A 144179-nucleotide genomic window follows, 5' to 3' on the forward strand; every position below is an offset into this window, starting at 1 on the left:
TGCCTCCCTATTTGAAATAACCAGGAGAACACAGTCAAGTGTGGAACAGATTGACGGACAGCCCACAAGCATAATGCTGCAGGTATTGCTGTTGGTGGCACAGAGACATACAAAGACAGTACATCAATTTCTAAATAGTTACACAATTGGAATGATACATTATACTGTTTATATAATGGAGATATCAAGCCTTGAACTATGACAGACGTCAATTTACCACAAGGTGTCCAGTCTGCCAGATTCTGGGCAGAAAAAGAAAGTGAGGGCACAGCTGGGAGTGTTTGTCAGACAAGAAAGGCAGTAAAGCACACATGTAGTCAATCATTCTTATGAAGAGCTGGCTCCACAACATCATATTCAATTAAGTCTCATAATTTAATTATTAAATTGTCCTGCCACACATTTTTAGGTCACAGGTTAAACTCTGGTTGTCTATGTTAGCAACAAACACTCTCACAGCTCGTCCTTGTCCAACGACAGGTTACTGTGCTAGAATGGGCTTTACTGTAGGTGATAGTTTGTAGGGAAATGTAGTCTAATGCTCCTCCACTTCCCATATTTTCCTGAGGGACCTTCCCAAAGGGATTAATAAAGTATATTCCACTTCAGATATATTTACACTGTCCCTTAACTTGCACAGCTTGACTTTGGATCACTGTGAAATCAACATTAAGCCACAGAAAAGGTGCAGATTTTTCAATCAATACTGGTCCACAGACCACAGGCTAATCTGGGAACACATCAGTGTTCGTCTGCTGACTTGGCCTCTGGGGCCAACGGACAATGTTGTGGGGCTTTCACTGTAGCCTCTGGATATCCGGATAACAGATAATGGATATCCAAGCCCACACTGCCTGTTCTGTGCTCTGGTCATTATTCTGGGCAACAAAAATGAACCTGTAGTCTTTTATGAGACAGTGTCTCCATATTATTACATTTAGCTGATGATGCCTCAAGAAAGGCTGTAGTAAACTGACATTTTGATGTGTGTTTTTCAGGGAGCCATCAGTTTAATATCTGGGTATTTTGCTTCAGCTGTTATCTAGCCATGTTTCAGTTAAAAGGCTTAAAATCCAGATTGTATGGTGTAATAAGGCCATTAACTGAGAATTACTCGTTGAGTAGAGCTTTGTAGTTTTAGTAAGGAAGTCCCCAGAGCAGCCTGACAACGATGTGAAACAGATAACAGCCTATCAGGTATATTCTGGCTTGACTGCCCATCAGTAGAGGAGGTTTTTACAGGCTCATAGATACAACATGTCTAAAACGTGTGATGGTCATGGCAGGAGGAACTCTCCCTTATGTATAGGTGCTGTCACATGTATGGTGTAACCTTTAATGAGTGTGCTGTTGGAGTAGAGAAGTGAAGAACATTTGTAAGGCTGCCCAGAACAAGGAGGTCAAGGGCACACGGGTGGACTGCGTTGCCCATGCGGTGAAGGCATGTGTCACAGCTGGCCAAAGGATCAGTGCCAATGCTGAGGGTGGATGCCAAGAGGGAGTTTGGGAGACAAAATGGACCTGGGGTAGTGAGAAAGGCGGGGCAAGGAGCCAAAAAGAATTGTGGTACCAGTGCTGAGAACTTCCAGTGGCATATTGAGTACTGTAGGAGCCTCAGGCGAACTCAGGCATGTGGCATAATTTCACATTGAGAGCTGTATGTTGTACAGTGTATTGTGTTGTAAGGGGAGTGTAGCAGTACGGCCATGACTGAAACAAGTAACACAAATGTCATGAGTGTTTTGTGGCTCTTCCAGAGAGAAATTGCTATCTATCTACACTTAGAAAAAACATTTAAAAAAGAAAACAAATGAAGTGGCATCTGTGAAGTGATTGACATACACTTGTCTACAGGTCACACAATTCCAGTGTTTCCTGCAGCGCTTTATAATTAGGATGGCCGCCTTGACAACACATGCCCCCCACCTTGACTGCGTCCCACCAGAAAAAAAAAAATAGTGCGCATCCACACGTGCATAGACAGTATCATCAGGGCTACAGCTTTATTGCTTTACTTCGTACCATACATTTAATTCCTGCCGCTAACAAACAACTCGCCAACAATTTCCCCTCGGGGATCAATAAAGTATCTATCTGTTTATCTCTCTCTCTCTCTCTCTCTCTCGGTCTCTTGCACATACTCTTGCACACTCACCCTGAATTCACAGTGCATTTCAGGACAAAACCAAGCAAATTACAGCTCTTGTGGCCCTTTTATGAAGCATGGCGGTCATAGTATGATGCTGCGGGGACAAGGAGTCTGAATTAAGGATGAAGCACGAATGCTGACAAATACTGAGCGGGCCTTCAGGGAAAACATTCTTCATCGACAGCATTACAGCCTGCTAAATATCTCTTATAACAGCTTCCCACATGCATCGGAGACATAACTGAGTGGCCTGTGTTGTTTTTTTTTTCTTAATACAAGTGAATGCAATGTGAGATGAGATATGTCTGACTGTCACACAAGGAAGTGCAGGTATTGTGATTCTTAGAAACTTTCCACTTTCAAAATTGCCTCTTTTTAAAACTTCAAATGAATTCAATAGAAGCCATACAGTATCTCTACTCGGTAAATTCCATCAGTCAGTGATGATGACTTTTGTATGTTTTCTCTTCCACATGTTAACATATAACATATGTGTCTACTTAGGCTTTCTTTCAGGCTTTCCATTATACTGGCAGCATCGACAAAGCACTCAGCTAAAATGACATGTCGACCACTCTCAAAGAAAGGTTGCATGTGGATGGATCACTCTTAACACTGCAGCTGACTGACATAGCAGATGACAGCTGCCTCTGATGTATGGACACAGCACTACCCCATGTAACCGAAGCTGACACACCTTCCTCAAAGCTTTTTCCTCTGTAAAGGGCGAGATTGATTGCAGGCATTCAGATTTTCTCTCTCCCTCGCTTGTCTATGTACAGTATGTGTGTGTATTTGCTATTTCAGCCTGTATGCACATTTTGGGACATATGGATGAGGATGATTGTCCATCTGTCCATCCATATTTTGACAGCTGCGAAACAGTCTTCTTTGCTAGCTTGGAAGCAAACTGGTAGGCTAATTATACAGCCCAAATAAGCACTTTTATAAAACAATGCTTTCATTCTCTCATTCATTCACTCACATGCAGCTGGGAGATTGATCACACCAGCAAGCCCTGGGCATCCATGGACCCTCGCCCAGCTGGACAAATCTGGTTGGCATCCAAAGGGAAGTACCCCCTGGGGTCATAGGTGGCAAATCACCTCGACTGGCTCCACTCAATGTGAAGGATATAAAATAGGCTGCACAATCTATACAAATAACCCATGTAACCACATATCTCTGCAGGGAGGCAGAGCCCCTGATCCAAATTTAAGCCACATCACTCTTGGCCACAAAATGGCCAAGATGTATGTGTTATGGTTGCAAATGATGTTCAAAGTACATGGCCACTGTTAGTTTCTGTGAGGCGTTCCTAGACTCAAGGCAGAAGACAACTGCACAGTAGTTTAGTAAAGCAAATTTCAGAGATATAATATAAGGGCATGCAAGTGTGGAGCCACAGAAGTATGTTAGTATGAAGGACTTTTTAAGTGCTATATGCTTGGAACCATACTGTATTTTTATGTTCTGCTACCTGCAGCCAGAATCATTAGAAACATATTTAAAAGTAAAACATATATTGTGCATACGCTAAGGGCAACATTACGATGAACATGTGATGAGGAATGACAAACTCCAGACTGAAGAAGACTGAAACAATAGAACAAGCTTGACATATTTAAAGTGACCTCAGAATCAATATAATAAAGACTGTCCATTCATTATTTATTATCGGTTAGGGTTGACTGTTTTATTGCCTTTTTTTTGCAATACACCATTTTTCCCTGATCAATCCAGCTCTGCCCAAGGTTACTCCTCCACATTCACAAATGAAGGATCAGATTTTTTTTTTTTCTTTTTTCCATGTATTTCATGCCTGCACTGCTGTGTGTGTGTGTGTGTGTGTGTGTGTGTGTGTGTGTGTGTGTGTGTGTGTGTGTGTGTGTGTGTGTGTGTGTGTGTGTGTGTGCACGCGCATAGTAGGAGTGATGCATATTCATTCGTGCATTGCAGATTCTGGCAGGCTAGAGGAGAAAAGGAAGATGGAGAGACAGAATTGGGCCAACGAGTGGCAGAGCTCCCCACAGCCTCAGTCAGGGGGGCTGGATGTCTAAGGAGGGACTGGAGGCCCCTGGGCAAAATACTGACATCACCAGCTCGAATTCCTCACGTCTGGCAAGGCATGTGAATATTACATCCATGCCCACACACACACATATTTCCCCTGCACTCACATGCTGTGAGTCTGAGTGAAGCTCTTAACTGCTGTGACGTTGTGGTAGACTGAGCTATCACCTTCAGTTACTCATCATTAAAGGAAAAAGAGCATCAGTGTGGAATAGAAAGGAAAGATTTCATGCTGGCTGAAATTGTTTGGCTACTCCAGACAGTCAGGTTAAGAAAGTCTCAGTGCCAGACAGACAGAACAGATGCTGATGAGTCGCAGATTTAAAACGATACATACATTACTGTGAATACACCCGACTGACACGATTTTACCCAACATAGTTTTGTCACATTAGCCCTCAGCTGAGTTCCACATTCACTCCCAAAGGACATGATGTAACAGCCATAATGTGCAATATGTATAATGGCTCAATATGTTTGTTTGCGGTGGAGGAAGGTGCACACAGGTAGTACATTGCAAAAAGAAGCCCAGTTTGAAAGCGACTGAGACCGTGGAGAGAGATAAGAGGAATAAATGATAGGCTTGTAGAAATGCATTATACAGCTCAATTGTTTCATTTGTGAAGACAGTTTAAAGTCAATATCTGCAATTATGAAGTCATCACTGTCCCCAAAAATCAAATGTCACCAAGCTGTAAGATGTACCTAGCCTGAATGTGACCACCATGTCCTCTGGAACTCAATGGAACCAAGCAAAACGGCGATTACTTGTAATTTAACCAAAACTGAAATACCACAAAATGTACTGACTTTTGACTACCCAAGAGAACTGACTTCTTAATCACCCTCTGAGGCAGCAGAGGAAGCGGTTTTTAGAATGACTGTGGAGAATGAGAAGGGGAAAAGGGCGAAGAAAGAGCCAGGGATCAGCTGAGTTGAAGAAAGAAGACAGAATATTGTAAGACAGTCACAGAGTGGTAAGCTCTCAGATGGCTGGGCAAGTACAGCAGATGTGGTGAGGCAGACAGCTGGGTAGGTTCTGGATAGAGGAGAAAAGACAAGTATAGGGACATGCAGCATAAGGTGAGGGACGAGGAAAAGGCATGCAGCTTCCTTGGTGGTTGGATGCTAAGGAGAACAACACTTCACAAGAAAAGGGAAACAAGCTGGGAAGGAGGTCGGGGTGATGAAGGACAAAGATGGCAACACACTGAGAAGCAAGGAGCTAAATGATTGGTCCAGATCACATATCCAGTGTAGAGGAGAAATGGCAGTGTACTTACATATCTATATAGCAATTTCCAGGAACTAGGTGATTACAAAATTGTAAATGTGATGATTAGAGAGCAACAATATACTGTAGGAAGTATATGTGGAGTCTTTTCCTTGAGAGTGCAATCATAGGAAGTCAGAAAGTGGATGCATTACATCTATATAGAAGGTGCAGTATAGCATTAGCCAGATGAAAGGAGGTTATGTAACAGTATGTAGGATTGGTGTAGGAAATGTATGAGCACAGTGAGGCAGGAGTGACAGATGGATTCAAGGTGGTAGTGGGATTACACCAAGGGTCAGCACTGAGCCCTTTCTTGTGTGCAGTGGTGACGGATGGGCTGACAGATGAGATCAGTCAGAAGCCTCTGTGGACTATGATGTATGCAGATGACACTGGGATCTGTAGTAAGAGAGGGGAGCAAGTTAAACACGGCCTGGAGAGAAGAATGAAAATCCATCAGAGCAAGATGGACTGCATGCTCATCAATGTAAGAAGGAACAGCGGTGAAGGTACTAAGCTATGATTAGAGGGAGATGTGACATATTACAGACAGTGCCAAGATATGATGAGGGGGAAGGAGGGGGAAGAGGAGTTGAAGGAGTTGATAATATTTGGGAATAACAAGGAAGGTTCAGGGAACAAGAAGTTTGGGCATGTCTGCTGAAGAGATGCTGGTTATACTGTAAAAAGGATGCAGGAGACAGAGCTGCCAAGTAAGCAGGGAGGGCAGAGTGGATTTGCAAATCTTGTAAGAGATGACATGCTGGTGGTTATCACATCGTCAATCCTCCCTTAAACTACTGATCACCATTTCTGGTGGTCCAACGTGCCAATGCTATGTTGTAGTATTCCCAAAACCTCATCCTACTACCCTCATCTAGGAAGCCCTTCAGCTGCCAGCCGACTGGGCTTTCTGCCAGTTTCCAACCATCAGGAGTCACCCTACCTCACCATTCATTCATTTGCATAGTGTCATCAAAAGGGACACTTCCGTTGCACCTGGTTTTCCACAAGGTTTGGACAATAAGCGAACATTTTCAAATCAGCAACCATTATTCTATTAATCATCAGTCACACAGTAACTGCACTGAATGCAGTAGATAGTTTATAGTATGTGAAAAAGGCCTCTGATCTAAAGGTGGAATAAACAGTGAAGGTGGGAAACATCACTGTTGCACAGCTTCATATGAGACAAGGCAAATGTGACCTCTAAAGGTAATGACCGATGGCCAATGGTAGCACTGATAGTTCTTACTAGCATTACAACTCAGGGCTGCATTCCCTGTTAGTGAAGACAGATCTTATTCCAGCCAAGGAACAAACACCTGTATGTGCCCCAATACAGACCAGTCATTTATTCCAAGTAGTTGTAAATCGCTGCAGCAGCATGAGCAGTTAAACCAGCGCAAACCAGGAAAAATAACTTTTAAGGGTGTTACTTAACATACCTTCTCTGCTTTCATACTTAAGTGTTTTTATTGTTGGTTCATGCACATTTGCTCAGGCAGCTCTGTTCAGCAGTCTGCATGCTTGAATTCCTCTGTCATGCATGCTTCAATAGAAGTGAATGGAAGCTTAAGGAAAATGGGACCAAACGTTAAGGCCACGTCCAGAAAAATGGTTGAATGCTTACTCTTTGGAGAGGTAGCTGCCTAGCAGTTAGGGATTAGACTCTAAGGCAGCGCCCCTGGTTTGCTTCCTCATTTCTGTCCTCTCTTTGCTGCCCTGCTGTTGACCTCTGACCAAAAGGCAAAAATGGCCCACAGAAAAAGAGTGAATCAGATTCTCTACGTCGGCTGCTGGCTCATAGGGCTTTAAGCAGAATAAAAGCCTAACCTTTCAATCCTTTTTCATAGTGGTATAAATCACTGTGAAGTGTTTAAGCATCAGATAAGACTTCAAGGTCATGGATCTTTGACTCTCACTGGACATCTTGGATCATGCCTTGTATGTTTCAGAAATGTGAGACCGGTTCAGTATTTCATACAGTGCATGGAGGAGAATCCTCATTGATTTCCTCTGAAGTACTTTCAGACCGCCCCTCCTTTTTTTGTACCACATGTGAACATCAGCAGCTGACCACAGCACAAGATTGATTTAATCCGTCATACATTTCGGTCAGGTGGGTCATGTGTTGTGTTTACAGCTTGCCTCAGGCTAGCCTGAATATAGTACTTCCCCAGAAGACTGTGTCTCCCTCACATCTTAAGCACAAACATTACACAAACAACACCAAATCAATACATAGATCACGTAGATCGAAAATGTTTATGTCCGCAGTCGTAACTCATCATTTCCCTCAATCGACTCCCTTTACGAAGGCAGCACTTTGCCTTTTTAAGGCTGTCTTTTTGATGGTGCCAAATCTTAAAAACAGCCAGAGGAACAAGCAGAGAGCAGGGTGATAGATGATGATATGGCATGTAACGCAGGTGTCTGATAAAGTTTTTACAGTTCAGGCTACCTCAGATGACACTGGCTCGACTCTATGTCTTGTTGCTTTTCTCCTTCACTCTCAGTGTATTTTTACTCCACTTCTGTCTGCAATTAATTCTTTTTATTTCTGTTTTGATGTTATTAGCTGTGCATTCTGCTGAATGTTTATTAATTTTAAATGTTTGTTGTTTCTTAAATACTCATTCCTTAAACCAATGCCCGAAGGAAGGTAGTGATTGGGGCCTTTATGTGATTCCTTATTTTTATTTTCTAACAATTAAACTGCACTTATGTGCACATTAAGTTAAGAAATTATTAGCTTAGTTTAGCATAAAGACAGATGGACATCGTTATAGCCTGATTTATGGCATGGCCTTGGCCTCAGTAACTCTAAATATACAGAATGAATTATTTCCCCGATAATTTGTCTGTCATTGATGATATCTACACATAGGTCAAATGCTGATTCTTGACCAAAAGACCTTAAACCTGAACTTGCAGCCAAGAATACAACAAAACGGTAAAAAAATTGATCCAGTGTTGACACTACCTCCTTATGGCTACAACAGGTAGGTGTGTGCTTGCAAAGCTCCACAAAGGACATCTTGGAATAATCAGGATAATTTAGAATGAGACTATTTGTGAGTCACCTTCGACGAATCAAAATCAGACAGAAATGCAGGAGACACAGTGACAAACATTGAAAGCTAACAAGCAGCACTTAACATGTTGGTAGACGGGCTGTGTAAGTGTTTTTGTTATTTTCCCTGTATAGTGCTGTATATATTGTTTAGACCTTACTGATAAATGCAGATGATATGAAAATAATTGAATGTCTGTATGCAAGACTGATTTTATTTTGGTGATCTTAGCTGTGTCCTATTTAAGAGGCTGTATATGAGCTGTTCTTCAGAGGCCACAGGCGTAGTCCTCACAGTTTATACTAACTGTAAAGACATTGGACGGCCTACGACTTCCTGTTTACTGAGCTCAACCAGCCGTCACTGGCATCCACTGAATCCTGAGATATGCTACAGCATGAAGGATCTGCTTGATGCATCTTTCATTGCCAGGAAAAAGAAGGAGACGTTCATCAGCCATATTTGAAGAAGCCTTCAAAACAGGACTGCCTTTTGTGATGCAATCGGTCTACAAATGCATCCTTCAAAGGATGCAGCCTCTAAATTGTTCATCTGAACAGTAAACCAACAACAACTGACATTTTTGATTATATGGGTGCAGGTGAGTGTAGCATTGTCTCTGTTATTTACTGCTTTGCTCTACAATGCTATGCTATGGAGCATATCAGTTCGACTATATATGTATATACATGCTTTAAAAAAAGCTTTAGGATCGCAGCTCCACAGTGATGGTAGTGCAAACAGGATTATACTGGACACATATACTGAGGTGTGGAGGTGTTTTGGAACAGATTTCAGCAGTACGACTTTCACTCTTATGTCAGCTTTCACACTGATCCTGGACCGACAATGAAATCAAACTGCACTTAGGTATTTTTACCTTACACATACATCTTTCCCTTCTGCAGCAGCACTTAACAAAATGTATATGGCTTGTAGCCTGCTGCATACTGCGCCATCGCTCTTTCTGTCTCTGTGGCTGGCTTGTTCAGTCACACATGGCCACATATCTAATTTCACATTACAAGTAACAGCACAGAAAATTCAATTTGTTTTTGTTTCCCTGCCATTTAGTGCAATTTCCATAAAATGAGAGTGGCTGACATCCAAAATCAATGGCTGTTTCCAAACCTCCAAGACTAATGGGGTAGATAGCTAAAACCGCAAGTTAATTGTTCAGGAATGTCCTTGAAAATTGTGTGTCAGCCTCTCCCTTCCTCTCCTCTCTCTCTCTCTGTCCTTAACCCTCTCTCTCCTATTTACACTGCACTCTTGACTGCTTCTTGAGGAATAATTTCATGCAGGCTTTGTAATGACATGGATTTGGAATTTTAGCAGTCATGCTTAACTGAGCTCAAACTGGGACCCGGGTTTTCCAATATTTATAATTCACAGATACTGCATTGCAATTTGTATCACCCAAGGAAGAGACGTTTCTAACAGTCAGCCTATGGACTCACTGTGTGTGTACGCCACAAACTCGAACAAGTCATCACTGGATAGCTCGTTTTTTTTTCTCTATTCATGCTGTGACTAAAGGACACCAGAGTGTGACAAAAGTGTTGTGAAAGAAAAAAACAGGCACAATCTTCAGATTGTGTGACAATTAAGCCTGCAGAGTTCTTCTTCAACACAGAACAGCTTCATTCTTCTCAGTTTTGTCAGTTACTGAACTGAGGAAGAACTTTTCCTTATACGCAAATTTGTCTGTCAGCTTGACTAACAGGGGTGTGAGTGAACATTTCCCCAAAGGGGTGTCTGTGTGTGTGTGTAGCCTCCGAGATCAACAGAAGTATATATGAGATAAAGGTTTTTATTACCAATTTGTCAATCATACACTAACCACCAACCAGTTTTAGCCTTTGTCCTTAGATATGCTCAAAGTAAAATGCACCAGTTACAAGAATTATTAATGCAGCACTTGTGGGAATCTCTGTTCACTATATGACCAAAAGAAAATGGACACCATTGACAACAGCTGGTCTGTTTGTAGTTGTAAATGTGAACAATCTTACTACAAACGTCTACTAGATCTGTAGCTGATGAGTGGCTGTGCTAGTCCACGAATAATCAATTAAAGTATTCTGATTTATTTATGGACAAACCAGTGGAAAATGTCTTAAAATCTTCCAGACTAACAGCTCCAAACTACCTTTCATTGATTATTTAGGTGATAAACCTGTATTTTTAGTTTCAACATGGCAAAAAAAGCTCAAAGAAATGATCTTCCCAGTTTGGTGTGGAAGATCTTTCTTGTTCAGACTGACACCTGACCTCATCATTCTTATCAGAGAACCAAAAAATATAACGAAGATGGCAAGCAACATGACATGCATCTTTGGAGAAGCTCAAAACCTTTAGGAAACCATACAACAACATCTGCATAAAGGCTAACGTCATGAAACGCAGAAAAGGTAGTAGACCCACATTTGCCAGGATTCTCTGAACTTTGGGTATGAGAGAGGTCATTTTATACATACACAGTGGATTAGAAGGATTTATCATGGCTGTTTTAGTTATAGCTATTATCATAATTCAGCTTTCCTCCAACACAGTGCTAATGCAAGCTTTCTGAGACATGTTACATGGTCACGTGTTTGAATAATGGCTTAATATGAGCCATTATACGACTTAAATATAATCAGTACTCACGAGTAACTAGAAGATCCTCCAGTGCAATCCAGTGTTGCTTAAAAGCATACTCTGGGTTGCACTGGAGTTCCAGGAATTATGTAACAATTATTATTGAGAGCCCAGAGCAGTGGTCTGAACTACAGATATTCAGATTAGAATCCTTTGTACTAATGATGTATTTGATTTTTTTCCCTTACTTTTGTGTACCTTCTTGTAAATGGCTAATTTGAACGTCACAACTCCACATTTCTGTCAACATCTCTTTTCGGCCGCCAGTCACGATCATCTGTCCGTCTTCCCTGAGAAAACATTCTGCCACACAGCCTCAGTTCATACTGGATCACAGCCACTCAAGATGTCCCAGTTCCTCTGAAGTCTTTGGAGACACCTCAGGGATTTATTGCAGCATTCTCAGCTACAAACACACACACACACACACTGACAACTTATCCTGGACTATAACCAAGGTCCCATTTGCATCCCATATTAACATCTGATCCGGATACTGACGTCAGCTAAAGGATTGGTTCTACTTGCTACTAAACAGTGACATTCTCTTGGTATCAGCTGTGACATCAATCTATGACCCCGTCAAATCCCTCGGGATTTCCGCCAGCACATTTCTAATCCACTCTTCTATACCTTCACATTGCTCCTCAGAGAAATGCTCATAAAAATCCCTGTGTTGACTTTTGACACATTTTTCTCACATGAGAAAATTACCTAATAATGGGAGAGCCATCAAAGTGATCAATATCCAGATGATTGAGCCACAGTTAGAGCTGCCTAATGCATGCTTTAGTGGTAGGAGGAAAAATGCATTTCTAGCTTCAACTGCAATTATTGTCCAGTGAAAATTGACCAAAGTGATCACACTGCAAAAAGGGTGTTCTAATTATAAGATATAAACTAAACAGAGATAAGATTTCTTAAAAGCAGTGAAATTATCTGTCAACAAGTTAATTTAACTTGATAAGAAATCCTAAAAATGACATTTTTAAATTTAGAAATAAGCATATTTAGCTTTGATTTAAGATATTTCAGCTAGAATTCAGTTTTTGCAGTAGGTGGTGGTGGGTATTACGCACATATTCGATTCACACATGCTTATGCTGTAATGAGAGTTTTGTCATTAGAATTACGTTTCCAAAGGTAAGATGTTCAGCCTGATTTGAAAATTAATTGCAGGTCACCAGGTTGAGGTAGAAGTCTGAACAGTGTTTTGCCGCCTGTCTTTACATATCCCATCTGGCCTTATGAAATCCCAGAGGAGGAGCTGGAGAGCAGGGAGAAGGACATCTGGCCTACCTTTGCTCAGCCTGCTGCCACACTGATGAACAGCTGGACATGGCTGGGTGGATGTTTAAATGGTTGGAAATGGTGACTGTATCCTGAGCAAAAAAGGATCTGACTGCATATTTTTTACTGAAGTTTCCCATAAGCTGAAAAGCATTCAGGGTTGTCAATGCAATTGAATAAGAAGTGCTAAGTGAAAATAAATTACTACAACACAATGGTAAGAGGTGTCCTTGAAAGCTGTATGGATTATATATAACTGTGAAGCTTCCGTGTGCTCGACAGAAAGAAATCATAGAAATACACAACCAACTTTTGCTGCATTCACACAGGTATGAATGCATTTTGTCAACCATGAAATCTGGCTTTCTGACTGACAGTGTGTACTGCTGGAGGGCCTTCCAGGTCTTCAAGCTGCTTTTTAAAAACTGAAACTGCTCTTTTTAATGATCTCTTGTTAATCCTCGATTCTGGTAATTGTGCCATTTTAATTATTCTGACCGCGGCGTTTGACACAGTGGACCATAAAATTCTTCCGTCACGCCTAGAGCACGGTGTCGGCTTAACAGGCACTGCCCTAAAGTGGTTTGAAGCATTTCTCACGGACAGATCCTTCTCTGTTCAAATGGGGCAGTATTCCTCTTCGGTGGCCCCTCTGACCTGTCGGGTCCCCCAGGGGTCGGTTCCGGGTCCTCTGCTGGGCTCTCTTTATATGCTACCACAGGGGTCGATATTTAGGAACCATGGTGTTCTCTTCCATTGCTTTGCTGATGATGTGCAGGTGTATTCGCTGCTACAGGTTCCTGCCAAAGATTCCCTTCAGGTGGTGCTAAACTGCACGAGTTAGAATAAAATATGGATAAACCTAAACGTCTTAAAATCAAATGAGAATTAAACAGAGGCTTTCCTGTTCAGTCACCCTGATCTAGGTCAAGATCCCTTGGCCTGCCACCTCACATAGGACACCATGCTAGGAATCATGGTGTCATTATTGAGGGTGTTTTTAATCTAGAACAAAAACAAACAGGTCGACTCGGTGGTCAAGTCTAGCTTCTTACAGCTAAGGCTTATTACCAAGGTCAATGCCAGAATGACCTCGAAAAAGTCATCCATGCTTTTATGACTTCTCGCTTAGACTATTGTAATTCCTGTATGTCTGAGCTTTAATGGCTGCAGCTTGTTCAAAATGCAGCAGCTCGTCACCTAACTGGGACAAAGAAGCGTGAGCATACAACTCCTGTGTCTTCTTAGCTCCGCTGGCGTCCTGTGAAGTACAGGATTGATTTTAAGATTCTTTTATTTGTTTTTAAGTGTCTGAATGGGCTGGCCCCGGAATACTTATCCAAACTTATTGCACTGCATCGGCCCTCCAGAGCCCTTCGGTCAGCTAATCAGATGGTCCTGGAGGTTCCTCGATCTCATTTAAAAACTAAAGTAGATCAAGTCTTTTCAATTGCGGCTCCCGCTCTGTGGAACACTGTGCCTCTAGCTGTACGGTCTGCAAACTGCCTCTCCACCTTTAAATCTTTACTCAAGACATACATGTTCACCTTGGCCTTTGGCACCTCTATTGCAGGTATTTATGTTTTTTATGTTGTATTTTTGTTTTTATTGGGTTGTTTTTATGAGGCTCGCTCAAGGTTTACAAGTTCAAAACCGAGACTGTAGGCCATAGCAGTGACAGGTGAGCTCACCAAACGCATTTTGATTGTTGGTAGAGGGGACCCAAAAATCATTGCCATAGGCCTTCCTGAAGGCTAGAGGTAATAACCATAGCCATACCTGAGCAGTCTACTTATCGCCTCCATGGCAGCTTCTGCTGAAGACAACATCGTGGCTAGCTTAATTGCGTTGGCTTTTTCAATGAAAAAGTTTCAGTCAAGAAAGGAAGGTGATTCTACCATTTCCCATTTTTTCTTCTTATTTTTTAAGTTTCTTTCATCATTGTGTGGTGTTTGCTGCCCTCTACTGGACATAACGTGGTAACTACATGGACTGTGGATGAGAGGGGGTTTATGCTTACAGGTCAAAAGACTTCTACAAGTTTATTCTAATCATTTTACCATCAGTGGTTTTCATTTAGCTTTCTTTTTTTGGCTTACAGGAGAAACCCTGCAAGATTAACAATTGAGGTTAAGATGGTGCCTTTTTGTTGGTGTTTGTGGCTAAATTTTGGTGAGGCTGAATCCCCAGCTCTGATAGCCATGGTTCGGCTCTGGTGAGAGCAGCAGTTTTTTGGGCACAGACACCGTGAACAGATTGCCCTACACATGCTATTGATTGAACTCCGCAGGGCCCTGATAGCTCATCGCCTGCAGTGTCAGACGGAGTTTTCCTGCCTCCATTGTCATCAGCCTGGCCTGCTCGTCTCCTCGATATGGGGTGGGGGGGATGCTGAGCATGCAGGAAAATTAACAAGGCTGTGCCACTGGAGAAATCTAAACAGATTACGACTTTGATGACAGACGCACAAGACTGGACAAAGAGGGGGGAGGACTCATAGGAGACCAGGATCATGACTATTGGCTTAGTCATCTCTGCAGATTATTTGATGATTTCTTTCAGCAGTAAGACGCCTCACGTTCTTGACATAAACTCTGCTAAAAAGCAAGGATGGCCTTGCATCTTCGACACACCGGAGAACTGAGGCTTTATTTCCTAGCATAAGAAAATGTGGCATGCTTGAGTCAGCTCCTGATTTCATGTGATGTTAGTCCTCTGCAGTCTGCATTTGGGGCTTAACTGCTTTTGTGCAATTATGTTATTTGTAGGTCTTTAAAGCTGTTAGAAATCTCAAGATGGCATGTAATGTGCATGTAATGGCGATGGTCAGAGCCTCCGGCTGAGAAACAAAACAGCTCCTTGGAACATCACAGAAACCTGGTCCATATTTATGTACTGTCTATGAAAAGCTGTTTTGATCTCTGTTTTTTTTAATGCAGCTGTTAACTGTAAAATCCACAAACCATCAGCGTCACCAAATTGCCACAAAGATAGTGTCTTTGGTTATACCTTGTTTTTGTCCATGTTGTTTTTAACAGTTTCAGGCACATTATCAGCATCCTCTGGTGTTAGCAACTACAGAGTGTATAAAGTGTGGACACACAGACTGTGACATCATCAATAATTTTCTGAAAAGGCCTGTGGGAGGCTTTGACGGTTAATAAACAGGTTTATTTTTTACTTTAAAGTTGGATATTCTAACATTGAAGACTCAAGGTTGAATCACTTTTGTCACCAGCCCACAGAGGCCATATCTGCAGTTTGCTGCTTGATAGCAATACATTACTTACTACCACATGGTGTTGAAGGGAGAATATGTTGTATTTAAACAATAGTTGCAACTTTAATTTTAAATTTTTTAGATAAAATATAGGAAAACAAAGGGCACTGTGTCACTAGCTGGTCAAATTATAAAAATCAATAAAAATGTTTCTATAAAATGAAACGGCTCCAGGGTTCATCCACCCAGCAAACAATCCCAAACCCCTGTCATGACCTCTGCCTCTGATGTGGTGTGTGGTATCATTTCATCCCACTTCAACAATTTTCTTTATGTTTAGGAGCACTAAAGCAGCATCTTCATAGCTGACCTGTCTTATGATCCCTCTCACATCCCGAGCTGCACTGTCCATGCATTATATTATGCTAATGGAGCTCCTTTTTTATTATTGTGGTGGCGTTGCTGAAGCTCTGCATTACATTGTGTGATTAGTACAGTATATGCTTGAATGCCCCCCATGCTTTCTTGGAGAAAATTAAACCATGAAAAATCCTGCATATTTTATACAGAATTAAAAGAAGACAAATATTTTTAAAATAAAAGACTCACATGAACTCTGAGTTTTCAGTGAAACTATTGTAGCTACTAACTGCACCAGCGCGGTGCTGCTCCGCTGCGCTGCCTCTTGGCTCAGTTTGCCAGATATTTAACTGCACAGTCAATACCGACTGCTTTCCAAAGCATTTGTAATGTCCTTTATCTGCAAACACACACTGACAAATGTGCTACAATGCAAAAGCAGCTCCAGAAAACGGCCCTCAAAACTTACTCCTACCTGTGTCTGACGGGTTGTTTGCATAGCTGCACCTCCTGGTGATCAATACAGCATAGCTATCATTATGACACTGCTACTGTAGGCCTTCCTCTCAGAGTGTGCGTTTTATTTAATGCTTTCCATTTAGAAACTCTGTATGAAGAGTTTGAAATGATTCAACTATTTACACTGAAATCATCCAATGCAACATCTGCTATCTACAACAGCACTATTTACAGCCACCTAAACAAAGAATTCTTTGTTACTAGCGTTTTATGCTGTATGTTTAGCTAATGCTAGCTGCCACATTTGTTACCATCTGGGAGGCTGCCCTCACAATATAATGATCAATCCATCACTAACCAGCTATCAGAACGGTGCTCTATATTCATAACTGCCACAATGTCCTCGTACTTTTTCTAAAGATGCTGATTGGTCCGGACTGCTGGTAATTTAATTACACAACTTGGCGAGATGGCTTGGTATGAGAGTTGGTGAGTTCATCATCGTTAAAGTGTCCAACTTTACAGCTAAAATACACTTCTTTGCAGCCTGGTGCACAAAGTTTTTGGTTAATTTCCTTTGGACAAATAAGGTTGACTCACCTAAAGCTTGTATGGCTTTCAGGTATCCTGAGTGATTGTGCGAGACTGGCGTTTAAAAACAAACTCTTGTTTATGCGCACTGCAGGTGTCTCATTGTTTGCCAGAACTTTTGATTCATTGCACTCATCCTCTGCTATAAAAGGACCTCTTCTATTTTTTTTTATGACACAAGGGGGCCGATGTTTTTGACAGAGCTCAAAGGGGTCTGATTTTATTCCCAGCGTCAACTTCACAATGTCCTTGGGCGTACTTTACCCTTCACCGTGTTTGGCCTACATACCTTATGTTTTCCCCAGGACTGTGTTGATAAAAGGCATTTCTCATTCAACACAAAATAAAAGTGTCTATTCCCCCCCTTTGCTATTTTTAGTTGTAGTTAATTAAACTATCGTGCTTGCATAGGTCTTGATGGAGAGAGAGCTGAGCCTTTTACATCAAAAGGTGTTTGTTGTTGCACAGTTCTAAGGAGCACCGCAGAATAATTGTGTGGTTTTGTAGAGAAAAAAAAGAATTGAATCTACCACACAGAAAATTACAGAGGTTGAATTATTTTCACTTCCTGAATGTCCTGATTCAGTCAGAGCCTTTAAGCTTCCACAGAACAGGAAGAAGTTCTGCTGCGCCGGTGGTCTGAAAGTTGAGGACGAACGACCGAGGACGTGCACTCACAGAGCATGCTCATTGCAGGACAGTGAAAAAAAATATTTTTTTGACAATTTCCCAGTGAAGATGGTGTAATTCTGTCTTTTTAGTCAAGCAACCTGCTGTCATCTCATAGAAAACCACCTAACAAATCCAAACTAATCAGCAGAGTAATCACAGACATATGATTGAGGTTATTATAGTGTGATTATTGCAGACTCCCAGGAATGCTCCAACAGAGAAATGCTTTTTTCCCCTTGGAAAGTACACAATTTCCAATAATGGAAATAATCACAGTTACAAGTTATTTCTGGCAAAAGTTATTACAGTTACAACACAAACATGTATAGTTACTTGCAAAAGTAAGGAGGCACAATGCTGTATAAAGTATTCTTATTTTTAAATATCTCTTAAATATCGCCTCAATATCTTAACAATGAGAACATAGCTAATTATTTTAGTGTTGCTGATCCTATGACACACTAGCACAGGTGTCAATTTTGTCTGTCTATTGCACTTGCAGCAATGTCATTAGGGTAATGCCGCCCCCTGACACTTTTACAGCCAACAACAACAACAACAATCTTATGCCCGGTTTACACTGCGATTGTTATCAATCTTATAAGACCATTGCATGGCACACTAGCAAGACGCTGACAACAAGCCATCGTGGAAGCTGTCTTACAGTGCAGCGTTAGACCACCGATTTAGAGCCACGACCAAAAATATCTCCACGATTGTCCTACGATGCTCGTCTTTCGTCTGCGGCAGTCACACAGTGTAAACGGCCATTATACTTGCAAGTTGGAGTCCATGTATATACCAGGGTAGCTTTAGGGAGGCAGAACACACCTTTCCACCTTTCCATGTGAAAATATGGAAAGCCTAAGGCAGGAAAAGCACACCTATCAATCTTTACATTACTATACATGACTTAGGGGGGGCAGGGAATCTATTTGCTGTTCCATGTGCATACAGGGACAGACAGGGACAGCACCATATCATCACATGAACTTTTCTCAGATTGCCTGCCTCTATAACAATTATAAATGTGATGGTCCGCCAGCTAAAATTGCATTTACTCCTACACATTTTCAGCAGCTGAACCACGATGGCCCTGCTGTCTTTAAAGCAAATAAAAGACAACAAATCAGTAAATCTATTTTACCGTTTTCACCAGGCAGGTCACACAAAAGCATGTACAACAGCAGCCACCTCAGCTCCTTTTTGTGTGTCAGGTCTTTTGTGTTTTCATGATGTTCAATTACACACAAGACATGAAAAAAACATACTACAAACCCAAAGTCCTACCAATTCCTTTCTATTAGATAAAAGTCAAAGGAAAAAAACAGGAGGAACACATCTTTCTATGCCTGTAATGAAAACCCACTCAGCCCTTACTGGTTTCACCAGTTTCTGTTGTCATCACCAACTGTCATAAAAATGAGATTACACCGAGTATATGATCCACTCAATTTCTCTCTTTCTGCTTCACCTTTCCCGCTTTCACAACAAAACTGCTTTCTCTAAATTTAATTGTGTCTGGCCTGAATTTTTCTACACCTCACCCCCTCCAGAAAAACAATAAACGCCTAAAGCCTTTCTTCAAACACAAGCGGCAGTAAACATGTCTCGCTCCTGACCTGTAATTGCAGCTCCCCTCAGGGTGAATCAGTGTAATTTTGAATTTGGCTCACTGTTGCAACTCAGAGCTTGTCTCGGTGTATTTCAGTCTGCAGCTGCTGATGACACAAAACATGTTTGAATGCCTTGAAAACAGATTATACACTGCTGCATGTCCGGATGCACTGAAATGAAAACTGACCACTTAATTTGCAGGAGGCTTTTAAATCACCTGAAGATGCTGATACAAGCTGACGTGATTAAACGGAAATCAAATCTGCTCTCTGATGATGCTGAGACTCAAGCTTCTGGTGCTGCAGGGCGGTCTCGCCTTAATGTCTAGAGGGATCAACGGAGTCTGCCTGGAAGCTTCATTAAACATCAGCAGTAGTGACGTTTCATATTTAAGTGCCTCCGCTGAAGCTCCTGCAGGTTATTCCTAAGGGACTCGCATGAGGAATCAAAGAGGATAGAGAAGCTAAATCCTCACACATGGTACATTTCTCCTCCTCCGAACCACTTGCAGTATCTTCACAGCCTACACAGCTGAGAGTGTGACTGAGCCCACAGATCCGTCTGCACCGCCCCGAGCGGTCGCTGACCGTTTCTGCTCTGACGTCCAGCGGTGTGGGCCTCCAGGGATGGGCAGGTAGGTCAGAGACCACCTGGGTCTTGTGAAGTTATAGCAGCAGTGGTATTAGATCAATGATAGAGCTATCACAGCAGTCACTTCGCAGTGTGCTGAAGGGTCAGTTCACCTGAAGCACAAAAAGACATCTTTTCACCTCTGTTTAGTTTGCTTAGCTTTCTCAGCCTCCACCTACACTGAATAAAAGTGGATAGAATTTCCCTGGTGGTGCACAAAACACAGACTGCACACAAAAGGTGGATGACACATCATTACTTCTTTTCACATTACAAAATACTGAGAAATGGGCAGAGCCATTCTGTGCTGGGTCAACACAAGCACCCAGAGACTTCTGATAGACCTGTTCTTCAAATAGTCCAGAATGACTCAAGTCCTGATTGTAACGGTATAAAACAATGTGGGCAATATGAGAATTATGACGAGTTATATACATTAAAATATATATATACAGTATATTTAATTTGATATATATGTAACTCTCTTCTTCTTCAGGTCCACTGCCAGCCGACACCGCCCCTAATCCCGCTACTCTGCGTTGTGTTTACTCGTGATGTAGCGTACAGTTATGGGAGGAAAAGTGACAGCGGACTCGAGTTCTGGTATTGCGGCTAAGACCTTTCGCTGCACTTTAATAGACCCTCCAAACTCAGTTCTTTCAGAAGAAAGAAACCACTGTCAGATACAGAACTAGAACAGATAGATGTACGGTACATTTGTTTGCTCCAAGTGGAGCTCCCAAGGAGCCATACACAATCACCAAGCTCACACCAGCCTGTACATAACAAAAACTTTACTATTCAGGCAATATAGGTGGTTCTGGTTTTTAGAACAGTGCTATAACCCGGTCTTACATATACATGTTGATTTCTGTTGACATTTTATAGGGATTGACTCAATTTTAGAACTAAGCCACTAGAGGCATTGTGACGAACTGCAGTGTTGACCTTCATTTCTCAGCCTCTTGAATGAGATCACCCTGACTGCTCACATCATTTGTCACCTTAGTTTGTGCAGTAGGCACGAACAGATGGTAATTTCTGACCACTGGATGTCAGGGCCAGTGGAAGGTGGTGCAGCAATGACTGACTGACTTCTGTTCTTCCAGTTTAAAGTCTTTTGCATGTAAAATGGCAGCAATCTGTAACAGTGTATCACCTGTTTTTGAATCATTCACATCAACATCTTTCATTTTCATTGTTTCCTCATTGACTAAACCTATGGTGCATGTTATTGTTCACTTACAGCAGTCTATATCTGTATACTGTAATGTGTCTAGGGACACATCTCTGGTAGACAAGCTGCAGGAGGCTCAGCATTAATAAACCTCCATGCTGAGAAAGACTGCTAAATGCCTGTGATACACTGCACCTGCTCTACATTGCTGTCAGCTTTTAGCCACTAGCCAGCAAGCAACAAACATGCATCTGTGAAGGCAGAGCCTCCTTCGTACAAATGTCTGATGTGTACTGCACAGCAGGGCTGGTCCATTTTTTTTTCCATGTCTGACCTCTGTTGTCACCTTTTTAAAGCCGTGCCACATTTTAGCAGGAATTATGTAAATGAGAGGGTACCCTGTAGAGAGGACAAACATAGCTCACAGAGATCTTTGTGTTGCACGACTGAGTAAGGCAACACATCAAGGCAAATCAGGTCTCCCACCGTGTGTGCGACTTGCAGCGGGGTTGTTTTTTTTGGAGGGGAAATGCAGCTTTAGATGTGACGGGCGATATAAGGAAGCAGCGGTGTGACGTGGCTGGTTGTTGTTGTTGTTGGGATTCTGAGCCGTGGGTACGTGCCTCAGTGGGATGAAGCCCAAGTGAGTCCACACTGCAGATGCTGACAGATGTTTATCATGTTTATAGCTCATCTCTCCTGACTCAACTCTTACACAGTTGGCAGACGTCGTTAGCTGAGGCTACAATGAAAGAAGCTGCTGTTTATATGAGTTTCTATGCTACTGTCTGACTTAATTACTTCATATATCTCTGTCAGACTTTATGTGGGGGCATGACAAAAACAAACCAAATAAAACCTTCAAATAATAGGTCATTAAACATGACTATTCTGTATTTATTGACTGTTAACACGTAGTTAGTTTATTTTATTGTTTTAACTTTAACAGTTTTTGGTGCATTACATTTGTTTTTTATTATTTACTTGTTTCTTTGCCTCCTCCAAAGGTTACCTGCTATTTAAGAAGTAAAAACTCAAATACATAACCAAACCAAAACACAAGCAACTACAGAGAGGCTGTAATTAGTGCACATGCACATGAAATGTCACCAAAAACAGAATTTACTATTTTGAAATAGCAGTCTAAGAACAACTGTGTTAATAGAAACAACCTGTCCACTGCGAAGTTATGAATCTGCTATATCCATCTGTTATAATCCATAGATGTATAATAATGTATGAATAGTAAAAACTGATGTAAATTGAAGTGATGAACACTAATAATTACTTAAAAGTGAAATATATAGTTTGGTTTATCAAAACATTCAAATTCCAAGACCTTTAAAAATGTCTACATAGGTTGGACTAAAACCTCTTGGGTGCTTCAACTGCATCATTTTTAAGGAGATATTCATTGTAAAAGTGTAAATTTTCAACAGATAGGAAAACAATTCCTATCTGAACTAATACAAACACATCTGAGCAAATCTCCCAGGTGCTCCCTTTATCATGACACCAAAAGTATTCAAATACTCCTTGTGGTTGCTGAGATATACTCTAATAATTTTGGGCATGCCATTTTCAAGCTGAGGCCTTAAAAAATAGGCTTGGGGTGGACGGGGTTAACTTATTGTTGTTTGTATAATGCCCAATGAAAACATGATCATAATCTTAAAGTAATGTCGTTATTTGGTCTCAGTTGAGTTGAGACATTTCATCCCTAATACAATAATAACCTGCATATACAATGTAGGTACAGAGCACTAGCAAGGGAGGCGCTTTGACCCAAGCTGGTGAAAGAGAGGATTTCAGCTGATAACAAGTCATGGGGGAGACACTGGCTACCACAAACTGATGGTAATTCATATGCCTGCAATTCCAAAGTGGTGTTCAGTAAAAAGGGAGAAAAAAAACAGAGATCACCAAAATATGACTCATCTGCTGGGGACTGTAAATGTCTGTGCAAAATGTCAGGGCAATCCATCTTACAGTTGAGTTTGGATGTGGTACAGAACACAGGACTGACTGAGCATCCCTGGAGCCACTCAAAGCAAAGCTACAAACTGTTAAAAAAAGGATGGCCAACCTTTGACTGTTTCTTCTCTGTTCCACATCACAGGAGAAGCAGAAATGTTAAAACAAACATTCATTCAAACTCAGATGGAGCATGATCCAATCAGGTAATGACGTACCTAACTGTGGAAAAAGACGCTTCGGCTCACAGAGCTGATGTTCCTCATGGAGACATGACATTTTTAGCAACAGTCAACATGTTTCCACCTGTCATTGTGGCATTTCTGCCCAGTGAGATAATGCTTCCACCTGCAGTAATGATATGACTGCCTTCACCAACTGCATTTAATCAAGTCCAATGCCTGATCCTGGCAACTGGAGTGATGTTACCGACGTTAAACCTGCAGCTAGGGGAACATTTCAGGGCCCGAAAGTTAGTGTTTTATATACATAAATATAAGTAGAATTGTCTGTGTTCTTTAACCACAAGATTTACATTTTGACTTTATAATACAGAGTTTTTGGAAATGTATGGCTGTTGTGTGAATGGGTCAATTGTGGTGACATTACACAGCAGTTCTACAAAGTGGCAAGACTTTTCTGAGCAACACACCTAGGATTTTTGGACACCTACAACTTCTACAACTCCAGCTGCTTCCACTGGGGCCAGGTGGAGGCTTTAGATAGCAGGTTCAAAACACGGTGTCGAACCTTGAACTCTTTTGAACTCCGGTTGTGACTGTTGCCTACTTTTTAGAGTGCTCCAGCATACAAAAAAAAATCAAAATTCATTGGCACATTATAGTTTTGCTTATGAAGCACTGTTCTGTGAAGCCATTTGTCACCACAGGTGTTGGATCAATGTAGTGTAATGCTGAAGCACCACTACTTCAGGTCATGGATAATATGCATAGGCCTACTTGAACAAATGTACATTCATTATAGGGCCTCTTCAGTGCATTTCCACCTGGCTGACTCGGGTAGATCCAGCCCTCTGCCAGAACTAACTGTCTGCATTTGCACTTTGTATTAACATGCAAGATAAGCTGTCCAGATACCAGCGAATTCCAACAGCAGGTGTAAATGGGGTTATGTTGACAGCAGCAATATTGTCGGGGAAATATTGGAGCTGTTTAGCATACGCATTGTCGCTCTTGATATCTGTTAGCATGTCAAGTCTTTAGACTTCCTTTAGACTGCAGAGCACATTTGCATGAACTCAAGAGGAATCAACAAGCATTCTTTAGCAGTTCTGTCAGAAAAAAGTCCTGTTTAGTTTACTGAAAATAATACTTTTTCCCCTGATAAAGTTTATGCAGTATTGGAACCTACAATTTACAGTACTTCTTGTTGTATGAAATGGAAACTAATACAGAAAGAGCTCCTAAAACAGACTGAAAAGGAACAAAAACAAGACAACAAGGAACATGAGAGTAACCCTTAAAAGGAAGTCTGGACTAAGATAGACTTTGCGTGAGTCATCACAAAGGTCAACAATGAAAATATAGTAAGTAGCTAAATAAAACCTCCTCTTTGGCCTGTTAACATTTAGCTAACTGGCTAAGGCCAAGTTAGAATAATGGGAATTTAACAAGAGTATTGGCACTTGCTTTTGTGCCATCATCCAACCAGGTGTGTTGCCCTTAGCTGATGATGCTAACTGCAGGTGGAATGTTCATTTCCTGTTGTTTAACATATTCATAAGTAGCTTCACAGCAGACAACAATCCACAACAATCAAAGCTCGGTGCACCATTGATGCTGAACTCTAATTTTACACAGTATATTCAGAATGTTCATTCAAGAGGTTGAAGAATTGAAACAGTTCCTGTAATGAAGATGAAGGTCTCTACATGTCCAGTCATCGTGCTTCAAGCTCCTGAATGAAAGATGACCTGGATGTTTGAGAATCTGCTCGTGACATTCACACTGTTGTGACCTGCAAACGATGAACTTCTAAAAAAATACCTGTCAGTAAATGGATAAACTTCCTGTCACTCAAACTAACTAACTAACTAACTAAACTAACTTAAGCCAAAGAGATCAACTAATAAGCTACTGAGGGTCGGAGGATTGGTCGGGAAGCCTGTAGTAAATATGTGGTCTCATAAGTCATTTATGTTCTTTTCCAAGGTAAGGCAAGCCAACGAAAGGATCAGGTTGCTGTAAGGCTTTAAGCATTGAGTGTGTCTTGCAGTGTGTACGAGTACTGTTTGTCTATAGACACAGAAAAAAACAAGCTCCTTCTAGTACAAGCTCCATTCATGCCAGATAGTAATACTGAGGCACACATGCCAGACACACACCCACACACAATACCATCAAGGTCCAGCAATGGAAGAGAGGGAAACTCATTTTTCTCTGGTAAATATGAAATCTTGAATGTGTCACTCCATCTTGTCGCCCATCCAGTGCCTAGCATCTGCTGACGTTGTTTACATTACTCATTTCTGTCCTCCGTGACACCAGACTGAGGGGGGGGGGGGCAGCATTTCCATAATGTGTCATCTCATCTCAGACCATTCTGGAAATCCACGTCTTATGAGATCCACTTTCTCCAACAGGCTGAAAAGGTTCCCTGACTCTGAAGGACACACACACACACCATGCGACAACACAATACCATGCTGGAGCACCAGCCAGCTTTACATTGTGAATATAAGCAATTAGCCGAGCGACAAAAAACAGCATCAAGTCATTGACTTTAATTTCCCTTTACTACTGAAGTACATCAAGCAATATTATAATGTACTAATAATCACGGCCGAGTTGCCCTTATGTATCTCTACAAGCAGAACATGATCTTCCACTTAAATATAATGCAGTTAGTCATTCTGGATCTTTTTTACAGCAAATGGAAGAAACAGGACATTTGCTCATTTTTAAAATGGGGTGTAAATGCGGAGTGGAAAATGGCAAGACACTTCCTGATTCACCACTGTCAACACGCATCACAACTCAGAGAAGCAGTTCTAATGTTTGGCTTTTGCTCAGAGAGCTCATTAAATCACAAATGAAGAAAACAGGAAATGATATCTGTAAATGTAATTGTGCAAAGATTTGAGATAAAAAAACAAACAAAAAAACAAAAAACAGGAATGGACCTGAGTGGGTCGGACTTACCACAAAGTCAAGTGAGTAAAACAGCAGGGAACAAGTGCAGCGACAGCGGGAAGCTAATTGAGCGCACCAGGATTTCAGGTAAGCCCTGAATCCTTCACTTGTTGAGCGCCATTCAGTTGCTGCTGTGGCTTGTTAGCAGCTGTGGAGACAGAAAACCAAACGCAGACGGCAAAAATGTTATCTTCTATGAAAAAATGCTACAAAAACATACATTAACTGAAAAAAAGAACAATATATTATATATTATGTTATAATTATGTTTGCAACAAACGTGTTTTTTTTTAATATGTGCTAAAATGTTCACAGTACAGCAAAAATGTTTACACATCCACGATAAGACATTCATGACAACAACAAGTACAAATTGTACAAATCATAATTCTATTGAGGCTCTGGAGTGGGGAGTGGTGGCTCTGGCTGAAAGGTGGGTGCTTGTACTCCACCAGTTTGCCCCCATTTGGATTGGCTGCTTAAAAGTCACTCCACAAATGGTTCTTCTGTCTTTATTTACAAATTATGATTATAGCTTTTAGTCAGTTCATGCTATAAGCTTCACCAGCTAAAAGGGCCAAGACCTTACTAGATCATACCTTAGCTTAGCAAATCTGCTTATGCTACATACATCACCATCTAACAAGAACAGGCAGCATATGAGCAGATACATTGCTAAATCTCAGTATGTTTTGAGACCTAGCAGAGTAAATCTAATGCTAATGCTAGATCCCTAGCCAGCGAATGAGCTTGGCCCACCCATGATCTTTTATTACACGGAAACAAAGTCAAGTGGCTAAGGTATATTTAAAAACACAAGCAGGGTTCCTTGAAAAGAACTAGATAGCTGCTACTATTAACACTGAGCTAAAAACATAAAGATATATGTTTCTGTGTAATTAGTTTATTTACAGCAGCAGCTAATTAGATAATTAAACTTTAGTGTGACATTGCTCTTGCTCTAGCTAATGTGCCAGTTGGGGTTAAATGTGAAAGCAGAGGTTTTTTAATTGCTTTCTCATCTAATATGTTACATATTTATGTTGTAATTATGTAGAATTAATAATTATTTAAAGGTAGGGTAGGAGATTTTGAAAACTCAGTGAGAGTCAGCCAGATTTCCAAAGTAAACACACGCCCCTTTCTCTCGGAGCTCACCCTGAAGCCACGCCTCCAATCACGTGGACACGCATCACCTGAAGACGAGCTGCGGTCTGTGACTTCGGTCATCATGCACGTACCTCTCTGGTGCACAGAGCAGGAAGAGAGTGACAACCAGCCAATACTCCTACAGGGTCCACCCGGAGGATTGATGATGTTTTTATGTTTTATAGCTTCAGATGATTCATATTCTTCGTTTTAAAGAGAAACTGACGAACTAATCGGTTGCTATCGGACTGTAAAGAGAAGTTACACTAATTTAACAAAAAGTGCATCAGAATGAAATCTCCTACCCGACCTTTAATACTGAGCTCTTTAGGTCTCCATACTTTTCTCACACTGGGAGGAGGTATAAAGCGACTCATCTGTTGTGGAGCCTCTGTTGTGTCTCCCTGAGGAGATATTCCAGGTTTGACCCTCTGACACCAGGGTTGACCCCAGAAAGTGCACGTGGGATTACATCTCCTGTCTGCCCTGCTGAGGAGGGCAGAGTATTTTCTCCTGGCACTGCTGCTGTGTTGTCTGTACTTAGCATTCTTTGTGTCAGGACAAATATTTGCTTCTGAGTACACATATGTTGATTGGTTCAACTGTAAATGCACTGCTTATGCAGATGAATATGCTTGGTTTACTCTTAGCCCCACACTGCTCATTAAAAAAAAAAACAGATGATGTGAGTGCCAGATAAAAATGCATGACTCCGTTTGTGGGTGTCGTTAAAGTTAACAGCAGTCGGTGGGAAGTGTGTGCATCTCTCCAGGCACTGCTGTGTTTTTCCTCTGTCTGACACTGACATTGTGCACTGCAGTTTAAGGAGATACCTTGGAACGCCCAGGGCAGCGCCCCAAAACACAAGACACATCGCTTTGAGGCGTCAAACAGCCGACGCTAAGCGATCATTCAGAACAACTGAATGACTGAAGATGTGGGATGGACGTATTAACACGTTATTGCAGCCTGCAGAACAGCTGATTAACGTGATAATGCCATATAATGAAACCATGAACACAGCGCCACATAAGATAAGATAAGATAAGATAAGATAAGATAAGATAAAACTTTATTAATCCCGAAGGAAATTCTTGAAACATTGTGTCGTTATTCCTCGATACAATTATAACGATGCTCTGCTGTGACATTGCACATGCTATTATTGAATGTTTCACACCGAGTGTGATTCCTAACAGCTTCAGCATGCATCCTTCACAACTTATTATGATAGCTGATGTGCCGTTCTTCTGTGTACTCATCTTTATACTTTTCTTTTTTCTTGACAATACTGCCATGAGGGATCATTGTAGATAGCTTAACTGATGTGATCCAGCATTTATTATGCAGAGTGTGCAGGACATGCTCTTTGACTCTAGGCAAGCCCCCAGCACGTTAATCTATATTTTATTCTACTCGGTTTGTGTATGCAGGTCCCATTCTGTGTACAGTACACCAGTAGTTTGCATGAATAAAAACATACCTACAAGAGCAATGATAAATGTGATTCGACTTCCATTTGTACTGTGACAGCAAGAAAGGTTAATAAGTCAAGAGGAATAGAGTATACTGAAAGGCCAGCAACACCCTGACCCTTGTGACCCTCGCTCAGACTTTCTGGTTCCTGGTTCCTGACTCCTCCTATAGTCTCTCTCTTAGGCCAGAGTGGCAGACAGCATGGTTGTTGGGATTTATTCACATACTTTGCTTTTGATGGACTTTCATGTCTATTATTTTGCTTTAAAAAGTTTTGCTGCCTTTACGATCACAGTAATCAAGCTCATAGATCATAGTGTGTGTTCTTGTACTTTTTAAAATGCTTTTATCATCGTCATTCCCTCTGTCTTGTAGGAATCATCATCATCTCCCCTGCACTACTGCCCATGTCCTTGTTTCCAGTACATCCCTCCCTTGTTTCGGAGGTGTGCTTCCCCCAATACACAATGAGTTACCATCTGCTTCGTTTCACCTGCCAGCAAGGAGCATCAAGGAAGTTATAATGCATATGCAAAGGTGTCTGTCCAACCAGGGGGGAGTCGCTTCATCGGCGACAACATCATGATCCCTCACTGGCTTTCCACACTGTCTGCTTAACATACTCGGTGTAATAAAAATAAAACTGGAGGTGGTTTGTGTACTTCTAAACAGCAGAAACTAAACTTATAGTGATTTCTAAACTTTTTGTATTAATCTTCACAACATCATGCAGAACATGTCATATCTCCATATACAACAACAATGGTCCCAGAACTGAGTCCTGAGTCCTCTATGGGTAAAATAATGTTTTAACCATCTGTATGTTACATTATGAAGCACATTAATACAGTTTTTTTTCCAACATTGAAAATATTTTCACAATAGATTATAAGTAGGGCTGGGCGATAAATCGATTTTATCGATTTATTTGAATTTGCTCTTTAGGACAATTTAGGATGCACCCTGCTGTGCTCCCATAGTTCAAAGTGGGCTCAGACCTTCCCCACCTGTACCCAACAGAGACGCACTTAAACAACATGGCAGCCGGCAGAGAAGCGCTGTCACTGTTATTACTTTTCCATGTTTTTGGGCCATGTCGACAAACCTGCTAACTTGAGTCCATCCATCAGTGACGGGCTGCTTAACATTAAACTAAAGTAGAAAAACTATGCATGCTGTCAGATAGTTTTATCAGTTATAATACACAGTAAAAATAGGGAATTCCTGTTTTTTAATTGCGTTTTATTATCATCCATTTACCAGCCTGTTTTCACTTGATGCCCACACACGCTAAAACACAGCCTACATTTGGAAACTCATTTTCAAATTGTGTTGTTTTTTGATTTGTATATGTATTTTATTTTATGTTTAAGCCTTATTGCCCAGACCTAACTACAAAGGTAAGAGCCATGCATCATTTGCACATCCTTGGGCGACCAGCCAATGCACTTTTGTGTACAAATGAGTTTAATTTGTTCGACTAAATTTTTGCATGCATGATTACCAGTTAGTTGTTGTTCAATTCACTGTCTTTGCCATGTGATAACAAGCAGTTGAACAGCCTTCTTTCTATGTATGAAACCACAACACACAATACATCCTATCAGTCCACAGCGCAAAGTAGCATTAACAGAACTTAAGTAATAAATATAAAAATAGAAAAAATAAAAATGACCAACTGAAAGTGTAAAGAATGCTTAAGCCTGAGAGGTAGTTGTACTACCCCTGCTAAATTCTACAAATGAAGAAATGAATGAACAGTTTTAAGTGAATCTCAAGATCAGTCATTTCCAGAGAGATCTGTGGGCCACAGTAACAACAGTGGTCCTTTTTAAACATGGTCAATAAGTGATTTTGCCAGTAACTAATCCTCACTCATCCCTCCAGATGAGTCCATTCATGACTCCATCTATGCAGTTTCCACACTACTAGTTCTGCAAAAACAAATAAAGTGCATCCCCAGTGCCTCAAACAAAGTGATGATTACATTGTGGCTTTGACATTTGAGACAGCCCCTTGCCAAGTCGGCCTAAAACTCATTGCTCACCCTGTTCATTACCTCCCATAATGACCCTATTCAGAGACAGCGGGGCCCAGCCTCGGCCCATGGACCCGGCAATAATCCCCTGCATTAATTAGATGACCCCCCGAGACGGCTGCTGCTGCATTGCTGGGAACAATGACAGGCTCTCTGCTTATTGTTTATGGCTGGCTGTAAAGTGTCCAGCAGTGGGAGTGATGGGAGAGATCAAGGAGAGCGAGCAGTGTAAAGAGGGGATGTGGGTGGGGTGGTCGGCTGGGGGCCAATCAGGCTGCTCTCTCTACCACGGTGTTTGCATTCCAAGTTATGTACACAACACTTTCTCCATATTTTGGAGGGAAGTCAAATGTGACTCTGCACAATGAGGACACCACGGCCTCACTAATGCAGGTTCTTACTACAGGATCTGATTATTGACTCAGTCTTTGCTGATTCAACACATGCTTGATCTGCATTAAGTAACCTTGCAGCCTTGTGACCCAGAGTGAATCGCTACCTGGGTCTGCAGGTTATAGCTTTTTGTTTTGATTAACACTCACCTCTCTCATCTTTAAGCAGGAGGTCGGCCATCTTCAGTGAAAACTGGGCTGTAAGAGAAGAGAGACAAGATGTTTGTGCATAAGTAACACTGCTGACACCTTCGCCACTTCAACTTAATTAGATGACGTTGTGTCAGTGTTGTTTTTACATCTTGCCACACCGTTCCCAAATGGCTGATAAAATGAACAAATGCTGGAATCGTCGTGTGCGGATGGATATACTGGTGATTAGGCAGTGATTAGGCCAGACGGCAAGTATCCCCGCATGAGATCCCTAATGCAGTTACTTAAATGGCTGTTCTAGACAGCTAATTTCTGCGTTTACTTTGAGTCACACTTAAAATCAGTGGAAGGCTGTAGAGAGATTGCACCAGGTGTATGTAACTAAACTAATTAACTAGAGGAAATGCATTCTGTAAGATTTTCATGCATGGGTCAACTTGTAGAACAATGGTGGTCTGGTTTTGCTACTGAAACTGTCAATACTCCAGCAGCCAGATTCTTGTAAGAATAGCAGAGTATAACGGCCAAGTGATCTGGAAACCTGGACTTCAAAATGTTATTTTGTAGGGTTTCACTCTTTAATTTAAGCAGGTAGTCATCTATTATACTCCTGTTTTCACAGTTGCTGCTTGTTTTGCCACTCAGTCCAAGGGAGACAGGAGTGTTTTGGGATGGAAGTGAATCTGTGCACACCCTCTATGTAATACCAACAATACGCTACAATGCGAGGGCTATGAACAGCATGATACAACAGTCAATATGCTGCAATACAAACAATTTGATTGAGCTGCTGACACAAAAGAAACAAGCAAAAGGAGAAATAAACACTCATCCAACAACCCTCATATACACCAATCAGCCAGCATTCACTTTTTAGCACTCTCAGGGATGTTGAGGTTTTTTACTTCTCAAATCTACTTGTTGAATCTAAATTTTTATTGGCCCTGCCTATGCGGTTGATGGTGGCATGCTTGATCGGTCCTGTATCTCTTGACCCCACATCAATGCCATTTGTCACCTTGAGATTTAGAAGAGATGCGTACTGCACAAATGGCTGCTTCGTTTTAGTGACATAACAATCAGTGGTAAAGACCATAACCAGGTTGTGGCTCTCCAACGGTCCATTGGTCCCAGAACAGTCCGGCACTCAACACAAGCCAAGTGTGGAATGGATTAAGCATGGCTCTCCAAGTTCTGCCTTCTGTAGCTGTCGTTTACCTGGAAAAACAAAGATCCATTTCTATTGGCTTTGGATGGGAACTCTCTGTAGACACTGCAAACATTCCTGGTACTTTTTCATCATAGTCCACCCACAAATAAATATCCTTCCACCATTTTTCACTGTGCCTCTCGAGCTCTCCGACATGGTCGGTAAACGTACGCAGCTGAACCATCTGACCTGGGCACGTCAGCCAATTGGAGGCAGTAGCGCACGAGTTGAGGAAAAAAAAAAGCAACACACCCCACCTGGCCCCTCCGAATGACAAAAATATCAGAGGAGATACATGATAGGTAAGAATCCAGGTTGGTGCTTACCCGGCTGGGCATGTCGACTATTTTTACTTGCCCCGGGCAATACGGCAACGGTTAATGTCAGACCCCGACTCTGAGCTACAGCATCTGTTAGATCAGCCCTCACTTCCCCTGTGCATCACTATGCCCTGGCCACCCGTGACCCTGTCACCGGTTCGCTGCTTTTCCATCTTTTGACCAGTTTTGATAGGTACCGACCACAGCAGAATAGAAAGCCCACAGGAGCAGCAGTTTTGAAAGCTGCTCTGTCCCGGTTATCTTACCATCATAGTTCGGTTTCTGTCAAGTCAATCAAATCCTCCTGCTGCTGCCCATTTTGCCTGCTTCTAACACTTTGAGAACAAAATGTTCACCTTCTGCCTGGTATATGCCTCTTACTGACAGGTGCCATGGTAACCAGATCACTGTGATTCACTTCACCTGTCAGTGGTCAGAATGTTATGACTGATCGGTGTATGTAAAAGTTGAATTTACCTTAATACTCGGTACTTTCTGTGTTTGGGAATTGAGTGATTCTCCTGAGCAGACACAGCATACACGAGCAGTCAGTGTCTACATTTTAAATTGTAACACCACATATCTGACAAAATTCAAGCTTAGTGTCTGGAATGAGGGGATGCTACACACTGCACTTTATAAAATATACAATCCGTCATTTAAAAACATGAAAACCACCAGTGTGGTCTTTAAAAGGAAAAAAGAAGAAGAACGTCTGGATTACAGCTGGGAGGCTGGTCTGATGTGGAATAAACACGTTGTACAAATAAGATTATTTTTGTCCTGCAGCCATCAGATGTGTATCTGAGTCCATTATAATACCAAACAGAAGAAAGGCCCATAAGAGCATGCAAAATTGTAATTGGCCTCTTTGACCTGCTTTACTTAAAAGTGCGCCTGAAGAGAAAAAGGATTTTTTTGCAAATCCAAGCAAACAAAGCTGACAGGTTTGTAGTTAAAGTACACAAATTCCCACATCCTGGCACACCTGTGCATGCAGACATACGGGAACAGCAAGCTTAGATATGATCAGACATTTGTGTATTTTAATCACAGCTTATGGAATGTGGGTCACATTAAACAGTATGTATCTATGCTTACAACACATTCAGCGTTTATATCTGTAGTGCTGAAGCTGCTGACCTGCAAAGCATAAAACCCACTTTAATTTTAACATCTGTTGGACGTAATAAGTTCATTTTTACCCATAAAAAAATGAGGTATAGTTAAAGATTGTACAAAGATAGCAACCAGGTAAAGCAGTGTCCATCCAGATACTTCTCACCCACCATTTATTGACACTAGGACACTAGGACATAAAACACTGATCATTGAACCTGGCCAGATCGAGTCAGAACCCGCTGATTTTCAAAATAAAATATGCCGTCATTAACTCACATGTGTCATTAGTATAACAATATTAATCATGCAGCTTGGAAGTCTATGTCTAACAACATAAAGAGAGCGACCAGACAACACACTGAGGACGAAACCAAAAAAACAACACCTGATGGGACTCCTGCTGCTGCAGCAGTGTCATACAATGACACACAGGCTAGGGTGGAGTGTCTTGCCCAAGTGACTAGGGAGGAGTTGGGATTGAACCGCCAACCTTCCAGTTACTAGACAACCCTGCTATACCACTGCGCCACTGTTGTCCCCAATTATATATTTGCCACTAAGTATCACTGACTTGACACAGGCTAAATGTCATCATTTGGAGTACTTTCAAAAATCAATAACAAGTCCACAAGGATGTTTATTAACTACAGCTAAGCAACAAGTCTACATTGCTGGTAAACAGCTGGTTACACAGGGAACCAAACATCTCTTCCTCGTGTGTGCACAACTCGTGTAATTATGTTTGTTTGTGTTCATGTTTAAATCATACCTGCACTTACACACACTTACACTCCTTCATGCAACATTACAAGTGCTTCATTTGCTGCTCATTAAAGTTCATCAGAGTAAAACACACACACACCTGCTCCCCTGACGTCCTCATAATTCTCTGCTTGTGTCACCTGTCACCGCGTTGTCGGGATACGCAATACAAGCATTAATATATAGTGATGTTTTTTTTTTTTTGTGAGGCGCTCAATGACATTTGGTGGTGCGTCCCAACATAATTGGATGTACTCAGAAATCCCTCTTCACAGGCTAATAAAGCACAGAACAGATTTTTGACACATTTTATGATTACATTAAGAGGAAAAGAATGCTTTATGGTTGCACCTCAGCACGGGCTAAAGCCATTAATTGTTCAAGGCTTCACCTTGCAGTAATGAAGAAGTGCAGGGTTTAATGGGCCCAGATCTGCAAATGTTACAGCAGCATAAAATTGAAACGTAATTATTTTGAGCCAATTAAAAAAATGACAGAATTATTCTGTTGAAATTAGGCGGTGATATTTGAGAGTCCGGCGAGGTGTAAAGCTCTAATCAAGAACCAGTTTTTTTTTTCAGGGCTGGGGATTACAATATAACACCAAGTTGTGTAAATGAGACGGTCAGTGGAACCCGAGGCTTTATCTCTAGTCCTACACTTTTACATATAATGAAGGAGAAATGTAAAACTACAAACTTTCACCACACCACCTTTCACTCAAGACAACACAACCACATCATTTTTCAGGCAGGCTGAGGCTGAGCCGAGCACACACAGTGTGAGGGATACTCACTGTCTAAACGATCCATTTGAAACAAAAAAAAAACACACTAGTTCAGCTGATGATTAGGTTCATAAAAGGAAGGTATGTGCTGCATTTTCCACTCTTATTCTTGCACATATCTGCCACACGGCAGATATGACTTTTCCCTTCGTTTGTGCCTTTCATTTACACATAAACGGAGTTTTCACCTCTGAAAACGATTCTTTCTAAAAACTCCAGCAAAAGTGGAGATTTTGGAAAACCCTGATCGTGAACTGACAAAAACGGAGAAAAACGGAGTTTGCGGCAATCTGCGCGTCAGTTCGTGAAACATTTTTTTGTGTAGTACAGCTGCCAGAGTAGGCTGTAGTCTAGTGATGGAAGCATTCCGGGTAGTGTTTGCATTTCTGTTGGTGTAAGCGTGTTTGCATTTGCATATACAGCTCCTCTTACTATGTAGAGGAGCAGAGACATGTTGTCTCCAGGTTCAGCAATTTTGGAACAACTTCTGACTCAAAGAGCCAGACTGTGTCGATGAGGCTTGCACGGCTTTCTCCTTCCTACACTGCCTCCCACATGCTTGGCGTATGATGGCTCTTGGGAGCATATTTATGCAGGTTAATGTAAACTGGAACTTTTTTGAAAACTATGATGTGTGCACGATGTTATTTTGGAAAACGGAGGGAAGGAAATATTTGTTTTGCAAAATACCCGGCTATGTGTATATGGGGTCTAAGAGTTCTGATTTACAGGGTGACCCAAAGTCAGGTGTCATTAGGGCCCGAGCACCGAATGGTGCAAGAGCCCTATTGAAACCCTTAGGATTATTATTTATTTATTTTTTTTTTTCCCCTGAGATCGCATTTTTGGGGACCTTAACATGCCCAAAAACTCACCAAACTTGGTAGAAAAATTCATTCGCCTGAAAAATTTTGAAATTTGCTGACGTTTGAAACGCACATGGGAAAATGACTCTATAGCCTATATAACCCCTCTGGTCAGTTTATGAAAATTGGCACACATATGTATCACCTCAAGACGCACAAAAAAGTCTCTTGGACCCCCCCTCCAAACCCAACAGGAAGTCCGCCATTTGAGAGTTTGTGGCCATTTTTGGCGATGTGTGACCCTGCTGCCAAACTTTTCACGCCTCGCATACTTCATCGGATTGAGCTGAAATTCGCCGTGTCCACTCAGGACACCATAGGGAACAGACGCATTCCAAAACTCTTACAAAAGTCTGACGGTGTGGCGGGGGCGTGGCCTCAAAGTTTGACCATTTCTGAGGACACAGAAAGTCTCTATAACTTCTTCGTTTTCTGTCCGATCTGTACGAAATATCACATGTATGATCAGAGTCTGACCCTAAACACATCTATACAACAATATTGAGGCTTTGACAGAGCGCCACCTACTGGCTACACAAAATGTTGTGTTTTCATAGGTTTTTCTGCCTGCCCCTGTGGCCTGTTTTGAGTAGGGTCATGAAAATTGGCACACATCTGTATCACCCCAAGATGCACAAAAAAGTCTCTTGGACCCCCCCTCCAAACCCAACAGGAAGTCCGCCATTTTGAAATTTCTGTTAATTTTTGGCGATTTGTGACCCTGCTACAAAACTTTTCATGCCTCGCATGCTTCATCCAATCAAGCTGAAAATCACTGTGTCCACTCAGGACACCATAGGGAATAGACGCATTCCAAAACTCTTACAAAAGTCTTACGGTGTGGTGGGGGCGTGGCCTCAAAGTTGACCATTCGCCATTATGAAGGAACTTGCTCTATTTTATGCAGTACTACCCATATACTTCATGCAATGACAAAATCTTACACTATTGCTATGGACCTGACTCTGAACAGATATATATGCTAATAGGATGATATGGTCATAGCGCCACCTACTGGTAGCAGGAAAGTTTGGTTGTAAACGTGTTCGTTGTATATCTGTGGAAATGAGAGGAGGATAGCATAGGACAGGAGAGTATAGGAGACGAGAGCATAGGAGAGAAGACTGCGATGACCCCGCGGATCGCAAGGTGCGCGAGGGCCCGCAATGCTACTTGCAGCTTTAATTTCTAAATTGCTTTTCTTAAACCTAGGTTGCTTTTGGAGTCACCCTCAAGTGGCCCTTCAAGGAATTGCTGTGTTTTGTGGAAGATGAAAGATTAGCAGATCAGGAATTATTTGAGGAAAAATTGTCAAATCAAAGAACATTTTCACAAAACAATGTGAGCGCACAATGCCACACACAGTACAAGCACAAGCAACAAAATGGCACCTCACTTCTCCCCAAATCTAAAAAGGACTTCCATTCCATAGATCCAGCTTTTAAGTGGCGATGGCACATGGCCATCAGGATAACAATGATCAATTCTGCAGCCTAACCCAATGCTGCTGGAGATGGCTTATTGATGTCCTCACATAGCGGGTAGCAGAGATGGTGCTGATGGTGATTTAATGACAGATTGACTCGCAGGTTGAGGCTGGATCCTTCCAGAATGCTAAGTGCTGTAGTTAACCTTTTCACAGCTGAGGTTTTTTATTCTCTTTTGCATGCACCACATTCCTAGAATAAATCTTAAAAGTTCCAGAGGAACAAAAAAAAAGATTAAGTGTTAATGAAACAAAGCAATTTCCTGGTGGTGTACTGTACGGCAAAAGGACAGAGGGGCTGCAGATGATTCAAACGGGAAGTCACTTACAGTAATTGCAGCATGATGAAATTAACAGACCAGAATATCTCATGTGATTTACAGCTGGATAAATTGTTATTGTTATAACTGCAATATTCTGTCATTGTCCTCCATCGCTTTAAGGTGAGTCACCGACTATTGTAATGAATCATCCCTGCATGCCCACACAGAGAACACACACACACACACACACACATACAGTATGCAGTCATTAGCAGTGCATGTTGAAGTTCCAGGGCCAGTTGTTTTAAAGTCAGCCCTGTGCTCTGTGTGCTTATTATAGTGCCATCTTGCCAGGTTGTCCGCCCTCTAGTTTTGCCAGCATTCAATCAGAAAGTAAGGTCCCAATCTGCAATCTTGCAGGGCATAATTACCATGGCCACTGTAACAATCAGCTCCAGATACAGTGGCTGAGAATATGCTGGGCTGTGTCGGTGTGTGTATATCAGGCTCAAGGAGAGAATGTTCCTTCTGTGTTACACTTACAAGAAAATGATGTGTTTATTTGGTTTGTGAATAAAAAAAGTGCACACAGCAGCAGATGATTATCAGCTGTAGTCCAAGGTTATTACAATCTGAGGAAACATTGCTTTATGTTCAAATAATAGTGTTCTCAAGTGGTCATGGGAATTATGATTCATAAAATACATAACTTTAAAGGAGCAATATGTAAAAACATAAAAAACTTTAAATGTCCTCCAAAGGGGGTTTCTGTAGATACCTGGTTTACAGAATAATCATAACTATTGAAGAGAATAAACAGTATTATTAAAGGATAAACTTTATTTACTCAGGCTAAAGAAAAAAACAAACATAGTACCATGGTTGGCCTACAAATTGGACAGCCCTGCTCTGGAGAGTCCTATAATTACTTTAAAAGAGACATGTCCATGTCCACTGTCAAGCTCTCCTGGGGCTCAGAGGGAAGCTGCCAAATACTGAGACGTATTCTCGAGTGGCCGCTTAAGGCAAGTCAGTCCCCACAGACCTCCACGTTAACATGTCCAACAGCAGAAATAAACATGTTTCCATCCATCTTTATCTCTAGTTCATGGCTGTAAATCAGAGCCTTCAGGACGTGTAGATGCTTGTATATTCTATTTAATCACCAAAATAAAGGCAGCGGAGTCGTGGTAAAGGCAGGGAGCTGAAACTTTAGTCTTACCACTGCTTGACCCATGGTTGCATCATGCAGGATTTTTATTTATTTATTTTTGTTAGGATAGAATAGAAGTTTGGACCTTTATGTGTGTATAACGAGTCACAATTTTTTAAAAAACAAACGTAGCGTTCCTTTAAGTAACCAGGACTTCCCTCAGTAACACAGACAAACAATATGAATAATATATTTGGGGGTTATAGTGTGAATTTATCCAGATCAGTGTTGTTTGCAGTGAATGATTGAGGCTGATTTTTCTTTAAAGGGAATCTTGCCTGGAGTGCATCTTTAACTTTTTGCCTGATCTGCTGAATCCCCGGCTTTAATGGACAGCAGGGGAGGCAGCGTGCTTAGCCTGCGCGGCCGACAGTCTTCCATCTGTTTATCTGAGGCTGTGATAGATAGGCTGTGGAAATTTCCTCCCCCTTGTGTAGCTCCAATCAGTCTCCCCATCACTACTGATAACACAGCTTGCCAAAAACACAAGCTCACAATGGCAGCAGGTCCTCACAACAAACTGGGTTAATGATGCAGGAAGACTGCCTGTCACCCTCTGGACTCACAGAGGTCCAGCCTCGTGTTTGTCTGTCTATCACAAGTATTTGGGTCTCTACCTTTACAGATGAAGAAAAAGGAACTTTGTTAACACCTCACTGAGGCATGGACACATCTGCTTTATGGCTTGCGTGTCTCATAATTGTTATTTATGTGAACAAAAATATGAGCCACAAAAGTCAAGGCAACTGTCAGGATGAATTAAAGCATCTGCAACACAATAAACCTGAAGCTCAGGTACGCCAGCACAACGTTAAAGCACAGATTCATGCTTTAGCTATTTGTATTGGATTTGTTCATACTTGGGGGAAGGAACATAAAACTGTATTTGACTGCACTAGAGCCTGTGCATAAAGACAAAATAAAGGCGCACACACAGCAATCAACAGAAAATACAACAAAAGTCACATAAACAAAGTAAACTTTCGCCTATGCTGAATAACATATGTCGCCTAGTTTGTATGGTGGTCAGTAGAGATCAATGCACTGCAGCTTATTGTTGTGTTCCTTATCTCTTATGTTAATGTCTGTCATATAATTTGAACTAGCAGGTTAATCATAAGCTAAATGCTAAAGAATAAGGAGTTAAAGCAGGACTTGCATCTCAGATCATGTCTCTCTCTCAGGCTGCATCCCTCTAAGAACCCTAGTAGTAAAGGATATAAAAGGTGTATCCCAACTAATCCCAAGATGCATTCGGGTACGTGACAACTCCACAAATAAGGGCTGGAAACAGTTGACTGACAACAATTGGGGTGACCACTGATGCACGGAGACGTTTTCTTAATTTGCTCTTATTTTGTTTTTTTAAATACATTTTTTAAGCTCTGTCTGAAGGAAAATAAGTTGTGGAAATTTTCAAACAAGATGTATTTAACAATAGACTTTGGCCTGGTTACGAGCTTCACCCTCTGAACGTTTGTGTTTATTTTTACTTACCTTTCAAAACTTCCTGACTGAGACGATTTTATTTTTTAAAATAACTTCTTTGGATCCCGCCATCCTGATTACCTCTCCATCTGTGGCTTCAAAACACATTTGATTCAACTAAATCTGCTTGTTTTCTGCTACATGTTGCTTCATATTATTTCATTAAACCCACACAGAGCCAGGGGCATTGGGTTTATAGCAAGGAAATGACAAAAATATAGTGGGCTCGCTGAAATCCACCACAGCGAGGCAGGTAATTAGTATTAACTGCGAAACTGTGTCATGATTTTCATGCTGCTATTAATTACCTCATCGCTTACATTGGCTGGTGGAAACATAATGCTTGGATGTGTCCCTCTAACTTTGCTGAAGAGATTATTTATCATCATGGGTTGTAATTATACCTGGGGCTCGGCGCATTCAAATGGATTTGCTGCGGAGCTGATAGCATAAATGTTTGATGAGATGTTTTCATTGATGTGTGACTGGCTTTTGCATTAAAGCTAGAGCGAGGCTTACAGGTTCCCCTCATCACTGATAGTGTTTGCCTCAATCATGGCTGATAAGATCACCAACTGAGAGAGGAGGGGGTGATGAAGAGGACTTTTCACAATATACTGATTCCACACAAATACCTCATTTGTCAAAGGTCACCTGTGTGAAACAAGTTGTGTGCGATTACTGTCTGCAGCCTGGCATTCAATCAAAAAGGCCTCCTGGGTCATTAATGTGCAGCCCTAAGAAGAAAATGGTGTGTCCTTACGTGTCCTGAGATGTGTCTTCCACAAAGTCAGATTTATTTATAGAGGGCAAATTAAAAGAAACGGCCATCTGTGCAGCAGAACAACAGCTTTTATGCTCAGACATTTGATTTAGATAGAGAAAAGAAACTCCATCAAATTTGAGGAAAAGCAGCAACCACTAATCCGTCTTCCAGGGTGGAGAGACATGCTGTACGTGTCAGAACACTAAAGCTTGGAGCCACAGAATGATGATGGGCTTCATGAACCTGTCGAAATTTACCCCAGCAAGTCCACCATTATATATGTATTAGAGTATCTTTCCTTTCTATTATTATATCACACTTCAAATCAACAATCAATCAATAAAAATCCCAGTTGTTGGAAAAACACAGGGCTTCCTTTTGCACAAAGAATATTTTAGACTATATTTATATAAATTCCAATTTAATGTTAATATAAAATGAATTTAATTTAATTATTGTTCAAGTATTGTAATTTGTTCAAATAATTGTATTTGTGCGTGGATGTGAGTACCCGAAATGCCACAAACTTTTTTTCCTCTAAAATCTAATGTGGTTGCTAGAGTATTTTTATCTTGTCCAGAGCTGAATGAGAAGGCCCCGTGCAGCATTTTCTGCAACTCTGCTAATAATCAAACACCCTTGAACGTCTTACAATACAAACATCACTCAACACTCATAAAAGGACACACATTCTAGAAATTCAGACCTGAAACATACACTAAGCTGAACATTTAAAACACTGACATCGATGTCCAGGAAGATATTTGCAAGATCAGGGAACTGGACAACAAATGAGAAATCACTGTGGAGAGAGTGCTTGTATTTCTATGGTATTTGCATAATGCTGAAGCATGCAACCAATATACAGCGAGTACAGTCTGCCTGTCCTTACCTAAAAGACAACGTGGTTTAAGTGTGTAGCACAAATTGTGCATGTTTTCACAGCAGCAGAAGCTGGAGTGAGATCCTCTGGGTTAACATGATATAGTCGAACAAGACATGATGCACGAACAATAAGCAGTTGATTTTCTTCTCTTCAATTCATTATTATCCATTATTGCTCTCCTCAAAGCGTTTGCAGAGACCTATGAAAACCTCTACAGTGACGCCTGACTGGGTAAGATAAGGATGTAAACATGGATCAACAATTTGCCAGATTATTACCTAAAATCTTACTAATTACCCTTAATTGATCAGGGAGGCTGTGTGTGTGTGTGGTATGTGTGTCAAGGTTGTTCACCTTCATTTTATGTAACCCAAGGGATAACATGTCTGACCTTCTTCACCTCTTTTTAGCCATGCCCAATAATGTCAGAAAAACAAACAGTTATTACCACAAATTGAAATAATCCTGAATTGTAAAAGTTGGCAGCTACAGAAAAAGTCTTTTTTTTTGGTGGAATAGTTCAGGCCTGCAGAACCCGTCGAGGGAAGCCCATGGATTTTTCATGCTGTGTTGTAGGGGTCCTTTTATATCAAAACACATTGCCCAGAGTGCACATCTTGTTCCCATGATAATGATGATGACCCACACCAGCACTTATCAGCCTCGGATCTACGGAAGCCTTCTAAATAGACTGTACCCCTCAATGCTAAGGCCATCCAATCATACTGATTACTTAAGTGAGATGTTACATAACTCTGCGGAGAGGACAGATCTCTTATTTAGGGTTTTTTTTGGTAACAGACAAACATGTTCTTGGCACTGCAGCATTCATCGGGATGCAAAAAAAACGCCAAAGAACTTTTAATCCGTCTCAGTATGAACACTGCTGTGAGTCAGTGGTCTCACTGGATGGACTGACAGGTGCAGAGCTGCTCGGTTAAATAAGGTTAGCTAATCCAGCACCCTGTCTGTGAATGAAGCGAAGGTGGTAGAATTTAAATTAAAGCGGCATGTCAGAGAAACGGTCTTTGTGGATAAAATTACAGCGACAAAAGCGTCAATGTTTCTTATTAATAACGAGCCAAATTCATGCATGTAAACATTGTTAGGAGAAAAACCTGAAACTGGATGGACCAGAACAGTTTCATTATCTATTAGCCTGTTGATGCTATTGTTGCTGAATCACAGTTCTATTTTGGTGACAATAAAACAATGCTAATTTATGTTGATTTTTTTAGTTAATAGTAGAATGATTTGCAACAGCCGAGTCTCCCTCCATGCTACCTGGAGTACTTGCACCAGTACAAGTCTTGTGCATTGTTTTTGTTTGCAGCAGGTCGGAGTGCATTTCCAGGTTGTTATCAATATAATAGGCGGTGATTGTCATAGAGGGCCTATGAAGTTTGCAGTCTTCTTTTTCAACCATGCTCAAAAGGCAAATAAATGCAGCAACTGACCTAGTAACACTGGCAGCTCTCAGGGATGAGAAAGGAAACTTAGCTTTAAATGTTGCATCAATGGCAGTTATAACAAAGGCAATAACAAAAAAAGGTAAAACCACTACATTCTGTGTACCTCTGATATATGGACCAACAGGAGTACACAGTAAAACACTCAAAACCTCAATAATATCCAGTATAATATACTTTAGTAACACACAGCTGAACCCTTCCAGTACAAGTACAAAGCCTTGCTACACTGAGCAGAGCATAATTACCTTTGGTCATATACTGTCAACAAATCCCAGTGATAACAGGGAATATATTTTACTTCTCTGTTGCTGCTCAAAGACCATTAAATGCTTATCAATAAATAACAGAGTTGCATCAGCTGACATGTTTCTTCAATATCAGGGAACACACACAACCCCCACAATCTTGCTGCCACAGATACTTGCTTATGTCTAAAATGTGGATTACTCCACCTCCTAAAATAGTCCTCAACAAATGTTCTATAAACAACATTATATACATGAGTTTTTTCTACTACCTGAGGATAAAAGCCAACCACAAGTCAGCAGCTTAAGCTTTCACAGCTGACCCCTCACCTCTGCCTTGCCCCCACAGGGCCATGTAAGGTACAAAGTTCCATCATATGTTCATTGGCTTTTATCTTGTATGACAGAGCACAAGAGAGAGAGCGATTCAGCTCAAGTACGTACAGTAGTTCTTGTATGAGTGACATTCTACCTGCATCAAAGGTAAAGTGATCCAACAAGCTTGTTTCACAGACCTCCCTCACATTGCTCAAACACCAAAGACGCATCATCACCCTCACATCAAGCTGTTTCAGGGAGAATGTCACACTTTGCTGCAAGGTTGATGATGATAAGAAGAAGTGAGAACAATCCACCTTGAAAAACATTAGTGTACTGAAGCACAAAACGGGCAGTAAAGGTAAATTCAGATGAGCCACTTAAGCATTCTGCTTTCCTCATGTGCATAAGAGTAACGCTGGATAGTGGAATCTTATTGGTATGCTTCCACACATCCAGATATTATAACCATGAAACCTTGGGAAGCAAGATAACAAGAGATGAGCCAGTTTGGTAGGAAGCATTATTATTGTGGCAGTCACATTAATGAACATTACTGAATGCAAAGGCAATTAATTACTGCTTGCATCATCACCCTAGAAAAAGTGTTTAATTATTTTTTGATGCACTCTGTTGCACTCTGCGAGCCTCGTGGAGTGTGCTCAGGCTGACAAAATGGATGCTGGCAGGCAACCAGCTAAACTGTGGTTTCACTGCCTAATGGCTATTGTACTGGCAGGGCAGATGGTATTTCTTGACAGTGGAGAAGCACTGAGGTCTGCTGCAGCAGAGGTGTCACCGCTTCATTTTATCCCTAATGATCAATGTGTGCAGCGGTTGAATATCAACACAACACAGCATACTATTCAGAATTTATGTTTCCTATAAACAAAGTCTGAAAGAAGACCCACTGCAAGCAGACTTTAGGAATAACAATGAGGTCAGTCATCTGAGTCCACTCTACTTTCCAGAGGACGCTAAAATTAAAGCCTGTATAGTTTTATTCATTGCATTAATTGGTCAGTTACATTGTCAGTACATTTTATTTTGCAAAATTAAAGTCAATGAAGTTGATACACCCAGAAGACATTCACTAAGAACCACTCACACACATGGCATTTAGGCAATAAAACTACTTGGTTAGGTTCCTTGCTTGGGCAAACACAGACTATTTCTGACCGACATTATGACAAATTCCACCATGACCAATATAGCTGTGTTCTGATTGAAGGGCTCCATCCATTGGCTAACACATTTGTAGACCAGTTAAGTCCTATAGTGGGATGACGAGGCTGATTTCTCTTTTAACTGTGGCCACCTTTTGTTCCCTTGTAATAGATGATTCATATGGATCTTTTACAGCCTGACATACCCCAGGAGTCATTACAAACAACACAAACGAAGATGTTAAAAACTTTTGAACGTTAATACATGTTGCTAGGCAACCGTACAAACAGGAAGTCTTTTACAAACCAGACTGTCCCTTCACAAACACAACCTTTTGGATTTTTTGGGCTAAGCACAGAAGCTGCAGTGGGTGTGACTTTGCAGAACAATAGCCAGTTGAAATATGTGGAAAGGTTAGAGGAAAATAACAACATATCACACTGAAACAGAGCAGAACGTGAACTTGGCACTCAAATGTCAAAGTTGTATGTATGTATGTATGTAGGTGTATTCCATGGTCCCTTCTCACCTCCTCTCAAATAGGTGTCATAAAAGGGGAAACGAACAACAACAAAAAAAAGAAACATCAGGCAAACCAGACGGAGTCTAGCCAACATGACCAGCTTAACCAAACATGCCGTATCAAAGCAGAGGGTTAAAAATATAATGCTGATTTTTATGTGATGGTCTTGAAGAGGCGCTTTCTTTTCTTTTTCACAGCAGAACCCAAAGATTTTTATCGAGAAAGAATTTCTCTGATCTTTCTTCTAAGATGTTTTTTATACTACATGCTTATAAATGATTTTCCTGGAGGGGTTTTCTTGCACAGTTAATGAACGGAAAATGCAGAGAGTGGCTTTTTTTAGATTTAATTAACTCTCTGAAACAAGTCAAACAAATAAGACAACATTAACTTTAAAAAAATAAATCAGCAATTGTCAAGACATTTTTTTAAATAAACCACTGTGACATTCTGTTCAAACATTCTGACACTTTCTGAACTTTTTCCTCAGCAGAGCCAGCTGTAAGAAAGTGAAATCTACTCTCTATTCTCTGTGTGTTACACTGTACTTATCATCTGTTCAAGCTGCTGGAAATCAGATACGAAACACATGCTCTATCTGCCCAGATGACTTTGACATTACCAGCTTCCTTCAGTGGTATCTAGTTGTTGCTTCATACTGAGCAGAGTGGTGAAGTCCAGCCGTCCACAACACCAACTTCACTCAGCTTGCTCAACTTTACAAAGAAGCTCTTGTTGAAATAATTTGAAGTGGAGGCAGTGATGCATGAATGTATTCTGTTGCCGGGCATGAAATATTTATGCCAGGCACATTAGAGGTGACGGGGAAACGACTGCACCGAAACTACACCCGCAAGATTTCTCACAAAAAAGTGATGTTGTTAAAGCAGCAATTAGAGGGGGCGCTGTTGGTTCTGCCACCATGTATGGCATTATTTTTAATATAACTGGTATTGCTGCAGCTCAGAAACCATCTGACAACCAGACGGTGTGATGATGCTTCTGGGGAAACTACATGATCTACATGAACCATGCAATGTTTAGTATTGCTATTAGGCTTGACGCAAGAGGTCCATGCTTCTATTTCAACATGACTGACATTAAGGTTGGAATTATTGACAGCATTAAAGAAAAATGAGCAGTAGGTCCTCTCTACCAGAACTCACTCTAAATTGACTCATTAGCCCACATATTTAATACAAAGTGCATTGAAATAAGGCTGCTGCTAGTGTTTAACAAACACTAAGAAATGACTGACATGACTATTTTTGTTGAGAATTAGCAAAACATGCCACAGCCTAACCAGCCATTCTAATTCTTTTTCCATTGTATAATATTGTCTCTGTGCATTCAAGTTGGAATTTCAGGGAGCAGAACCAACAGACTCAGAATAAACTCTCTCTTCATGCTTCGGCTGGACATACAACTAATCAGAGAAACAAACCACGTGACACCGGCAGAGTGACAACCAGACTAGTATCAACAAAAAAACATCCAAAACATACCATACCTTATTGGTACAATAAGGTATGGAACTGGCCATGAAAGGGAGGGATTTTCCGACCCATTTCACAGAGAGTGTCTTTGCCGAGGTGTCAAAAACTGCAGTTCCCTAAGTGGCCACTAGAGTCTGACACTCCATAGACAATGTCTAACTTTTAAGTAGAAACAAACATGTTTACAGCCAGGTACAAACACAGTGTGGATGTGTATTGAGAATTTCAACCCTGTCATTACATCTCAGCCCCAGATTTGGAATAACCAGAATTTAGGGGTTGGCCCCAGCCCTCCACCCAGAAATGTGTGGCTGATGTCAGAGAAGGTGACATGTTTATGTACATTCAATGGTCCACAAGGATTTAATAAAGACTAAATTGACATAAAAGACTTTGTTCAATGTGTTAAATTACCTGAAAATATGAATTAATAGAAGCTTTAATGAGAGGCACAGCCTGAGAACGATTTAAGGAGTGTATTATGTTACTTTAACATTTTAGCGTATATTAGCAAACAGACTATTAGTGTGTTTTATCAGTCACCATTGTTATTATTCTCTTACTAGAGTAAAATAAGCATATACATGAGTACCAGCACACACAGTGTGTTGCAGTGACACTCACACTATGAGGTGAAACCTAAAATTACAACACCCTCGTTTATTTTCATACAACATCCTGTTATTAAAAATAAATAGGAAAACAATTCTCCTCTTGTGAATACCAAGGAGATAAGTGCCTCAAATGAAATAAACCGAGTAATACAGAGCTGTGTGTCTGCGTGATATTTTAACACCAAACACAAATTTAGGAGTACAGTAATTAAGCTATTTTGTAAATAATTACTATGAATGATAATGTAAACACAACACAACAGTATACAAACATGGATTATCAGTGCTTTGTGATCTCGACAGGTGCATGCTGATGTACCGTTTCACATACAAGGTGCACCTGTGCGACAAATGTGTGACTGATGTGTACACATCGATCCATACAGGACCACAAAACAGATGGGAGGGAAAAACTGACAGAGGCATGCAGGTGTAGCTGGGCTGCGGCCAATCAGGAGTCTCCTTATACTGCATTTTTAAATAGATTTGAATGTCATTAAACACTTACAAAATGTAAAAATGTGTTTTTTGTGATTTTGTTTATCTGAGTTAGCCAGCAGATTAAAATAAGTTGTCTGCCTAGAACTATTTTATTGCATTTTGTCTTATGGGGGGAAAAAGCAAGTTGACCATTAAAACCCCATTTTTGTTTTAAAATGAACTTTTTTTATTGACTCAGATTTAACAGTGTGGAAAAAACTTGTATTAAATGCATCATAACTTTCCCATAAACATTACAGGGCCGTGGTTAAAAGCCTAAAATGAAGGAGATGACTGTACCATAGCTGTACTGTATACTGTATGTCAAGTGGAGGTTAGAGTAGAATGGAGGACAACACACCATGCACATAATTTACAAACAATTCAAATTAAATCCATCCCCTATCAATGATGAAAATTTGAAGGACGGAGGGAATTCTATTAGCGAGATGTTTTAACTGGGCTCATAAGAAAAAAGTAGCTGAAAGGAACCTACGCATGTTGAGTTCTTTTGCTTTTATGATCCACATTTATTTATTATAGTTTTGAGAAAACGTATCAAGGGTTTTTATCATTAGAAATTTACGGTTGTCAATAACAGAAAGTTTTGTGCCATTCTACAAACGTTTTATAAATCAATCTCTTATTTCAAGGTTTGAGGCAATTCTGTGAGAATTTCCACTTAAAGAAGAAACGTTTCCACATTCAGCTGGTCACAGCTCCACAACCACTGGGCTTAAAAAAGTGACAACCTTGTGAATGACAGACACTTGGAAAACTTTTGAAATACAATAAGCCTCTGAGCTCCCATCACCACCACAGAGAGTGAGCTTTTCCAAATCAGCAAGTAAGCAACAATGAGTCAGGGACACTGATGGTATTAGGCCTGAACCGCATCCTTACCAAATTTGTTTCAACAGAATGAAGCACAATGTTGCCAGAGCCTCTTTTTAATTAGACCAGAGCCTCTTCAGTCAAAGTAGAGTTACGCCTTTGAACAAAGGCAGCAGTTCCCCTTCTAGTAACAAACACATCCAGAGATGCCCTTTGTGGAAAGGGTTGACACTTAAAGCGATATGGAGAAGCCTAGAGAAAATCTTATGTCTAAACTATCCGAGTTAAATCATGTGGATTCATTACAGATAGTAGTTTTAATCAGCATGTCCTAGTTTGTAACTAGTATGAATCCCTGAGTGCTCCGTAGTTTGATGTTTAAGATGTGTGCCACAGAAATGCCCATATTTCCTGTTTGAAATACATTAACTCCAAATCTGAGGTAACCTCAGAGGCAAATAATCAACCTGCAGACATATTTAATCTGAATTCATGAAGCTAAAGAAGATGGAGGCTGAGGTGTGTTACAGAATATTTATTAAGCTGTGCTTTGATTTTTACTTATTGACTGAGCATTTGGTTTAAAGTGATGTTTACTTTTAAAGACACATTCCACTGCATGTTTAGCTCAAATAAAATTAAATTAAATCTGAAAAAAAGAAGTAATTTATCACAATAACACATGTGTCAGAAAGTACGGGGTTACACATTGTGGGGAAATGTGCATAATTGTGTAAAATTGTGTGTCATTTGTTGATACTGCCCTGTCTGCATCTTCTTACAGCACAGATCTGAGCCTTACCAACATCAGAGCCAGCAGTGTTTAGATCACTGAATCATTGCGTAACTTTAATCCACTCCATCCAGTGGATCTGCTGTGACCCAGCAGGGCTCAGTAATTCCCTGTAACACCTCTGCCCACAGACCCTCCTGTTAACGGAAGAGTAAAAACCCTCGCCCCAAAGGACGATCCCTGATTGGCCTCTGATTCAATTAAGAGCAAACATTAGTGGCACGATTTGTGCCTATAGCGCAACAAAGGGCGAAGTGTTCTGTCTGCCCGGGAGACTAATAATATTCCGGCAGGATCTCTTCTGGCTTAATGACTGAGGACATGCTGTGCTCGCCCTGCACTTGCCGGGTCGCTGGTCCATCTCCGCCATCCCCCCTCCCATGCATTGCTCCAATATTGTTTTACGGCCTCTTAGATGCGCACTCAAGAGTTGGACACACCCTCATCAAATACGCAAGGCTTTTTATGTTGAAAAAATGAACTCTGCACGTGTCTGTGTTGTTGATAAGTAGCAGCGGATTGTCTTAAAGGTCTAAAACTCCTCACAGCATTGCAACATTTCAAAATAAAATCCCTTCATTATTGATGTCGGAATCCGCGGCACGTCAATGTTTATTTTATTTTTTATTTTTTTAAATGAAGCGGTCAAGGTGACAGCAAAGGGCCGGATGAGGACTAGATTTGCAGAGGTGTGCGGAATGTGTGGAAGCCACAGTGATCCACTAGACTGACGTGTCTCCGGTAGCGCAGCAGAAGAAGAAGACTGCAGCCCGGTTATTCCACAGACTTCAGCACAGCCAAGCAGTCGACAGTCTCTTCCGCAGAGAGAGGGAGGAAAAAAAGAGAACTTCAGCAACGACAAAGCTGTAGTTTTCCAGCATGTTCAACCTCTGGACATCTCCGTTTCAACACGCTCGCCCAGCAACTGTTTGATTTTGCTGGCGTGAATATATATTTTTGGAAAGATTCGTCTTTTTCCCTCCTTCGGCTGATGTAAAAAAACAACCCCTCTATAACTGGAATGATGTGGACCTCTCATGATACTGTTGGATTTGTTTTCTTAGCTGGATTTTGTTTTCAGTTTGGATTCTCCTTTGAAGGTAAGAACGGCGGATTTCTTTTTCTCTCCTTTTTTAACAGTCTTATGTGAGATCGTGTAGGTTTTTGCTGCCCTGCGTGCTGGGAGCTGCTCGGTCGGAGAAAGTGTTAAAAGTGCGCAGCCGTTCTGGAGGAAAAAAGACAGCAAATGAGGAAAATGTTTTAAGTGACCTGGATTGTAATGAGCACTGAAATGTGGATGGAAGGCGATCTCACGCTTGTGAGGATAAGGAAGGTTTTTCCACTGGTGATAAAAATGCAACTGGTGATTGTTTGGAATCAAGTCATTTCACGTCGCAGCGAAGGGGCAGCTGCATGTCTGTTTATTTCATGTCATAAAATATGAAGCTTGGTGAATTAATACAACTTCTTTCATGTATGGGGACAAAAGTGAGCGGGCAGTTGGTGGTTTCAGCACCGCGGACAGCTGCTGCATGCGGCTGTCCGTGGTCCTGAAAGCGCCGCTCCACATTCCGTCCGCTCCATCCGGCTCAGACCCCCACTTTCAAACTGCCTCCGTGCGCTGCTCTCCTCCACACGCAGCGGACATGTTAAGACTCTGAACAGGCTGGGAGTTTGTTAGAAACAGTATTATCGATGCGTTGGCGCCAAAGTTTCTATGCTTTTTTTAGCCTCCATCCAAACAAACTGCATTTTCTAGGGGATTTTTTTGTTTTTGCGCTGTTTGGTCTTTGCACTTATTCTGCTTCGATGCGGAATATTTAGGATTTTAACAGGGTTATACATAGCTACACAACAGCTACAGGCACACGGATGAATAAAGTGGGAATTAGACGAAAAAAAATCCCCTGCGTGTAATTAAGTGTCTGGATAATGTAGCCACGGTGCGACTGTGCGGCGTTCTTGTAAATTCCCGATGAAGACGCGTCAGTGTCTGTGACAGGGAAGAGGAGAAGGGGGGGGGCAGGAGGAGGAGGTGAAGGGAGGGTGAGGGGGGGGGGGGCACCATCTCCTTCAATTAAAACAAAAACGCACCTTTATCACGCGCTTGGTTCCAAAAACACAGCTGTTGTTACCAGTGTGGTGATTCAGTCACCAAGGGTTTATTTTGCGTTAAGAAATCACACAACCTTCAACCTCGTCTTTATTACCCACCTCCTCCTCCTCTTACCCTCTCCACTTCCTTCTCTCATCTGCAGGTCGCTTCACGGATCTGCCCTCCAACATGACGGTTAAAGAGGGACAAAACATAGAAATGGCGTGCGCTTTCCAGAGCGGAACCGCCTCTGTGTATTTGGAGATCCAGTGGTGGTTCGTGAAAGCGCCGGAGCCCACTGACAGCGAGGAGGACGTCGATGCTCAAGAGGTACAAGGGTCTCTCTCTCTCTCTCTCTCCCTCCCTTCCTCTCTATCGCTCTCTCTCTCTCTCTCTTTCCTGTGCGAGGTATGTTTTAAATGCACACCCACTGATGAAGGTAGCATCCAACATGTATCCACGCTGTTACGCACAAAGCGCCTTATGTCATCAGCGTCGTGCCTGCAGAAGCCCCGTTGGGACAAGGTCGGGCACTCATGCCAAAACTTTTTATTGACCCATTTCCTTCCATGGAGCAGCATGCTATGACCTTCAAATATCTCCAGCTGCTGCCTTGACTTCATCAAAAACAAATCTGAAAGTTACAATTTCTTCCACACAGATCCAGGAAGAGAACTGATGTTAGACACCTCAGTCCCCCTGAAACAGTTAAAATAATCCCTCCACACACTGAGCAGGAGGCAGTCCCATCAAGGGGGGAAAAATAAGAGCATTAATCAAAGACTACTGTGAAAAAAAATTAGCTGGTTCTGGATATTAATTACATGATAAATGAAGTAAATGAGCCTGACTATTCATGAATTGATAAAAAGTGGCTGAATCAATATAGCTGAAGCATATTCTTGCATTTTGCCTCATTAAACAGAGCTCTGGAAGTGCTTAGGCTTTTTTTTTTGTTATGTATTGCCGTTGCATTACAGCTGGTTATGACAGCTCACCCTCAAATAATGATCGCCTGCTTAGTGGATGAGAGCGGCTAAATGTGTTGACTGCATACAAATGGATGTGTGTGTGCATGAGTGTGTAGGTAGCTGCATGTCAAGATTTGGAAGGTGCTGCTGTATTGTCATGACAGACATCAAAAGGTGCTCTTTCTATTTCTGTGACAAAAGGGGAAGGCAGATGTGCGTATGACAGGGGAGGGTGTCTGGATATCCATGTGGCTTTAATTATTGTGCCATTGTTGCCCGGCTCTTATAGTGGCGTCGCCCAGGCTTTGATGTTGGTTTGATCCCACGTGACTCTTGGATGTTGGGCTGAAGTAGCCTATTGATGCAGACATCACATTGTTACCCATATTTCTTATCAGGGAAAGGCTGTTTGAAATGGAAGCTGCTGTGTGTGTTGTGTTGCAGTTTGAATGGAGTCAAAGCTGTGCATGTGTGAGTGTGTGTGTGAGAGAGAGAGAGAAGCTGCTTAGGAAACCAGCTGGTCTCCTGGAAATTCAGAGGAAATGAGTGCCATGTCTTAGAATGCAAATGTTTATGCAAATATAAGCCACATGCATGAAAAAGTAAGAGTTGTTGGATGTTTGAAAGGCTGACATGAAAAGAGGCAGCGCTAAAAAGTTAGATGGATGCTTCATCTTTAACCCTTAATCACCCAGGTCCTTCAGCTTTACGAGTACTGTCAGATTGCTAGAATCCATCTTATCCAACCATCTGGAATATTATTTATAACATGCATACATGCTCCATGCTCCACGGAGAGAAAGAGAAAATATAACTATAGACAGTTACGTAACACATCTGCACATTGGTGTATTTTTGAACAGTGAAGTGCCGGCCAGGTTCACTCTAACAGACGAGAAACGGATACTATATATGTAAGAGAGCAGGATTCTCTCCTATTTATCATATCTAATGTCGTCAATATGGCATATTATTCTGTAGTCTGAGTTACCAGACATCTTATAAAATGATCATTATAATCTGCTAATGTACGCTTCCCAAAGAGAATGGTGACCTGAAAAGCTTCAGGGTACCTGCACCTCACACACTGGAGATGACACCACATTTGTAACAGTTTAAAAAGCATAATGTTACTAGAACGCATCAATAAGTTAGTGTGTCATGCAGATCAGTATCCTGGTTTTGATCCTGTCCTGGATAAAGAGTTCATCAAGAATGGGACATTAAAACGTGGTAATTTATATCAAAATATTATCTGGGTTTTCGATCATCTGTATGCAGTTGCACAACAATACTTTATTCCTCGTGTCAATTGGAGCACTCCAGGTAGCATCCAGGATGAGGTGTCTTATCCACCAGGCTGTTGACAGTCAGGATACTGTAAAGTCGATCATGTCTAGGTTACTCATGCGCATGTAAAAGCACTGAGTGTAAATAAGCAACCACATAACACAACAATATTTTAACATTTAAAACTTAGTTATGAAACCTCCGCAATACAGTTCAGAACTTTAATTTCTTACAGTGTAGGTGTTTCCTCCATATGCTGACTGTGCTGACAGAAATAACACTGTTATGCAATCATACTTATCTTCATTGTCATCAAAACAATCTGTTATTAATACACATATTTTCAAGAATCATGTTTTCAATGTTTCACTTTTGAACAGAAGGTTAGTCGTATCTGAGAATGATACAGAGCAGCCATGTTGAACGTTACAAAACCAGGCTGTAAACCACTGGGAGAGTCTGTCCACCTCTTTCCCCCACACAGCAGGGAAACCAGGCTGAGTCTGTCACTAAAAAGCATCCTGCTGCCATTTTTAGAGGAGAGCAGCACTTTTAGTAAACCCTGTGCTACTACGAGTAAAATGGGTGCAACGTTGTTGTGATTCTGTTGCATCACATTTGGGTGAGTGATATTTAGAAGAGGCTCAATAACCTCATTGTTTACATGGTTAATTGTATAAGACTGGTATTTGGTTTCTCATTTCCAGGTTTGATTAGGCGTAAATAAAAAGCACCAATTGTTAGTTGAGTGTTTCGACTCTCATTTTGGATGGAGACAGAGAGACTCATTGTAATTTAAAGATGTAGAGCTGATACTGAATGTTTTGTTTTTTTATTTTATTTAATTTCAGGAGGAATTTAAAAAAATAGCCTGGGGCTTCAGATGCTCTTTTAATGGGGTGATTTAATTCAGGAAGCTAATTTACAAGCTTTTATTTTGAAGAGGAAATTTGGAGGTTTAAACACTAAGCAGACCTATAATAAGAGGCACTGAACCATTTCACACATTAAACCTTTTAAGCAGGGCGTGTGTAACCTTATATATTCTGTTAGCTTGTTACACAAGCTCTCCATTCAAAATAAAAAAACTGACTAAGTATGTAAAACCATCCTGAATTGTGAAAGTATCTGAAACGCCTACACATTCATACACTCGCTCTCAAACTCATGCACAGTTCTGCTGTTTATTTAAAGATGCATTATGAAGTGAAATCTGTAAATTACATCTGTTGCAGTGCTTATGTAACAGCTTTTATCTGCACAGTCATGCTGGAATGACTAAGCGACAGAGTGCTAGAAGTATCCTTAGATTATTTCCGCAAAAAGTGCACATTTGGTTTGTGTGAGGACACATTTATTTAGTTAATGGACATTGATTTCTGCTGATGTGTCATTGTTAATCAGGCAGCTAATTTTTAATGCCAAGCTTCAACTTCAGCAACAAAATGTCATCTGTAATTACCCTCCTAATCAACACATAAACTGACTTTCTGCTCACTTGCACAGTTAAAAGTTTACAGTCGAGCTAGCCTGGGTTCAGTAAAGATAATTAGGTTCAATCTACTTTGACACATTGTTCATCTGCTCTTCATTGTTGACTGCTAAATAGAAGAAGAATCAGTACATTTTAAAGGGACTATTTCCATCTAATAACCCTCTGAACCCCATTTTAAGTCCTTTTCACTGCAATATAAAATCCTGCCTCTAAAGAAACAATCAAGGCTACAAGTAGAGAGGACTCAAGTATATTATTTGTGCTGTGTAACATGGCTATGAAGACATACATCATAAAAGTCATTCATACTGATGAAAGCACATTTTTGTACGTTATTGATTTTTAAAAAACTGGAATTAGTATGTATATAAAAAACTATAATCCCACATTTGTATGAATAAAACAGAAGCTCCATGTGTCATTTACATTTAATTATTTTTTACTTTTCCAGCCTCTAAAATCAGATTTTACATTTTTTATTTTTTTTTCTCTTCGCAACAACCATGAAAAGCCTGCAGGTTAGCAAAAAACAAAATGCTGAATTTTTGTCATGCAGTTGCTGGTCATACACCTCACTTAATGCTTCCTAGTCTAAGCTAAGGAGTTCAGAAATTGTTTTGTTTGTGCAAATCGAATGGTTTATCAAGTTTTCAATGTCATTTAGACTATATAACACCATTTGACTTCAGATTTGGTTGCATTTTCAGAAGGAACCATAGGTCACACATGATGCATTCAAGGACCATCAGAAATCTCAAGTTGTCTTTCAGGTCTTTGTGCTTTTACAGTTTCTAACTTTGATACAATAGTGATTTTTTTATTGAAAAAAATGAATGCAATTTAGAAGTTCACAGGGTTAATTGCTGCTTTATTCTCAGCTGACATTCCTACAGCTGCAGGTTTTTGTTTGCTTTCTTTGTTTTGTTTTTTAACATAGAAGAAGAATAGCATGTCCAATTTGTACATTTTTTCAATAAGTGACATTTGTATTAGGGGAAAACAACGTTCATGCTGTCGCAGCCTTTGTGCTCATTTCTCAAGATTCTCCAACACTGTGGTGGACACGGATTAGAGAAAAGGGAAAGACGAAAACAAGTCAATACAGAAAGCTGCTGTTTGGCTTCAGCTGCCACAACAAGTGGTAAATGATTCTCCTCTCAGATTATAAATGACATGCTGCCAGTTCATAATTATGCACAAACACAGACACACAAGAAGAAAATATTCACACCTCCATGACAAAGAGGAGTCATGCTGTTGACGGGATTTGCTACACTTGTGATGTTGTTGATTCAACTCAAAGATACACAGAGAGGAGGAGAGCAGAGTGTGAGTTAAACATTTGCTGTTACAGAACACGAGCAGATTGCTCTGGAAATGCAGGGTCATCATTCGGTATGGCATTCTGGCTGCAGCTTTCAAACTGCAAAACTGACGCTATGTAGGCTGTGATTGCAAATGATTAGAGCTCTTTTTTGGCATGTTGGATTGTCATCTATAAAGGCTGAAGTGCAGCTCTCAGAGGATACAGAGAATTTAGTGCATCTTTATAGGAATGGAATTGAGGATGCAGTTAAGAGAGAAACTCAATTAAATTCAGTGATTGTTGTAATGAGCTGCAGCTAGTTTACAGCTAGGGGGCGTGCAGGGTGCCCTAACGGTAGCTAAGTTAAGCTACGCTACCGTTAGCTTAGCATAGTCAACGGAGTTCAGTTTATCCACCTAGCATGTCATGAGCAATCGTGAGCAAAACAACACGCACTCTGTCTGCTGGTGGGAGGCCGCCCCCCTAATATAATGGTAGAGGAAACAGTGAGCTGGACTCGGTCTACGGTCAGAGGCTCACAGGGTCCTCTCCAACACTGTCGATGCAGCGTGCAGTCTCTTGGATGCTCTAGGTCTGCTCAGCTATGCCTTTCATACATTAAATTGGAACAAAACGCACAACTGTTCACCATGCTTTATACAACAGTCCTACACTCATCGGGCATCTTGAATGTTTCTGGTTTTCTTGTATAGTATTGTTCACTGTATCATATGACTCACAGTCATCAGTCTTTTTTAGTTTGAAATGACAGGGTGTGTATCTGTGACCCAGATCCTGTAACCAAACATGCCTTGATAAATGCTTCTACAAAAATGTGGCTTCCTTAAATCCAAAAATGGATGTCAATGGATGGCAAATTAAAAAAGCCTCTTCATCAAACACAGGCACTGCAAATACAGAAAAGCAATGCAACTAATAATACCACAACCAAGTTGCAGGTATGTCAAACTTACATCTTCATGTCAGCTACTTTACAGACAGATCAGTTCAAAGAATTAAAATGTGTGGCCAGTTTGGGGCACTCTGACTAATTTACCACCTGGTAAATTCAGCACCCCATAAGCTGAAAGCCAGTGGTTTAAATCCAGCCACTGCCCTCATGCTTCCTAATGCTCACCAACCTTCAATTAAAGGGAAAAAAATACCCCCAGAATATTCATTTAATTTTAAAATTGCGAGCATGCCTCATTGTGTCTATGCATTGATTGTCATGCATACACACGGTGATGCGACAGGAAAAATCCATATCTGCTAATGCTTTCTCCAAGATGCAAAATCAATAAAAACATCTATAGAATCCATCTTCCTGGATCATTTTCCTCAATCTTCATCAGCCTGTCAAAAATACCATTCTGACTTAAAGGTCTGGAATGATCTAATCAACAAAAAATGCTGGACATTCAGCATACACATTCTTTCTATACTTAGAGGTGAGTGGTGCGGTCATAAGGTGCTTCCACTGGAGAAAATCATAAATACAGCAACACTGAATAAGTATATCCTGAGGCTATAGTCCTGCTTTGCTGCTTTGACCTCTCTCACAGACGCAGGCAACCTCCTGGGTAATGGTAATACCTGAAGGGTGGCCTTTGGTCACACATGGTGGACAGAGCCTCATTTCCATGTATTTCAATTTAGAAATACATTCATGATCGTCCCTTTTGATTTTAAACCCTAAATCCCTCTTATTCTGAAGAGGTGGATTGGAATCTTCTCGGGGTTTGATCTCTCTTTTTTTATCCGGCTAATCCGGCTGCTGTTGTTTGCCATAAGATCAATTTATTGAGTAAATCTTTACCACCCTGTCCACTGGTAATTCTATTTGGTGTGGGATTATGTTTGGATAAAAGAGGGGGAAAGGGAGAAAAGCTTAGTTTTATCTGTGGAGGTAACTGTTCTGATCCTTTCAGCCAGTGCTTGTCGACTTTTTTTTCAGTTGCTTACTTATTATTCCTGTTGAGGTTAAGTATAAAAATAAAAACAGCTTAGAATCGATTTAGTGAACTCTGTGAGTGGAAAAATAATGCATATCTAGGACGTGAGGAAGGATAAGCCTTGACAGTATGAATTTCAAAGCTGGATCAAGCTAAAGCACCAATAATCAGAGACGATGCCAGAGACTCCATGCAGATATGTGCCGTTTAAAAATTCATACATGCATTTCATTCCTCAAATACCACCTGGAGTGCATGAATAGCTGGTGTGATGCTGCAGCTGCTGCTGCTGCTGGATTCAGCCCTAGATCTACCTGCGATATATTAAACAACGCTGCTGTGATGTGTCTGTAACAGTGAGACGAATTTAAAAAAATAAATAAAATGAAAAGATACCCTCGCCCGGGTGCCGCCAGAGAAAATAGGTATCGGATGGCCTGCAGTAAGAATACAAATGACCATTACATAAAACATCCACCAGCGCACTTTGACCACAATGCACTCAAGCCACAGCGAGCTTTACCTCTCTTAACAAGTGAGTTTATAAATCCACCGAGTGTAACAGCAAGGAAGCATAAAATCCATTGGCCCGCCGTGCTCTCCGAGTGACCTTACTGTCTGCCTCTCCACCCCTCCATCACAGCCTCCTCCTACTCGCTGCGATAACTGCACCCGGAGTCAATATGATGCGCCCGGTAACTGCTCTCATCAGCCCCGGTGGCCTGCTATGCATGCACACGCCTGTAATAATCTGTAATGGTTTCCGAGCGTTCGTGGCGAACATGAGTTCTCTGTGGGGAGGTGGCTGTCTGCGTGATAGGTGTGTGTGTGTGTGTGTGTGTGTGTGTGTGTGTTTGCATGCACTGACACATTAAACAGCCTGCTGCTTTCATTTTCCAGCAGTGGACTGTGGAGTGCTCACTGTCAAGCTCCACTACAGTCACCAGCCATGGAAGAAAAGGCTTCTTTTGAAATCATGGCATATTCTTACTGTAAAAACAATATGTTTACTAAATGTAAGTGACTATATGACAAACCTGTGCACATACAGACAGATCAGTCCTACCTGTATTTAATGGTTTTCCACATAGTAGTTCCCAAACAGCTTAATAATATAGAAACAAAGTGGACAAATGCATGACCTTCATTACACCTTGTGGATGATTTTTAGCTTCAACACACTGTTTCACTGGCCACTCAAATCTAAACAGGAATAAGTCTCCGCTTCATGCAGTTCAAAAGTCATCTCAGCTGCTATTTCTTTTTATGACTCAAAGGAAGAAGAAAAAAATAATCTGAAATGAGAGATTGATCAGGAAAACTCCTTTAGGCTTCAAATGTCAATGTGACTGACAGTTGACAAGGGCATGAGAGACAACATGAGGATGGCTGCAGTTTACAAAGCAAGGACAGCAGCAGCAGCAGCAGAGAAAATCAGGGCCTTTAAGCAGTTATGTGTCATCGCTAATTACCTCCAGTATCTTGTACAGTTATGTACACAGTGCATCTTTTGTTTTCTGTTCACTAATGTGCTTGAACATTTCAAACTGCCTGGTGTTGAGAATGATATCTGGAGTTTGTCAATCATTCCACATCACCACGTGACTGCAGAGAGCAAGTCTAACAAGACATAGGGATGTTTAAAGGCTTCCCCCCCATCAGTCAAGTATCCCTAATACAATACATCTTAGCATAATGTTGGTGTTGTCAATATGTACATGCACATGTGCAGATATGTGTGCATGCACATACATTATGTACATGTTGGAAAGAATACCTATTGATCACTGTCTATTTGCAATTTGTATAACATGGATTTGGGTTAATCACAGCTTTATGCAAATACTGTTTTAAATAAAAAGTACAATAATAATCCAAATAAAATAATACACTACATGGTCATCTTCATCCTTTTCTCATACAGTAGTAAAATGCTTAGACCAGTCAAACAATGTTTACATGCCTGGTGCCCTGCTCCGAGGGGTTAGGGTTAAGACGACATGGAACCAAAAGTGAAACCCAAAGTGACGACCGTGGCTTTTCTGCCTCTGTGTTAGTCCCATGGTCAGATTGCATCAAGGACCACACAACAAGTGAGTCTTTATGGCCATCTAGCATTAATATGACCTTGAGTCTTATTTGGAAACAATCATCTATGGCGATCATGTGTGAGAACGCATTTGGAGATTTGTATTTGATGCATCGCGCAAAGGCATCTGTGTAATATAGGCATTAGCCGTAATCCTTAATTTAAGAGTTTTGTGGATTAAGAAGACCTTCTTTGAGACCAAAGGATGTCATTTTAGTCATATATACAGTATATTGTCTTTATTATGTTCGGGAAAAGCAATTTTCACACATATTTACTAATCACATGAGCACCCTCTAGGGGAAATGCAGCCACTTTCTGTCCAGTGGCATTGAAAAGATGAACTCCTTATGTCCGTTTGTGTGTTTATGGTAATGAAGAACACGTCACCTGGTGCAAGTGTTGCTCACTGATGTGTTTTTAATAGGTTTTTAGAATAATGGAGCTCTAAGGCTCAGAGGAATAAAAAATATCAAGCAGTCCTTGTTAGCAAAATATTACAACACAGTTCTGAAGGACCTGACTCATGCTTTAAAATATAGAGGAAACAAACAGTAAAAAGCACATTATTTCTTGGTAAATGGCGAGCACTGCAGAAAGCAAAACAGCGGAGAAAGGTTATCCCAAGGTTCTCTAGTTAGTGGGGAATTTATTCTTTCATGATGGCACTGGAGTGAGTGTTATTGAATATGATTGACTGTTCTGGTGTCAGAGAGAATGATAGAAGGAGCTCTGTCAGCCGACTCTGCAATATCTCAGAAAGTTAAAAAAAAAAAAAAAAAAAAGCCACGCCGCTACTCCTCTATATTGATAAATCAGATTCAGATGCCTGTCTGCTTTTCTTTGGAAATCAAAAGGCTGGAGTGACTCATTGGACTGTCACGCAGTGCAAACATAATGTGTTTTGAAATTTGAAGGTCAGAGAGATTATTTTTACTCTTTCAAGGATTTTAACTGCACTCGGATTTTCACTTTTTTTTTTTAAATTAGTCTGCCTTTTATGGTATTATGGCACTCCACCAGGCAGCCATGCAGTTTCTATGATCCTGCACTCAATTAAAATACTAAATAGGGCAACTTTTCCCCCCTCTATCTGCACGAGTTGGTCAATCCCCTCCTCTCCTTTGCAACATGCCAGGAAAACCCTGACGTGGAACCTTAAATGGCTCAGTTGTTAGCTGGGGTGGGTTCAGCCATGTCGGGTCCATTTATGGTGCTGTGAAGAAATGAGATGATGCAGGGAGGGATAAAAAGGGCCGGGCAGATGGGAAAAACATATGGAAGGTGTGATGCAATAAGGATACACGGAGCCTCTAGGGAAATATCTGGAAGAGATTCATACATGCATGCAAAACAAATCCTCATTTACTGTCCCGCGTGTATCTGGGCAGCTCTGTCTATTGGCCAGACAGTGTTACATGAACACTGCAGACTCACAAAGCAGAGACTTGATGCTTCATTAAAGCAAGCTGTCGCCGCGTCCTCCACAGTGATGTGGGAAGAGGGGCTAAGAAGCTAGTTAGCTTAGTGAGGGATTGGAAACAAGTCTATCCTGTATCACTGCCAGAGACACAGAATATTTTTTTTTTTATTGGCTTATTATTGCCTCACTGTTTTTTCTCATGTCGGTCTGATCTAGCTGCATAAATTGATCTGAACTTTGTAAAATAAAAAAATCCAGGATGGGGAAATGTTTTTAAAGTGTTTTCTATTAGGCTACAGTAAATGTCAGACTTCCAGTTCTTTCTTTTAGAATACAGTTACCTGAATTATGTTACAAAAGACAGTGAAGCCGGGCTCAGTCCTAATATGACAAACTTCACACAGCAGTTTCAGCACTTTACTGCAGCATTATTTAGATCTTTATCCATTATGGAGGCACCTTATTGTCCCAGATTCATTCAGCAGCACGGCAACAACTGCAAACATCCAGCCAGAGTCACAGAGACCTATTTTTAGCTGCAGAGGCCTGATCTCTACATCGCGGAGAGAGTTGGAGATTACAAGAAGAGACAGACAACACGGCAAGAGCCTAAACCAACAACAGCCCACCTATATCCTACACACTGCAAGAAATATTATCATTATATAGACGTTACATGTCATTGCAAGGTGCTTATACTTTACCACTGGACTGTTTTAAGGCTGTTTGAGAAGAAATTAGCAGCTAGCAATAGTCAGTTAAATGTTGCTATTGTCATTTCTATGTTTGACTTGAACACACACAGTAAACAATATGCTGCCAACAGACGTATGAAAAAAGGCAAAGATTGTACCCAATTAAATGCATAACTGACACCATCCCAGGTGGTTAGCTGTCTGCATAACCCTCACCTGCATCTGCTCAATACAATATATAATATATACAAAAACAATATGGTATATGCTCTAAAACTGATAGATCCAGCCTCATGTTGTTTTAACATAGATAGTCAGGTGATTTTTTTCATGAGTAAAATTGCTTAGCTTTACTTTCAGGTAGCATCACATTAGGTATTTTTATCACCCTAAACTCACCCCATCTATGACCCAGCAGCCTGAGCCCAGCGTTGGTATCATTACAATAATGACCCTGTCTTTCTTGGAGTGCATGTTGTCCCGTTTTACTTCACTTATTCTTTGCCTTTCACACACAGTCAATTCAACTGACTAGTGAGGTGAGCTTCACATCCAGAAGTACTTCAACGTGGGCGGCTCATGGTGTGGATTGATATGGAAGAGACTCCTTCATTTTCCACAGTCGGCCTCTCATTTACCGCCGTCAGCCTATCTAGTAGCTAAATCGGTATCTGGCTTTGACATAGACATATGTTCCTGTGTCCTGGCTTATTTTTGGCACAAACACTATGCAATAAATTATCATCAGATAAAACGATGTAAATTATTTGAATTTGAGCCCAAGCCTGTGTCATTTATCTTGTCTTTTTTTTTGTTTCCAAATCTACTGATAGGCACTAATAACTTTTAATGACACAGCTACCCTTCCGTCTATTATGCACACACTGGGAATATAAATGCATAATTTCCTGGGAGATAACACTTTAGAGCATGAAATAAAAAAACCTTTCATGGGTATTAGAAGCTATTGCATCAATCAGTGACAAAACATGGATATTTATTTTACCTCAGACTTTTTTTTTTTTTTTATAAATGCAGCGAAGTTCAAACACAGGGATTATTGATTCATTAAAAAAACATCTACAGAAGGCAATATATTTACCAACAGCATCCCCTTAATCCATCATATTCCTTTTGGTGCTTTAATCAGCACCAGATAATGACCAGTGATGGCAGAAAAAGGGCTTATATATATCACAAGGGGGGCAGGAAATTAAACATGGATTACGGAGATGGTTTATCCTTGCTGTTTGATAGCAGAGGCAGATTATAACAAATAGGTAATGATGGAGGCGTTAAGGTAGCATGTGGATTTAACAGCATAGAAACCAGCTTACATACACTATTTTCTATACTGCTGAGGGGGATTACACAGAGAATAGGACCCACTGCTGATGCAGCTGGAACAGATGCATCTTTCAACGCTTCACTGCATGGGTTTCAGCCTCTATCTATACAACCACCTATGGACCTTCCTCCTATTTAATAACATGAACAATGACAAGGTTTGTTTCAACATTTTTACAACTTGTATTCACTTCTTCCCCATCTGATAGTGGAGACTGCATTGCCACAGACAAACAGCAAACTGTCTTTATTGCTTTGTGTGTCTGGGGGACAGTGGGCGGAGCTGGAGATCACAACAGCAGCAGCAGCCACAGATAATTCAATCACTGGATCCTTTGCTGTCACTGGTCTTCTTGACCTCTCTGTTACACTGTCACCAAAAGGAAACTGAATTCATTGGGTGTCACGGCAGAAGCTGCCAGGCTCCCAGAAGTACTTCTCAAATTGAATCGGACAGTTTCTCTAAAATGCCTGCACGAGACACCTTTGATGTCAGCCTAGTTTGAATGCTTGTTTTGCACAGTACTGTATCTTTAAAGATGCAGTCCAGATGTACTTGCCGTCCTCCATCCTAAACATCCATACAGGCAGTTCATCATAACACTCTGATATGATCCACAGTGTACAGGCTGCAGGAGATGTTCCTCAAATAAACTGAAAGATAAGTAAAACCCCTGTGACGAAGCTATTTCAAATCAGCAAAGTCAATGACTCTCTAGATAAAACCCTTTGTTACGATAAGTGCTATTTGATTTGCCAGCACCCATCGTACTCGATATTGGATGTGCAGGAGGCCTCAAATAATAATAACGCAGGTTTCATGGCGTCACCAAATTGCCACCTTTGTCTGCTCTGCATTTGCTGATGTTGCCACTGTTTTCCTAAAATCCAAATCCAGTCAACCCTTTTCGTTTTTAGGCACAATAATAAGCCTTAGATTTTAAGAAACATTAACACATAGGTCGGTGCTTTGTTAAGATTAGCAGATTAAGATTAATTGTTGACCCATCCCATCACCCTAACCTCTTCTCTCTAGGCATTTATACTGCAGTGACAATTAAACCCAGTGACTTTAAACAATAACAAAAAAGAAAATGCAGTTCCTCTTCTGGCATTGAGCGGTTGGTTCTAAAAGTAAGTCACTGACCTCCATGTTAAAACATCCAGCTTTACAAAAGAATTTAAAGCCTGGTGCAAATAAAGAGTTGAGGTCCCTATAGATAATCTCCTCCCCTCTAACCCCTTGTTGCTGACATACTTCAAGCTTCTTAGATAAATGCCCCATGTTGTAACAGCCATAGACAGTCTATAGGTTTCTTGCGAGCCATGTGCATCTGTTCATATGCCATTTAAGGCTTCATCTTGGTGTCTGTATATCACTATCCAGGACTTCTAATGGGTCTAAATACAGCAATGATCTGATTACATTTGTCTTTCTATGTTTTCATTTATCAAAGTGTGTGGGATGATGAGGGCTCTGGTGCCACAGGATGCAGATGAATTTTTCAGGTGGACAAATCACAAATCTAAGAGCCGCTTTTAGCTTGTGCATCTACATTTTCTCTTATTCTCATTGGAAACCAGTCTAGCAGAACAACACAGCATTGTCAAAGGCCTCCTTGCCATTTTAGGGTCATCTACTGTTGGTACTGTTATCTACTCGGATGGGAAAGCCTGTGTTCAGATCATACAAACATTTCCAACTGATCTGGGAGCTAGATACAGCAGCGTCCCTGAGTAACCAATTAGGAACACGATTAATCTTAGCAGCACTGATGTTCTTACACAGTATGCTTTTAAATGAAGCAGTTGCTCAGCTGACATCTTTGATTTGTCTATAAAAGAATACTCTTGTATCTTAGTGTATTTTTTATAGCAAAGTGATGATTAACTTGAATAAAATGCCTCTTGATACTTTCTGAAGACGTGTAATTCATCACAGTGAACATTAAGTCCTTCTGTTAAAAAAAATGTTCTGATATTACACGACTCAAGTATGTTTCAAGAGTGTTAATGGATTTTTATAATTAAATTAAAGGCATGAAAATAACAAAACATTATAAAGTTGCTAAGTACACATCATTTACAGGGCAGGAAACGGATTTTTGACGAGCTGTAGCAAAAGTATTCAAGAGCAGGAAGAATAACTAATCTTAAAATCATGAGGTATTTAAGTGCATCTTGTATTTAAATAGAATATGTGAATATGTATATGTATAAAAAAAGCCATGTTTGACCAGCAGTTGTTTTTTCCAGGCTCTCTTTTTACAGTTGATGTGCAGAGTAGTTAGAAGAGGCTATAAAAATGCAAATAGTTAAATGTGTAGCATTTGTCTTCTTTTTTCTTAATTACTGTTTGCACCTGTGGGCACTTGGGGATAAAAGACCACATTATTATTACAGTTGATTTACATTTTTTGTAAAATGAATGATCAGAATTGCAGATTCATAGGATACATAATTAGGTTTGGATCCCCTGGAGTGTCAGGTGGGTCATGCCGGCCATTATTTGCAATAACCAGGCGTTACATCGACATGTTTCACACACATTTCATTTAGTCCCAGGTGTCTCTGGCTCTCGCTAAATGAATATCCGGATAGTGAGAGAGCCACATGATCACAAGAAGTATGTGCAAATGAAATGAATAAGTCAATGAATTAAACCTGCAGCGGTTATTTGTTCTTCAGGTTATGCAGCTCTTGAGTGTTAGTTGGAGGGCAGGGCGATCATGCTGTATGAGGAGGACAGTATTGCTTTTAGTTTAACTCCAGATCATAATAGTAGCAGGTTATTGCCAGAGGAAGAGTGCTGGATGATTTGTTTCAGCTTACAGGACTCATGGCCCATAATGCTTTCCCTGAGGAGCTTAGATCTAATGTAGTGGACTTTTATTGGCTATCATGATTAATTTCTCTAATGGCTTACAGTCCCCCTATTCTCCTTCCTTCACTGAGATCCAGATAATTACATGCCAACGGACAGATTTTTACATATTGAATAACCCCTTTTACTCCACCCATATTTTGCAACAAAGATCTACAATGACACATATTGGCTGTGTAGCAGCTGACACACAGTAAATACAGGCATAAAGAAAAGGTTTCACACTGTTTGGAAACCTCTGGAATCTTTGCCTGACCTAAACAAATCATTATCTCTAGCTTCTTCTGGATAAGTCAGAGACACAGCGGAGCCACAGACAGCAGTTGTTCCTATCCCAGAAATGCCAAGGTGAATCAGTGGGACCCTTAGAGATACTAAAAATAGCACATAATCATTTAAAATGATTAACTGTAGTAGAGCAGAATTAACCCACCAGGGTAGTGAGGGCTGCCGGCCCCTGTTGACCATCTGGTTCCTTCCATTCTGAGGTGTAACTGAGCATGAATACATTACTGAGATAAGGCACTCTGGAGAGCATTCACAATCTTACTCTTCAAAGTCATAAGAAAGGTAAACACACACACACACACACACACACACACTACTACACACAGCACTCTATCCTGTGGATTAACAATGTCTATCAAGGATAAACGTTCATGCATTTGTTTCAAGAAAGTTGACTAAAAACGTCTAATGACCTGAGATTTTGCCTCATTAACAGCGGATTTAGGCTTTTCTTCTGTTTCAAAGCTAAACACATGATTGTAGCTGCAGGTTTTTCCTGGAAAATACATATTTTTTTAGGATTTGCTGTGATGTACATGATAACACCCCCTATATGAATTATAATGAGTTAGTTTTTAGCACGTCATTGATCGCAGTATTTTAAAACATAATAAGCTATATGAGCAAAGAGCAAGGCATCAGGCACACCTCATTAAAAATTCAAACTACCACATTTAGAAAAGGATAAATAGTGCAGAACAGTTAATGTGATTTACCTGGAGTCTTGTAATGTACTGCTGTTCCTTGAACAGCCACTAGAGGCTGGCTCCACAGGCTTGTTCAGCCAGCCAGTTTTAGTAATAATCAGTGTGAATTTTTCTATATTTCTTATACCTGTGCAGGATCTATTTAGGGATTGGTTGGTGGTGACGGAGTCACTATTTGCCATTTGCCAATATATTGGTCTCGGCCGTATAACCTCTGATTAAAACAAAGTTTAAAAAAGCAAAATGAGACAGAAAAACATCATAAAAACATCCAAACTTTCTGTAACCTGGGGCAGCCTACAGAGACGAATGCCATCAGTTGATCCGTCATAGTCATAAACTATGATGAAATGTAGAAATAAACTGCTTTTCCTAACACTCTCTGCAGACATCTTACACATGCCAGGATTTTATTAAGTCTGAAAGTGGTTGCTTTTTCAAAAAACAGACCAAAAAACAACACAGGTAAGAAGAGGCTCTGCTCATGTTGCTCACATTTCCTTTAATTTTTCACCAATCTGTAATATCCCCTTTGATTAATAAGACAGCTGCCTCTGCTGCTGGTACAACATGAGGGTTTGGTTTTTTTGACTACTGATGAAGGTCGCTTTCAGCCAACACACAATGCCAAACACACTGCCAAAAGCCAAAGGCGGCAATCAGCCACAGATGCTCTACAAAAATCCCACCAGCGCCTGCATGTTTTGTAGAAATGGTCAAAAGTGACACACTGAGTCTGTAGTTACTTTAATATATTTTGTCATTTCTATTTTACGAGATATTCTACATGAATGATGTAAGAAAACCCCTGCAAATGCCTCTGTAAGTTCTACACTATTTATACATTGAAATGAAAGAAAATCCACTCTTCGCCTGCTGCTAAGAGACATACATATATTCATGCTTCTCAAATGTGTGCATAAGTCAAAACGAACAAGTGTATTTAATGTGAGATTCAGTCTCAAGGAATAACAGATGCATGCTGACCTGCGCTGCTTTGCCTCAGCAGTCCATCAACACAGCCACATCTGCTGGGAGGCTTAATGCATGCGGACAGACCGAGCTGACTGATGAGGCCCGAGGAAGTCACACTTTATGCAGAGCCCCGACATGTTTTTTGTCACTTCTCTGTCACTAGGTTGCCTTAATGAAGTGGAGCAGCCTGCTGGCATCCCCGCACACATGAAATTTAACTTGCGTTTCTAATGAAGGCTGCAGTCTCTGCTTAATATTCCTTACACACACTGTCGCATTGACAGTATGGAGGCTGTTGGGTCATGTCTTAGGTGAACATTTGAATAGATACCACCACCTTTTCCACAGGTTGTGATTGTCACTACTATCAGAAGTAAGATCTGAGGAAATCAGGCTAAAGAAGTGTAGGATTTAGCCCCCATATTACCAAAAAGAATGACCTAAATCGTGCTTAGTTCTTTGGTTGGTTGGCTTTGACGCTGCACACAGGAGGGAGAATGCAATTTCGAAAGATTTATCTGGGATCATTTTAATCTCACTGTAGCTACAGTGGTCAATGAAGCAAAATATTATATGTCAAAATGAACAAATGCAGCCAAAAATCATTTTTACCTGCGATACCTCAGAGGACTAAAAGCGCCTGAGCACATTAAAGAGTGTGATTAGATGAAAGCACTGTCAGGGCTGATGTGCAGCTGACATTGATGGGGTGGATTTCAGCAGCAAAATACTGATGCTGACAGGCAGGGAGGCAGAGCAAGGAGAGGCAGGTAATGAAGGAAAAAGTAAGAAAATACTAGAAGGGATTACTTCAGACGGTAAGAACCAACGTGAAGGAAAATGGCTGAAAATGAAAAAGGTCGGCTGTATTATGTGTGTGATAGTGCAGCAGTGTATCTACTCCACTGCAGAAAGACAGATGTGATAGAATGTGTGTGTGTGTGTGTTTGTGCAACAGGAAGGCAGAGAAGTGGAGAAATAGGACTCCACCAGGCCTCCTATATCCAGGGATAATAGAGCTGTCACAGTGTTTTGACTCAGGGCATTGATTCTGCCTTTAATTGCTTTAGGCCTCTGCTGGCTGGATAGCAGTCCAAGGATATTAAATGCAATGTATTGTTGCACTAGACCAGTTATGACACTGATCACACACTGATATGTACTCATGTGTTGTCAGTGCCAATAATCCTTTTATCGATCGAGGCCACCACCAAACCATTACAGCAATTGTTTAGGGGCATAACTCAGACAGCGCGGCACTTCCATCCAGCATGGATATTTTATCGAGCCACACTAATCATTTGCTGCATTCCTGCTGCGCTCCTCTCTCTATAGTAGGATTTTTTGTCACGTTGATTAAAATAAAACAGAATGCTCAGTCATATTGTGTATGACCAGCACATGTTTGCTCCTACTGGAACAAAGATATTTTCATGTTTCGTGTCGTTTTGTTTTTCCTCAGAATTCATATAGCAGCTATATGAAGGAAAATAATTTATTAGCTTCAACAGTCTTAATATTTATTCATGTAATGGCAAAACAGTGATGCATGCGCAAGCCGCAGAGAGCGACAGTGGCTCGAAGTTGCTTAAGGTTACACCTTATTTCACAGATTTCATGACTAGTGTACAAAGTCAAGTACACAAAACTGACTAAACTATCCTTTCACATAAAAGCAACAGTCATCCTTTTTTGGTTAAGCTTAAGAATAAGAAAACCTTCATTTGTCCTGATATGGGGAAATTGCATAAGGCAACTGGACTCAAGGAAAGCTGGGAAAGCTGCATTTAATATCCCTGGACTGCTATCCAGCCAGCCCATACTCGGTTCTTTTTATGTTCCATTCACATCAGGAAATGACCAAAAACTACTTATAAGTTTAAGTTTGATACAGATCTATTTTCAGGACATGCAACCCCAGGATCCTAGATAGAAGCCTGGAGCTAAATTATAGCCACGATCCACCTTTTTCTGATATATTCCAGACTTCACAAGTGTATTCGTCTTGTGGTCAGATGGTAAGTGTCATTTCTAAGGTAATTGATTATTGATTGACATGTTTTTTTGTAAGGATGTGTTACCATCATGTTCACATGGTGGTTAGGTGATGGGGCCTTGACACTTATAGGCAGGAGGACTGATGAAACCCTTACCTCTGAAATGCACCTACCAATTACCCATTGTGTTAGGAGGAACAGTAACTGCACCAATAATCACTCGGTGCTACTCAAAACCACTACTTTAAATTAATTAAAAGGCAGTCAAGTGACAGATTTAGCAAACTTGAACCCTTGTTTAACCAGCTACAAAGCAGTCTGTTCAGAAGCTCATTGAGATTGGTTGTGACTCTGAATTGGTTGATTAGCATGAAGAACAAAAAGCAATGATGTAAAATGTATAGAAACAATTTCCAATCAATCTCTTCCCTTTGTAATGAGGCAGTTTTTTAACTTATGTTACCCTAAACCCAGCAAAATGTTACCATGGCAGCTGTAGATAAGGACACCTTCATATGAATCATTTTGTAAAGGCCATTCCTTTTGGAAGGCGCTGACATATAATTTGGTCGTGTTGATAGGGCCACTGGATAAGAAAGGAGTCATATAGATTATTTCACCAGCCAAGGAGAAGCATGTTGTGTCATTTAGTTTGGAAGACATGGCAAGATAACCCTAAACCCGTCGTTCAGTCAGTGAGAAGCAACCCAGTATGATAAACGTGACGGCCAGTAATGCTGCATGGATTCATTCAACCTGCTCCTGTTACACAACAATACATCACATTTCTATTGATGAAAGATGCAAAAATAAGTACAACATCCTGTTTCTGATTACAGCTATAAATAAATGCCTGTGTAGTGGATTCAGAGGGGTGAAAATGATATTGATCCTCTCACTGACCGTGTAAGATTGTAATCAATGTTTATTTCCAAAAATGTCAGACTGTTTGTTTTAAAGCTTTACAACAGCCATGGTTCACTTTATGCAAATGACAGCAAGAGATCACAGCCGAGGTTTTACAAATGTTTTTTTATTATTATTACTGAGAATCTTTCTAAATCTTTTCTTTCATTTTAGTGCCTAGCACCTGTCCTAGAGATGTGTTTTAGAGCAGTGGTCCCCAACCACCGGGCCGGGGACCGGTACCGGTCCGTGGGTCATTTGGTACCGGGCCGCACAGAAAGACTGAGCAAAACATATATTATTCATTATCTGAGTCTGACAGCTGTTTCATTTATAAATCGATCAGATTCATCCGCCTGTGCCTTTAAGCACCTGCCCAGACGCTTGTCTCGGTCACGGGATACGGCCCCAAAATTAAGCCCACAAGCAGCAAAAATGAATAAAAAACAAACGTCTTTGGAGAGCTTCTTCGGAAAGGGGAAAAGGCCTAACGAGGAGACAGAAGAGGAGCCTACCCCTTCAAAGAAAAAGAAACCTGCATTTAAAATACTATATCAGGAGTCCTATTTAAAATACGGATTTATTGCAACAGGTGATTCTCACACACCAAGTCCGCTCTGAGTGATATGGCGACAGACTCGCAAATGAGGCAACGAAACCTTCAAAACTGCGAGACCGAGCACCCTGCATTAAAAGACGAGCCATGGAAGAAAACATGAACAAGAACGACAGAAGCAATTAATGACGGCCAAAACAAAATTACGGAGTGGACTGGACATAAGAAACACACTTCGGGTGTCATGTCTCCCATTATCCCCAGATGGGACCGCCTCATTGCTGGGAAAGCTCAAAGGCTCCCACTAATTAAGCATAAGAGTAAGAGTCTGTTTATGCACTTTGTTTTTTTTTTTTTTTTTTTTTTTTTTTTTTTATTCTGTGCCGGTCCGTGAAAGTATTGTTTTACATGATACCGGTCCGTGGTGCAAAAAAGGTTGGGGACCGCTGTTTTAGAGCTAAAACAGACCAATACTGTGGCTGTACCTGCTATTAATGCAAGACATGTAAACATCCTTTTCTGATTAAGGTCATATTTGGAGTAACAAGCTCTCACAGCTTTTTATCTCCAGTCTGTACATCTGATCATCATCAAATTACTTACTCACTAGTCCTCGCTGTGGACTTTAAAACCTTTTAAACAAACTCTGCTGGACGTTCTTGGCATTAAATGGCAGGTTAACACTAACTAGCCTCATGGATGGCATTTTCTCACATTTTGAACGTGTTATTGAGAATGAATGTCTATAAAAATAGTTATATGGAATAAATGAAAAACAATAGAACACAAAAGAAAGACCGCTCCTCTGTCTTTGGATGGCACCTTTGTTGCTGCCTTAATCAGAATATGTTGGTTAACATGTTAATAGGAATAATCCTATAGCTGCAGTGCAGGTAACACCCTATTCTGAGTATTGCCTTGTATTTTGTGCATGCCTCCCTGTAGGTACATATAGTTTTTTTTACACTTCATATTTATTCTTTCTTATGTTATCTGTTGTGGGTTTGAGAGTAATGTAATTTCTCTGTATGTCCAGTAAAAAATGATCTGACTTTCTGTCTGCCTGATGAACCATTGTTTACTCCATTTTTAGTGCCCACAGGAAATTATCCATGTTTCACTGAGTTCTGCAGTTAGTTTCTAAAACCAAGCCAGCCTGCTGCTTGATGCTGCACAGGCAGTGCAAAGTGGCTTTTTTTCTTTTTTTGCTGAAAACAGCAGCATTAAAAAAAGTTCCAGAAAGCACTGGGCCTGGATCCAGACAGATTAGTCATGATTCTCTCACATTACATCACATCATGTTTTACTAAAATATTGATCAAAGTGGAGTGCAGAAATATTTGTTTGCTTGTCCAAGAGTCTTTATGTATCTAAACAGAAATGAGTCTCTTTTCTTTGAAACTGATTCTAGGGTTTAATTTGCTCGCTTTATAACTATTTTTGCTTGTTTTTCCTGCAGCTGAAATTGTTGCACACAGTAGCATGAAACGGCAAAAAAACAAGCCTAAATTATCTCTGCTGCACGAAGCTTCAGATCCGGCTGTTCCAGTGTGTAACCGTCCCTTTTTTTAAATTTACAGCAAATATGAAAATATCATTGAAAAAAAAAAATCTTTAATTTAAATAAACAAATTTTCCCTCACCGAGTCGAAGCCACCGAAAACCCTAGCTAACACACATCTCCTTTGCTTCAGTCATTATGTTTGGTTTTCAATTCCACCAAGCCAGGATGAGCTCATTTAAAGCCTGCCTCATCCTGTGACACTGCCTCATCACCTGGGACTTTCCATTCATTCCACTCTCCTCACGCCTAATTTAAATGGCCACTTAAGTTTTTGACTCATCCTGTGGGTTTTTGTTTGAATTACTTTCAGCGTCTGATTTTCTTTCTTTTTCTTTCAATACCTCGTCTGAAATAATAATGTCACCATGGCAAATGCAGTAACAGATAAAGAAAGGACAAAGGGAAGAGCTGTTGGTGTGGATGGGCTGTTGCAGAGTTGTTACGAGCCTGTACAACAGTTAGATTAACATTTAGGCAATTTCCCACAGAGTGCTTGAGATGATGAAGCGGCAGCACTTTTGAATTCAAAGGCTGAAAATTACACTCACAGCGATGCTTTATTTAAGTATTATCTGTGGACTCCGCTTGCATAACCCCTGATGAGATGCCACGACAGTGAGGGGTGTGCTGTCAAGGTGCTACAGTAGACTGCGACTGTAATTTACACAAAATCACACGACAATGCGCTCTGTGTCTATGTAGAAGGAAATTGAAGGAATAATTCAACACGATAAGATAATACACTCGTGTCCTCCAGACCTTGTATATTTAAAATGAGCGAGTCTCGGTTGGCTTGTAGAAAATGAATCCTCCCACACAGCAGATTTTCTATTGACGGGGCTCCATCAGTCTGAGGTCAATGACAGTCTGAAGGCAGAATACAGTTTGAACTAGGAACAGAAAGATATGCTTTACGTCACAAATTGAGTGAGTGTGTGTGTGTGTGTGTGTGTGTGTGTGTGTGTGTGTGTGTGTGTGTGTGTGTGTGTGTGTGTGTGTTTGGGGGGGGGCTGCAGGAAGGATTCAATATCCTCAGGTGGAAGCAGACAGAAAGCACTTTGTGTGAGTAAAGAAAGTCATTTCAAACTGTCACTCAAAGGGAATCGCTGACATCTGCCTGAAGATGGAGGTATCAATCACGGAGAGTGCACCCAGGTTTATGCTGGCAATACAGTGACATTACAGTCAAACTGAGGACTGGTTACTGGAGATCAGTTTCTGTCTTAGCATCCAGTCTGTGGAGCAGGCTGAAGTCAAAACACAATTATCCAACTTTAACTTATCCATGATACAACATTCTTCTCTTTCTTAAAAAAAAAAGAAAAAGAAAAATACTACATTATTCATAGCTTCTACCTAGTTACATCACAGTCGAGTGCACCTGCAGAAACTCCAGATGTCAAGCCTCGGCTTTTATTTACTATGTTTTACTGCTGCTAGCTGTGTTTACCACCATCATCAGTTACAACACAACACCAATACAACACCACCTGATTACAGCCCGCTTGGAAGCTACTAAGATTTACTGTTATTCTGAAGTGCTGCTACACTAGGATAATTCTGGCCTCAGTGTTTCTATTGTTATATCACTATTAGTTATTATCATCACTGGATCTGCTGATTGTTTTCCTACTCAAATATGACAGAGTATGATTCATCTAATAAAATGAAAAAAACAACTCTTTCTGCAGTGGGGATTCATCCTCTGGGGAGCAAGAATATGTAGACCTCTAAAACTTGATTGTTTTAGATCACTCTGTTAGGTTTAAGGGTAGAAGCCATTGCTTAGGTTTAGAAAAACCATTTGAAAAAAAAACGTTTGGGTCTGGGTTACCATGGTTACAACTTCTGCCGCTTCTACAAATAGAGACTAATGTCAGCGTCATTGCATAATTTCCAGTGGCTAAAGAACTCCCATTTAAATGTAGTACACTATTATTTTGCTTCAGAAATGGGCAAAATAAATACATAAAAACGCTGCATTTAGCTGTGAAAGCTTTTGATGTGAGTTTGAAAGTTGAGCTGGACTGAAGGAGTCAAGAGGATATATTAATTTTAAAGTTATACTACCTCTCTAGGGGCTGTGAGAATGAATATTATGTTTCATGGAAAGCTGGTCTGTTGACCAAACTACAAATTTAATGCTGAATAATTTTTCCAAACCTAATTAAGAGACTATGTGCCATACAACAGTCACTCTCTACCATGATAATTTAATTATTTCTTAATCTGCTGATTATATTTTCAATCAATGTATTATTCAGTCTGAAAATAATCCTACATTAACAGAGTTTAACACAGGGACTTGCTGTGCAAGTCAAGGGAAGGAGATTATGATAATACAGGACCCTATTGATACTCTGCTTTATTCGTCATAATTACCTAACAAATTTGCCAGTAATCAAATTAGCAGAAAGCAACTGGCACACGGTGAGCCTGGGACTTGTTCCTGGTCGCCCCTGCTGCACAGAATCTCCCCTGATTGGCTCCTGACAGTGCAGTGAGCCAAAGTCAGAAGGACAAGACAAGGATGCAAACACTCTGTACATGACAGTTAGGGAGTCCGCCTTATTGTTATGCTACGGTTCTTTATGTTTGCACGTGATGCAGCAAAGCGTAAAGCTCTACTGTGGACTGGACTGAGTGATTAAAAATCAGATTACTGTAGTATTGGAGCTGAAAAGTTTCACAACCGAAGATTAGATTGCTCTACAATTTGTATTCAATTAACGTAATAAACAAGAGAAAATATTAGCATTTATCCGATACATTTAAGAGAACCGGAAGCACATTTGCATATTCGAAGCATTTAAAGGCTTCCATGGAGCCCAGTGTACCTCATTATTTCACACATTTTCCACAGCACTCCAACAACAACAAACACACACTGCTTTCAAATCATGTAATTAGGTGTGAAACTATGTGTTATGTGCTTGAATAGTCCAAAATTGAGAAAACGGGGAACTAAGATTTTATAATTTCCAAGATCCAAAGATCAGCATGCATCAACCCAGCTGGCAGGCAGTCCTTTTTTGAAACGGATATCTTATCAGTCCTCATCAAAAGTTGTATTTTCAGCTCCTAATATTAAATGGCTGAAGGCTATTGAAAATTGACAAGTTGGATTACCTCCTTCTAAACACAGTAATAGAGTTTAGTTTGTAAGGACAAGGCATAATGAAGAGAACACCTCACAATGCAAGGTAGAGAAATGAAAGAATTCAACAAGGTCAAAGTTTCTTATGAGAAAGTAAACAAGTCTGATGACATGGGAGACATTAAGACCATCTCCTGTTGCTGGTCAGTAACGGGGTTAAGAAGAAAGTATATGGTCATTGCTGAGGGTAACGGTCAAACTGCCAGCAGCTTCAAAACAGACAGAATGATTTGCACTATATTGTAAAAGGACTTTTCTCTCTTTATTAAACGGAAAAAGGTTAATTTAAAAATTATCTAGTAGCTCGAGCTAGGCGATAAAACGATAATCATCTACAACCAGATTCTTCCAGGCCCTGCGTCCATACAGGGACTAATTAAGTTGTTGTTTTTATTTTTTCCGTGCATAAATGCGCCAAGCTTTCTCTCTCTGGAGGCATTCTAAGGCTCACAGTGCTGTTAAATGCAGCCACTACAGTGGCTACATAACAAATTAACGTCACTGTATGCAGCAATATAATAATTAAACAAATATTGAGTCGCCTTTAATAGTTGTCATCATTTTTTTTTAAACCACAAAAAAAACAGAACTGTATTTCAGTTGTAGTAGTTTAAGCAATGACGGAGGTCCCCCCTAAGCAACCAGTGTCAGATCTGCACAACAACAACAAGCCATCGTGTTTTCTCCAGTCTTACTTCTCTTCAGAATTATATCCATACCACTCAAGTAAAAACATGAATCATTTTGTTTCACACAAATTGTGATTAGAGTTATATTGTGACACATCAGCATCAACTAAAATGAAAACAATTACTGTGATAAGATTGTCTTTGCCAGTCTTAATGCCAACATACCAGAACAAAGGCTTAATGCTCAGCCAGCAGCCAACACTGTGACATACTTATTTTGGCTCTATTTTTGTTTTGATTCTACAAGCGGCGCTCTGATAGTGTGGTACATTCCTGAACCTGAAATCAGTCTTTTCCCCTAGAGAGACACAGGTGAAGATACTCACAGCTTAATGCTGTGTTGTTTTGGTGGGAAACTGGGTCTGTGGGGATAGTGTGACTGGCTCAGGTACTTAGTGTTATGTAATCTATCAACATCATCTTTCATTAATGTACACGCACTGCAAATCCTGATGAGTTGGATGCCTGCACAATAACTACACCTGAGGCCTTCTTTTTTCCTGTTATGGGATAATGCCAGTAAAATACAGCCCTCACTTCTTAAGAACACAGATTGTGTAGCTATTGTTCAGTAGAAGCAGTTATGTAGTACATTAGAAAATTACTACACCATGAAAATTAAAGGATTATATTACTGGGAACCAAGTTTGTGTATCATGTGGGACACTCCACCAGCTGCCAGCGCTTCCTCACAGGACACTGAATGGTCTGCCACAAACACATGGTTTGTAGTTTGTGATCTCACAGGAGTCCAGCTGCTAAGGCCTTAGCTCCAATGTTCAGAATCAGCCAAATGATTCAACAACAACATTAGCACTGGACACAAATTCCATCATCACCAGCATCGTGTCACATCAACTACAATGTCAGAATCAAACAAAACTTTTAGAAAAGCACAAGAATCTTTTTCTCCTTTATGTTGTATAAAACTAAAACTTTCACATAGATATAGGCCAGCATGCATATGATGCTGATATATCTGTGACAGACTGACATCAGCTGAGAAAATGGAATCTACTGGCCGTGGGCCAAACTGATGTCAAGAGAAGGTGCTGACACTGGTGACAAGTTGCTGGGTCGGACAGGTAGGTCACTGTTTATCCTCTGGGGACTGCGAGAGTCACCTGCATGTCTCATAATAATCTGACTAGTTGTTGTAACCAATGAAAAGATGACGCCGTCAGCTCAAAATTCACAGAGGATCGCTCAGGCTGCTGCATTGCTACAGTACCATGAATCAATACGTTCAGCAACACATCATTAAAATCATACATTTCCTGTCAACATCTGCCCGTCATTGATCTCTCTCCATCTGCTTACCCCCTAAATGCACCTCCGACACCTCAGCTGATGGCTGCTAAAGTTTACCTCGTAAAATTGATTAAGAAGGTACTAATGCCTGCTGGTGAGAGTTGAAGAAAAGTTCAGCAGGGGTTGCTCCTCAGATTGAAAACCTATCCATTATAGACGAGCAACACACAGTGAAACCTCACCGATAGAACGGATGGCTGTCAGGTTGATGGGCACACGATTTGTGGGTCTGAGACTGGAGGGGCTGAGATGGCTCCGCTGAATGAAGGCTTTAAAACCGGCAGTAAATGAGTGCACGCTCTGATTTATGAAAGTGTTACAAATAATATTTTAATGATGCAATATCATCTTTATTCATAGAGTTTACTCTTGCATGAAAAAAAACAAGCTCAGTTTTAGCAGTTTCACAATCTTCTTAAAGGAATGTGACAACTCCGTGCAATTTCTCCCCCTATCCATGCTTTCATTCCTCCCTTTTAAGTTTTGGGAAATTTTGTGATAACTATTTCATTACTTTCTGAAGTCAGGCATCAGAGCTTCAAAGCAGATATGGATTCATGGCAAAGTATTCTGAGGATACTCGCTCTCTCAAACTTTTTTTTTATCTGCTTAAAGAGGACTATTGCTTTTAGAATCACAGCATCTCTGCGGTGCAGCACAAACACCTCCTGTGGCTTCTCTTTCTGTGAAAAGGCTCAATTCCAAACTGAAGATTAATAGTTAAATAATGCTGATTTGAAGCCCGTGGTATTATTGCCTCATTTCTACTGAGACTGACAAAAACAATGCAGTTCTTCCTTCCAAAAATACACTTGAATCATAATTACCCCCATGAATACAGCACCTATTAAATTGATTGATGGGCCAATTAATTTCTATAAAATAAGATAATACCTTACTATGTTATTATACTCTGCATAAGTCATTGCATAATTATAGCAATTATTCAACACAAATATGTCAGATTGTATTAATGGCCACAAAACATTAAAATACCAGAAAATTTGAACAAATAAGGTGACGCCAAATGACAGACTGATAATTAAGATGCAACTGTACTCACACTACCCATATTCACTGGCACAGCATGCTCCTTACATCATATGCACACAATGAAAACATCTACTGAGTAACACAGCATAGATCAAACTGCAGATTGTGAACTAGCTTTGTATCCTTAGTTAGTATGTGAAAATTAATACTGTCTCATTTCCCTCCATGCAACCCTCCTTCCAGAGCTTCCCACTCATTTACCAGAAAAAGTCCACAGTGTGATAAAACGCATCATCTGGTCTGGAGCTGCTGCTGAAATTGGAAATCATACTTCTGCAAATTCTTCTGCAAGGTTTTCAGAGTCTATTCCTGACCTTTATGCCTACTTATGACAGCCATTATTACACCTGGTAACACATATACTGTTACCCACCAGCGTTATAAGAGATTAACCTCACTTCTCTAACTACAACCTCACTTTCACTGGCCATTTTTACAATCAGTGATGGGTTTTACTGCCTTTTGGGAAAAGGGAAACGCACAGCTTTCTCCCTCTGATTGATGATACGTCCATCTCTTCAGCGACAAAGTATCACTTTAAGTGAGTGAGGTAGCTAAAAAGTGAGGGGACTTCCAAAGTTTGGGTACAACTATGAAGAAGGCCGTTACATTGCTGAGAGCCAGAGTGGTGGTGTGTGAGCGGGTCAGGAAAAAGAAGAGCTCCAAATGTTACTAATAAGATTTTAATCTGTAGTGACACGGGGAGCCAGTGTAGGTGAATCAGCAGAGGTGTGACATGTTTCTGTGTATGTGTTATAATACATGCTGGGTGGATGCCTGCCAGAATCGCAGTAGTGCAGTAGTCACTATGTGACACAACAAAAGCATGACAAAGACTTCTGTGGAGTGCAGTGTTAGTGCAGGGCATCACGAAGTTAACAACATCCTCTCCACGTCACACTGCATATGAAAGAGTGCATTATGTCTGTATTCAAACTTAACTCAGACAAGGAGAGCAATTTCATATACAAATTGCAGATATTGGAGGCAAAGGGTTTTTAAGTACCTTAATTGCCTCCAGGAGCTGTGTGTCACAGCCAGCGTGGCAGCCACCAAGTGCTGACTGTGTTGGAGAGCGACGAAATCAGCAGTACAGACTCTACAGCATCTCTGCTCAGAGTGCTAGTTAGGGCTGGGCGATGTGGCTCAAAAATAAAATCTGATTTTTGTTTTTCACATGACACCTGAGTTACCATTTTCTTTCCGCTCTCCTTTAAACAATGTATTTTATAATAACAATGTAGGCTGCTTTTTAGCAGGTGTCTCCCACTCAGCTACATGCCTCATTCTTAAAGTGACAATGTGCAGTTAAGTTTAATTTTCAACATACCCATAACCAGTTATTGCCAACTAGTCATGTCTGTGTTACGGGGCAGGCTGTGAGCATCTCCTTTGCTTATGCACGCTACTAAATACACACACAAACACTTAATGATGCAGACAATCAGGAGAGAGTGGGACATCGGTGTTATTAAAGATCTTTGGAGCACCATGAGGATAGATGATAGAACATTTTTTGAAAGGCATGCTGGCTTCTGGCTCTGATACCACAAAACCTAAGCACTTCAAACTGCCTTTTTATTTTTAGGGGTGAGCTCTTCTCTGCTGGCTGCCATGTTGTTTAAGGGTGTCTCTGAGTGCAGCAGGGTGCGTCAGCGGTGGAAGTTAAAATCAATTTTCATCAAAAACAAATTGTCCTGAAGAACAAATTTGAATGAATCGATAAGATCTATTTATCACCCAGCCCTAGTGCTAGTGGACCAGACTGCAGTCGGTGTGTCCTCCAAGACACCTGCAGGCCCACCTAAATATTCAGTGTGAATAATAGGCCGAACACAAATACGATGGCCATAAACAGATATGACATTATCCTTCATTTCAGGCCTGCAGCAATGCTATATTTCCCAGCAGGCCCCTCACCTGGAGCACTCGGTACCAGGTGTGACTTTAGTGTAGGCAGGTGTCAAAAATAATAATAAAAAAAAAAACATACAAGGTTTCCAAAATCATATTGTGGATTCAAATCTTGACTGTGGCACATCACACAAACAGTACAGCTGGCTCCAAGTGGGCCCCGAGTGTAATCACCTCGCTCTGTCCTTTATAGCATCCGAGATTATATCATATGATTAAAAAGTACTTGTTTTACAATTAATGCTAATTATTTGTTATTATAATAAACATTCGTCTTAAAATGTATTTGCTTCACACACAATAATTTAACAAAATCTAAAGTACCTAAGTACCTGATTTAACTTTTCCTAGTTAATCTGTACGCAGTGTAAGCTTTATTACCAGGCTGTAAATGTGCTTTTAATCGTACAGATGAATCCTTTATGTTAATGAACTCATATGTAACGGGGATTTCCAGGTTTCTAAAGACGTCACACCTCAGTAAAGAATTTCATGGTAACGTTTTGTTTTTGTTATTTTAATCCTTGAGGCTACTTCTCTCTCTTTCTCTCAGTGCTTGTCGTGATTAACAGAAAACTATTTACTGCAAAAATGCATCAAACTGCAATGACCTGTTCCTGCAGTATACTCAGTAAGGGTATTGTATAGGGATGTTAAGTCGTGATGACAACTGATGACCGACTCCCACACGCACCCCGATCAATTCGAAATTTACAGAAAAGGCTGCACCAGTAAATCTAAGGCCGTGGAGACAGGTCCTTTGGATCTAAAGAGACTGCAGGATAATCTTTGGTCGACACAAAAACAGACAGATCTAACCTGATTCATAAATAGAGTTGGACAGAGTGTGACCTCAGGTCAAGGAGACGCCTTGAAAAACTGAGAAATGATGAAAAACTACAAAAGCACACAGAGACATTACACTGCAGTAAATAAAATACTTTTTTTTCCTGGAAGAGGCGAGGTGCCGTCAGAAAGAAACTGAAGTGCTGCCTATCTAGTCAATTATTTTTACTGGGTCTACCATCAGAAAAAATAACTAACACACCACATTCCACATTTGTCAAAGGGAACCCAGTTCAACTTAAGAGCTTGTTATGTTAGTTCACACTCACAACAATCCCAGGAAGCCACAGAAAAAACTGAAAGAACACACACACACAGAAGGTAACTCAAAGGCAAGTATTCTAAGAATTTTTGTGGTGAATGATGGATGTTCTGCTTCCATTTTCCCTTTGGTATCTCTGTGCTATAAAACCAGCTGGTAAACATCAGCATGCTGCAGTTTTAAGCGATCAATAGGAAACACTCAGGCTGAAACTGCCTCTCGCAGCTTAAGTCTTCATGTTGCTATGCCAGTTATTTACAATAGGTTGTGGTGAGGATTCAGTTATTTTTTTAAGATGAAAATATTCTGATAAAAAAAAATATGACTCGCTACAAGTTTTGTGAATGCTTACACTGAACAGCTTCAAGAGTGTAAGAGTGGTTACACAATAAAACAGAATCACCGTCTCAGAGAGAGGCACAGGTTAAACATCACGTCAGTTCAGAGAGACACTGACGTCACTGACGACATATGGAATCTGGCTGATTCAATACAGCAGTGATGATTGGTGGAAGACTGGCAGAGCGAATAAGTGAAGATACAAAACTATACTCTGTTGGTAAAGAGTGCTACACCCAAAGAATTTTACCAACTACACTGTACAATAGCAATTTTCCCCTTTCCACATAACTAGTGGCATAACCCCAACCTGACAAAGTACCTACTTTTTTTAAAATACTGTGGGGGACTACTAAAGGATTATCTTATATTATTTTATTTGCCCCCTGGTGGCTGGCTGCACTATAGCTCATAAACTTCACCACCTCAATGTTAGTGGCTGAGACATGGACTCACCTCAGCTCCACCTCTGTACCTGTACTGCGCAGACTGATTCCAAGATGGCGTCTTTTTCCAACATGGTAGCACACGTAAGATATTTAGGCCTCATTTTTTGTACAACAGGCGGGCTGTTTACCTGTAATCACACAGATAAAATAAACAAGAATGACCAGTTAGTGCATCACACCTCACCGGCAAACCCTCCAACTTGAAACAAACAAACAAAACTCTCTACTGAAGCCTTGGAAACGGACAAAAAGCTCACATTACATCCATCACATTAGTTTTCTGCGTTACAGCACTGTGCTGTCAGTCAACTTGATCCAGATCTTTAATTGTGATCTTGTTATTTCAAAGACCTTTTTCATGTGCGGCCTCCGTTATTGTACCCCCTCCCCCTTACGGCGTCTCATACCATTACTGTAAGCAGACCGTAGTCATCTGTCGTGGCTTTGAACACAGCTTGCTCTTCCCTCCTTAAGTCTTGTGGGGTACACAACAAAGTTTTTGTGAGCTCATTAGAAATCTACCCTGTTAACCTTGATGTATTTTGACACCATTGTGCTAAGATCATCCGTAAGTGGGCCTGAAATAAAAAAAAAAACAGATCTCATTACTTTTTAAAAGCCTTGCCTGAAACTATAATATAATGTGTCTAACGTCCAGAGAAGTTGATTGGATTTCACACAAGTGAAGAGTTTGACAGAGAAAGGGCTTCCCATTAATTCAGCTTCTATGCTTTCACCCTTTTGTCCAAATTAAACAAGCTTCTGTGCGTTGTCACTGATGGAAAACAAAACTAAAAGTTCCTTCAAAGAGCGTCCTAAACCGCATGGTCAAACTAACACAGCGTCTGATGCCACCGTTCAAACTGCTGTTAATCAGAGAGCTGCCGATGAACAAAATAATCTTGTCAAGGTTTAAAAACTTGGCTCCAGCTGTCACAATTTAGGCTTCTCCGTAAATGTCACCTCTCTGCTCTCATTAGGCATTCCCATTGCAGGCAGTGAGCACTTTGTCATTCTCCGAGCCTTCGACTTGAATTGGCATTTCACTCAGTGTCTCTCGTTTCATTCAGTATTCTTCAGAGGTTGCTTCTGCCTCCGTCGCCTCATTCCCAGCCATGCCATTTCACCTTTTTGTCTCCCTGGAAATGGATTAGCCAGCCAGGACAAAAATTAAACTGCCAAATCAATTAGGACTTCTCAAAGGTGCCAATTCATTTTCATGCTTGTTCATCACGCCCTTTTCTACACTTGTCTGTTTCTATCCTCGGATTATTGGTTGCTACGTGACATCTTACAAAAGGTAGACATTTAGGAGAAGGAGTGCTGCTGAATATGAAGAGAAGATTTCACCATGCAGGGTGAGAGGGACGCACCAAATGCAATAAGCTGAATTTAGAAACACTTTGTACTTGTAAACATTTTGTTGTATGACAAGCAAAAAACTGCAGCACAAAAAAATGCAGCACAGCCATATATATCTCCTCTTTGACCTTCCTCTTGACTTTTGGCAGCCCCCATTTCCAACATCCTTCTACCACTATAACCACTATCCCTCCATGCACAGGTCCAAAACCATCTCAAACCAAAGCACAAATATGTGACTGCCAGTGTAAGTGTGTCAAAAATAGTGTACATTATATTGATTAAAATCTCCTTTTCTCATTATTCCATAGTTTTTTAGGTTTTAAGTTGTCATAGCCTGTAAACACGTGCTTTTATTGTGAAATGAGCTTTATCTGTCCGAACACAATGGTGTTTAACACAGTGATGCACCTGATGGTATATTTAATACAGATAAGAGAACTATGGTCAAAGTCACTTCAAGCATAACTTGTTTATTTCTTATGCTACAATGAGTAAACAAAGTTATAGTTTAGTTGGAAAACCTATATACTGTCAGCTGGTGTGTTTATCCATCACTTTGGTGTGTTGCTGATAACTGGTGACATTTGGTGAGTTTTTACCGCAAACACTGGACTGCTACAGGCAGTTTAAACTACAAGACAATCCTAAGAAGGCCAACAACAAAGCATAATTAATTCATATGTGCTGTTATGATAAGCAATACAGTTGAAAAATAATTTCTCCCCTACCTTAGAAGCGTCCTGAGGTCTCATTACAAGCCTGTTTGTTGTTAAATATTCCTGTAGTCCGTATAGATCGTAGTAATCCAACGTTTTTCCGGAGAAGTATTAAAATGTTTGACAACATGCCATGTAACATCCGTTTTCGTCTCCTCCCAACGTCAATCAGCGCGGACGCCATCTTGTTTGGCTTTAACCCTGCTGGGAGCGCTTGATTTCCTCAACCTGTCTCCAAAAGGGGCGGGTCCAACAGCGGCTTGTACAGCGCTGTAACACCTGGGCGGCCCGTAATATTACAGCGAACGCTCTCAGGGCCAATCTGCTCCATCCCATAACAAGCTGTGATTGGCCACAGCTGTGGCTAATTACTTCCTGCTTTAGTGTGGATGTTTAGCTGCATTAAATCCTTTAGCTGCATTAAATCCTGCCATCTGCGCGTTTGGTGGACTCAAAAACAGGGTTTATAATAATAATAATAATAATAATAATAATAATAATAATAATAATAATAATAATAATAATATTTTTTCTTGTGAAACTTTACCAACCCAAATATAATACAGTTTTATATGTAGTAGTGTGTAGCAGTATTATTATTTTAAAGACTAAAGTAACACCAAACACTAACAGCACCAGGAAAACTTAGTTGACGACATGCAATACATATCAACCATATTTCAAATGAAGTGTCATACATAGTGCCAAAAGTTTAGTACAGGGTAAAAATCATTGATCATGTCCAGGCAACATATATTGTGCTCATACTGCTACAATACTTCTGATTTGGATCTTAGTGACACCTATACTCTTATACTCTGTGCTTAATTGTATTTAATAAGGTTTTATCTTATCTTACTTATCTCATCTTATCTTATCTTATCTTATCTTATCTTATCTTATCTTATCTTATCTTATCTTATCTTATCTTATCTTATCTTATCTTATCTTATCTTATCTTACTTATCTCATCTTATCTTATCTTATCTTATCTAAGCTTATCTTAAAACAGACACCTTGGTGAAGGAGCAGGCTGAACAGGTGTGTTCAGTGATGCATGTATGGGACAAAAGAGTTGTTTATCTTTAATGAATTGGACTAAGTGCAATTTGTCGAGGCTACCGCTGTGGGATCTGATGCAGAGAGGAGTGGAGTGCTTGTCTGCATGCTATCCGAAAAGAGGACAGATGTCCGATTTTTGACCTTGGCGTTGCGCAGGGGGACTGGCGTGTCCTCATTCCAGCGCTGATGCGGCTGCCAAGAAGCGTACGGGTGTCATGATCAGAGCGAGGATGATAGTATTAATGCAACACATGTGACTCCAATGGCATACTTAGCATCAGTCACCTACTTGGTCTTTATGTTGAGCTTTGAGAGTGTTTCACAGCTCCGTGGCGGCGTTCCTTTGGTCTTTAATTCCTGTAACACTGCCTTGTCAAATGGTCATTTCCCCTTCACTGGATAAAGTAATGGAGTAATTGTACACAAATCAAGCACTTTCATGTTTTCTACACGCACAATTGCAGGCTTTACATGTAATTAACATAACTCTTGTCATAAAGCAATGGGCTGTGAACTGGATTAGTGTTTGCATGTGAATGGGACCCCTGTCAGCTGTGGGATGTAATTAGAGTTAACAACTAAGCTTAGACCCAAAACATCTTCAAGCGGGAGTCAGTGAGCATTGTAATTAAGAAGCACTTTACAGGGCACACTACTGTGCTTTATGTACTTTACACCCACTCTGGCCTCATTTTGTTTTTAAAGAGGGGCCACGGTGTTCCCAAGGGCTTCGGCTAAAAGACAGAGTGGTTTGAAATGCACGCAGCATTCATAACTTCATAACTCATTATCGGATATGATTAAGTTGTCCTGACTCTAATGGATCTCTGAGACGCCAAACTCATCCATCATAATTGGAGATGTGTCATTGAGTATCAATACGCTGTCAGTCTGTCAGGGCTCACACACACGCAGTGCTTACTCCTCTACTGCATTAGCCCTGAGGGTTCGTTGACGTGTATTTTACAAGATGGATGATCTTGAATTACACTACGTGAACAAACTAGTGCGTTTCTGAGCTGGTTGGTCGGAGATTGGAGAGAGATGGCATTGTGTTTATTCTGACTTTGTGTTAGCTCAAGGAGATGGATCCAAAAGGCGATCAATCCCCAGAGACCTGTGTGTGAAAATGGCCGACATTAAAGCAGAAATACGTTTTTAGATAACTCACTTCTTTTAGTGATAATATGTCCTGAAAGGAATTCTTTGAGAAATTCAGAATTCTGAGATTAAATTCAATCCTGAGAAACGGTCAAATCTGAGAAGAAAGTTATACAAATTGAGACTTATGAGGAAAAAAACACAGAAACAATCATTGTTTTGAAGAAAAAAGTGTTTTGGAAAGAGAAATAAAGGTGATTCTGACTTTTTTCTGAGAAACCAGGAGGATGAAATTGTTTGGAAAACAGGAAAAAAGTGAAAAACATCAAACTTTTCTATTTGTTTCTAAAAATAGAAAGAAAAACATCAGAACCTTGACTTTCACAGCCCTTCTTTATAAACATTGTTTGCACTGTCTCCCGTGTCTTTACCTTTAAAAAGTACAGCTGCTCCTGAGCTTATTGATATTTCATAAGTCAACATACAGAACCTGCAATTTTTATGCAGATGCATAAAAATAACATGCATGTGAATACAAACACCTGGGTCTGCATGCATGGGTGACAGTTCATATGTCATGTGAGTCAGCAGCGGCAGGAGCCGCAGAATAATCACATCATCAGCGTTATTTTAAAGAGCCCTGGCTGTGTGTGTGTGTGTGAGTGGGAGGACAAAATGATCGACACAGTGAATCTTTTTTTTCAGGATCACAGTCTGCTCTCACTGTCATGCATCACCTTAAATAAATCTACATTAGGCTTCACCTCGACCCCTCAGACGTTTTATTATATTTTATCTAAACTGAGTCCTTGCGCCTTTCTAAGCACTAAAACTAAAATAAAAAAGGGTGTGTGTGTTTTATGAGTGAACCCATTAGTCACCCGGCAGCGAACAAGTGCAATTAAGGTAATTGTGACATAATGAATGTCCAATATCAATTCAGAATCCTGGCATTTATCACCTGCTGTGAAAAGACATTTATCTGCCACAAAGATGTTGCTGTGCATGTCCGATAAAAAGAAACCTCGTACACAGAGAGTAATCACTGTATTTTAAACATGTTCTGTGTCCAAATGTCTGTCTGACGACAAGTCCCAGCCTGTGACAGCACAAGTAAAAATTTTCTCTGATACTCACGCTGTAAACCTCCATTTTTTTCCCATTCATATTTCATTTCTGTCGCATGAGTGCCTTCTGAGCCGAAGCTGCGGCCGCTCACAAGTATCTCAATTTCAATCGCTTGTCTCTTTATTGCAAAACCCCGCCACCATGACACACCGCCATTCTTCATGCAAATCTCAAATTGACTTCTTGTAGAAAAATGTGCTCTGCAATTATTGTGCATTCAAAAAAGCTTCATTGAGTTGCTGAAGCTAAATTAACGTCACACGAAGAGAGGCGGTCATGATTTAAACTGGAGCGTAGACGCCATGTTGTTGCTGCTGCAGCACGTCTCATGACCCTGAATGATGATAGACATGAAAACACATTAATGTGATCAAACATTTAAATGAGTTCATCCAGCAATCATCTGCCTTACAAACACAAACAGCAGAGAGGAGGTTGAAGTCAGGTCGCGTACTTTGTGTGACACATTAAACCCTGTAATCTTAAGCCATGATGGAGGAGAGGAAATGTGTCATTATATTACATATACTGCAGTGAAAAGCCTCTCATCATCATAATATGATGTGACTTCTGTCCTTTTAAAGTGACATGAACGTCTTATGATGACTTGAAGAGCATGAAAGCAGCATAAAAAATGAATTTGTGATGTCACATTTAAATTTAAATTACCTTGCAATATTGCTGATGACTGGACGATGTTTTGTGTGATGTTTGGATACAGGGACAGCAACACACATATACTTGTAGCATCCCTGCAAAGTCATGGAAAGGATGGAGGAAGAGAAGGCACAGACACTTAAGTAGAAACAATAGTTGGTTGGCATGGTAACATGGTGTTTACCAAACCCCTTATTCTTATTCAGATCCCCTATTCACCCCTAACCAGATGTTTTTTTTATGCTATAGTCGACTGTGATTAAAAACAAAACTTAACCATAGTCGCAAACTAAACTTGACAGCGGGTGATAACAAAACAGCTCACAGTGTCAGGGGGACCCGAACCACAGACTTCTGAGTAAAATCCACCACCATCCCCATCCTAGCTCCTGACATTGACTTACACAGCTGTACAGGTCCCATGATTATATACTAATGCTGTATGTCAGGCAATATGCCTACATGTTCTGTTAGCATAAATGTAGCCGTATATAATATTATTGACCGGGTCATTGCACTTTTTAGTGATGATATGCTGCTTTTAGCTCTCTACCAGCTCTTACGAGACCATCATGTGTTCTTATCAATAAGCAAACATGCAAAAGCTCCTTTCTTGCCAGCTCCTTGTAAAGCTAACTGCTGCTGTCCCACTGAAAATAAACAGACAAAACAGCACATCAGCTATAGTCTACTGATATTACAGTTTGTGGGCATTCAGCATGATCAAATCTTTCCTTTGGTTTAGCTGGTCTCTTGTGGATTTGTTGTAAACAGCTTTGATATACACAGTTAGAGTCTTAGCTTGTATTTGATGTGTGTAAGTGCTTTGCACGGTTCATCACATATATACCTATAAATAGATGAGTAAAAGCATAATGCTATATTAAGTTCTCTGCACCTAAAATACCACAACACAAACCTGGCTGTGCGTCTGGATCCATCATTGAGTCTCTTTTCTGACGTATAACAACATATAACTGGCCAAATGTGCACATGTGAGAAAATATCAGGATATCTTTTTTTTTTACAGTGGAAGTGGTGGAGTATGATAGCAGAAAATGTCTAAAAGATCTGAAACAGCATGTCTTGGTGTCAGGCTCTCAGAATCAAAGAGCAAGGCTTTCTTTGTAGAGCCGCCATTTGCACTGATGCTCAGTAATGATACAGGGAGGGTTCCATCATGGAAGAAGACTGTGATAACAGTTCCTCTTCACCCACAGAGGCGGTAAATAGACCAGCAGCTATATGATGATACGTTCTACATAAGACAAATATAACCCACGACTGAATGGTCCCGCTCTGGAGCTAATTACATGCCCGCGCACCCGCTGCGATCGAAGGCAATGAGTTCACGGCCTCTCTCTGAGGGATGCTGATGAGGAATGTTGGGCTTCGTGAGCTGGAGTCGGGGCGGATGAGGCAACCTCTGACGCATCAAAGATCACAACTGATGATGTTTAACAATGTAAGCGAATGTGTGGGAGAGTACGTGTGCAGCACAGAGTCTGAATAAAAGAAATATATTGATTAATGAATGAAATAAAAAAAAAGACAGCGTGAGGTTCATGACAGCAGCACAGCGATAAGCCAAGACCTGACACCGATATTCACATCATCTCAAAAGAGATGGATGGCCTGATAGCACAATTGATCAATAAGGTATCACAGAAGACCGCCTCAGAGATTATACGAGGTCTTGACCTCAGCTTTTGAGCTCTTGTTGACCCGAAAGGGTGATAGAGATATACCTTCCAAGCAATGAGGAAGTGTCGATATCTAATCAATACAACCCCAAAATGGTCCTGTAACTCGATTACTGCATCGAGCCTTAGACCTTGGAGGGTGTTTGTTTGACCCTTTCAGCTTCAGTCTTTAACAGCATCTGTGGGGACACTGTAAATAAAACAGTTCACACACAGAACTGCTAGCACTCCTAATTCCTTCAGTATTTTCAGGTTTGATTTCCCTCATGACAAATCTTAGGTCTCTTCATATTTCACCTGTAAGAAGTCAGGTTGAAGTTATGGAGTTGGAGTTATGTATACTGTTTGTACAGCTTTGTAATAATGAATAGCATCAGCGTCTGTGTCTTTGTTGTGAGTTGTGACCTGTTAAGACAACAGGAGACATCAGCACATGTAGACAGAGAAAAAGGCAAAACCTCACCCAGATTCTCACGTCATCCTGAAAGAGATTATTGGTCTGAAAACAATTTATTAATAAGGTAATCCAGAGGACTGCCTCAGAGATTATATGTGGTCTTGACTGACCAAGCACCTGTATTTCACACAATGAGAATATGTTGATTTATTCAATACAAACCCAAACTGGTGCCTGTAACTGGACTAAACCATTTCAGCTGAAGTCTGTGAGAACATCTGTCGTGAAGCTGTTACCAGTCTTCCTTATCTAACCATTATTTATCAGTTTCTTTATGTGATTATATCTATTTTATTTGCTTATTTTAATTCCAAAAAGAAATTCTCATCATATTTCATCTGACACAGCTGGGCCGGTCCCAGTCAGTCAGCAAGCTGCACTGCTTAGACCCAAACTTTGTCACAAAGCACTGATAAATGAGTTTGTGACGCAATGTAAGGTTTAAGCAGTTGAAAGGTTTCTGAGGTTTTTCAGAGGGAATATACTGCTGCTCTGCACGGATGGATTTAAACCATCAGTGTGACTCCATTAGAAAAAAGCCTGTGAATTTCCGCGGGGTAGGGTTGTCCTGTATCTTAGTCATGCACCCACAGGAAATGATGATAGCAACATTAGCAAGTGGCTAATCCATCAAGCTAACATTAGATCCTGCAGGCATTAATATTGATATGCATGTTATATAAAGATGAAGGAGTAGTACAGGCATTCCTGTGTGCACAGATAACATTTATATCACTGTGCTGCGAACTGACCACCACCACAGGCACATTTACATGGATATATAGAGACAAAAGGAGGGCAGCTGATATGAAGACCACAAAAAAAGGCTTGGACTTTGAATTATAAAATGCCTCTAGCTCGACATTCCTCCTGATTTAGCATTAAAAGAGTCTGAAATGATGAAGACAATGACAAAATCAAAGTGACAAAAACAGTGGTGAAGGACGACGCTCCCAGAACTTCATCTAAAGAATTCATTATAGCTGAGCTTTGATCAGTCAGAACTGGATATAGGAACTGATGAGGTCCTCATCTTCAGGTCTACCAGATAATGTCTCAGGAACTGGTCTGAAAATCCTTCACATGTCTTAACTCCTGTATGGTAAAGGGGGGGAAAAGCATCACGTCAAGGTCCAAACACTGCTCCTAACTTGTGGTTTCTCATTAAAAAAAATCATACTCACCAAGCTCAAGATAACCCTGGCGACATCGTCAGACTGATTACTAATTCAAGCCTGATGGCTGTACTGGTGTAAGCGTGTCATGGATTGTGTCAGGTGTAGCAGGACCCGAAAAGACCTGAAAAGAGAAGCAGAGTGCTGTCACATGGCCCGGGGCCGTCACAAGTTATTTATCACACTGTTACCAGGCGTGTACTCAGCAGTGCACAGTTTATAAAGACTATACGTACTATGCAAGCACAGATTATATTAAACACAGATTAAGATGGCACTATCAGTACCCAGACAGCGTAGATCTCTCAGGGGCCACCAACCAGAAATGGTGGCAGAGTGGAGCAACAGATGATGATGATGATGCAAAGTGTTTTTCAAGTGCCACTCAGAGTTGTGTAGGATTAAGTTTGAAAAATTGACTATTTTAACTTTATTTTATTTTTATTTATTTATCCTAAATTTAGAATTCAGAATGTTTCTTATAATTCTGAGGTTCACACATCAGTTTCTTTATAATTAAGCAGTCTGAAATTAATTCTGCAAAATGCGGCACGTAGCATTCCTTTGGAAGATTAGCCAATTACTGTAAGTGCGATGCTGTGTCTCAGATGGTCGTCCTCTGCACAAGTTTTTACAGTGTTTACACTGATAGGTCTGGGATTTGCTGCACACATTACACCATCTTGGCATAGCTGTGAGGACACCCGTCCAATTATTGACTATATGAAGTTATGTTTGACACACACATTCATTTTATGGTTCACTTTTGCAAAATGCATCATCTAGCCCTAGCTTTGGTACATTGGCCATATTCAATCTCAGATAAAAAACACACACAGAGTGTGTTTTGTATTACTGCTGTTGCCTCAGGTGAGCGCACAACTTGCTGAATGATTGGAGAATTTGTACATTGAAAATTCTGACCTGACGCACTAATCAGTGGAGCGGCGACCACGTGCACTCTGAGAGAAAACTGGCATTGGATTTTAATTAAAACAAAGAACTGAAGCCATTTTCATTACAATAGAAAGAATTGCATAAAATCATTTAGATGCTGGAAGCTGAAAAATAATAGAGTTCAGCTGTGTTGTGATGAAAGGCCGTTTTAATACCCCCATAGGATTTTCCATAATGAAACGTTTGAGAAGTAATTACAATTTTCCACTTTCCACTACACTCTATGTGGACCACTCTAGCTTGATCCTGCTCAGGTGACATATACAGACTGCACAGCCACCCCATATAAGCACTGTTATAGAGGACTGTAAAAAGAGAGGCCAAAATTGATGACTTGAATCAGTCCCAGCGCCAAGACGGGGGGAGGACAATTTATCCTGCCTAGGTGTTAAAGACGTCTCCTTGATACAATAGAGGATGCCAGGTCCATCTGCGAAGTCACGATGTAAGAGTGGTGCATACATGCAGACAGGGGAAAGCTATGGCTACTAATTCTGCTCATTAATCACCTGTCTGCCGAACATCCTCCAGAGAAAAGTGCTCTGGTTCCTCCGAGGTAATTACAGCACTTGAAGGAACGCTCTCTGCAGCAAACGCTCATAAGTAGCCATCTTATCCCTCTGCTGCCCTTCCTTTTTTGTATCAGCCATGAAGCCAATTGCTTCCATGTCCTCTGGAGAAACTTCCTCTTCCTCCTCCTCCTCCTCCTCCTCTCAAGCCTTTTCTGCTGTGCAGCTCTTGCTCCTCTTCAGCTTTGTAGTCAGCAGCCTTCTCTCTCTCTCTTTCTTTTTTTTCTGGGCACACATCCATTTGGCATCCGATGTGGGATAAATAAATTATAGCCTTTAAAATCAATGCCCAGTCCATGATGTAGGCTGTAGGCTTAGTGCTTGCCACCGTGCTAGAATTATGCCAGCAGGGCTCAGGAAGCAGGCATGTCTGTTTTTTTTTTATTGTTTGTTTGTTTGTTTGTTTTTTGGGGGGAAGTCATTCTGACATTTTATTATTTGTCATAAGTTTTCATGGCTGTTATTATTTTTACTGCAGAGACTGATGGAGGTTTTAGGGCACCATTTGTCTCAGGTAGCCCTTAGTTTGTGACACAACAGCATCCTGGTTTGAACCCCTCCTTTTTTCCCCTGAATTCTCAGCAGCATCTGGAAGCTGCCTTTAATTTCTCCTCAGAAGCACTCAAAGAACCTAAAAATAAATCAGAAACGGTGGCAGGAGTGGCATTTACTTTTAAAGGCAGAGCAGTGGCGATGCAGTGACTCAGTCTGTAAACTGTGTGTTGATGTTAGTTTGAAAGATTTATAACCCTCGGAGGGTAGATGATGCCTCTTCTCCGAGTTGTCGTAGTAATCTCATCTTTGGTTTTAGGAAGCCTGACACTAGACTTGCATAAAATCCCTCTCTCTCTCTCTCTCTTGAACGTGTCCTCGGAGTGGCTCTTTGAGCCTCAGCAGGCTGCCGTCACTTTACTAATGCTTTATTTCTCTTTCTCTGTGTTGCCAGATGGAGATGATACCAGAGCCCGATCCTGACGACGAGGGGACGAAAATAAGTGTAAGTTGAGGAACACGTCACCCGGTTGTAGCTCAGTGGTTCCTGCTCATGACCCAAGTTGGAGCGTTTCATTCTGAGCAAACACAACAGCCGCTGATTTCCCCGAATAATACACCTTCCCCCAGAGAAAGGAGCTCATCAGTGAAATCAGTGGCAGTGTATTATTAGTGTCAGAGTGGTTCCCTTCCTGCACTCATGCCCCAGCAGCTATTCCGCCCCTTTTTTTTCTGACACTTGTGTATGTGCCTTCTGTGCCCAGTGCATCGCAGTGCTATTCACTGAATTACCTCACTGGAGCCTCAAACTGTCACATGTAATGGAAGGAGGTGGATCTGAGATGAACTTTTAGATGCTTGTTTATTTTTTTCCGTTTGATTTCTTTTTCTAATACAATGATCTTTCTAATTATCTTTAAACTATAACGCCTATCAAAACACATGATGTCATGGAGCAGGCTGCCCAGTTTCACCCACCTTCTCCCTGAACCCCATAAAACGCATGCTTATTGTTCTCATTCTGAAAGTGAATTTCAGGGCTCCTACACAGTCTCCATTGTTATTTTAGACTCTAATGAACATCTGATTTTTGTGCATGCACAAGCAAATGAGTCATCTAAATGCTTGTGCATGGGCAAGCAGCCAAGCCCCCTCCCCCCCTGTGTAAATGTGTGCAGGCTGTGGCGATTGATACAGTGAACAGAACCAGGCTGTGTCTAATATCACACAACCTGCCACCATCGTTACAGAGTTGCAGAGCAGTGATGCCCAGTTCAGGGCCTGCAGATACACCTTTTTTTGGGGGGGCTGGGATGGTCAGCAGGGAAACTGCAGGCAACAGTGAATGATTAGGTTCATTTCTGTTTCAGGCTGCACTCGACCAACCCACCACCATCAGGCTGCAGAGCAGGGCAAAGCAATTCCTAATCAATTTCTTTTGTGTGTGAACAGTGTGCCAACAGAATCATATGTTGTATATGCATGAGTAACTGAGTTATCATTGTGATAAACTTGCATAGCTGTATATGATACAGGACAACTTCATGAAGCCTTGTGACGTTTATATTTCAGAAATCTGAACAGGCTGGAAGCATGAATTCATGTGATATCTGTCATTTCTTAGGGGTCATATTAATGTTTGATCCTTAGAATTTGGGTACCATGTTGCTCCTCTCTGCTAGAACAGATTTGGCAGCTCTCTAATTTACAGTTTGGGAGACAGAACTAAACAGAGTTCTCACTCTGGCTTAGAAGAAGACAGATCCTCCCACGTGTCTCTTAGCATTCTGTGGAGTCCTTACTGTAGCATTGCAGTTGTGGAGCTGTTACTGATTCAATCTGAGGATTTTCAGGTAGAAATATCACATCTAGCCGTGGGCCTCAGTATGTTTAGAATAAAAAGGTTATTCTCAAAGTCACCATGCACAGCTTGTGATGTGCCTAACAGCAATGCACTCCGCTTTAATGAGCCCTGATAGACAGTAAGGGGCTCTGGTCTGAATCAGTTTTAACAAACACAGTGACCTCCTAAAAATATGAACTTTCTTAAACCACACATGGTGGTGACCAGTGTCACAGTGCTGCTCTTTGTAAGCCTGACATCTTCCTTATGAGTTGTGGACAGATAAATATGTTGAGAGAAAATTTAGAAATTGTATCAGTAAGGGTGATTAGTCTACTTATAGGCGACATGGACCAGAGCAGCTTTGGGAATTTGTCTTTAAAATAATATAAAAATGTACAAGGACAGTGAGAACAACAACAAACAACAACAAACTTCATCAGTGATTCCCAAACCTTTAGATTTTTTTATTTTAATCAGAGTTCTATTTTTTCTCTATTTTTTGTTTGTTTTTTTACAAATTCTGTTAAAAAAAAAAAACAGAATTCTAATATTTACTCCTGAGATCGAGATTAGAATTCTTACTTGTTTTAACCTTTTCAGAATTCTGACTTTTCAGAATTTTAATTTTAATCTCAGAAGTCTGAATATTTTATCAGAATAAGATGAGAAGAAGACCAGAATTCTAAATTTAATCTCAAATTCTGAGAAACAGGATTATAATTTTGTGCTCATTCTGGCTTCATTCCTCAAATTTAAATTTAGCTTTAATCTCAGAAATCTGACTTCTTTTTAACTCTCTTGAGTCAGATTTTTGTTAGATTAGTTTTAAGTCAAACCTATTTTTCATGTTTCTCAAGTTAGAATTCTAGATTATATTCACTTTAATTACCAGTCAATGGTGAGATTAAATAAGTCACGTTTTTCACTTTTTAATAAAATTTCAAAATATTCTAAATCAGACTTTAATTTCACAGAAAATGTCAAATTCTTTGAAAGGCATTGTTAGTTTGTTGTGTTTGGCCCTAATCATCCTCTGTGAATGATGTTTTACCCTCAAAATGAATGTGAAACAATGAATGTGATTTGCAGGCAGTGCCTAAAATCCGTGATTAGGACTGCTTTATGATAATATTGGATTTTCAATATTAGAGTGTCACTTTGATTAAGTGTCTTAATTTAAAAAAAATCCACTCAGTTTGTTTATTTGCAGGCTTTTAAATTGACTTTCCAGGAAATTACCTTTATCATATAATTGGTTGATAGAATGAGGTGGTGCAGTGATAGCAGTGTCAGGCCTGAGGCCGATTAGAAAGGAAGCTTCCTGGGAATGCAGCATGTTGGGAATAAATGTGACAGAATGAGTCATGAAACCGCGTGGTATTTTATCATACTGTCCAATGTTATGACATCGTGGTCTCTTTTAATTACTCCAACAGACAGTGAAAGTCCAGGGCAACGACATCTCACACAAGCTGCAGATCTCCAGAGTCAGCAAGAGTGACGAGGGACTGTACGAGTGCCGGGTGACACGAGCCAACTACGGGGAGATAGTGGAGTACAAAGCCCAGGCCTGGCTGAAGGTCAACACCACAGCCAGGCCTCGAAGACCACTGCAGCCTCCCAAGAAGAGCTCCCCGCTACATCTGACAGACAAGAAGCCGAGAAAGTCCAACTCGCCTCTGGGGCAGGACAACATGAGCTCAGACCAGAGGGTGGCCTCCACCTCCACCTCTCACACATCCTCCAACACAGCTAAACACAACCCCGGCTCAGGTAAGGCCCCCGGGGAGGCTTACATAATGGGGACACCGGGAGTGAGACTGTAGACTGATGTAGCCGGGCCTTTTACTACTCCACCATAAATCTTGCTGCACATCCTCCCTGATGCGCTTGTGAGTCATCTGGTTAGAAGAGTTTCATGATGATACAGCGATCGAGTGTGAAACAGAAAGAGGAAAAAGTTAGAGAAACAAACGCATCCTGCTGCTCTATGCATTGGAAAAACAAAGCTTTACAGCCACATCACAGCTTGGACCAGGTGGCAATCAACCAGTGTTTACTAGGCTCTGGAACCCCTAGTCGTGGTATTGAGTATGGACAGAATTTAATTCTTTTCAATGACTTTTAATCCAGGTTTTCCACTGCTGTCAGACTCTAAGTCAGTGTGCGCTCATTGTTCACAGTAACATAGAGCCCTGCACCTTTATGGAAACAAGCAGAGAGGATTCAAACATCTTTAATGCTCTTATATAAATATAGACTCCCACACATGCTATATACAGTTTTACAGTCACCCTACTCTGCACATCATCTGTAAATCCAGCATATTAGACAAATATTTGCAGATTTCTTTTGTCATCTGACCCTCACCCAAAAGTGAGTCAGTCATGGCTTCTTGGCTGTGAATAGAGTGCAGAATTTTTTGTTTTTAACAGAATGTTTTTACTGAACCTTTTTTTATTTTTTGCATTGTTTTTAATGTAAACATGCAGAATAAATACAGCCACAGCTGCTTTCTATGGTAGCACAGTGGGCCTTGTTTCAATCTGTGCACCATCTTCCATAGCTCTATATGTGCACTCTTTACAACAGGCTGTTTGTAGTTATATTGTATTGAGAGCAGCACATGGCAGATTAGTGACGAAGAAGAAAGAGGCAGCAGCACGGGACCGTTCTTTGGCTTTGGAATCCATCTGTTTAGACTTCAGCACACGTCACAGACAAGCCAGGCTCGTAAAAACTGACAATTTACAACTGATTAACAAGTCATGAAAGTTTCCTTCAGCTCAGGATCCTATCTGTAGTCACTGGAGATGTGTAGGAAGCCTCATCTCATTCAGTTCTTTATATTCAGGGATCAGATTCGAGTCAATCGGCTGCCTGGAGCATACCCCAAATGTTGCCTCTGGATTTATTCTAACTAATTCTTGGAGATGAGAGCACACACCACCCTTTCATGCTTCTCTCTGCTGGATACCTGTGTGGTTTAGAGTGTGCTGTTGGTGGTGAAGGTACAACATGACCAGGCTTTCGGCTGAATTTCTTTTTTTAAATATAAGAAATACCCCATGAGCAGCATAGCGGGTTCTCCAGGCAGGATTCCTCTGATGCTTCTTTAGAATCGTCTTATTACAGAGGTTCTGCTCGCTGCGGGCTCAGGATGCCTGCCTCAGCATCTCAGGACAGCCTGAGATGCATTTTAGAGCCCGTACAGCTCTAAAATGTTCACATCTTGGCCAACCTACTGTTGTAACAATACAGTGGCTGCTTGCAACGAAGCAATAAGGCAAAAAGGACGCTATCATTACAAAGGAATTCAACCAATCAGAGCAAATAAACAGGAGATGCCTGTTTACAGTATAAGTAGGGCTAAAAAATGACTTCAGTGCAAAAACTGCAGTTCCTCAAATGTCCACCTGAGACTGGATCCAAAAGTGAGTCGATTATAAAAACAGACCTGCATGTTTCAATCATTAATATTAGGATTCTTATAGGATTATAAGTGAGGAGGGGTGGATGCTTCTTGCTAACATGGCTGTCTTTAAAATCCAAAGCAACTTCTGTATTTTGTCTCTTGTTATAATAATATCTACGTCTAGGTCATCAGCATCTATGCCATAAAATTACAGCAGTGATTTCTATCATCTCATCGGCCACCTCTGTGGGTGAAACACCCCCCGAGTACTCCCAAACTCCAGCTTTGCTCAGAAGAACATGTTCAAAATGATCCGGATCTCCTCTTCAGCAGCCACATTGTGACAGAAGAAATCTATAATTAGCAACACAGGCCTGCATTTTACCCTCAGGTGGCTTTGTGTAAATTCGTTCTTATTATTTCTCTCGCTATCCAGCCTCTGCTACAGATACAGATACAGCTACAGTGCTGCTTTTCCTCATCTATAAATGCCAGCCGTTTCTTCGCTGGTCAGACAGTTCAAAGGCAGAGTCGACCCTGCTTTGGGCTCAGATAGCCCTCTGCACCCTGCAGCAAAACACAGAACCATATTACTCGCCACTGAATAGAGGTAAAAAGTTGAATAATCCCCAGGGCTGCAGAGTCGGAGATTATGAGGCAGCCAAATTATGCTGACAACTGTGTTGCAGTGAGTCCTCTGTGTGGTGTGTGTGACACTGATAAATGCCTCTCTGTGGCTGCTCAGGCAACCTTAGCCACCTTCGCCGAGCGGCGGAGAGGTGTTACGGCTGAGGGCGACAGAGTTCTATTACCGCCACGCTCGGGTTTGAGGCAGATGAGCAACAATAGGTAAATGGGCTGAGATGAAATTAAACCTGGGAGAGTGCAGATATTTTCCTTTTCCGCATTGCTGCTTCTGTAAACAATGAGGCACTTTCCAGATGGAGGGAATGCGACTCTGGCTGGTGGAGCGGCCGCAGCAGCAGCAGAAGCGGCAGAGTGGTTTGTTCACAGCTACTCCCCACCAGTGTGTCAGCTGTTGTTAGATCACAGCTCGGCTTCCATTGTTCCTGGCAGTGTTGTTCTCTCAGAGCTCAGAGGTGACCGGGGCTGAATGTGGAGGGGGGAAAAAAAGGGGGGGGGAGAAAAATGTCCCCCAAGCCAGAGTTGTTGTCCCTCCACCCCTGAGGCCAGCCGGGCCCACGCATGAAATAAAAACAAATATGGACTCAGCTTGATTGCATAAGCATTCATCCAAATAAAAAAAAAATCACTGACCTTGTTTTTAACATTTTTTTTCTAAACTGCCTTGACTGCATATGTCTAAGGAAAGAACACCAATGAGTCATCATTCCAGTAGGTGGTTCGGAACAGCACGACTGTTGTTCAAGGCTGTATTTATATTGTTCAAGCAGCCAAACACAATGCCAGCGTGTCACTTCATGTATGCCTGGGATCTTCTGGGGGTCCCTCTTTACTCATGCTTTTGTCTTTTGCGTGGATGTAAATCTGGCAAACATCTGTCAGTGCACGACAAAGACAAAAAAAACAGACAAAGTCCTGATCAGCACTGAAACCTCAAGGTGGATGCACTGCACAGAGAATCCAGCACGCTGACTGTCCTACAACAACATATATGTCCTGTTAAACTGACAGTTAATAGAAGAGGCAGCTGTAATTGCAAGCTGGGTGGAGTTCCCCAGAGATCTATTCTGGTTCCTCTCCACTTATCAAAAGTTAGTGATAAATAGACAGTATAAACTAAAGTTACAGAGGATGAGCAGCAGGGTGCTGTAAACACTAGCTGAGCTCATTTCTCTCTATATCACAGCAGTTGTAACATCACACACTGAGATGATTTAGACAGCTCAGAAGCTACTGTTGAATGACGATGAATAACAACAATAATGAGTCAATCATTTTATGTCTGTTAAATTATTAGAGTAGCTTGTTAGCCTTAGCAGAACAAACATTTTACCATAAACCTTAAATACTTTGATGCACATTTCATGTTTGTTATATACTCAGTTCATTCACAATGATTTGATTTGTAAAATAATGTCAAACATATTGTGGTTGCCCTCACAGTTACATCAAGAGACCATTACAATGTTTGCCCAAACCTCAGAAACAAGTTCCAAATGAAATAATACATAATAGCATAATGATCTTATTGAAATTATAACTGTAGGGAAAGTGGGTGGCTGTCATCTCACATGGCTGCGAACAGAGTCAGTATTTATATTAAAAGAATACTGAACGATCCCTGCAGAGCTGCTGACACTAAGGCCGTGTCAGCTGCTGGTTCCTCGTGTCAGTTCTGGCTATATGTGCGCAGTAATGTTGTGTAAAACACACACACACATCTCCTGATGGTACTTCTGGAGCTTTGTGTTATCACATTTACCCTCACTCACAGCTGAAGTCGAGCCACATGGTAATGACATCCACTTGTATTTAAGCAGTCAGTCATCCAAAAATCCAGCGATGGCTCAGGCGGGGAAGGAAGGCAGGCAGACAGTCAGAGAGTGTATCACTCCACCAGCAAACCAGACAGCAAGTTTTATAACTGAGCCCACCAGGCAAGTATAAGAGAGAGGCAGTCAGACAGACAGCCAGCCAGCCAGGGATCAGCAGCTATAGATGGAGCTGGCACTAAGCCAGTTTGAGCTCCCTGCAGAGGAGCTGTGGTGATTCACCTCCGTGCCTCGCTGAACCTGACTGCCTCACTGGCCTGGAATCGATATTCCACATCGCCCGTTTTGCCAAGCCAAAAACATTTTGGCAAAAAAAACCGTGGAGTGTTGTGTTAGGTTAAGTAGGACAAAATGAATAGTATTCAGCGTGTGTATATTCTATCCCAGCATGCACTGAGAGCGCTCAAAAGGTCTCTGCTAGCTCAGACGGATGCTCTCACTCATTATACCTACGCATAATCCAGCCGCTGGGGCTGTGGAGGAAGCCAGGGTGGAAAATATGCAAACTTGAGAGCGCCATCATGCATGAGACACTTAAAACCATGTTCACCAAGTAGTCACTTCTTCTTCTGCAAAAAAAAAAACAGCATCCCAAATGACTTGTAACAGCATAGTGACCTTGTTAAGCACAGCAACAGGGGTGGAGATCCTTTTAGCTGTAGTGATGGAGGAATGAAACTACGGCTCTTTGCACAGCAATTAAAATGTGTAGTAGTGTGTGACAACAAAAATAAAAATGTTCTGTGCTGATTTCTAAAAATAGCGCAGGTGGAAAACTGCTCACACACAAATGTTTGTGTAAAAACTGGTGAAATAGAAAAAAAATACATTTAACAAGCAGAAAAAGCTAGAATGGAGAACAAGATACGAGTAAACTGTCTCAAATTCCATTTAATTAACGCAGTGTGTTTGCTCCAGATATGTGGCGCATCCAAACTGCGTGCTGCTCCTCTCTCTCTCTGTGTTCAGTTCTGACTCAGGGGACAGTAAGCAAACATGTTCCAGACCTATTGAGAGTTTTTGGATGCTTTAAAACAGAGCAGCATATCAGAAATAAACCATTCAGTGCTTTAAAAACTCAGGGCCTCAGAATGGCTGGACTGATGTGATCCACTTTTCCTGCTCTTAGGAGCTGAACTCTACAGTTCAGATTTAGCTGCAGCTGCCTGATCCATTTTTAGAAAGACCTGCGAAGATGGTGTCACAGCAGACAGGCTGTTGGAGCTGAGGATGAATACATTCTGAGAGACTTGTGGCTGATTCAGTAATTGTCTTAATGTGGATTCGTGCTCTCTGGAGCCACGCTATGGCTTCATTATTTCCCTTGACTCCATCAATCCATCCATTTTCCTTCACTTACCGGGGGTCGGGCTGTGGGGGCAGCAGCCTATAAGCAGGGAAGCCACCTGCCCAGCCACCTCCTCCAGCTCCTCCTGGGAGGAGCCCCAGGACATGCTCTTAGTTGGACATGCTCCAAACATCTCATCAGGGAGGCACTCAGGGTGCATCCTAACCAGATGCCTGACCTCCCTTTAAATGGGATCTCTCAATGCAGAGGAGCAAAGACTCTACATATCTCAGACCAGACCCGAGCTGGCATCACTGGAGACACCGCACAGATCCAGGCCTTGAATCTATTTCATACATCAAGCTGTGCTGAAAGCATCCCACAGGGCATTACTATGGACCAGAATGTTTCAAAGCATATAACATATCTTATTAGCAAGTACAGAGTTAGCAATCAATGGCTCTGCTTTAAAACAGGATAAAATACAAACTTGTGGAAGAATAACTTAGCTAAGCTAACCATAATAAATCATCTTAACTTCAGATGTTGGTATAATATTTCTAGACCCAGACTCATATATTGGATTGCTCATATTGAAACCAGTATTGAAAAACAATATGCTCCAAGAGAAAACATTCACTTAACAATTATAATCCAGAAGAATACCCCACTGTCCACATTCCTTTAGTGTGTCTGCTGCTGGAGAGCACGCAGCACAGACAGGTTTTTATAGCAAGGTAGCTAGCTAGCCTGCTAGCATACATAAAGTAAATAAGCTGATACACTGGTATTAGAATATTTTGTCCTCAGATCTTGTCCACATCTTGATGCATGCAGCATCCGACTGAGATGTGGTCAAACTGACTTAGACGGTGTATCTGAAAATATCAGATCCGTTCTGCACAATTCCACCTCTGCAGATCTAATTTGATAAGAATCTGAACAGAAATGGACACGGTGCTGCCTGCTGTGGTCTTTTTTTTTTTATCTGACCCGGAGCAGCTTCCCACCCAGTGGCAGTGGTTGGACACTAGAAAGAGGAACCGAACCATCCAGATCTACATTAAGCTGATGGAGCAGATCTCCCGGACCGTTATGACACCTGACATCAGAGCAACAGTACTAAACCTGTCTTGTGTCAGGCAGATGTGTTTGGGCAGCACAGGACAATGGTTTGATCAGCGCCTGCGGCCTTGTTTCAGTTAAGCCTCTCCAGCTGTCTCCTAACCATGACCCTGCCTCCATGACCTTCTGAGCCCACTTCCCTTCCGACCCCCTTGGAGACAGGCTGAGGTGTCAACACCGACAGGTTAAATGTTAAATGCCTGCCGCACAGCTCTTTCTAAAATCCAACACTGTGACAGTCAGCATGTAAATTCTTGCAAATGTGAGAAATGAAAAGGCTTCCATCCTGCTCTTGCTACCAGCAGTTCCTGTTCTTACGCAGAGCTCGGAGTAGACGTGTGTGAGACCTTTGAGGCAAATCAGACAGCAGCAGGTCAGCAGAGGACAAAAAAAGGAAAATCATCTGTGAATGTTTTGTTGCTGGAAGCGTGGACACTGACTGTACGCATGCTTCATTAATTGAGTTGCTGTGTTTGCCAAACAGGGAAGACTTTCTTAAAAACTGTTCATCATTTAATCAAATGTGTTTGATTAACTGCAGCTGTTCAAATATTTTCTGTTTCTGTGTGTGTGTGTGTGCTGACCGTTACTGTACACTAGTGAAATCCTAGCATGCAGTACCTGCACAGCTGGGCTGGAGGAGTGGGTCATGTTAAATTGATGAAACATCTCCGGCAGTCTCAGCAATCCTCTTTGCACACTAACATACAGAAAGATTGCAGAGTCTGAAAGATAACTGTGATTTAATGAATTCATGTTTACAAGGTAAATCTCATCCTGTAAGCGTGTGTGTGTGTGTTTGTGTGTGTGTGTGTGTGTGTGTGTGTGTGTGTGTGTGTGTGTTTCAAGGCCTATATGACATTATTTTGACATCAGCCAACAAATGTGCAAAATCCACAGAAATGACATGTCTTCATATCTGAATAAATAATTGACAAAGAAAACTGCAAATACATAGATCCCTGAGAATGTTTGAGCATGTTTTGTACAACATAGAACAGTGTATGTGTTGCTGTGCTTTCACACCAGAGAGAAGAGAGAGAGAACGTAGCTTTTCTTGCTCGTGTCCTTGAAGCTCGAAGCAGGTTTTTTTGTGTAAAATATATGTCCATGCTCACCAACATAGATAAATGGAAAAAAGGCTTCAATGGCTGGACCACTGTAATTGTAAATCAAGCTGTGTAGCTGCTCAGATCTTCGTGTGCAGCTGACAGTCGGTGACCTCACACTTGAACCTCCTTCTGTATTTTACCAGGTTCAGGACCCCACAGTGCACATGCTCCACGATTTGAAAAGGCCACTAGCAGAGTACACATGCTGGACTGAACAAAAAACGTCTTAACCTTCACACCATCGAAGTTTGATATAACACAGAGTCTCTGTGACTGGCCTCTGATCAAGGTCCACCTAAATACAGTATATCACCAAGCAACACACCAGTATTCAACTCCGGCTAGCTCAAACCCAAAGAAAGAACGATAAAGACGAAAACTTATGGAGCTGAATATCTTCACCCTTTTAATGGCCTTTCTACACTGTGCGATATAGCGATCTTATAAGACCATTGCATGGCACACTATGCGACGTGAATCTAATAAACTTTGCTATGACGTCAAGTTTGATGCGTACAGATTGTACGATGACTATTTACTGACTCGCAGGCGATCGCAGGTTATGACATCAGTCAACATGTGAGGAGGAGGAGGAGGATGTGGATGTGGAGTGACAGGTCATAGCAGCTGTCACACTGTGAGTTAGTCATCCTAAATTTCTGACACCGCTAGAATTTTATCTCAGCTTGTCTTTGGTCGCAAGACGCTGACAACGTCATGGAACCTGTCTCACAGTGTGATGTAAGACCACCGTTTTAGAGCCACGACCAAAGATATCTCCACGATTCTCCTACGATGGTCGTCTGTTGTCTGCAACAGGCCAATATCACACAGTGTAAACCGGGCATAACAGTCCACCATGTTCTTGTCCAATTTACACTGATCATCTCCTGAAGTACTATGAAAGGACCTGCTTGCATAAAATCTGATCAGTTAACCAGTGGACACTAGTCCCATTTTCCAGCTTGTATCTGCTCCATTCTAGACGGAAAACCATAGACAGAAAAAGCGGACCAAAACAGTTAACCTGTGGTCCTCCACAGGTACCATGCGTGCCTTTACATAAAACCGTCGGCCTCCTATTTCCTCTTAAACAACAGATTGAAGTAAAAAGGCAGCAAACTGCCTGAAGTCTTCAACTGGAGCAAGCCAATGCCCTCAAAGTGCTTCAAACTTTCAAACTCCATCTCATCACAGTCAACAACCAGGAGTAAGAGACAACAACTTCACTAACAGCTTCTGTGGGGGGAAGAAGCTCCAGAAGAAAGAAAATTGAAGCATTTAATGGAAAAATCAGTTCCTCAAGTGTTCGTGCTGAGCTACAGGATATGTAGCACAGAAGAAAATATCAATATGTTGTGCATGTGGGCATCACAATTACAAAAAGTCTGAGTTGTATCCTGAATAATCTTTCAGAATGAAACACAGCAGCTGTGGGACAGAGTGAAGCAGGCCTGTCAGTGCCGGGTCATCGTGACCTCCTTCTGGGTATACACAGTAACCCGACGTGACGGGTCAGTGCACACTGCACAGCTGTGCTGGGTCATTTCTTTAGTGTCAGTTGTGACATCCTCCAGCTGCACTTTTAAAATGCGCTGAACCAAAGTTTAAATTGTGCTGCACTCCCTCCAGAATCCAGCGATCAAGCCTCACTTGTAGAGAACAGCGGGGAGATTGTTATTCATACATTATTGATTTGCTGTTGTAGTGGTTTCTATTGTTTCGTATGCTATTTGCAAAGTAATTCTTCAGTTTGCCTGTCTGAGAGAACACCCATAATAAAGAGTATGTGCATGTACTGTGGATATGATTTTATCAGGTAACAAATATGTGGAAGAAAATAAGCTGTAGAGACCTTTCAGGCCCTCCGGTCTTCAGGGCGATCTTTAATTTGTCACACAATCACAACTGACCTGAGGAATGGGACAGTCGCCACTGTTGTTGTCTCATGTTTGTTGGATTCGACACATCCTCACAGCACATATGAAACATTGTTCAGTGTCGCTGCGTCACAGCGATGACACATCTGGTGGAGTATCTGACGTGCATGCTTATAAAGGCTGCAGAACTTTGCTCCAGAGTGCTGTTTGCTTTGCTTTAAGTGGTGTTGTTGTTGTAAATGACACCTGACACCTGGCTGGGAGCCACTGCTGGGATCGTCATCCCATTAAGAAGGGTCACTGCTACCACATACTACAAGAAAGTGCAGAGACATTTTGTCACATTTAGTCCTGAACAAACTGGTTTTAGTGCAGATCTTTCATCTTCTTTTATCTCCTCTCTGTAGCTGTCTCATGTTTTCTTCTTATCATGTTGCTGCTTCCATACTGTGCTCTGTGTTTAGTGGAGGAATGGTGCTTCCTTTAGGGCGGTAACTCCTTCAGGCATGGCGTCTTTTACAATGTAGAAGTGTCTACATTGTAAAATGATGGCTGGCTGATTTAGGAACAGAGGAGGTAGACTGGACAAAGGGAGTGAAGCAGAGAGAAAGAGGAGGTTATTGTTGTTGAACTCCATAAAAATTACTGTGCTGTTTCTTTGTTGTTGTTTGGAAAGAGACATCTGTGTTGTTTGCAGCCAGACAACAAATAAAGTTCAGAAAATCTGCTCTCTGCCCACCAGCATCACCCAGAGCCTGAGCGCCAACCTTTGACCTTTGCCCTTATTTCCACCACACAAAGTGATGGTTTTTATTTCAGTTGTGTGGATAGCTGGTGTGGATAGCTGAAATCTGTGTGAAGATTATAAACATTATGGATGAAGGGTGGCGGCAGATTGGCACACACATGGTGCTCTAATGGAAAAACTCACAAACGCTCCTCAGTAGTGTAGGTTAGCCTCAAAAAGGGGAGCACAGAATAAATAAATCGTCTTTTCTCCTGAGATAATTATGTGAAATTGGACATATTTTAGTATAGTGTCGCTGTTAATCTGTAGATAATAATAAAGAGCTTGGAATAGTGTGCGTTTTGTGTGTACATTTCCTCGTCTCCCTGCCTTCCTCTGACTGCGAGCTGGAGGCTGATTAATTATGCTCTGTGTGAAGGATGTTTTGGCCCGGAGTGATTGCTGCTCCTCTGTGGCTCTCCTGTTCTCAAGATCACCTCAAGCCAAATGAGATGTGGTAGGGGAGGAATAAAGGGTCAAAGCCCTCCATCTCTGCACCCTCCACCTTCCTTTTTCCACCCACCCCCTCCTCTAGCAGCCCCGACAATCCAGAGCTGAACCGCCAAGAACAATGTGTCCCTCTGGATGATTTTCCTCTAAGAACCATCTCACAGTCTGACACAGGAATCTAGTAAATGTCAATGTGATTTAGAGAATATTTCATTTTCCGTTCCCCAGGTCCTGCCTTGTTTCACAGGATTATATTTTTGTACTTTCTTTTCCCTCTATATAAACCGACTCATCGGTGTTAACAGGAATCTGCTGGATTGGACTGTATTGCTGTCATTTGTAACTTTGCTCTCATCAGTTCGGGTTTGAGATGCAGGCGAATCGAAGTGAAGTCAGAGGCGGCTGCATGTGTTCTGTTTGCAGCAGTCATGTCAGATGCTCAGTAAACAGTCGGAGCAGCCTTCCACAGTGGAGGCAGCAGCGTGTCAGGGCCGGGGCAGCGGTGGCCGTCTGGGTGGAAGCTTTACAGGCCGGTACACAAACCGCTTACTGGGACAGGAACACTTTGTGTTTTTTCAGTTAAGAGGATGACATTAAATGTACAGCATGTACTTATAAGGTCATGGACAGATTATTTAAGCATCATCTCCCTTTTACATCGGGGCCAATGCACTCAGGGAAGATAACTATAGACACAGCAGATGTCTACATTTCTTCTACATTTCTTTGCGTCTGTATTTGCTTGAATCTTGTGTCATTCTCTGTGACGTTTTTCGTCACTTTTGCATCTTTGCAGTCCTTATTTGTGCATTTTAGTGTTTGCACTCTTTTTATTAGTTCATTTGCAGTCCTTTACATTTGATTTGACATCTTTTTTTGTTTAACTGATTTTTGTGGTAATTTCCTGCCTGTTTGAAGGTGTTTCCAGCTGTTGTGCGCCTCTTTGCGGTCGGTCCACTGATGCTGTTGTCACTGTGTGGCAGCCAATCACAAGCAGAGCTGATGTTTGACCTTGACATTGTTGAATGCCATATTAAGCATTTACATTGACCTGTATGCAGGGATAAATATGTAAAGCAAGACTTGAGAGAAGGCTTGAGAGAGACAAAAACAATAAGTAGATGTCTGCATGTTGATGAATGTGCTGGTGACACCTGGTCTTTCCGATGATTTAAGCTTACAGTCTGTCTGCCTGCCTGGTCTCACAGTGCAGCTGACTACATCTAATGAAACCATATGGTGTAAAAAAAACTGGAACGCAGAAGAGGGTGAAACACAAGCAGACATCCATGTGTTAGAGGAAATATCAGGAAGAGATTGGACGGCGGTGCATGTAGCGCTTTCACACTGAGGAAAGATTCACTGAGGTGGATGAACAGTATGGGTTGGGAAGGTGGGGATAAACATGGCACAATTCCTGGGCGGAGTGTCCTGGGAATATACAACTCTCATTTACTCTTGATGGTACGGTCTGGTACCTAGCAGCTAATGGTGGCTCATGTCAAATAACAACAAACATTGTCAGCAAGGTTGCTAACAGCTAAGCTACCATCAGCTGATGCCATCGTGAGAGCCTGGTTTTTAAAAAGTTATATAATGCTCTTTTTTTGAGGCTTCACGTCATTAAGATGGCTGATGCAGCTCTGCATCCACCCATTATGAAAAAAGTGAGGTCTAAGGACTGTATGTCCTTATGGAAGCTGCCAAATTGGACCTCCAAGGACATGTGCAGTCTTTTAGCTAACATGAACTGAGACAATAATAATAATCACAAGGGGTTAAGAAGAAGAGGCAGGAACCAGCTGCTCAGTCTTATCCCACCCATGACAGGGGGTGTGTGCTGTAACTTAAAATTCATTGAAATGTTACATATCATGGGCCTCCAGACTCAGATAGTTATGCAACAATGTGATGTTTCTCACACACACATTTTTTGTTAAATAGTATCATGAGGTTGGCACTTCAGTGTGTGTTTTCCCAGGCTGCACCTCGATATGTTCGTAGGGTCAACAGTCGTCGCCATGGTAGCATGGTAGCAGTGTTGTGTAGGCATGGTGACCTCCTGGGTGAAAGTCAGCCACCATCATCCCCGACCCAGCCATCTACCATGGGCTTCTGCACCTCTATCAATCCAGCACAAACACAAGCATGTGTCAAATCTGAGCAATGAATTATTGACCAAATGTGGCTAATTTATATATATATGCACATGTTTCTGCCCCTCATGACCGTTACAAACCTCACTTCACACTTCATTTTCCACTCGAGGTCGGACTCACACACAGACTATTTCACACACAAAAAACATGGCACAGATAAGAAAGACAATTCTGAAATTGCACCAAAATTACGTGACTATGGCGGGAGAGCAGCGAGCCAAAAACCAGTATTTAAGGGCAGCAATAAAAGGCAGGGACAGCATTTCTGAACTTTCAAAACAAGAGGGACAAGCAGATGTCGCTGCATCAGACATCATGGATGTGGAAATAAAGCTTCCTGATTCTGTTCTGTTTCCTCATGTGTGTGTTTCCTAAAACAAAGAGTTAATGCTGACCGTGTTTTTATGTGTTTCCTTCTGTCCGCAGGTACAAGAATATCATCCAGCTACGGGCTGGCGCTCCTCCTCCTGGCGTGTGCTCTGCTGAGGGATGCCTTGTTATAATTTGGAGAACTGACATGGTTTGCACCCAGCTCTCTCTCCACTCTCTCTCTTTCTCTCTCGCTCTCTCGCTCTCTCTCTCTCTCTCGCTCTCTCTCTCTTTTTTCTTTCTGTTTGCCTTTAAAGCGAACAAGAAAAAAAAATGCCTGTTTTACTCCCCCCCCCCACGCCTCTCTGTCCCTCCCCACCTCTGTTCACCCCCCCATCCTCCCCCCTCCACCCCCCCCCCCCCCTCCTCTCCCACCATGTGGACAGCACAGTTGGCCCCCCTCTCCCCCTCCCTCCCCTCTTCCTCTCCCCCACTCCTCCCCCTTCTCATTTCCTAAGCTACTCCTGCTCTTGCACCCAGCACACTGTTATTAGCAACACCAGTCACATTTAAAGCAGTCGGATTTTTGTACAGACGTCGACTCTCCACACCATCTGCGGTGCAACGCTGGACTCTTGTCGGATAACTCTCACGGAGAAATGACTTTGTTACGGTTTCGCTGTTCCAGTTCATGTGTTCATTGCTCAAAAGTGAACAAGAAAAAAAGGAGAATCTATATTTGTGTAATGTATATGATTCTAGATATATATCTGTTTTCTTTGAAACGCCTAGAGAAACTGTATGTGCTGTATACATAGCTACCACTCATCATATTGGCCATGGAACATCATTGTGAATAGCCCTCTTAAAGAGATCAATTTAATTCAAGTCTGTGTTAATTTAGACTGTTAACATGAACCATCAGGTTAAGAAGAAAAAAGAAAAATGTTTTTTTTTCTTTCAGCTGTATCGGCCAATTTTAACATCCTGTTAGTGCTACATATACAGATGTGCATGCTTTATTGGTCTGAAGGCTTCTACGAGAGGGAAAGAATTTGAGCTACATACACTCGGTGTTACAATATGTTAAATTTAGCTTTATTTTAATGTGCTAGCTTTGATGTAAAAAAAAACACAAATTGTCCCTTTTTGTCATTTTAATTTGTAATGCATCCTCAGTAGGAATAAACAAACAAACAAAAGGACATCACTTCAATTCATGAGTCATTTAAAATCCTGACCATTGAGTGAGTAATCTGAACTGACCTGCACTGACACGCTTTGCCTCATTGTGACGGAGGACTTTGTTTTTGTTGGTACCCACTTTGGATCATGAGTGTTGCTAGTTTTTACATTATGTTGACATTTTACAGGTGGATGAGGGTGGTGATGCGGTCAAAGTCTCAATAGAAATGTGTTAAAAATCTATTTTTAACTTTATTTTCAGATGATATATCGCAGAGATTTTTATCCATGCAGAGCATTTATATAAGCTTTGACAATCTGACACGGACGCAGGCGGAGGAGTGCATGGTCAGGTTAGCTCCTAATATTTAGTTTCCAGAATATAACAACAAAAAAACACAAAAGGATTCTTTTGTTGTTAACTTTTGAGAATAATTGAGAAGCATCCATCAGACATAACTGAAATATTTATGAATACTAGAGTAGCTAGTGTCTGAAGAAAGATGGAAGTGAAGGTTATATCCACCGTCATGCGCTGATATGATTTTTATTATAACCTTTTTTTGGAAGGTGGTCAGACATGAAGCATGAGTCCTCATTTGTATGGTGTAATCTGACATTAACACACAACACACACGGGCGTAATCTGAACCAATTACAGCGCTGTGTGTTCTTAAAAAGCTAAAAACCTCACTTTACTCTTTACGCTTTGCAGACGAAGCAAGAATCCCACCCTCACCCTCACCCCAACCTCCCCCTCTCCCCCCCTATTCCTGTATAGTTGCAGTGCATTCCCAAAGACAGGCGGAGGGATACGTGTTGCGTGTGTCGTGCTTTGGGATAAGAGATGATAGAAGGTGACCCCGTCTAGTCCCTCATATTCCGATTACAGCTACAGTTCTGTTGTTTGGACAGCTAATCTGGCTTTACACACACACACACACGCCACTCTGCTGTGACAGTTTGAGAGTGTTTCAGAATGTTATTTTAAAGGGACGACTGGCGGGCACAGTGTGAGTGGACGGTTCGTCCAAACCCTCATGTAAAAAGTTACAGATCTGTACAACTTGTAAATGAAATAATCCGCATGTTAACATTTTTTTAAGAAGAAAATCCATTTAAAAAGGCAGAGGCCAGTGATGTTCTGTACGTGTAACAATGGTGTCATGTACTCATATTCAAGTGTTAACAAGTCCAAAGTGGGTTTTCATCTCTTCAAAATGGGTAAAATGTATTTGACAAAAAAAAGAAAGTATATCTATATATATTAGAAACATCTCCTTTATAAAGCTCTCATCTTAATCCAGGGGACTCATAAACTGAAAACACAGAAGGAGAGATTATTTGACGACGTTTGGGTTGTGGTGGAGGCTTTGAGTTGCTTTGGAGCGACGCTGCCTCTGTGACCAAAGAGGAGAAGAGCTCACAGTGATGGCTTAGAGAAGAAGTTCCTTCATCCAGGGATGTTATTTCAGTAACATCACCCCACCCGTTCTGTTTGAAATGACTCACCGGACATCCACTCTAGATGTATTTGTTTCTTCTGTATTTCATTTTAATGCAGTCCTGTCTGTTTTTGAGCTGTCAAAAACTCTGATGAATTCTTTTTTTTAATTTTTTTATTATTTTTTTCCTTTGGTATTGTGTGAGGCTTCTGTACTGGAACATTGCAACAGTTTGTATTATAATGACGATATCAGAATAATATTTAAATAAACCATTTTCACAGATGAAATTCAAACACTGAGGGATTCCATCTGTTTGGACGCAGAGCTTTGCAGTGAGGAGTGAGAGCTGACGGTGCTAAAATAAATACAATGAACTAACACTGGCCCAATTTCTTAACTTTAAAGGAAAGTTACTCTTTATGGGAACTTATTTGCTGCTTAATGCTACTTTAACATCAGCCTGCACTTCATGTGTGCAAGACAAGAAGACAGGATCACAGTGACATGAGGCCAGTCTCCTGATTGCTGTGTGCTTTGCTGCTGATTGACCTTTGTATTAGGCTTTAATACGTTACAGTAAACAGCTGAAGGAGCCTCCACAAACTGATATCTATCTGGAGTTTGTAATTCAGAGGAGGAAGATTAAACAGTGGTTAAACAGGAAATAAATGTCCTAATATATACTAGAAAAAGGCATATCCTGTAGAAAATGCAAGCTTGATTGCTGCAGCTGAAGCATTGCTTTGAATGCTGATGTATAGGATTGCTCTGAATTGCTGGAGAATCAAAGGAAGTCAGAGCTTTGTATGCCTCTGTGTGTCAGCCTGTCACCATGGTAACTGATACAAGTTTGATAGAGCAGCATCTAATGAGCGTTTTAAGACTAAAATGGAGTCTGTGGCTTGAAATTTGTATTATTTTTGAAAAAAAATTGAAGTTGACCCGGAATGTCCTCTGTGAGATGAACATTCAACAGTTAAAATCGGTCAATGTATGCTGAAGATATGCTGTGCCAAAAAACGTACGGAAGAATAAGAAGAAGAAGAAGAAAGAGGGTGAAGAACAATAGTTTGATTGTCTAGCAACGGCAATCAAACTAATTAGGCTAAAACAGCGCAACGTAGTTTGTTTAGCCAGCAGAAATCGGGGAGTGGGGAGGGAGTGATGTCGGACACAGCCACTGTAAAAGACTGTTAACGGTAAACAGTCATCAGTTAGGCTAACAAGCATTTCATTGGTATATTGGAGGAAGCCAGAAAGACACACAGGCAAGGGGAGAATGTACAAACTCCCCACTGAAAGGCAGCACTTTAAAATTCATGCTGTCACTGCGCATGAAACTATTACATGATTTACTATTTAACACTATGGGCTGAGACAGAGCTGGTAAAGAAAGAGACACATGGCATCCTGTTTGAAACAAAAAATTCTATATGGTGTGTTTTTCAACTACAGGAACTCTGACAGTTTTAGAGAAGCCACCGCTCCACTGCTGAGACAAAATACCTTCTGCACGGAAGGTACCACTGTAAGTCAATGTGGCTAAAAACCAGCAGAACAGAATAAAAAGAAATAAAAAGGAAAGATTAAAGTAGACTCTTGTTCCAGCTCAAAGTTCCTAAAACACCCCCTATAATTTAGACGATTGATTTTTCTTTTCTTTTAACTGTTAACCACGCGTTGGAAGGCCTTTCTGCCAGGTGCAAATAGCATCTTTTGGCCACTTTCTGTCATTTCATTGAGTATACTGGAGTGTGAACATTCACATGGGCTATTTCAGTCTACGCAACAGACCCCTGCCTTTTCAGAAAATGCTCATAATGAGCCAGTGCATGCAGATTTTCTTATAAAGCTGATTACAAATTGCACAAAATGATGCATTCATTGATATACAAAGGGTACAAGCCTTGACTGAAAATATCTACAGTATTTCAATCACTCACAAATCACTGGTGATGTTGGTAGAGTTTGCAGGTGACATTCCAAATTGGTCTTACTGCAGGTCTCTTGGCAGCATTGATGAGTGCAGAGCTCTGAAACAGGAAACTACCTCCCTGTTGGTAAAAATGGGCCTGTCAAATCCCATCATCCATTTATCTGTTTGAAAGCCAAGATAGAGGAATGGGAAATGAAGAGAGGTAGAGATCCTCTTAGAGCCGGGGAGTTCATTTGGCAGCGGCGGTGGCTCGGCTAATCAGGTTTACTTAATGAGTGAATTCAGAATGCAAAGCAGGCAAAGTTGCAAAAGGGAGCGAAGGCAGGAGAGACAGAGGAGCAACAATATGAAATTAACCCCCAGCCTGTGTTTGTTAATTCAGCAAGCAATGACACAGTTATTTATGTGGAAAGCAAAAGACAGAGCAAAGCGGCAAACCAGCCCTCTGGCGCTCTTTAATCAGTGCACTGGTCCTATTGCTGCATAAAGAAATAAGGAAGGTGGAAATGATTGTGTGACTAACCCCGTCTAAATGCAGCATATTCAAATATGTTACTGCAGTGCCGATGAATCACAGATGGACAAAGTCTGTTCAGCCTTTTATCTGCTTCCATCGAGGAAAAAAAAGAAAAACTACAGTGAGACAAGTGAAGTTTACATTTTCATATGCTCATGAAATATACATGCAGAGATTGTAGAGACACGATCCACGCTGAGACGGAGAGCTACTGTGATTCCAAACTTAATGCAAAGCACCCCACTGGTGGCGCTGCGTGGTGTAAGGTAATGTGTTGTCGGCTGCTTCCTTACACCTCCAGGACGACATTGTGCATGAGATGAAAAGGAGGAAGATGTAACTATAAACACTGTGGGGATGCAATGGCCTAAAGGTTAGAGAGACGCGGAGATGTAGTTTCCCTCGGAAAAATAAACAGGAAACAAAACATGTTGTTCCCTCCCTGAAGAACTCGACTTTCCCCGTCTTAAAAGTGGATGCCATGTTGGCTGTGCCTGCACTTGTTCAGGCTCCTTTGATGACAGTTAATGCCTCTACAAATGCACAGACTTGTGATTGTTGTGCCAATCAGCCCTGCTGCAACAAGTGGTCCAAGTCTTCCAGTTTTACATGAAGGACAGAGCGGAGGAGCTGAGTGGGACGTCCATGTGACAGCTGATGCTGAAGAGGTTTTTCTCTACAGAACGTCTCTCTTAAAACCACGGACTGCTGCACTTGTGTTTGGGAGCATGAACTAGGAGGTGGCGCTTAGCCGCTAATGGTGCTAAAGTATACCCCTTTGCACATGGACAATGTAACATAACCTGGCAGCCATTTTTGTTGTCAACCTTTCTTGTGCGTTGGATCGTTCCGCCGTGGAAGCACATACAATATTCTGGAAGCCCTGTGTGAGAGGCTGGGTCCCCCAAAATCTGTTTCCGAGCCATCTGCGCTTAATATTTACAATAAGATAAGATAAGATAAGATAAGATAAAACTTTATTAATCCCGAAGGAAATTCTTGTGCCAGAGGTATTAAGTTACATTAAATGCAGTTAAGTACAGAGTATAAGTGTCACTATAATCCAAAAAGAGTACAGTACGCGGTATGAGCACAATATATGATACATGGATACAATATGGAGATGTAAGGTGCTAAGTAAACATAATATAGGAATGACAGTGATGCCTGACATGATTATCTAGCGCTTCTCCCTACAGAAAGGGGAGGAGTTATACAGTCTGATGGCCACTGGCAGGAAGGACCTCCTGTGGCGTTCTGTGCTGCTCCTCGGTAGTCTCAGTCTACCGCTGAATGTGCTCCTGTAGGACAGCAGTGTGTCGTGCAGGGGGTGAGACGTGTTGTTACGAATACTGAGGAGTTTCCTCAGTATCCTCCTCTCCGTCACCTCCACCACGGACTCCAGCTCCACTCCCAGCACCGAGCCAGCCTTCCTAATGAGCTTGTTGAGTCTGTTGGTGTCGGCCGCCTTCATCCTGCTGCCCCAGCACACTACAGCGTAGAAGATGACGCTGGAGACCACCGAGTGGTAAAACATCTGCAGCATGGTCTGGCAGACGTTAAAGGACCTGAGTCTCCTCAGTAGATACAGGCGACTCTGTCCCTTCCTGTATATTGCCTCTGCGTTTGTGGACCAGTCCAGTTTGTGGTCAATGTGGACACCCAGGTATTTGTAGCTGTCCACAATGTCCACGTTGGTACCCTTGATGCTGACCGGGTTAGGGAGTGTCTGGTGCTTCCTGAAGTCCACCACCAGCTCTCTTGTCTTTGTGACATTCAGCTGCAGGTGGTTCTGTCCGCACCACTCCACGAAGCTGTCCACCACACTCATATACTCCGCCTCCCGACCTCTGCTGGTGCAGCCCACAATGGCAGAGTCATCCGAGAACTTCTGCAGGTGGCAGGACTGTGAGCAGTGTCTGAAGTCCGATGTATAGAGTGTGAACAGGAATGGAGACAGTACCGTGCCCTGGGGTGCCCCCGTGCTGCTCACTATTGTGTCCGAGACGGTGTTCCTCAGCCTCACAAATTGTGGTCGACCTGTAAGATAGTTAGTGATCCAGGTGACAAGTGGGGTCTCTACCTGCATGTCCAGGAGCTTCCTATTCAAAAGGGCAGGCTGCACGGTGTTAAACGCACTGGAAAAATAATCAAAGAACATGATTCTAACAGTGTTACCTGCCTCCTCCAAGTAGGTGTGTGCTCTATGCAGCAGGTAGATGATGGCGTCCTCCACTCCAATACGGGGCTGGTAAGCAAACTGCAGGGGGTCCAGCGATGGTTCCACAACAGCACGCAGGTGTTTCAGGACCAGCCTCTCCAGAGACTTCATCACATGTGAAGTCAGAGCAACTGGTCTGTAGTCGCTGTGTGTGCTTGGATGTTTGGTCTTTGGAACAGGAACAAGGCATGTTGTCTTCCACAGGGCAGGGACAGTCATCAGGCTCAGACTCAGGGAGAAGATGTGCTGGAAGACCCCACACAGCTGTGTGGCGCAGTCCCTGAGTACTCTGGGGCTGAGTCCGTCCGGTCCTGCAGCTTTTCCCGGTCGTAGTCGACTGAACTCCCTCCTCACATCTTCTGTGGTGATGGTAACTGTGGACACAGAAGAGCAGAGAGAGAGATCTGATGGGGGAGGGTGGGGGGTTGTTAATGGAAGGTGGGGTAAGGGGGGCAGGGTGATGTTATTGATGGGAAGGTGAAACTGGTTAGTATGGTTAGGGGGAGGGGGAGGAGGAGGAGGTACATTGTTGTTATAGACAGGTGTTAATGGTGCATCACAGGGAGGGGGAGGGGGAGGGTGGTCAGGGAGTGGACTATCAAACCTGTTGAAAAACAGGTTCAGCTGGTTGGCCTCCTGCAGATCTCCATCCATCAGCTGGTCGGAGATCCTATTGTGGCCGGTGATGGTTCGCATGCCACTCCATACCTCCCTCAAGTTGTTCCGGGCAAGTTGGCTCTCCAGCTTCCTCCTGTAGCTCTCCTTGCCCTCTCCAATCTTCTCCTTCACCTCTGCCTGGGCCCTCCTCATCTCCTCTCTGTCTCCACTCAAGAAGGCTGTCTTCTTTCTGTTGAGTGATGCCTTGATGTCCTTTGTCACCCATGGTTTATTGTTTGGAAAGCAGCGTATTGACCTGGTGGGGATTAGAGAATCTGTACAAAAATTAACATATTCTGTGATACAGTCTGTGAGTGTGTCTACATCCTCACCATGGGTGTCACAGAACACATCCCAGTCAGTCACCTCAAAACATCCCTGCAGGGTCTCCAGGGCTTCCGGTGTCCACCTCCGTACAGTTTTGGTGGTCACCGGCTGCCGCTGTACTGCTGGTATATACTGGGGTTTGAGGTGGACTAGGCTATGGTCTGATCTGCCCAAGGGAGGGAGAGCTATGGAGCTGTATGCCTCTTTAACATTACATACAGTAAATCTAGAGTTTTATTTTCTCTTGTTTTACAGTCCACAAACTGCTTGAAAGTGGGCAGAGTTGATTTCAGATTAACATGGTTAAAATCGCCAGAAATCGCTATGAAGGCATTAGGGTGCTGGGTCTGAAGCCTCGCGGTCACAGAGCTGATGACGTCAGTAGCCCGCGACGCCTCAGCCGAGGGAGCAATGTAAACAACGAGTACAATGGCGTGAGAGAACTCTCTGGGCAAATAATACGGACGTAGACTCACCGCTAGCAGTTCAATGTCCGGGCTGCACACACGCTCCTTTACCGTAACGTGTCCCGGGCTGCACCACCGGTTGTTCACGTAGAGCGCCAGTCCCCCTCCTTTCTTCCTGCCGCTCTCGGTGCAGTTCCTGTCCGCCCGTACCAACTGAAAGCCGGCTAAACTCACGGTAGAGTCCGGTATGTTTGCGTGCAGCCACGTCTCTGTAAAGCACATTACAGACGCCTCACGAAACACACACTCACTCTTTGTGAGAGATGTTAACTCTTCCATCTTATTACCCAGTGATCTAACATTACCCATGACGATAGAAGGAAGATACGGCTTGTATCTTCTTGTCCTCAGCTGTCTTCTTTTGCCCCCTCTGCTTCCACGTTGTTTCCTTCTTAGTTCTTTGGGGATTTCGTGTCGCTGGCCATACATTCCGCTGTGCTGGAGATTCATCAGCTGATCCCTGGTGTAAACAATGGAGCCCTGGCGTGTTTCCGTCACGGCCGAGACGCGGCATGATAAAAGTGCTCCAAAAGCGATGAAGACCACGAAGAAAGTCCGAAAAAGACGCATTATTGAAGTGCCTGACCGCTTATACTTCGATTTAGTACGAAGTAGAGTGTTTAGAGTAGAAATAAATTACGAAAAACAACTTAATACACCCGCGGTGTGCGGAGCTTCTCTGGCTGGCTGCTACCGCGAGGCCGCGCCGGAAGCTAAAGAGTTTACTTTATAACTGTTATTGTCCGCTATGTTCAAGAATCCAGCTGTTGGCCCATTTAGGATCCACCTGACGCATCCTTCATCGCCAGGGACGGCCTTGTCACATCCTGGTGACCCATTTGGTCCACAAATACATTCTTCACAGGATGCAGCCACTCAACTGGGACACAGCTAATGACTTACTAACTAACCAGCTAGCTTACAGAGTGTTTTAGGGTTGCTGTCAAGAACAAATCTGTCCATCTGGCATGACCATCTTCACTGACAAAACAGAAACTATGGACAAGTGTTTTGATCCTTCCAAAAATCACTGGACATTTTGAAAAGTGTGTTAATTGTTATAAAAATATAATGAAATGCAAACTACCTGTCACAAAGATGCTTTGAAAATGAATCTGCCCCCCTCTATCTCCTCCCTGCAGGGTTTCAGGTTGGTATAATGATTTCAGAAACAAAGGCAGAGGACAGCAATCGTTGCTCCCATTGACCACAGAAGTCATTGACTGTGAAAGCCAGGGTCATTTAAAGACATGGAACAAAGGACCAATGTCGTCATTATTCTACTTTCTGATCATTAGGGGTTAGGAAAAAAGTTTTAGGCTTGAGAAGGCAACCTCCACCATCTGCAAAAAGCTTCTCCACCATTTTCATGGGAACCGAAGTCCACGTCTACACAGCAGACATTCATACGACCATAGAAAGGAAGCATAAACACAGGCCGCCTCAATGTTTAGAAAAAAATGTCTCCATAGTCCATGAAGACATCCGAAGATTGAGCATGTAAAGAGATGGGATGGTGGAAGTAGTTGCTGGCTCCATTAGACTTTTAATGTTAAAATGTCCAACTTTACAGCACAGATCTATTGATCAGTTGCGACAACTCTATGGGGGGAAAAAAAACTTAAAAGACCTACAATTGTGTATAATTATGGCTACTTAGAGTGACAATCAGGTTCCAAGACACAGCACAAGCTTCCTGCTGCCATGACAGCTCCAAGCTCCACTCTGATCGCAGCCAGTTTTTTTCTTTTTTGCACTGGGAGTTTAGGCCAACATGGCAACGGTCGAAGTCTCACAGACGTGTGACGCCACACATGCTTTGTCCATATTTATATACAGCTTGTGGTCTGCAAACAAGACAATCTGTCCTCAGCAATGCATGAAAAAAAGGTGCACTGTTTTAGCTAATGTGCTTGTAATTACAAATCTCCCCCATGCTTTCACACTGCTGGCCTAATACCTCTGCTCTCCTAACAAGGTGAAGAGTCCACTGACACTGCCTTTCAGGTGCTGTTGGGATCTGGTGTCTGGCAAAGTGCTAACAAGCTATTCTCTTCAACAAAGCTAAAGCAAGTGAAGGGCATTAAACTTTACTAAAGTTCCTGCTGCTTGCCTCTGTGTGTGTGTCTTTGTGTATGTGAGAACAGTCTTGCATTATTTATTTCCACTCATTAAAAGTAATCAATTGAAACTGGCATTGATGTAAGGGTCTTTATTGGGCTTTCAGGAATCCGTCACTGTAATGTACAGAGTGACTTTCTAACCCTGCTTGATTGTTTTGTTCCACGAAACGCCGAAAGGAATGGAAATGTGTTTGTGCAGGCCCATCAATGCTAAGTATCCCTCAATGTGGGGGGATTTACCAACCCCAAAGGCTTTGGAAGAAAATCATATTGGCATATCAGCTAAAAATATCCTGCGTCGGGCTTAGGATAGCTGTCAATGACTGAATGCAACGGCAACAGCACATGTCAACCCAGTGAAGTGCGTGAATACAAAGCTGCGAGTTTAACCCAACATAAGAGACAGATGAAGGCTGTTATGGAAATAATGCTACACTGGTGAGTGGGTGTACTGATGAAAAAAGAGAGAGAGAGAGAGAGAGAGAGAGAGAGAGAGAGAGAGAGAGCCCAAGAGGACTGAGTGTTGAATTACTGTTGACAGAATTTGAAGACTGCCTCATTAAACTATAGAACCAGAGACGCAGAGGTGATGTTCTCTGGAGAGCTCTTCTTACATGCAAACAAACAAGGTAATTCTCTGTAAATTAAAGCTGCTGAAAAAAAATCTGTCCTGACTTTGTGGAAGAACATTCCAGCATCGCTCTGCAAATGACTGACGGAATTAAACTACAAGCAGGAGGACAGTCGCCGATGCCCTGCTGTCAAAACAATTTAAGGTTGTTCCGGGTCGTCTCAGGCACAGAAAACAAACCAGTGATATGAAAGTAGAAGACGGGTCCCCTCACCTTCTCACTGCAGGGCTGGCTGAGTGAAACTAAATGCACCGACTGAGCGCGTCTGAAATGTTTAAAGATATCAGCTATAAACTGATGACTGCTCACAGGTGTAGATTGATCATGTGATCGCCATCAGTAGGTAGGATATATTAGGTCTTTGTCCTTAAAAGTGATGGATTAGGAGCAGATAAATTAGGCTGCGAAAAAGGTTAGGTTGGACTCTGGACAAGGCCTGAGTTGGCATCTCCAAAACCGCAGCTCTGTGGGGGGTGCTGAGCTGCCTGACACGCCAGGCTCATTAACAACCGTCAGGAGAGAAGAGTGGCACACTAGAGCTCAAACTACTGGAAAAAGGTAATTTGTGTTCTGATAGAAAAGTGTCCGAACACACAGGTTGAAACGTGGCCTGGTCTGATGACTCACCAGCATGAGACCAGGATGCACAATGAGAAGAAGCTGGTAGAGACAATGCGATGATGTGGGCAGTGTTCTCTTTGAAAACCATGGGTCCTTTCATACAGATTGTAACAGACCATGTCCACCCGTAGTCCCTGATGGCAGTGGCCTCTTTTTTAGCAGCGTCCCGACAGATGGTTCCGGAGTGGTTTGAGGAACACAACAACCAGTTCAAGATGCTGACGTGGCCTTCAGATTCTCCAGTTATCGATCCGATCAAGCACCTGTGGACAAATGCACACAGAGGTTGGCGTATGACAGTGAGCTTTCCATCCCTTTGAATATTACTGAACTCAGGATTAATCTAATTCAGGAGGGTCTAATCCAGGGACACAGGGTGGGATCACTCTTACCACCTGAGCTACGGCCACACCAGCATGTCCACAATGTAAAATGACATTAAAGACATTTTAGCTTTTAATGAACACTTCTTCTGTTGTTTTGAGATGCATGTTTTATCTATTGTCAGGCTTATGTGCAAGCAGTCCTCCAAAGACTGCTTTCAGAAGACAGTCGGTTCCTCTCATGTGTTTTTATACAGTTCATTTTTGAGAACGTAGCTCTCTCGACCTGGTCTAACAGTGATCGTCCATAGGCTAGGGATTAGATGTAAACTGTTCTTTTCTTGCTTGTGTGTATTATGCACAGGGTTGGATTAGCTTAGGGAAATCAACAAAAGTAGCTCTACACCACCAAAGAGACCCCCCCCTCTCGCACACACACTCCTGATAGAAGTGTCTTTCTACCACATAAAAAGGTTAGGGTTAGGGTTGTCGCTGTAGGAGTGCATGATGAAGAAACTACGCACATATCTTCCATTTGCATATTACACATGACACATGAACTCTGCTTTAGCCTTCTTAGACACGTCGCAATCAGTTTTACAAAAGCCTAGTTCAGCACACAGCACATTACTGAACCACTTCCACCTTTATATCTGCCTGTTTGCTTTCTGTGTCAGTTCCTAAACCTCCACTCAGAAGCCATGTCAGCTGCTGATGATGGCTGCACAGCTGGATCACCTGCAAGTTAACCTTATCTGCTGTGAGGCAGCTTTTTGTCTATGAGTGTGTGTCTGCACAGATAATGGGACTGACCGGCCAAACACGGAGCAACAGAATATAAAACAGCAGCCTGTGCTTAGCTGAGATTCGCACATGAACACACCTCTGTCACACAATCCAAAGACAAATGTTTTCCTTCAGGCGCCAGCTATTCATCAAAATCCAGCACATTAAATTGTTATTGATTTTTGCTGCTGCAGCTTATTGTTGCAGGTTTATAGGATCTATTTAAAAAACTGTACATATATGGGACATTACTGAGCTGCAGTTTTGATGAATTATAAACATGTGTGTTATTTAGCCCTTTACCTGTCTCCTTGTTGTGAATTATATGTTCCCGTATACCCACATTTAAAAACCGGCATACAAATCGAATGAGTTCAGCGCTAACGGTGCAGATACGACTGAGCAGTTCCAGCCGATATGATATTCTAAAGATAGTCTGCAGGCTAATTACACTGTTGTACAGGCGACAAACAGTCACAACTGAAACAGTCTATCATAAGAATGAAACCCAGCCGAGGGCTGCGAGTAATTTACCTCCTGCACCTGACAGACTGTGAGCCAAGATGCATGTGAAAGGAAAAAAAGAGAAGAGATAAGAGAGTGAAATAGAGCCTTTCATTGAAGAAACAACAGCAGCACATGAAAACGGATCCATGGCTCCTGTCCTGAATTATTTAACACACATGTTAATTAGATGAATACAAAACATGTTCCTGCCCGTTTGCCTGTGTGTGTGTATGCAGGCATGTCCACGCTGCATCTGTATGTCTCTCCTCTACCCATCATCATTCTTAAGTGCACCACACTGGTCTACTAAAATAAACAGGTCAGGCAATACACCTAGAAAATGCAGCCATGCACCAGCACAGGCAGGGACGGAGACAGTCGTCCAAAAGGCCAAGATGACTGACTACAGATAGGCTGACCAGAGTCTGTAACTGCAATGTTGTGTGGAGAAGAGACGGTTGCTATGGTTACCAGGAGAGAGAGAAAGATGTGTGTTAGTGTTTGCAGACTTTTGTGTAAAATTGTTGATTTCTTTGCAGTTTCAACTGTAATATAAATCTTTGCTCACACAACTTATCAATACTCGTTTTCAGACCATGTGAAGTGCGAAAATAAAAAATAAATAAAATGTAAAAAAAGTTTGAAGTTTTTTTTAAAATTCACTTAAATTCATTTTTTCAAATAAAACTTTTTTTTACTGAAAGAAAAAATATTCTTTTGACTTTAATCTGAGCTTCTTCAATCAATGAGCAGCTTCAGTTTAAAGCCAAGGTCAACACGATCAACATCACAGAAACTTCCCTCAACATTGACTTCCAGAAGAAAACCTTTGGTACTGAATCAATCAGAAGGTCACTGCTCATGTTATTCCACAATATGATCAAGTCTCTAGAAGAAATATTAGTGTTTGATATTTCCACCTAAACAGCAAAGAATTCATCAACCTAATCAAAGACCTGGTCAGGAAGCACTGAAACAGAAGACATCTGCTCAAACCTCGTATTAACCCCAGCCTCGTATCACCATGGTTACTTGTGTAATTTTATTTTTAAACGTTGTACATTTCTCTGTTCTGCAGACTAACAATGCAATATGTAAAATACAATACACATAAGAATGGAACCTGCTGTTTGTCAGTGGTTGATTGTATAAATCAGATTATGGGGTGCTACTCAATTGTAGCACTAGTGGGGAAAAACAAGCATGCAGAGGCAGTCACAGAGTGTTTTAAAGAAGAAAGGTGGAATAAATTAATAAATTAAACTCCAGCGTGGTAACAAAGGTAACAACACAAGCTTCCAACAAAACAAACAAAAATAACTAAACAGGAAAAAATTTTCCTGAGGGTAGATGTGGCCCCTGATTAGAGACCCCTTCTCCAAAGTATGTTCTAAATTAACTTCCTGACACGCTGGGAGGGTAATGCTATCAAAATGAAATCAGCATTTAAGGCCACAGGTTACCAATGATTAGTGGAATTACATTTCTCTCTTCAGTCCTGCTGAATATTGTGACACACCTCCTGCTGCCATGATGACACAGGAGCAGAATGCATGTGGAACTATCGTTCCAAACTTCAACACAGTGGAATGGATTTCCTAATGACCTCATTTAAAGAGAAAGGAATCAGTGGGAGAGCTATTTGCTTCTGTCAGGAGCTGTCAGTAAATATGATCCGTGCTGTCTGGAGGCTGATTATGTCAAAAAGGAAATGCTGACAGATTGCAGTTGTGATGGGCAGGAGGCGGGAGTTTTTCCAGGTGCAGATCTGATGCCTCTGTTCTCACGGTGTGATGTGGCTAAAGGAAACCTCACGGCTAATGTGTGGAGACATGTTAACAGAGGGTGATCAGAGGGTGATTATGTATTCCACCGGATGAAAGTCGAGCAATTTGTGACTGTCAGGAAATTCTATAGCACAGATGGGGCTAACAGGAGCCACGAGGAAGACTCTGATGAGAGGGGAGTCGATACAAAGCCTGACAATGATATCCAGAGAGCTGCATCATTTTACTGTACATCTGAATCCAATGTATAAAACTAGAATGAATATAGCAGAGACCAGTGACACCTCTGGTCATCAAGTGAACTGCAGCTAGCATGATGCTGTGAATATACTGTGTAATAAATCAAGTTACTTTAATCTGAGCATCTGTCCAGCAGGGAGCAGGGTTTTTGAAGACCAATGTGTATTCAAATGGTCAAGAGCTGCATGCACACATTTTTTTTCTTGTTGTTTGCTTACCACGTAAAAAAACAAAACAAAAAACAACAAAAAAACACGAACAATAATCCTCAGAGGTGTGTCTTCTATAGCTAGCAATAACAATGTGGCAAGTGGGTGGAGTTTGATATGAGAGTTTTATTTTGATGATTGAGCATCGATTTGCATGTTGAAGTTACGTTTGATGTGTGTAAATAAAACTAATATGTACTTGTCGTAGAGTTTCTCCTGTTTAATTTGATATTCTATATGAATACTTTTTTTACATGGTTAGTAGTTGTGGCTTTTATTGTTGGGTATAGGCAAAAGCCCCTGAAAAAAGAAACCAAAGGAAGCAGACACAGACTAATTTCTGCAACACTCCAACTTTGTGCTTCTTTATAACAGGATACAGTGGTTCATATCTTTTGCCTCCAAAGTGGGAGGGGGGGGGGGTCAAAACATCACAAAAATAAGTGTTTACTTTAATCTGCCAGTATATAAAGTATGTGTTCGTACAGTATTAATACAAACACGTACATTTGTGCAAATCTAAGAAGTACATTTTCCATAACATAAAAAATATGCTAATTTTCACCTACTGACTGCTTCTGCTTTAAGAAACAGCTGGATGAATTATTTATAACCTCCTCACAGTATAGTTTAAAGCCAGCTGAGACCTTTAATCTGCTATTGAAGCCTCTATTTTTTCGAGAAAGTGATTCCTCTGACAACATAGTGGAGGCTTTTCAAGTGAAAATTAGGAGTTTGTCATAAAGTGATCACAATGAGAAGTGGCCTTCTACAGACGAAACATGTGAGAGCTATTCAACGTCGTCTAATTTGTTTGTAATACTTAATCACAGCGGTGTGAGTGGAGTTCATTTTTCTTTCCTGCAGCCTGCTAACGTATAATTGGGGCCGTCATTTTGTGGCTGCGCAGCAAATGGCTACTTGAAGAACTCCCTCTCACTTTCAGGCCTGCCTGTCTGTCACCTCGAGTGCGGCCTATTGCGCCCTGTCTTTATTCCTTTTAATCACCGACTTCATTTCACAGATAGAGGAGCTGACATTGGGAGAACCTTCCATTGCTGCTCTGTGAATCTCATTGACTGGTATTGTAATAGATGTCACAGCAGTATGGAAGACAGGCTGAATTGCTGCGGCTGAAAAGGAGAGTAATATGTTTCTGACCGTGTGCAAAAGGCCGAGTTAAAGCGTGTATTATGAAGCCATTTAGCCTGATACCTCCTACAGTTAACTTTGAAATGCTGCAAATCATCATGTCCAGGGAATTCATACATATTTGTGACCAGAATTATGGAGAATGTGGATATTTGATGGTCACGGCCGTGTGGTGATGGCATCAGGCCATATAATGTAAGGTGATGTAAAGGCTAAAACACCACAGAAGCAGGTGAAGGGGTGATGGTGGTGGCTATAACCTGGGATGATCAATGCCTTTATGGGCCTTCAGGGACCAGTGTATGGTGCACACTCACAGGGGAACACACCCAGAAGGGGGGCTTTGATGTCTGGAAGTGTCCATTAGCCTGCAAGCCTCAGCAGCCTGTTGATCTTACACTCCTCAAAATGTCACCTGATGGCCTCTATTCCTGCTGCTTTTTTGTTTTAGACAAGAATTAATGCCAGTAAAATCATCTCTTTACACACTATTTCCTCCCAGAGAGTTCACCTTCAGCTATTACATGCCACGTCTCAAATCACAAGATCTGACTTCAAAGCCTCCTCCCTGCTGCTTCATGACATTTGTGATGTCCAAGGGAGGTCAGATGGAGCGACCTGAAAAAAGAGAGCGCCGCGACTCCAGCCCAGGCAACAGGGATACTCTAATTAACATTTTAATTAACACAAAATATTGTTAACTTGAGGCCATCCTCGAAGCCATGTCTGGGATGGACTCATTACATTCAGCAGCTCAGCCCCGGCGACGTGCTACCTGCAAAAATGTCATCCTGCAAAAAGGATTGTGACAAACTGCTTTAAACTGTCACAGAAGGGCCGTTTGTGGATTTTTATGTGAGCAAACAGACGTGGAAAAACACAGGATGGGGACGTTTGAAGTCACGTGCGTCACACACATGTGAAACATGAGCCACACTTTATAGAAAGACATGCAGGTTGATGTGGAATGACAGCAGGCCAGAGGGGTGACAGGCTCCAGATAAAGAACTTATGACTGATATTTTCGTCAGCTGAAAGGAAAAAATACTGCAATTATCATTAAAGGCACAGTTCACTCATGAACACGATGCTGTGTAGATCACTGTGAACAGCATGTTTAGTAAATGATCAGCCTTACAGGTGGATAATCCATCCATGTACACCTGCTCCTCCTGTCTCTGACCCTGCACAGGGCACCAGTCTGACACCCTGCGTCATCATCTGCTGCCCTGCATTTTCATATTGGTGTAAAAATGCTATTAAAATGGCACATCGTGTATCTGCCTGTCATTGTGGGTGCCATGAGATACAGCTCAGCGTCTGTTAATGCAGCACTGGACCTTTTAGTCCAGCCTCTGTCTCAAACAGTCTGTGATCCCACTGACTTCTGATTGGCCACCGTCCAGCAGGCGTTCTCTGCCTCCTTAGGCTACGAAAACAAATTACACTAGTCGGATTTCACTGCTTTTTCTCTACTTTACTCCAAATGTCAACTTCTGTCAGCAGCATCTGAGCGTGTTCCAGCCTGAATGAGCTCTGAAATGTGTGAGTGGACACCAACAAGAAGAGACAGCTGTTTGTAGGCCTGTGAACAGGACTCATGGATGTACTAAGAAGGATTCGAACAGGGGAGGCAGGCTGGCTCTGCTCTGCACTCACTGCGCCCACTGACTTTACATTATAATGGTAAAATCTTCATTTGGCACACTGACTGGAATTATTAGTCACTAATAGGTCACTGTGACCTAAACCAGGCTGGACTATAGCAAATAACATGGACAGCAGTGAACAAGCAGAGAAGAATTCAGAGAAACATTTCACATAAATTCAGCTTTTTCTCATTTTTTCCAAGAAATCTCTTATTTTCAGTAGATCTAGAAAAAATGATTTCCGACATTTTTCTTAGAATGGTCAGAGTTATGTTTTTTTTCTACAATTTAAAATATTTTTTTTCCAATTAATTCCTTTTTGTCTTAAGAATTATCTAATAGAATTATTAGATAATTGTGAGAAAATCTGATGTTTTTCTTTCCTCAGATTCTGTTTATTAAATAATAAATAAATAAATATAATTCTGACCTTTTTTCAGAATAATTTGTTATGCTGATTTTATTTTCTTAAAAATAGTTTAAATGTAACTTGAAATGTGTTATCAAGGAAGAAGTTAGAACAGTTTAATCTAAAGAGAAAAAGTAAGAAATCACACTTTTAGATGGATGCTTTGGACTGATGGATCTGGACTGGTTGTTGGAGGCATCCAACCATGAGATGTTGTTTCTATTTTTTTATGCAGCGTTGGCTACGAGGATGAGTGGCAGCTCTGTATCTGTTCTGTAATTATATCCAAGACACATAGATGTGACACAGAGACTATGCGCTTTTGTTAATGGTAGCAATGGCAGCTAAAAAAAGAGCAGAAGGGAACGGCTTTGTAAAACGTGTCTATTGTCATGAACGTAGGTGTGTGTTGTCTTTAAGACAAACCATGAGCAGTTCTTAAAGCATAACCCAAACTGTAAGTGAAAACAAAGCCCCGGCGCTGCTTGTACTCCCATCATTCCCAGCCCACCTTCTAACACAGACTATGATCAGATGACCTTGGCCCAAATATCTGCACAATATGTGTCATATCCAAATTACAAAGGGTTTAGTCCAACTTTGTAGACATAAAAAAGACGGCCGCACAGGGCAGCCATCTTGGACATTTTTAAAGGACTTGGAATTTGAACGTTTTGATGAACCAAACTATGTATTTCACTTTTAGGTCACTACTGCTGTTCATCACTTCAATTTACATCACTTTTTACTTGTATACATACATTATTACACATCTCTAGATTATAACACATGTATAAAGCAGATAGGCCATGCCCAGATATTGCAGCTAATACCAGGCAGGACGGGTTGATTAGGATGATGATGATAATGAAACAGGGAGAGGGAGCATGGCTGCTATTTTCAGCTGCCATGGCAACAAGTCCCGCCCCATCAACACATAGCGACGCTGGAGAATGTTCCGTTCTCAAGGACGGAAATGTAAACGTTGCTTAATTTTTCATCCTTGTAAGTCATTGGTGTAAAACACAGACATCATAACAGGATCTAAACGATAGAAACTAAAGGATGTATTCATGGCAGCAGACACCATCTGCTGCCAGATTCACTGTGTTCTGTAGTTTATTTATAAATATTAAATAAAGAAAGGTTAAAACAGAGAAATGAGGAGCATCAGATGCCTCTGATTTAACAGTGCTAAACATCCTTCACACATCAGCATCACAATGCTAATAAAATATTCACTGGACCGTTCCCCAGCTGCTTGTCTTCACTGAGGCGGAATAAAATTACATAATAACAAGTTACAGTCCTGACATACAGTCCACACAGCAGCATCCTGTTAATGCTCAATGTGCAGAAAGCAGTGAAAGAGCCTTTGTCTGTTTATAACTCACTTGATTTAATGAAGTAGATTATATGTTTATTCAGCATGCCTGTGTACAATCAGATTTTAAAAAGTGCTGTTTTCAGAATCAGAATCAGAATTGTGTTTATTGCCATGTAAGTGAAGGGGGTTCACATTACTAGGAATTTGCCTTAGTGATTGGTGCATACAAAGAACATATAATAATTAACATGAAATAAGATAAAACTAAGACAAAATTAAGAATTAAAATTTATATATAATAATCATGCAAAACAAGAGTCAGGTAACTACACAACACTGTGTAAAACCTGAGTTTAACCACTGCTTGCAATGTACCATTAACTTCATCTGCAGGGACGATTCAATCAGCAGAATGGAAGCGTAAACGCTCATTTTAACTTCATTTCTCATTACATTTCTTCCTGAAACGTAACAGTCTATTAACTAAGGTGGTATCATTTTACATTTGAAGTACCTGATGATAGGCTAGCACACTTAGCTCTGCTCCCAAAGTCTGGAATGCAACTCTTTCTTTCCAAAGTGCTGTGTAAACCAGAGGTCATCACAGCGTTTGACCACAGTGTCACAGTGTTGGTGACTAGGTCATAGACCTGATTAAGCCCTCAGTGCTTCTGTAGAATTTAAAGGTTTGTTTTGGTGCTTATTATAATAACAAGTCTCATTCTCTACACTTGTGATGGAAGCGGAGGGTGAGGACATGATATCGATTGTGAGTAAGTGTGAGTAAGTGTGAGAGCAGCAGACAGGTGGGTTAAAGATTGTTTTCATTACTGATAAACACACTGCTCCGCTCTCAAGGACTGAAACATGGAGCTCATGTTAAGCTGCTGAGGACAGACGGGGACGAGCGTGGTCAGAACTCCTTCGTACTGATGAGACAAACGTAGCTAGTATCAAAGAGGAAATACAGTACATTTATCATTTCCAAGAGTTTAAATCGAGGCAACTGGACTCAAGGATTAATTTTTTAGAGACGATGGGCCATCAACTAGTCAACTAGTGAGGCATCAGCTCGCACCTGTACACAGCTCTGTCCTTCATCCCTTCCTAGCAGACTTCAATTACATTCAAACTCTAACGATGGGCCGTCAACTAGTCCTGCACATGGCCCAGTCACAGGTTCTGATCGTTAACTAACCATTAACCAACTATAGGGATCTTAGTCATGTGAGCTCCTGCAAGATCCACCCACAGAGGTCCTGAACACATAAAACTCAGATTCCCAACCAGAACAGTAGCAGAACTGAAGAAGCCACACATCTTCAAAAAACAATGCTTGAGTCCAGCTGCCTCGATTTAAACACTTGGAAATGACTCTGACCTGAATGAATGAGAGCATCCACAGTACATTTATTATGATTTATTTTACCATTATTTCCCCCACTCAAAGAACCACCGTGTGTTTTTACAATATTTAGCTTCAAACATAAAAGCGACACAGTAATTAAAAGTTATTACTTTGTACTTTTTGTATTTATATCTATGCAATTATTCATTTTATACTTTTAAACTGCATAAGCTTACTATACTCTGTACACACACAGAGAATATACATACTTTTTATGAAAATACAGTTATACAAAATTGGATTAATTGTTTTTAATTGCTTTATTACTAAGAAATGTGTAAATTAATAAATGAGCTAACAGTACAGAAAAATAAAAGAGAAATAAGTATAATTGTAAATGTGAGTGCGTGTTCTTCTTCTGTTCTGCTTTAGCCTTCTCTATGACATCTCTATGACAACATTTAATTAGCATTATTTTTAATTAAAGGTACATCTGACACTACTAATCTGCAGGAAATGCTGGAGTGTGGCTGGAAAAGACCAGCAGAGAAATAAAAATACAAACATGACTAACAGATCCTAATACTGGCTTACCGCTGGCCATCAGAAATTAGCAACCAGAATAAAAAATAAAGGAGCAAACGCAATAAAAGTTGAGTTCAGAGGAGCTTTAAATCACTGAGCTGACTGTAAATGGAACAAACAAAAACCCAGCAGAAAGCTGCCGGTGTCCAAACAGATGAACAGAAATGTTGTGCCGGGGTCAGACCTGGGGTCAGAAATGTCCTCTGTGGGTAAAAGCAGAACTGCTCTGTGTGGAAACATCAGCAGCACTGATGGAAATGTCAATTCTGTGGATATAGAATCTGGTAGAAATGTCACTGCCATGGTTAGAACCGTTATCACCTCCCGTCACCGGCAGTGTTTACTCAGGTCAGGCCGGACACCGAAATTTGAAGAAGATGACTCCTCTGCAGCACCGGGCTTTCAGCGGCTGCCTGGCAGCGCGGCGACGGTCAGAGGGCGGCTGCTAGATGAATAATTCTTGATCCTGGCTTTAGTTCAAGCAACGGTCAGTCAAACTCGCTCAGACTGCACAGCTAAGAGCAGGTTCAGAGCAACAGTAGGTAGAACAGAATCGAGCGATAAAAATCCAGCCAGAGGGGAAATAACATGCTCAGAGCAGCACACGGAGTGAAATCTGAAATATATTCTTCTGGTTAGTTTATGCATCATTTTGCCATTTTCATTTGAGGCTTTAAAACTCTTCTATGTAGTGCATTGTGTAGTTGTGTAGACATTAACTGGCTAATCTGCTGAGCTAACACTAGCATTTTGTGGTAACAAATCATTACAGGCTGGTAAAATAACCACACAATGTCCTTGTTATGGCTGTTACATTTTGGAGAGCCATCTGGTGGTCTATAGGGGTTTGCAGTCATTTTGTTCATTTTGTGTTTTCTAAAGGAGACTACTATTGTGGACTTGCACCTCTAAGTTCAGGTGATCATTAGTGATTTCAGTTTGACTAACGTGGCTACAGGTACCCAGTGGAGCTCAGTGAACAGTGAGTCCCTCTGTGGTTCATAAAAAAGCAGATATGTCACAGCATTCTGTAGCTGTTTAACTCCACAAGTGTGAGGTATGTTAGGGGAGCCTTACAGTGGTCAAAGAGACAGATGGTGATGGGTGGCATGTTTGATTAGGTATGGGTAGCTGGGTAACCAAAGCAACATGGTCAGAGAAGGACAGCTGGCCATCAATCATGACACTCCAACCAACACACTTGGTTGGAGCTAATGAGTCAATGTAGATAGTTTGAAGGAAGAAGACACACAGATAGAGTTAGGTATCATCCACATAGAAATGATATAAGAAGCCATGTCAGATGCATGTTATTTCCCACAGACATGGCTGAAAATGTTGCATCTAACCAATAGTCTAAACCTCACAGATGTCCAATATATGATCATAATATGAAACAAATGCATTTTCAGTCAATACATTCAATGATTATCTGCACAATAGCTTGTGTCATTTGTATTTCAGGCTGAGATCCTTCTACAATATTTACTTTTGACCATGAATTGAATTCCAAAATGAAAACATATTTATTCTTTGTGACTTCATATTTAGGCACAAAGGTAGTCCAATCCAAAAAATATGCCACATTTGTGCAATACTACATCTGCCAGATACGACACCCGGTTATGCTCATGCTAGCGGAACATAATGATCATATTGCCTGAAGTCATCGGACCATGAGGCTCATATAGCTGCAAAAGTCCATCTGAGGAGGTGGACTGATGGTGGTACACCCAACGTGGCAGACTTTCCATCACAGGGTCTGAGGGTTAAGCCTCCCTGACACCACGAGCTGTTTTGTTTTCTGCTGTTTTCTACTGATTATACCGTCTACATGAACACAGTCTGCAGACCATCCCTCAGAGGTCTGAGGCGGTGAGATGCTGTCAAATACACTGTAGATGTCTGAAATGCTGCTTCAACTGGACCATGATCCTCTGCTTTATCTAAAAAAATGTCCAGATGCTGCGTGTTGCCGGCATTATCAGATGTAATTTGGATTAATTATTACCAATCTGAAAGAAAATTAAATTGAAACAAAGTGGAATATCGGCTTTGCTTAAACACACAACGGGTAAATATGCTTTTAGTCTTCAAACAGCAGAAATGGGTTTGTGTGTTTCCCTCAGCAACTTCAGCTTTTCTTTAAAAGTGTTTTCTGCACCACTTGAAAAATGAAATTAATTGCATCCCCACTGTGTGGCCTTTTGAAAGGAAGCTTTAAATAAGATGAAATGACAGCCCAGTTTGAAGTCACAGCTTTTCATTTTTTTGTGGTGTGAGAAGAGGAAGAAGAAGAAGAAGAAAATAAATATTGCTTTCTAAATTCACTGCAGCCCTTCTGGTGGGGTAATCATTTCAAAGACAGACTGTGCTGGTGATGTCACTTCCACATTCTTACACATGAGGGCCAAACAAAAATAAAAAAAATACAAATGAAGACGTTCTGACACGCACAGTGATCAGATCGCCTCCCTGTGCTGAGAAAAAGAATGTAATCCTAATAAAGATGCTGTTTACAGTGGCAGAGTGAGACAACATGTTATTTTCCCTCCGTCACACAGCTCTTATTCATTCTGTCCTACATTCTTAAACTGTGACGAGAAGTGCTGAAAATGAGCCCGAGGCGCTGACTTATGAGTAAAAATGTGGTACACATGCAGCACATATTGTAAGCGCTCATTAGTATTAGTGTTCTCTTCAGTTGTCATTTCCTGTTGTTAAAAAACAAAGCAGAGAGGATGTGGGCTGGAAATGGGGTTATTATTTTTCAGCTCTGGGTCAAAAGGGTTCCTCTCCTTACGTTTCACGGATTTCGCTATAAAAAAAAAAAGATGAAGGCCACGGTCTCGGAGGAAATAAAGAAGAGGGCCATAAACAAACTCAAGCCCACATTAAAAAGCCTCAGAAAGGCCTCTCTCTGTACGCGACGGGGTCCCATGGGGGGGGTGGCAGCGGCAGCCACATCGCTGGGGAAGTGTCCTGTACTCCGCTCCGGTTATGAAGTAGAAAAAATGGGACGAAAAAAAAAGCACTCAGTCATGAAGCGCAGAGGGTTTTCCTTTTAAATTCATCTTAGAGTATGTAATAGGTATTCAAACAGCAGCAACACCAAATATCCTCTAGGCAGAAACAGACATGGCTGGCTAAGAGCCGCTGAAGCACTCTGCTGTTCGTTCACAGGCTCCTGTTTGAAATGTATTCACGCTCACTGGGAATCAAACATGGCAAGCCACCACATGTGTTTATGTCGCACACATTTAACACAGTCTGAGATAACATCCATAGACTGAAATATGCATAAAAGGCCTTTCAGTGTTGTGTTAAACATCTATTCATATGAATCATTTTAGTGCAATTTGGATTACATTATCTATAACTGCATAAAGCATCTTTCACATGATCCGATGGGTTGAAGCTGGAGTGATGGTTTGCCACTGAAAAGTAGGGCAAGTGCACTTGTAGATGATTCTCTGCTCCTCCAAGCAGCTTCAACAGTTCTGACTGTTCTGGAGGGGAAAAGGTTTATATGTGGTTGGTGGTGAAACTCACATGACTACAGGTGTAAAAGTCTTCAGGGGTTCAGGTCATTCTAAACTGGTCTAAGACTGTAGGACTGCTGGGAAGCTGGTAACTCAGTGTTTTCACCGGACAAGTGGAAGTGTGGTGTGGGTCTGGATGGGTACAGGATCAACCAGAGGACAATCAAGAACTTTTGCCAGAATTTTCTGACAATGCTCTGAGGTCATTGGGGTTTTATTAAAGTTGCAACTTCTGGGGATCTAAACTTGAAGAAAACCTGCAGTTCCTCCAATATCCATGTGAGGGCTGGCTCCTAAAGTGAGTCAGCCTTTCATCCTAAAGTATGTGACATCTGTTTTGGGCGGATTCTTGCATAACTTTTGAGTGACAGAGGGATGCTGTCTCACATAAATAGCCTCCCTGCAAACGCACCACCTGCTTCAACTCCACTTGTGCCTGTATTTGGATTCAACAGGAGTTTAAGTGGCCTCAGGTGCTGCTGAGAAGTGCAGAGCTTCCATCCCACAGCTGTAAAATGTTCTCATCCAAAAGAAACTGGACACTGCAGACAGCGACTCCATTTGCTGTCCCTGCCCGGTACCAGGACACCTGCCACCTCTTCCTCCTACCCACCGTCCTCTGCTTAAATAAGTGGCCTCTGACTTTAAGCTATGAAATCTGCAACAATTACATACAACTATAAGGCCTTAGAGACTTTCAAAGGAAGGATACATTGTTTATTTACACATAACCTCCACTATCTAATGATCCAAAGCAGACAAAGTGTCCTTTTAATGTTGACAGAATATTTTTTTTCCATGTATGAAGCAGCACCAATGTGCGCAAAACGGCACCGCTCACCTTTAAAACCCGTCCTGCTGCATGCACAATGTTCTGTTTTCCTTTAAGCTCTAACTATTTTCTTCAGCAAATAATCCACTCCATCAGTCAGCACAATCTATATTCACTGGCACAGATCTAAACTGTGACTGCTAGGCGCTTCAATTCACAGTTCATCCTCCCTCACATTTGATAGGTGACAGGCTCAGACTAGAATGTTGAGGTTCTCCAGAGAGCCCGCTTCAAAATTGCTTTCTGTTTATGACATCCTTCATCTAGACCTTTTATCGTTACCTGTGAAGAGAGAGAGACGGGTGAGCTGAACGATTTGGTGAATTTTTGTAATTGATTCTGATCTTTGGTGTATCTGCTGTCCCAGAGATTTATTTACCCTTTTGGTTTTTTTTATACTATTTTCTCCTCGTGTGCACGGTTTTCTAATAATCTGATGTTCCGTGCAGATGACTGAAATCCTCGCCTGATATTTGATCATCATTCATGCAGTGCTGTTTACTGCTATCCACACAATGATGAAATAATGAAATGTGGCAAAGCTCCACGACAACAGCCAGCAAATCAAACGTTCACATGAGCGAGATGAGAAGAGAGACACACATCTGCAAGTAGTTGGAAGCAAAGCAAGACAAGCCTTCACTTCTACTGCTGTCAAAAACAACAAGGATAATTACTGTTGCAGAGAATACCTAATTATGCCTCTATTCAGGACCCAACCTTTTCTCTCTCTCATTTTATAGTTCCTTTGAAAATGAGGTCTCTTATGTCTTAAAATAACCTGAACCTGAGAACTAAGCTGTATCTCTCCTTCTAACTTGGACTCCAGCTGCGTAGCTGAAAGGATTAGCATAGTGAGTTAATATAATGCTCAGTCACTGCCTGTGTGTCAGTTCTCCACCTCCCACTTTCAAATCAAAGCATTCCTTTGCATTTATGCTGAGAAGTGAAAATCACACACACACACACACACTCCTGTAATGCATTGAAACTAACTTTATCTACCCGATGAATATCTGGTTATTGATCTGTAGGAGAGCTGAAAGGAAGGGTCGAAGCAGAAGAGTTTGCTCCGTAAGACCTTCATTACCAGCAGGGATTATATATGAGTCAGAGAAAAAAAAAAAAAACATTCTCTGTGCTTCATATCTGCATGTGGACACAAGGGCTGGAGAGCAGCGATCAATCTGAGCTAATTTACCGCCGCATACATTTGCATAGGTTGTATGCTAATGTGCCTGAGCTGCTAATGGTATAGCAGGTCATGTGGAGCAGCATGAACAAAATAGGAGAGAACAGGCTGGCAGCAGTGCAACGTGTGGCCCAATTTCTGTAAAAAGGCTTCATCAATTGTTGTTAAGAATGTCTGACTATACACATCATGAGCGCTCACAGATGACGTGGATAATAATTAGACTGGATCTAATGACTTGTGGTTGTTTCTCAGTATAAAAGTGCTGACATTAAAGGTAGGGTAGGAGATTTTGAAAACTCAGTGAGAGTCAGCCAGATTTCAAAGTAAACACACGCCCCTTTCTCTCGGAGCTCACCCCGAAGCCACGCCTCCAATCACATGGACGCACATCACCTGAAGACGAGCTGCGGTCTGTGACTTCGGCCATCATGCACGTACCTCTCTGGTGCACAGAGCAGGAAGAGAGTGACAACCAGCCAATACTCCTACAGGGTCCACCCGGAGGATTGGCTGATGTTTTTATGTTTTATAGCTTCAGATGATTCATATTCTTCGTTTTAATGCGAAACTGCTGAACTAATCGGTTGCTATCGGACTGTAAAGAGAAGTTACACTAATTTAACAAAAAGTGCATCAGAGTGAAATCTCCTGCCCGACCTTTAAGGTTTAGAAAACCATCTATTCATCATGTTCTGACTGAAATGTGGCTGACAAACTACATGTTTGGACTTTTTGTCACTGCGCAGCTTTAATGATCCAAAACTGTTATTAATTCATTGCCTGCTGCTCAGTTTTTTTTGGTTTTTGTTTTGTTTGCAGCTGGTGCCCAGCCTGCCCTCCTCTCACCTCTAACCTCCTAACATCACTGTTCAATTGGCGGTGGGGAAGGTGGAGGTGTAAGTCAGAGCAAAAGCAAGCGTAATTGCATCTCGGCAGACACAATGAGCCCATTCACGTTGAAAGCAATATTCAGATGGTCTGAGTATCAGGTCAAAGAGGTGGAGGAAGGATGAAAAAAAAGAGGGGAGAGAATGAATAGGAAGAAATTGGTGAACACAAACATGACCCTGTTAACAATGTGGACCGTGTTGTGTAACAGCCATTTCATCCCAAACACAGGGGCTTTGAATGATGATTTTATGAAAAGCCCAACAGTTATTCATAAGAAATGAAAATAATTTAAAGGATCTGGGTGAAAATAAGAGGCATGCTCACCCTCTCCCTCACACATGTATTGTACTCATAGGGAGGAAGGGGGGGCTGTTATTGCCGAGGCCTGTCAAGCCTGGGGACGGCAGCATATCCATCGCACGCTTTGTTTTGGCGGGATCTGTCTGAGGTAATAGTAGCATGTGTTCCGTCTTCTCCACCGCACACATCTGTCTGAGGTGGGGCGTCGGTTTGATGTATGAAGCTGTTTGCCGGGGCCTGAGCTAAGAAGAATGGAGCCCTGTATCACTTAGCATCCCATTGCCACACACAGCTCCGCCATTACACCTCCCAGAAGTATCAGGCGCGCCCCTCGCTTGAGTAATTTTGCCATCTGTTGACAATGTTTACACGGCGGGTGATTTGTCATCACAAACAGCGGGCCAAGAATTAACAAGCTTATTTATGATCCGAGCTGCATTTTGCACTATGAAAATGCCATTGGTCATGTAAAAACAGTCAGAATGCTATTACAGGTCTGGATGAGGCGGCAGCAAAGACACATTATGTTGCTCAAAAACCTAACGCTGAGGAGGCAAGCGACTAATACCTGTAAATAATAGCTTTATTTCCAAGGCATCAAAAAAATATGACACCATTGATAGGATATATTAGTTTGAAGAATTGAGATGGAGTTTTCTGTCAGCAGAAGCGTTGCTCCTAGAATTACAGTCGTGGGAGCACAATGCTATTTGCACTTTGCAGAAGAATGTAGCTGAGAAAAGGTCAAACAACAAATTGAAATCTTGGCCCAATATTCGATGTAAAGTGAGAGCTGAAGTGTGGAACGGCTACGAAGAAGACAGCGAGGCAGAAAAATGAAAAAAAAAAAAAGCAGAGAGAAATCATGCACAGTACATCTCGATGGGCATTCGAAAATCCTCCCGGCTGCTGGAAAGTGTCTTCTCAAGTCATGGGATTGCTCTCAAATGGTACATTCCTAAAGGAAAAGGATCTCATTTTGTATGTATAACTTTGAAAAGGTCACAAGAAGAGCAGACAGGCATGAGAGAACTTGTGAACCATCAAGAGACACAAGGTCTGAGGAGAAGATCAGAAAAGGAGAAGCACTGTGCGCCGCTCTGATATTCCTTTAACACCTAAAGAGCTCAGAGACGCTGTTATATTCTGTGTGTGTGCTTATGGATTTTCTGTGTACTTGTATATCTAGTATTTATCTGTCATGCATGAGACAAAAAACAGCACAATGGGATCTAAGAGCGAGTGTGAAAGTATTCTGTTGCATGTATCCCTTAAAGGCTGCATATCTGAACATTTAGAAACACCATTTAGAGTATTTTACAAAAGACAAAGACCACCGTGAAAAAACAAACAAAACAAAACAAAGTTCTTAGAATTCTGAGAAAAATCTCAAAATTCTGACAGCACAACCATTCAGAGACGATCTGGCTGATCATGGCGGAGGCCTCGGCTACCAAAGGGTCTGGATCATTATTCACCATGTCGTAGTTA

At 41.4% G+C, this 144179-nt stretch overlaps 1 protein-coding gene across 1 annotated transcript; it reads left to right on the top strand.

Moving 5' to 3' along the window:
* The first annotated feature begins 51480 nt into the window (after positions 1–51480).
* On the top strand, positions 51481–113798 carry LOC114453414 (V-set and transmembrane domain-containing protein 2A-like). The gene is made up of 5 exons (XM_028433305.1): positions 51481–51779; positions 52938–53104; positions 97079–97129; positions 99907–100243; positions 113590–113798. Exons 1-5 carry the CDS (start codon positions 51701–51703, stop codon positions 113664–113666), a joined length of 711 nt encoding a protein of 236 aa, XP_028289106.1. The 5' UTR covers positions 51481–51700; the 3' UTR covers positions 113667–113798.
* Positions 113799–144179: the final 30381 nt, after the last annotated feature.

Source organism: Parambassis ranga, chromosome 20 (assembly GCF_900634625.1).
Source record: "Parambassis ranga chromosome 20, fParRan2.1, whole genome shotgun sequence".
NCBI lineage: Eukaryota > Metazoa > Chordata > Actinopteri > Ambassidae > Parambassis > Parambassis ranga.

What these genes read in the sequence shown, in the direction of transcription:
- LOC114453414 (XM_028433305.1), top strand. Translation starts at nt 51,701, where the DNA reads ATGATGTGGACCTCTCATGATACTGTTGGATTTGTTTTCTTAGCTGGA. An exon ending in GTTTGGATTCTCCTTTGAAG is followed by an intron (nt 51,780 to 52,937) that starts GTAAGAACGGCG and finishes TCTCATCTGCAG; the next exon opens with GTCGCTTCACGGATCTGCCC. An exon ending in TAAACACAACCCCGGCTCAG is followed by an intron (nt 100,244 to 113,589) that starts GTAAGGCCCCCG and finishes TTCTGTCCGCAG; the next exon opens with GTACAAGAATATCATCCAGC.